This window comes from Vicia villosa, linkage group LG3 (genome assembly GCF_029867415.1).
Source record: "Vicia villosa cultivar HV-30 ecotype Madison, WI linkage group LG3, Vvil1.0, whole genome shotgun sequence".
NCBI lineage: Eukaryota > Viridiplantae > Streptophyta > Magnoliopsida > Fabales > Fabaceae > Vicia > Vicia villosa.
The window spans coordinates 126,413,180-126,557,358 of record NC_081182.1 but is presented as its reverse complement, the minus strand read 5'-3'; positions in this window follow the sequence as shown (position 1 = coordinate 126,557,358).

Here is a 144,179-nt window from a genome sequence, read left to right as displayed (position 1 = left end):
ATGGGGGCACTTACAAACTAAATCTATGCTTCGGGATGAGCATGAGTATTAATTTTGAAGATAAAGAAACAAAATATTACTTTGAAATGAAAACAATCTCCGGTATATCCACAGTCGTCCAATTTTGAAGTTGTTCTCCGATAACGCATTCTTGGATGAAGTTGGATTTGCTTCCTTTAGCATTCTGGTTGGATATCATAGCTATATGTTCGTCGTGTTCGTATCCGCAAACCACGAAGGTGTTTCTCAGTGGAGGAATATGTCGTTCCTCCTTTACAGGACTATAGGTCATAGACAGTTGGTATCCCAAACCCAAGCGATCCTTCTTTTCGGGGACTTCAATCACCTTGCCCCAGTCTCTTGGATTAACATCTTGCAAATTTCTCCACGGGTAGCGTAATAGTAGTTGCAATCTCTAAGGCTTGGAATGCATTTTCCATTACTCCTTCTTCAACACCAATATATCTGTAAAAATCCAAATTATTGACAAATATATCTTCTTCCTGGTTGACGGTCACTATGGAGTTTCCATCCACAAACTTCATATTTTGATGAAGGGTTGACGTAACTTCCCCTGCCGCGTGAATCTAGGGACGTCCAAGTAAGCAAGTATAGGATGGATCTATTTCCATGAGTTGGAAATTTATGCAGAAGGTATGTGGTCCAATAACAACAGGGAGGTCCACTTCTCCAAAGACAGGGCTTTGTGATCCATCAAAAGCTTTAACTACCAAGTGGCTAGGTCTTATAACGAGACCTTCCATGGCAATCTTCATGAGTGTAGCCTTTGGCATCACATTTAGTGAAGAACCCGTGTCTATGAGGACTCTGGATACATGAGCTTTTCCACATTGTAGAAATATGTGTAAGGCTTTGTTGTATGATTTTCCTTGTGGTGGGAGTTCGTGATCACTAAAACCTTAGCATGCCCCAGTAGTAAGGTTGGCCACCATCCCATCAAATTAGTTTACTGTAATGTCCTTTGTTATATGAGCTGCATTTAGGATTCTCATTAGGGCATCTCGATGCTTTGCTGAATTTATAAGCAGTGACATAAGTGATATCTTGGACGGTGTTTGATGTAACTGATTCAGCACCCTATAGTCACTTTTCTTTATCAATGCCAATAACTCTTCAGCATCCTTATTTATAGTATCCTTGTCTGATAAATTTGACTCAGGATCTGATTCAACTAAACTCTTGCCTTTGGAATGTGCCAAATCTTTATCAGGCTCTTGTTGGTTTTGCTTAAATACACGTCCACTACACGTCATACCTCCAGGCCCTACTATATTCGTCACAGAAGACTCTCCTCTAAATATGGGTTGATTACTTTGCTTTTGATAGGTTATGGGACCAAATTCCTAGGGCATTGCTTTCATATTCTCATAAGGATAAGGCGTCTTGACTGCGTTGGTTTGAGATGTTGGAGACGCCGTGTATGAATCTTGTCGAGGAATTTTTAATGGTTGCTTTGGACTAGGGATAATTAATGGTTTTCTTGTTTCTTGGCAAGGTATCATTAAAGGCTCTTTCCTCTCCACCATTGCTATGTATTCCTACTTGGGATATTCTTTGATCTGAATTAATCCTTGATCCATGAGTAGTTTCAAAGTATCCTCAAAAGCTTCGTTATGTTCTAAGAGGAACCCCAATTCAAGTAGATGCATCTTAAGTGCATCTATAGGAGTTCTTCGTTGTTAAACTATCTCTTGCTCAATGACGATTTCTATTGCATTAACTACTCCGTCATAGGGACGCAATGTTGCACCCTAATTTTTGAACACTGAGATCCCACCATAGCCTAAACACTAGGATCATCATTATCATTGTGAATTTATCATTTGCTAACCAAAAATACAAAAAAAGCTGTTGTTTGTTGCTTGTGTCCTAAGACAGGAGACTGATCAAGAAGAAATTGAGGAAACTAGGGTTTTGAGGTCCACAAAGAAATTCAACATTATTCCATGATTCAAACGGTTCTACAATCAATATCAAGGCCCAAAGATGGTTCAATACAAGATCAAATACCTTCAAGATCATCAGAAGTTCCAATTAGGGTTTTTTACCTAATTTCATTGGAGGGTTGACTTTTAATCATGAGATGGTCCCAAGACTCAAAATATGATTCAAGGGCATTCATTTGAAGAGGAGAGCTTGATTCATTTGGAAATCACAAGACAATCATTCATCTGGAAAAAGTCAATTGTGCAAATCAACCTTTGACTTTTGAGGAAAATAGTCAACCATGGACTTTTAAAGATCCAAATCATCATCATATGGATATTGAAGACATCAAATAAAATTCAAAGAATTCGTCAAGAATAAAAAATTCAACAAAAAGTCAAACTAGGGTTTTTAAGTGTATTTTGACCTAGTTCATGGATCTCAAAATTTCACCTACACAACTCAAAAAACTCCCAACATGAAAGTTGTAGATCTTGTCAAAACAAACAAGTTATCACATTGTAACTTGTTTAAAAAAGTGATTATTTTGAGAGATATGAAATTAAGAAGATAATTTTCAAAGACTTAGAAATTTTTTCAAGTGTTTTACTTGGATTTTTTCTTAACTTTATGGCCATTTTTATCAATGATCCAAAAGGAATTTGAGGAAATTTTCAACTACTTATTTGAAGTATGTAACAAGGGATTTCCAAAGAGCTAAGTAGCATGAAAATCCATGGCTTCATTCATGAGATATGATATTATCAATGTGGCACCATGAACACTTGAAATGAAGAAATTTTATGAAGAAAGTGAAGAACCAAGTCCAAAATCCTTGCAAATATGAAGGAATCTCTCAAGTACAGCCATTCTAACTTGTTCAAATGGGCAAACTCAGATGATTTCACTTGCTTTTGAGATATGGACCAAGTTTTCTAAGCTTTGTTCAAAATTCATGCCATTTATGGACTAAAGTTATGACTTCCACTCTAGTAAAGCATTGCTTTTTCACAAGTCAACTTGTCTTGAGCCTCTAACTTGTTCCCTCTGCAGAAAAATCAAATTGAAACCAACAAGCAAGCCTCTAAGATCATATCAAAGTCCTTGCAAGCATGCTTAAAGTTTGTACTCACCATGGGAACCATAACTTTCTCATTTCTTCACAAAGAAGCAACATGGTACAAGATCACATGTGAGCTTCAAACTTCTGAGTTTTTACCTCCCAGAAACCCTAAATCTTGCCTATAAATAGAGGGAATTGATCATTGCATCCCTTACACCAAAATTATCCAAGTCATACCTCACTTGAAATTCTCCATTTTTCTCATCTTGGCACTTGAAATTGCATCCCTTACACTAAAATTATCCAAGTCATACCTCACCAAAATTATAGTGATTATGAGTTCTAAGAGTTATGGGTGTCAAACAAGAGTTTTAACAACTTCTAAACATCAATTAGAAGTTTTCCATACCTCTCTTAGCCTTTCAAACACTTCCAAACCAAAAATCACATTTTCACTCCATTAAAGCTTTCTTTAAGCTCATAACGTGTCATTTTTCAAACCAAACACTTTCAAACCAAAATAACCTTTCAAACAGCTTCTATTTGTCATTTGGAAGCTATCCATAACATCCAAACACTTTCCAAACACCTATAACCAGAAATCACCATTCAAAATTTCATTAAAAAGCCTCTTTGAACCAAAGTTTGGAAATCAAGTTTTACTCGTGCGTTTTGAGGCATTTTAAGTTTGTTAGCTTCTAAACATCATATAGAAGCTAACCAAACATGTGTTTTGCATCTGGAACACCATTTTCAAAGATAAATCACCATAACCTTTTCAAGTTTTAGGTGAAATCAAGTTTTGTTTTGCAGGTATCTTCAAGAACTTTTGAGCATTGCAAAAGCTTCCCTGAGGTTCATAGAAGCTTTTTGAACACTTGAGGCATTCCTAGGTCCATTGAATTGCTCCCTTCGAAGCCATTTTCAGAGGTTTGTAAGCTCAACTCAGAGTTCCTCGAATGGGACTCAATTCATGCATTTCTTGATACCAAAATGTTTGTTATAACATGCTAAATGTTAGCCCTAAGATTTTGAGAATTGATTGTTCAGATTAAGCATTTAATTTTAATTTTAAATTTCTAGGGTTCATATGAATTTCCAGAAATTATTGAGTTTGAATGTGTTTTAATTGTTGTTAAGCCCATTGTTAGAATCATGAGTCAATTCTGATCATGTTAGGGTTTTAATTTGTCAAATTTGGTTGAGTATTGATAATATTTGAATTTAATGCCATTGATGTTGTTGTTACCGTGTTCATGGCGTGAGGAAGAAGATGAAGTTTTTCAAACTTCATTCTTGGCGCGTTTTTAAATATAATGAATTGTGTGTATTGACTTATGACTACATCGTATACAGATCACTTGGTTCTCCTCTTGCCTCTTAAAAGCGCTTGCCACCCTCAGGTCTGGGGTTCGAATCCCCCTCGCCCCAGACCTTTTGACTTTATTTTTTTTACATTCCATATGCATTTGTTTTGATATTTGGTTATTGAGTGGGCCTTATATCAGTTGTAGCGCATGGCCCAGTGGCTATGGTTTTAGACTGCAAACGTGAGGGCTGAGTTCAAATCCCTTTGAGGACAAAACCTAATTTTTTACTACTAATTTTTATCATTTTCTTTATAACTTTGAAAAATCATAAAAAATTGTAGAGTCTTTTAAATCCCTTCTTTTTTGTGTGTGTTTTATTTAATTAGTGTATTTTAATGCCATGATTAAAAACTAAAAAATATTTATTTTATCATCATTTAAAAATTGTTCAAAAACAAGTCTTTTAATATATGAAAAATCAACAAAAATATGTTTATTTTTGAATATTTCTCTAAGGTGACTTAGTATATTTTTGTCAATACTTGTTTAGGGCTAGGTTAGAATGTCATTGACTTTCTCATGTACCCTTAGACCATTTCTATTAAAGAAATTGGTATTTAACAATTAAAAGTAATTAGGTTTAGGTGTATGTTTCCAAACCCTAATTTCTAAAACCCTAATTTAAAAACCCTAGGTTTAAAACCCTAACCAAAAAATTTGCAACATGTTGATCTTTGTTTATCCATGTTTGTTTGCTTGTACATACTTGTTAATTTTAATCCATGTCTTTGTACTTATTTGTTAATCCTTGTCTTGTACATACTTGTTGATTTTATATCCATGCGATTTGTACTTGTTATTATTGTTTATATAACCCAATGTTTAATCATCACATTAATCATTCATCATTCATACATGACTTGAATCTAAGGGCTTAGATACATCCATCTCTTGCTTGTTAACACTCACTTGTTTGTTCTTGTACATGCATGAGGTATTTATTGTTAATTGTTTAAGCTTGATGTTTTATCCAAAGGATGGGAATAATATTGACTAAATTGTCAAGGTACTTAAATTCTTTTCCAATCTCTTTTATTTTTGTGTTAAGTATTTTAAAGCTCTTCACTTGTTTACGGTTTAGTATTGTTAAAGCTTAGCCAAAACCCTTTTGTTTTGAAACCTTGGTATTAAGAATAGAATTATTCCCGGTGAAACTATTCTTGATCCATTGATCTTGTTTTTAAACCTTGAGGTTAAGAGATGAATTATTCCCGGTGAAACTTCTCTTAATCCACTGACCTTGTATTTTAAAGCTTGGTCTTTCTTTGACTTGTTTTAAAATTTGTTAAGTATTTTATAGCTTAACCCTTTTAAAACTTATTAGGTATTTTAAAGCCTAATTACTTTCCAAAAAATTTAAGTATTTTAAAGCTTAACTTATTAGGTATTTTAAAGCCTAATCTTCTTTTAAACTTGTTAAGTATTTTAAAGCTTAACCCTCTTTTAAAAACTTGTGAGTATTTTAAAGCTCACACCCTAAAAGATTTTGGCCACTTTGCCCCCCCCCCCCTTTTCCTTTTTTAAAAAAGGAACTACAGAAGCTCTGACTTCCCTATTTCACCTAAGGGGTATGTAGGCCTAAGATGCGATATCTTATCGAGCTCACTTTCAAAACCTTCTCTTCCCATCCACACCCACTATTTCAAACCAGATTTTCACATAGGTTTTTTTACAAAAAAGGTTATTTATAAACAAAAGATAATAAAACCAAAAATAAAGAGGTTCCCATGGAGTACCATGGATATGAGGGGTGCTTAAAATCTCCCCTTTGTATAACAAACCCTCCGTAGCCAAATCTCTGATACGTTTATTAGTTTTGATTTTAAATACTTCTGTGGATTTTATTTGTTCTTTCACCCATTCCTTTTTTGGAAATAATAAAGCGCGGTGACGACTCTGATTAAAATGAGCTAAGTCTTCCAATGACTCTAGTCTCATCAAATTCACCGCTAGAGAAAAGTGGCGACTCTGCTGGGGATGTTGATCAAACTGTTGGTACATCTTTGGTAGGGTTGACCAAATCTTTGTTTTTGTTATCTTTTGTTATTATTTTTGTTTTATACTTAACCTTTCATTTTTGTCTCTTGCTTTTTTATATGTATACTTGTTATTTTATTGGGTCGTATTAGGAAAGGGAGTCATGCCCCCTTGCGGTGAGACAAATCCTAACCCGGATTTAGAGAGTACATTTATTATAGGAGACTGGTATAGTCATTTTGATCTCAAGGGAGTAGTCCCAAAGAAGTCAATTTGAGACCCATCGCTCAGTAGAGGCCTCTTTGGAAGTAACTTTGTTGACTATGTAGTCGGGCTGCTTGAGTCTGGGAAACAATAGAACCTTAATCTACAGGTACCAAATAACTATAGTATACACCTTTGGGATGGGTAGACCTTTGGCTCCATGCTCGTGAATTTGAACCCTCAAGCCCATGTTTTTGCTATGTTTGCATTCATTCATCCATGCATCTAAAAACATAATATCTTTAAAGGAATTAAAAGAAACCTTTTGTTTTGTAAACATTAAAGGGATGGAATCTGAAAGAAGAAAAACCAAGAAATATACTTTCAAGAGTTTAGAGGAAGAAGAATTAAGAAAGCTAGGATCTTTAATTGTTAAACAAGACAAGTTTTGTAGCAAGTATGGAAGATTAATGTATCTCCTCAGAACCAAGATGGAAGAAGGAATCCTCTCCACTTTGATCCATTTTTATGACTCATTATATCATTGCTTCACCTTGTCGCACCCCAATTTTTGACCCACATATTTCATTCATTTGATATTATCGCATTCGTATTTCAGTTGCATTATATCATCGCATCGTTGCATATTTTAGAAAAAAATTGACTTTTTATTAAAGTCAACAAAAAATAGCTTTAGAGAGTTTAAATTAATCTTAGTTTTAATATTATTTTATTTTTAGTTTAGATTTAATTTAGATTAATTTTTAGTCTTTAATATTATTTTTATCTTTTAGTTTAAATTTATCTTAGATTAATTTTTATTTCATTTTTATTTATTGTTATTATTAACTTTTTTTGTTATTATTATTACTATTATTGTTATTATTCCATTATTCCTTTTGCAAGTCAAACAAACAAAAAAAGACAAAAAGACACTCTGCTATCTCAATGCTTGCACAAAGGTCCAAAATTTCTGCTTCAACCTGCTACCAACTTGCATCAAAATGTCCAAAACAAACCTGCATAACAAAGGCAACAATTCAGAGTGTCAAATAAGTTCAAATCCTATTCAATTTCCCCCCAAAATTCATTCCTACTGCTCTATAAATCGGAACATAAGGCAACACGAAGGAGGGGAGAAAAGGGTATCAAAACTCTGTCAAAATTTGTTATAGAAATTGACCTCCACACACTGAACAAACCTTCATTCAAAAGACCTACAACATATCAGAACCTCTTTTATCCATAAACCCCATTATCATAACATCACTACTGATCACACTGAACCAACATTCATCATCTCACCAAAAACTTACAGTAACCGAACCTGCATATCCACGCTTAAACATATCCATGCCATCACCTTTGGTCATCATATTTTCATAGCCAAACCAACCTTACAGAACAACAAATGTCATAAACATGTTCGCAGCAAACTCTCACACCTAAGGCAGCAGCTTCGAAGCAACGACACGACGGCAACACACAACGATTTGAATATCAAAACGTGCCCAGAAATTGAAAGGGGGAAAAAAACCGAAAAGAACAAAAAAATTCAATAACCTTTCACAAATCCACCGATTCATAACCTTACCTTCACCATCGCTTTGAAACGCATCAATACACTGCCATACCTCACTAACCTTCAACCATTGAAACCGTTCACACTCATTTACTTTGACCACCGCAACTTCGTCATCACTATAAAACAAAACCGAACATCACAACCTCAACAACACTGCACCGAATCAAACTTCGATAAAAAGCTCTCGGTTAAAGTTCAAAGCAGAAGAAGCGGAGGCACTGTACCTGAGTGGATTCGTCACCTCCGATAACGTTCGGAGTTGGTATTTGTTTTTTATTCCTCTAAAACTTTCATGAACCGTTAGCTTGTAATGTATGAATTGTTACTTGAACCTTGTTTGCATTTCGGATTTGTAATTTGTGTTATTCTTGAAACATTGGATTTTGCTTGTTGTGTGTGAATCCCTTTTAATTGTTGGTTGAAACTGAATAGAGAAGAGAGCGAGATATTGAGGGATTTGTGCGAGAGACTTCTGTAAGAGAGAACCGTGAGAAATTTTTGTTCTATTTGCTGTTGTTGTTTGTTCGTAAAAACGGAAACAGAGAGGAGGAGAGCGCGTTTCTTTATTCCCAGAGGAGAGAGGGCCGTTTTTGGTTTTTTTTAGGGTTTTTTTTAACCCGCTGAGTATTTAGGAGGAGGATGGATCCTGGGTCAACCTGACCCGGCCCAGGTCCATCGTTTTTTTTTTTGTTTTTTCCCTTTCTGATATCTTGGGCCTTATTCCTATGGCCCAGCGCTTAGAATAATAATGCACCCCCATTTCATTATTTTTTTTTAGCTCATTAAGTTTGTTTGCTATTATCTTTTAGTTTGTTTTTATTGTTTTAATTTCTAATAGTCCAAAATATAAAAAATATGTTTAGATGTAGATTTTAGTTAAAATATGTATAAAAATATGTTTTTTAATTTAGTTTTTTTTATTAGTTATTAAAATACTAAAAACGTTATATTCATCTCCATCCAAAAAATAAATAAACCTTGGTCCAACGCCAAGTGGTTACAAAATAATTCTCGATCCAACGTCGAGCTCCCTTTCAAAATTCTTTTTTCTTAAATCAAAAGATCGAGTGACAAGAAGTGTACACCTCTTGAATATCTCGATTCTTTTGGATTAACACCTTTTTTTAAACCTTTCACTAATCAAATCAAAGCGGTCAAGTGACAAGAAGTGAACACCTCTTGAATACCTTGATCCTTTGAATCAAAACAATAATCAAACCAAGAGATTAAGTGGCAAGGGGTGAACACCTCTTGAATACCTTGATCTTTTGAACTAAAACACTTTAATCAAACAAAGTGATCAAGTGACAAGAAGTGCACACCTCTTGAATACCTTGATCCTTAGAGTCAAAACACATTAATCAAACTGAAAGATCCAGTGACAAGAAGTGCACACCTCTTGAATACCTTGATCCTTTGAGTCAAAACACATTAATCAAACTGAAAGATCCAGTGACAAGAAGTGCACACCTCTTGAATACCTTGATCTTTTGAACCAAAATAAATTAATTAACTTGGACAACAAGTGACAATGGGGCTCGCTCCTGTTCAATACCTTGGGTAAAGACGCGCTAGGTGCACACCTATGCTCAATCCTTTGCTAAACGTCCGCAAAAACATCCTTGAAAACACAATCTCAATTTCATTCAACCTTTCTTTGCCTTATGGCTTATAAATCTCTTTTCATAAACGAGACACTTATTCAATTTCAAATGCGAACATACTTCCACATGTGAAGATCGAATATCTTCCACTCGAATGCGATAATGGCTAAAATCTTGTCTCACTCTTGATTTAGTTATCCATTCTTGTAGTGATCTCATATCCATGTGCGCGTAGTATTTCCGTTTGAAAGCGGTCGAGTACCCCTTCATAAAACCAATCAATAAACTCGTAGTTTTTACCCGAACTACGATTGCTCTGACTTTCCCATTGCACTAGGGAATACGTAGGCACAAGATACAAACGTCTTGGCGAGCATAATAATAAAAAATCTTTTCTTTTTTCCTCATAATAATAAAAACCCTAAAAAAACTTTTCTTTCTCGATTAATAAGCTAAAGAACGCAAACACAAACACTAACACTCAAACACGAAACTAACTAAATGGGTCCCATCGAGTACGATGGAGGTGAGGGGTGCTAACACCTTCCCCTTGCTTAACCGACTCCCGAACCCAAATTTGGTTACGAACGACCATCTTATCCATCCTTTTTCATTTCATGGGTTTTATCGATATTTTCCCTTTCCTCTTTGGAATAAATAAAGTTCGGTGGCGACTCTGTTGTACTTCGAGCGTGCGATTGCGCTCGAGTCACATTTTTACCGCTACACACCTTCCCTGATTATCAACTATTGCCTACCTTGGAAGAGTATTCAAGCATTATTGGGTTACCTATTAGTGGAAGAATCCCCTTCACTCGTTTAGAACAAGATCCCAAACCTTGTGAGATTGCAAAATCTACTCACTTGAGAAAGGGAGAAATTGAAAAGAACATGGTTACTAAAGGAGGATTACCTGGATTACCTGCTGAGTTCTTAATTGAGAAAGATCTCGCCTTGTCAAGAGAAAGAAATGAAGAAGACTTTGAAGATGTTTTTGCCTTGTTGGTGTATGGACTGTTCTTTTTCCCAAACATTAACAACTTTGTTGATATGAATGCCATCAAGATCTTTATGAAGAAAAATCATGTTCCTACCTTACTTGGGGACACTTACTATTCTACTCACCTCAGAAATTTCTATGGAAAAGATATGGTTACATGTTGTACTCCTTTGTTATACAAGTGGTACATATCTCATCTGCCCGACACCTCTGAATTCTGGAGCCATAAAGAAGGATTGAAATGGTCACACAATATCATGACTCTTACCAACACGTAGATTGTTTGGACAAACAATCACTTTTGTAGAGTGAAGACTTTAGACTGCTGTTGTAATTTCCCTGATGTACCCCTCATTGGTAAAAAAAGGAGAAATCAGCTATAGCCCCGTATTAGCTCGTCGTCAATTTGGGTTTCCTATGGATAAAAGACCAAGGAGCAATTTATTGGATGGGTTCTTTATGGAGGAAAGAGTTGAGAACAAGGATTTTTGGGAAAGGATTGCTAATGCTTGGCATCCAAGCCATTAAAAATAAATCAAAGATTGGAAGACCAAAGGGTATCTCTCTCCTGAGCCCTTTGATAGTTGGGTCACTACCAGAGCTGCTGAGCCTGAAATGAGAATGCCTATTCTCCCTGGAACATCTGCACCCCGATTAAAGAGTATGTTCCACCCATTTTAGTTCCTTCAACAATTGAAAGTCTCCAAGAAGCTCTAAGAAAAATGAAGAAATCAAGAGACCATTGGAAGAAGAAGTTTGAGTACTCCGATGCTGATGTAGGAATGTTGGAAGAATCCTATGAAGAAGTGTTGAAAGAAAAGAATGATCAACTATTCCTTTAAGACATTTGGCTAGAAAAGTATGTTCCACCCATTGTAGTTCCTTCAACAATTGAAAGTCTCCAAGAAGCTCTAAGAAAAATGAAGAAATCAAGAGACCATTGGAAGAAGTTTGAGTACTCTGATGCTGAAGTAGGAATGTTGGAAGAATCCTATGAAGAAGTGTTAAAAGAAAAGAATGATCAACTATTCCTTCAAGAATGATCCCAAAAAGAAGAAGATCTCTATCCAAAAGAAGCTGCATGGAAGAGTATTGTTGAGAAGCTAGAAAAGGTCAAGCTGAAGAAGAAGAAGAAGACTCACAATGATATGGATACTTATCACTAAGATTTGATGATCACTCTTGGATTTTACTAGCTTTCTTTCTTTGTTTCTACCTTGTAACTCTTGAAAGTAGTTTATGACTTGGTTGTCTCTTGTCCCTTTGTATGCTATCAAAAGAAAATGGTACTTCGATGACCCTCAATGTCCCTCGATTGTCCCTCGATGACCCTTATATGTACCAAGGATGACTTGTCCCTTTTTTATTAATGAATGAATTTTCTTTTTCAAGTTACTATATAGTGTTTATATTTACAAAACTCTTAAATAAATCCTTGAAAGATATTGTGATATATTTGAAAATTAAAATAAAAAGAGTTTTTTTTGCATTGTGTAATTCTTTGAATTGAGACCTGGATTTTGTCATGGAGGTAGTTTGGAATATCATAAACCATATGAGATGCCTTGGATCTTTTGATCCATTAATTTTCTTCAGAACCACAAAAACCCTAGTTTCTTGAACCTTTGTTTAGGAGGGATATTTCTAAGAGATTGTACCTCGATCTGAGTTTGAACAAGAGGAATGAGATGGGAAAATTTTGGGGTATGACAGCTGCCCCATTTCAATTTTCTTATATCTGAAGATGTACACTAGCATGTGTGCCTGTCGGGATGTGAAGGTAGACGAGGATTAAACACTAGAATACCCAGGAATTTGCCCTAGCTGAAGTAGGGACTTTCGTCGGAGATGGGCTTAAAGATGCCACCCAGGTGTTTGGAAAAGATGTATGATTGGGATGGGCTTAAAGATGCCATCCTGCTTGAGAGTCAAAATACGTCATACGTTAGACCGTATATGGAGGATATACTTAGGATGAGTCGTACATTAAATCCATTTTGCATCAGTAGATGTCTGGAAGGCCGCACGTTAGGCTGAAGGATGAGTCATGCGTTAGACCGGAGGATGAGTCGTGCGTTAGACTGAACCCCATTTGCATCGGTAGATGTCTGGAAAGTCGTGCGCTAGGCTGAGGGAAGAGTCGTGTGTTAGAATGAACCAATTTTGAAAACAGAGTTATGTAAATCAATTTACATTCTGTGCAAATCGATTTACATCTGAGCAGAATGTGTTTTTTGCCTTTTTTTGACTTGTTTTTGGTTCTAACTCATCCTCTACTCCTTTCTTTTGATATTTTCTTTGAATCCCAAGTTAGAGGCCTAATTTCTCTTTAATTTCAATGGACTTAGGGCGTCGATAGGATGAGAATCCAAATCCGCAATATTAAGTAATTGAAATTATGGATGAAAGGAGCTTTTAATGTTTTTCCATCTTTTACTTCTTTTTATTTTGATCGATGAAAGTCTTAATGCCTTGAGAATTCTTATGGATTCTTGGTAAAGACTAGATCACTCACCATTTTTCTTTTCGTGCGGTATTGCTTTCGGAGAGTGATCTACATATCGCTTCTCTCGCATGCATTAGCACATAAAGTTTTGACCGGCCTCGTTGTAGGGTGATTTCTACATAAATCACTTGGCGATTTTCTTAACATAGCGCAATATTTCGTGTCCAGAATAAAAAAGATCAAATATGGAAGAGAATTATATGCGGTTGATTTAAGACTTATGGAGGTTTATAGTGTAGTCGCTATGATTTTATTAAGCTTATGATAAATTCCCTTTGACTTTAAATTCGAGGACGTCCTTCACTCACCATTGATCTTAATTACTAACTTCGATAACATACTTGACAAGTTTCAATATGGTTATCTTTAACATCTAACAATTGACTTTAATTTTCTCAATTTATTATATTGCTCTTTATATTTCTCGTTTTATCGCTTTATTTTATCATTTTATCATATTTACATTCCGCTATTTTCTCTTTGTCCCTTTGGACGTTTATATTCCGCTATTTTCTCTTTGCCCATTTGGACACTATGTTTATGTTTCCGCCATTTTCTTTTGTCCACTTGGACCTTACTTTACTTTTATGCTAAAACACTAATAATCAACAAAAATCTAAAAAACACATAAGGCTCTCTTTCGGACTATTGGTTACTATCCCTAGCATATTGGAGATTCGGACTTATGGACCTAGGACCTCTGGACCCTTATTCTATTGTTACTCTGTGATTGTTCTGTCTGTCTGGCATTGGATTGTTGTCTGTTTGTATATGCAGCTATTTCCTTGAAAGCCCTTGATGGTTAATTCCAAGGCATTGATATAAGGATTTTACCCGAAAACAGCCGTTACTCTGCCCGATTTTTGTCAGAATTTTAATGTGCTTAATGCAAAATGTTGCTAAGATAATAAATTCATCTGGATCCCCAAGTGGTAATGTGTGGTATTGATAGTACAAAGGATGGGAAATCTACCTTGACTCATAATGTCAAGTGTTGGCTTCTTCTTCGGTTAGACCGTTTCTTTCCTTAGCTTTTATCTTACGCATCAGGATAGCCTCTTCATCTCCTCCCACTTCTTAGATTTTCAAAATCTTCTCCCATTTTACAAAACCTTCTTATGTTTGCAACCCTTTTTTAAAAACCTTTCTTAAAAATATCTTTTGCCCTTAGTGGCTTTTTCTTCAAAGTTTAGACACTGTTAATTGTTGAAACGAGTAGTTATACCCCCACGATTTTGAAATTGATTGATATAATGAGATCTTTTCTGCGTGAGAGAGCTAGTGGCATACTCGTTGATTTTATCCGAGTTGGAGCCCTTCTTTCATTTGCGATGCAAAGAACTCGTTTGTTCTCATGCTCAAGATCAATGGCTGAGTATTTCTCTCCAACAACGATAAAGTGTTTATTCGTTTTAAAACCGTTTTCCCTTTAAGGGGAACTACATTAGCTCTGACTTCTCCATTGCACCGAGGAGGTATGTAGGCACAAAGCTTAACGCTTTGCCGAGCTTATTTTAAAAATAAAACAAACCCCTTTTTTCGCACACACGACGCAAATTTTCAAAAAGGTTCCTGTGGAGTACCACCGATATGAGGGGTGCTTTAAACCTTCCCCTCATATAATCAACACCCTTTGGAAATAATAAAGCGCGGTGGCGATTTCAAACGGAATATTGATTCGAGTCAATCCTATGGCTTCGATATCAGATTTTCCCCGCTACAGAAAAAATGGCGACTCCACTGGGGATCCAATTTTAAGTGTGTTAAGCCTATTTTTGTTTATCTGTGTGTTTTTTTATCTGTATATATTATTGTGTGCTTTATGTGTTTATTTTATTTTTTTCTTTTTGGTGCTCGATGGTTCCTCTGTGATGAGATAAAGTTCTAACCGAGACTTTTGTGAGTAACTTGAGATAGGAGGTGGTAAGACCAATAGTTGCATGTCAGGAGAAATCCTTAACATGAGCATCATATGGTGGAACCCCAATCAGTGGAGGCCTCATGGAAGGTAGTAGATGTTGTTACGAACTATCGTAAGAACGCTATTACTTTCAATAGTGAGTGTCCGTAGAAGCTGAATGACCTAGAACCCTTTAAACCCATCTAAGCCTTTTTAGGATGTAGCGCAGAAACAAGATCAAGTACCAATTTGAGCTTGTTGTCATGCGATGCTACGTTCAGACGAGGTCTTTTTAGGCATATTATTGGCGCCCATGAGCAATTGTGCGAGCCGGTAGTATCCGATAGAAGATTGAAAACTCTGGGAAGCTTTGTAGAACCCGTCCGGCAGGTACAAAATTCCCTAATACATACCTTTGTGGGTGGTTCTTAACCTTGACTCCATGCTCGTGACGTCGAACCTTTGAACTTTGTTCGGGCGGCCATGTGTGATCTTGATTGTGATTGATACATAAACCATACATCCATGCATTCATTTGATTTCCAAGGAATTCATAGGTCTTTCTTTGTAAACATCATAAGTTTCATCAAACTCAATGGATCTTGGGTGTTGATGGGGTGAAAACTCTAATCCACCAAAATGGATGATTGATCTTGATGATAACTTGATCAAAGCTTTGATCCAATATAGGATTTACCTCCTTCATGTTTTGATGTTTACAAATTAATAACTTGAATTCCTTGAAAATCAAAAAATAAAAAACAAAAAAAACAACAATTGCATCATTTGCATACATACATCCAAGTTGTCCAGAAAACTTATTCTCGTCTGTCTCCATCTTCAGAATGGTTTGCTTATCTGTCAAGTTGATTCCTCGACACATTGAACTAGAAGCATGTATCTAAAGAGTACGGAAGAACTTCAACAAGACCAAGAATTGCTAAGAGCAGAGGTTAGCCAGTTGAAAATTCAGATGAATCAAATTATGGAAATCCTGCAAGTCTTGTTGAAGAAAGAATGCAACATTCCTCCGATTATCACAAAGCAAGTGAATAGTCCTTTAGCCTTTTCCGTTGCTACTCCAACTCAGGGGAAAACATATGTTATGTCATGTGATTCATATTTTGAAGTAGAGAAGGAAACACCTGTTTGCTTTCCTCAATTAGTGCTTCATAGGACTCTGCATCAACATCCATTGTCTGTTCCTTCTCAAGGTAACAAAAAGCAGAAACAAGATCAGAATCGCGATAGGACTCATTTTGATCCTATTCCTATGTCATACGCTGAATTGTATCCTACATTGGTCCATAAAGGGTTGATCACAACAAGAGCTATGCCTCCTACTCGAAATCCTCCCTCAAAAGGATTCCGACCTGATCTTCATTGTGAATTCCATCAGGGTGGTGCTGGCCATGATTTAGAAGGTTGTTATGCTTTGAAGACTAGAATTCAAGAGTTGGTGAGATCAAAGATGTTTTCTTTCAAGGATATGGGTCCTAATATTGTCAGTAATCCTTTGCCAGATCAAAGTGGCTGAAGATAAGTCAAAGCCCAATTTTCCTAAAGCCAAGTGTTTCAGACGAGATAGCTCTTCTTTGTTGCTGATTAGTCACTAGGCCTTGTTTCTGTACTTTTCGTATTTCCTTTATTGTGCTGTTTACTTTTAGAATTTGTTTGTTTCTGAATGGTGATTTTAATGAAATGAGCATTGCATATTTTGAATTCATTCACATCTACTATGTTTATGTTTATACCTTCTTTTACAAAACTTTTTTTTCTTCCATTTGCTTTCTATTTCAAATTTGTGTTTTATGCAAAGATTGGAGGGAGGATGATGACAACGAAATACCCAAGTTGTTGAACTGTATGCTTTGAAATAAAACTTTGCTATTGATTTACAGGCATTGTTTCAATTCCCAAACACTGGAGAAATAAGGAAGTTAATCCCTTGTCAACCCCTCTGAGCCTTCGAAGTTGGTGTTTCTTTCTGTATGAAAAAACCCGCATTTTTAACCTGGGGCAGGGTGGTTCTCAATTAATTTGGCTGTGCATTCTATTTTAAGAGAATCATTCAGTACACCTTTCCACAAAGGTTTCAATCACAAGCTTTCCTCCGCATACATCAAAGAAATGTTGGAGATGCCAATCAAAAGCCAATGATATTTCATCAATCATTAAGCAAGGCAGTCACTATCTTTCATAAAAAAATGTATCAAAAAATATATATATATATACAAAGAAAATCCTGCTAAGTCAAAAATCCAAAAAATGACTTAGGCAAAAATCAAGGCATCCTGCTGACTGTAAGTTCAAAAATAAACAGTTCAGGCATAAGTTAGGAATATCAAAAGAAAAAGATGAAAAAAGAGAAGTCAATAAATTTCTCAAGCAACAAAATGTTGTGACAACAAAAAGAAAGAAGTGACTGCAATCTCAAAAGTTCTCTTTGCTTGTGAGCTATCATCATTACAAAAGTGCAATTCCGGAAGCCTCTTGGAACCTGAATGCATAAGCTGAATTAACTGAGTTTTAGGACTGGAGATCATCACGAAGATGGGATGGGTACAATCAAATTTTGAGCCTTATATCCTTTGTTTCTGAAACCGTGAACCTGGCCACGTTACAACCTAGGAAAGACCTAATTGAAGCAAGGTTTGTTTGAAAGCATACTACAACAAGGTTGCGTAAGCTGACTCCCATGAGATTTGCCAATCATTTGTTTTGATATCATGCCGTTGCTTTATCTTTCACTTTGAATGTCTGAACCTTTATGTTTTGACCAGTTGATTCTATTTGCTTTACATCAATAACATCATTCCAATAATGATTTTGATTTCAAAAATATTCTTTGAGCATTGCATTAAAATTACCATTCTTGAATGAACATTTTATTTGCAAGTAAGCACTCATCTTTCAGGAAGTTCAAACAGTCGACAAAACTGGATCAGTGATCCTATCAGGGGCACGTTACTTCAAGATCCTGTTGTTCAGATGTTCAGTCAAGATTTGTTGATCAGAATATCATTTCAAGACTTGTACTGGGGCAAGCCATCCCAACGTGCATTTCAAGAACTGAAGCCATGATAAGTTCATCCCGAGTACAGTTCAACTGAAGCCATGATCAGTTAACTTACAACAATTGGTCAATCAGGGGCAATATTCTTCAGCGATCCCCAAGCAGTTCACCAGTCCTTCTTAGATGATCGCTAGTCTGATACAGTTACCAATGTGACAAGAAGTATGTCCAAGCATCTTCTTCGTAAGCAGAATTGGCAAAGTTCCCGTGTTGAGGAATCAAGTTCCTATCGTGCCTCACAAAAGAGTCTCCCTCAGTTGTAACAAACAATTGCATTGCATTGATCATATATCATGCATAGAAAAATTCAACATCATGCATTGAAACAAATTTCATACTCATTTGCATTTTTCGAGGTTCTGTTGCTATCAACATCTTCACCTTGAGATCAAAGTACAACTTACTTGGCACCTATCCAAAACAGATATTTGTTTGTCTTGTCTGTCTATTGTTGTTCCTTGATGTATCCTTTCTTCATTTAGTGCCATTCCTGGATGTTATGATTTCTCCCTCTTCTTTCAGTGTCATTCGTGAAAGATTTCAATCATGTTTTATCTTGATTGTCTCTGATCATGCTTTATCCTGATCACTTACACCATGTTTTATCTTGTTTCCCTTCAATCATGTTTTATCTTGATTGTCTCTGATCATGCTTTATCCTGATCACTTACATCATGTTTTATCTTGATTGCCTCCAATCATGCTTTATCTTGATCGCTTTCGACCATGTTTTATCTTGGTTACATTCAATCATGTTTTATCTTGATTGTCATTTAATGTTGCTTTGTTCATGCTTTATCTTGAACATCTCTGATACATTCTTCTCAAAGTTCAAACATGTTTTACTCTTGATTACCTTTGATGCCGTTCAATCATGTTTTATCTTGATTGCCCTGGATGTTATCCAATCATGTTTTATCTTGATTTCCCTTAACGTTATCCATTCATGATTTATCTTGAATGCCTCATATATTCTCTCCTCGAAGTCCAGTCATGTTTTATCTTGATTTCCTTTGCTATTTTCCTTTCTGAACTCGTTCATATTATACTCTTGAATGATTTTTTGATGTGGGTTCCAGAAATCTTTCTTCCCGAACGTCCCTGTTCATTCTGTCTAGAGTTCCTTTCATGTTTTACTCTTGAAAGCTTCTGTTGACTGTCTCTTTCTCCTGTGAAATCCAAGTTTTATTCCTGGATGACATATGCCTTGTCCCCAGTGGAATCCTTTCTTATCTCCCCAGTGGTGTTATACTTCTCTCTATTCCATAATCATACTTGATGCATCCATTAGCATCGCATCATACCTTAGGTTCAAAAATTGTGTGTTTTATATTTAAGTCTCTTCAATTACGTCGAGCTGAGGATTTTAACCCTCACATCTCTAGATAGAAGAAACTTAAATAGGGGCATCTGTCATACCCCAATTTTTGACCCTAAGATCATATATCATTTGCATATCAATCATCAATCAAGAGTTCCATCTTAAAGCTCTGCTCTTGGTGTTATGCTGACTTCATCTATAAGAGGGATCATCAAACACCAATGTTTTTCTACTTGTATATGTTTTACTAACCAAAATACCAAAAATATTGCCTTGTGCTTTTGTATGTTTGTGTTTTGTAGGGACCAAGTCAAAGTATCCTTTAAAAAGGGCATTTCTCAACATTTTCACTATGCAAATCGATTTGCATAAGGTGTAAATCGATTTACACAACTGATTCTGCACCAGATTTGCTTCTGCCATCAGTGCAAATCGATTTGCATAAGGTGCAAATCGATTTACATAACTATTTTTTCCCCAGATTTTGCCTTTTTCAGCTATGTAAATAGATTTGCATAAAGTGTAAATCGATTACCCCAGTGCGAATTTGGAAAAATGAAGGCAAATTTCAGCTTTTGAAAGTGTTGACATCATTTGCAAGCATGGGAGGCATGACTTAGCTCTTACATTTGATTATCTACATTATTTAATCATAAACCCTCATGTGATTGCATCAAGACCACTAGATTTCATTTTTGGCTCCAAAACCATTTCCCAAGCCTAATTTTATTTTCCAATCCTAACTCCAAGCCACAAAATTTCCCAATCCTAAGTGCTATAAATTGAGGCATTCCCCTCCTCATTTTTCAAGCTTTTATAACCAAGAAAACTCTTGCTCTTTCTCTCCTCACCTCTTCCAAACCCCTCACTCAAAGCTCTTATTTCTTCCACAAAAATTAGTGAGTTACATCTTGAACCTCACTAATTTAGAGCTAAACCTCAACATAAACACTACTTTCTTCATCAATTGTGAGAGATCAAGGCTTGTGGTTGTGTGTTCTTGAAGAAGATTCAAAGTTTGTGAAAGATTTGGTAAAATTCTAGATCCTTTCCATAATTCATGATGTGATCCATTGTTGTTTATGTTTGATGCACCTTTGGTGCTACATTGATGAGATTTGCTTGCTTACTTGATACATTTTCGTGCACAAATTGATCCAAGATCACAAGGTGTTTGGTTTTATGTTTAAATAAGCTTTCTTCTCTTGATTTGCTGTTTTTTTTGAAAAACTGTGTTGTGCAAATCGATTTATATATGGTGCAAATCGATTTACACAACTGAAAACTGCGCAGATTTGAAAACAAAGTTATGTAAATCGATTTACACTCTGTGCAAATCGATTTACATCTGAGCAGAATGTGTTCTTTTCCTTTTTTTGACTTGTTTTTGGTTCTAACTCATCTTCTACTCCTTTCTTTTGATATTTTCTTTGAATCCCAAGTTAGAGGCCTAATTTCTCTTTAATTTCAATGGACTTAGGGCGTCGATAGGATGAGAATCCAAATCCGCAATATTAAGTGATTGAAATTATGGATGAAAGGAGCTTTTAATGTGGTTCCATCTTTTACTTCTTTTTATTTTGATCGATGAAAGTCTTAATGCCTTGAGAATTCTTATGGATTCTTGGTAAAGACTAGATCACTCACCATTTTTCTTTTCGTGCGGTATTGCTTTCGGAGAGTGATCTACATATCGCTTCTCTCGCATGCATTAGCACATAAAGTTTTGACCGGCATCGTTGTAGGGTGATTTCTACATAAATCACTTGGAGATCTGCTTAACATAGCGCAATATTTCGTGTCCAGAATAAAAAAAGATCAAATATGGAAGAGAATTGTATGCGGTTGATTTAAGACTTATGGTTGTTTATAGTGTAGTCGCTATGATTTTATCAAGCTTCTGATAAATTTCCAATGACTTTAAATTCGAGGACGTCCTTCACTCACCATCGATCTTAATTACTAACTTTGATAACATACTCGACAAGTTTCAAGATGGTTATCTTTAACATCTAACAATTGACTTTAATTTCCGCGATTTATTATATTGCTCTTTATATTTCTCGCTTTATCGCTTTATTTTATCATTTCATCATATTTACATTCCGCTATTTTCTCTTTGTCCCTTTGGACGTTTATATTCCGCTATTTTCTCTTTGTCCATTTGGACACTATGTTTATGTTTCCGCCATTTTCTTTTGTCCACTTGGACCATACTTTACTTTTATGCTAAAACACCAATAATCAACAAAAATCTAAAAAACACATAAGGCTCTCTAAAGATAATAAATTCATTTGGATCCCTAAGTGGTAATGTGTGGTATTGATAGTCCAAAGGATGGGAAATCTACCTTGACTCATAATGTCAAGTGTTGGCTTCTTCTTCGGTTAGACCGTTTCTTTCCTTAGCTTTTATCTTACGCATCAGGATAGCCTCTACATCTCCTCCCACTTCTTAGATTTTTAAAATCTTCTCCCATTTTACAAAAGCTTCTTATATTTGCAACCCTTTTTTAAAAACCTTTCTTAAAAATATCTTTTGCCCTTAGTGGCTTTTTCTTCAAAGTTTAGACACTGTTAATTGTTGAAACGAGTGGTTATACCCCACGATTTTGAAATTGATTGATATAATGAGATCTTTTCCGCGTGAGAGAGCTAGTGGCATACTCGTTGATTTTATCTGAGTTGGAGCCCTTATTTCATTTGCAATGCAAAGAACTCGTTTGTTCTCATGCTCAAGATCAAAGGCGGAGTATTTCTCTCCAACGACGATAAAGTGTTTATTCGTTTTAAAACCGTTTTCCCTTTAAGCGGAACTACATTAGCTCTGACTTCTCCATTGCACCGAGGAGGTATGTAGGCACAAAGCTTAACGCTTTGCCGAGCTTATTTTAAAAATAAAACAAACCCCTTTTTTTCGCACACACGACACAGATTTTCAAAAAGGTTGTTGTGGAGTATCACAGATATGAGGGGTGCTTTAAACCTTCCCCTCATATAATCAACACCCGTACCTAAGATCTCTGTCTTGTTTTAAAAACAAAACTTTGGGTTTTTCGTTCTTTTCCCTTTTCCTTTGGAAATAATAAAGCGCGGTGGCGATTTCAAACGAAATATTGATTCGAGTCAATCATATGGCTTCGATATCAGATTTTCCCCGCTACACAAAGTAAATACACAATTTAAAACGAATGATAGCGAAATAATTTATTTAAGACAAACATATGCAATGCACTGGTGATGATTATTAAAACAGATAATGTCTATCATAAGTCGAATGTTTAAACAAACAGGAAAGAAATTGCAAATGAAAGTAAATCTAATGATCTAAAAATCCATCTTTCTAGCCATCCACATCATTAGAAATCTTATTGTGATTAGGCATGGGAGCATTGATCACATTAGGAGTTGCAGGGGGGTCGAACTCAATTTCGCCTGCGTCGATCATATCTTGATCTTATTTTTCAACGGCGAACAATTCTCTGTATCGTGTCCAGGACTATTGGAATGATATGCGCACCTCGCATTAGGTTTGTATTTAGGAGCAGAGGTGTTAGGATTCTTAGGAGGATCCCTCAGGGTAACCAAATTTGCCTTTAGAAGATGTTGTAAGGCTTGAGCTAGCGACATATTGATTTTTGTGAATTGACGCCTGGGTGTGTCTTGTTTGTTTTGACGACCTTGTTGAGGCGCCGGTGTGGAGATCATAACTGTAAATACAAGATCACAATCAACAAAGATGTTTTTGATTCATGGCAAACTCAATAAGCATTCAAGCAACAAGGCACAAGCAGTAGAACTCAAGGAAAAGCAAGCATTGGTCATTTGGGACAGAGCAGGTCGACCTACTCTGTATATAGGTCGACCCAACACAAGCTAAATAAGGGAAACTCAGAAAAACAGCAGTCAGGTCGACCTACTCCCAACACAGATCGACCTAAAATGAAGAAAATTTGGTATCATTCTGCTAGGTCGACCTACACAACAACTAGGTCGACCTAATCTGAGAAAATTTCTTCAAATCGCATCTGAAGTGGATTCTGGTCGACCTACCTCGACATCAGGTCAACCTAACTGGGAGCAAAATCATTTCAAGTTAATGCACCTCTTCCAGGTCGACCTAAGCTCTACAAGAGGTCGACCTAACTGATCAAAAATGCCAAAATGTCTGTTATTCTTGGCTCCAACTGATAGGCACTCTTATATATTATCAAGTGTTCATTCATTGCATTCAACACCAACGATTGAAAGATACACAAAGTCTTCTCATCTTCGTTCTTCGTCATCTCCAACACAATTACACATAATCATTCTTGCGTTGAGGGTTAGTGATGAGTTCGATAACGTCCATGGAACGGAATTGAAGATTCCTAGTGGGTGAAGATTTGTGGGGTTTTTGGTGAATAAAATCTGCGCGTTTTGTCCTCCACGACAGGTGGTTCTTGGGGGTTTTTATCAAGAGGTTTTCATCGAGGATTCGGCTGAGTGTGACGATTGAGGAACGGGGTTCAAGCAATCCAAGACACTGCAGAAAGGAATCAAAGTGAAACTCTTGGATAACCTTGATCTTGCTAAAGATTAAGGGGGAAGAAGATTCAAAGGATCGACATAAGTGGTTTATCGTTTATCGCTTTGTTAATCTTTGTATAAACTGCTTTCAACATTAATGAAAGATTTCCCAATTTCAATTTGGAATTGGGGGCAGACGTAGTCGTAGCGAGGACGAACGACGAACTGCCTAAACAAATATCGTGTTCTTATCGCTTTTACCTTTTCATTTACATTCTGTTCATTATTGGTTATAATTGCAAATTGATTAACGATTCAAGTGTTAAAATTGTGAATTAAAGTTCTGCATAAACATCACAATTCACCACATCTTGAATCATCATCAATTTGAATATTGTCACCAAGTGTTTGTCTTTTTGCTTATACCATTATTACTGCATTGCAAATCAAAGTTTGTCAATCTAGAAGTTAATTGATTATCAGTTGTGAAACGTATTGATTCGATAACATATCACGTCATCGTTATTCTCAATTATCTTTTGGTTTTGTAACATATATGATCCTTGCAATAGTGGTCCGGAATAGACGCAAGTCGATTCAGAACTGCTTTCGCTCTAGTTCGTAATAATTCCGTAAAAACTTCGTAAGATCTATTCACCCCCCTCTAGATCCTCAGGCCAGCGTCTAACAATAACTGCCCCAATAGATTGGTCATGGTTTCTCCTTTTCTTCCCATTGAAATTCTTCTTTGTAGAACCTAAGGATGTAGCCACTTGAATCTTACCACTTCGAATGCCAAACTCGACACATTCCCCAATCAGTATGAGTTCAGTGAATCCAGATGATGAACTTCCCAGTAAATGACTATAGAAAGGACCGGTCAGTGTACTCATAAACATATCGACCAATTCCCTTTCAGTCAATGGAGGTTGAACTCTGCCAGCTAAATCTCTCCATTTTTTAGCATACTCTTTGAAACTTTCATTAGAGCCCATAGACATGCTTTGTAGTTGTATGCGAGTTCGGGCGAGGTCGGAATTGTATTGGTATTTCCTATAGAAAGCAACAACCAAATCTTCCCAAGTACGGATAGGGGTATCTTCCAGTTGATAGTACCATTCGAGTTGAGTTCCAAATAAGCTCTCTTGGAAAAAATTGATCCATAGCTTCTTGTCAGTAATATGAGGTTGAATCTTCCTCACATATGATTTCAAATGTAGCTTGGGACAGGAAACTCCGTCATACTTGGCAAAGGTAGGAGTCTTGAACTTGGGAGGAATAACAACTCCAGAGATGAGTCCTAGATCTTCAAAATCCAGTCCAGGTACCTTTTGAATTTCCATGGCTTTCATACGTTCTTCCAACAACTTATATTTGTCATCAGGATGTTCATCTTCATGATGGTAGTCCTCTTCTTCTTCAGAGGGCTTGGAAGAATCATGATTACTTTTTGCATTAGTTTTGATACTAGCATCATCATCTTGCTCCTCGTCGTTAGTGTCTTCAGAGACTTCGGCTTCCCTGAGTTGCAAGATCGGTCTACGAATTTTCCCCAAAGTCTTCTTACCCTTCTTCTTTTTTTTGGTAAGGATGGTCTTCAGCTCTTCTTGCCCTTTGGACAAATTCAAAAATCAAAGCTTGGAACTAGGTATTCTGAGCTTGAAGGTCTTTGACTTATTGCTCGAGATCCATTTGTGCTGAAATAAACAGTGAGAGAAGATGAGAGACCTGTTATGGAAACCTGTTATGCGATGAATGCAAATGCAATGCTTTCAAGGATCTAAAGGAAATTTAGTTAGCAACATTGGAAAATGATCTGGTCGCATCTTTGTTTGAAGAACTATGACTCTTGGATGTTCTTCCATGGGAATCAAGCTCACCATATCCAGTGGGTCATAGCCTCTGATTTGGGGATACTTTTGAATTTGAAGGTACATAGCTAGAGGAAAATAAATCCTCTTGCCCCTTGATAGGTGCTGAGCCTTTTACTTGGAAGGTATGTTGTAACACCCCATATTTTCTAAATTTAATTTAATTGGAAATTAAATTATTATTTGGAATTATTCAGTATTTTATGGAATTATTTGGAAGGAAATATGAGATAGGCTATTGGGCCAAGTGTGGTGTTAGTAAAGAGGGGGTACTATGTTAGTAAATCCTTTACTAATTAAAATGTTAAGTTTCATAAAATAAGGAAAATTGGGAAATGAGGAAAAGAGTCAGAACGTGAAAAATGAGAAGTGGAAGAGAAGAGCTGAGGAACGTAAAGAGGAACCAAAGAGGAAGAGGACCAAAGATCAAGAACTCTTGGCTAAGGTAAGGGGGGACTCTCTGGTTATCATCTATTATCGTGTTCTTAGATAATAAATTGATTTGGGATGTTGTTGAGTCAATTGGATCATATGTTAGGTTTAGGGAGGTTATGAATTGATGAAAATTGCATGGATTATTGGTTGATTATGTGTTGTTTTGATGTGTGATGATGAATAATGATGCAATTGATGATTAACTGCCTATATATGACGTTTAGAGACAGTTTTGGACTCAGATTGAGTCAGATCGCAGGATCTGACGCAGACCTGAAAGTCTGTGAAATCGCCAGTTCGCGCCGCGTCCCTGTGTTGGCGCCGCGAAGGCGTAACTTTTCCTCGTTCCGCGCCGCGTGCATAGGTTGGCGCCGCGAACATGTTTGTGTAGTTCAGGCCGCGCCGCGAACCTTGGTTGCGCCGCGTGCTGTAGCGATAATTGTTTTATCGGAAAAGTTGACTGATGTGTAACTTTCGAACCGTAGGTCCGTTTTTAGTGCCGTTTCGAGCATGATGAATCTTATGAGATAGCCTACGTGTTTAAATGATGAAATGAGGTGTGGATCCAATTATTTTTAAATATGATTTTATTTCTTGATGAATGATGTATTGTACATATATGTGATGAGATGTGTTAAATACATGCTATGTTGAAATATTAATCATGTGACGATTTGTTGATTGGATGATGTATTGTTGACATATATGATGAAATGTGACAATATAAGATGTTGTTTTGAAAACATTATGATGTGATGATTTGTAAAGAATTGTATGATGTTGATTGATTGTATTGAATGATGCTAATGTATATAAACATACTTTGATGATGATGATGATGATGTTAATGATGATGATGAAATGGGTATTTGATGATGTTACTCATTAGACTTGACGATGGTATAAGTATGTTGTATATGTTGCATTCATTCATGTGCATTGATGATACTGTATCCATAAGGGTGTGTTGGATCAGTGAAGGGCATGATTCCCATTGTGAGGAATCTGTGCTGGCAGGGCCGTATCTGGATGATGTTGGATCGGTCATGGGTTACTCCCATTTGACGATGTTGGTACCACATGCATAGTGTCAGTTCATACATATGCATACTTTTATAACATGATTGAAAGTATTCCAGTGCTATAAATATTGATGATGTGTTGCTTGTGTGTTTTGTTGAATTAGTGTTGAGTATGATTGTCTGTGTGAAAGATGTGTTCTGATGATGTTTGTGTAAACAATGGATGTTCCTGATAATCTGAATATGATGCAATTGGGTGAATGATAAACTATGATGTGTTGTTATTTAAGATGCAATAACATTTGTTAACGGTTATGAGACTCACCCTTACTGTTGATATTTTCAGATTGAGGATAGCTGCTTTCGACTTGGTGAGGATTAGCTCATAAGTCGGTTTAGTTGTTGTGTCGGTGTCATGCTCTGATAGATGTAACACTGGGAACGCGATGTTTTGAGTTTCGATTATAACTCTATTTTTTATTTTATTTGAAGTCTGATACATTAACGATGGGATGTTGACTTGATGATTTGATTCCGCTGTGTAAACATGATTTTTATCTAATGAGTTATAATTCAGATGTTTTAGTGAATGCATGACATATGCCGAACGTGTGTTTTCTTTTATTTTTGAATTGTGACACCCTTTGCATGTTACTCTGATTTAATTTTGTTAATTGCCGCGGGGTATTAGAGGGGTGTTACAATAGTGGTATCAGAGCAGGTCGGTCCGTCCGGCCAATTGTTGAGTCAGTCGAGTTGCGCGACAGTTGTATATTGTCGGCATTTTACTCCTTGGTACGCGACATGTGAGTGAATCACTGTCGATACTTGGTTGTTTGTTGCAGGTGTTGGATTGAGACAAGTGGGGGAGAAGTTTGGCTTCCCGGTGATGTTTCAGTTGTAAGCCGATTGATTCAGTAGGCTGTTGTTGGCAACAGTGTAAGCGTTGTGGGAGTTTGTTGTTTCCCGAATTGAAGGTGGCTTGGAATTAAGATTTGACTGGTAATTGAGTTGGAACATCTTGAAGGAAGATGATTAGAGGTATTTGGTGATTATTTGTAGGAGCAGAAAATTGGAAAATTGCGACGTGTCAGCTCTGCTGGTGTGATGCGAAGTTGTCAGTTGAGTAGCCTTGGGTCTTGGAAGAGGATCAGTTGCAAGTTTGCAAAAAGGATTGTTGTAGTAACGTTCCAGAAATCACACTTCGGCGATGGGATGTGTTGCTCAAGTTATAATAATGTTTGGAAGTGAAGAGGTGTGATAAAGGGCTGTTTGGAATGCGATCGAATTGAAGAGAATGAGTTTTGAGTGAGATTTTCGTAAGCAAAACGCAGGAAAAATTGTTGAATAGCTGCAGAACTTCGAAAATTCATAACTGGAGTTCCGGGTATCCGAATTGAGTTCCGTTTGAAGCGTCGGAAAGCTAACGAGATGAACTTTGTTATAAAAATGGTTGCAGCAGCTGTTAGATAATTAATTGTGACAGGATGACATTGGAAAGAGGTGAAGTTGCGGTTGCTCTTATTTTTATAACTAGACTTGTTTATTGGTACTGCACGGGATGTCAGTGTCAGTGTTGAACGGATTGAGGGAATAATTAGAAGGTTTTTTGAACAGTAATCTTATGAATTGAATGTAGCATTTGAAGAGTTTTGGATATGTCGTATAGAGTGTCGCTGCATGACGTCGGTGTTGCATTTTCGGGCAATGACTGGAAAATTCATATCTTGAGTTCCGAGTGTCGGATTAATGTGCCGTTTGAACCTACGAAGAGGTGGAATTATGTTCTACCTTATGGGAGAGTTATAAATACAGTAGATTGATCCTATAAGGAGATATTGTGGAGTCGGTTAAGGAAGCGTGAAACTGGTTGAATAAGAATGCCTAATACCGTGATTGTTTGAAACAGAATTGAGCAGAATATGTTATCGGTGAATAAGTTGACGAGATGTTCGATGATAAAGATGACTTGAGTACCGATGGATTTTAGTGAAGAGTGCATTAGTAGTAAAGATGGAATAAACTTTAGAACTCTTGAAATCGTATTTGTGATGGCAAAGTAACGATAAGTATAAAAGAAGAATTTTAAAGGATTCCTGACACCTATTGAATGTGAAGAAGACTTTGTTGAGATGTCGAGTGGAATGATAATTAGGCACGAAAGATGTCGTAAAATTTGGAGTAGGACCACGAGTTATGAATGTTGTCTTGGTCTTGCAGGTTAATTGTATGGTTTAAGATTCGAAGTGTTTTGGGATTATAAGAGTTGAAGTACCTCTTTGATCAGAAAGGGCCTAATATGAGGCGGCAGAGATGATTAGAGTATTTTTCTAGGATTGTAATTTTAGTTTGAATTACCATCCTGGTAAGGAGAATGTTGTGCTACTGTGTTGCGTAGGAAGTCTTTAAATATGTCGGTGCTAATGATGAATGAGTTGGATTTAATTGGACAATTTTTGAGACTTGAGTTGGTATGTGAAGGCACTCCTAATAGTGTTAGATTGGGTATGCTAGAAGATGACTAGTGGTATTCTTGAAGAGATTAGAGAAGGTCAGAAAGATGATGTTGAGTTGATCGATAGGTTGACTTTGAATTACCAAGGTAAAGGCGGTGAATTCGGAATCGACGAGAATAGTATAATGAGGTTAGTGATTAGATTTGTGTTCCTGATGTTTTGAGCTTCAGAATAATATTCTAGAAGAAGGACACCGTATTGAATTATTGAACTATGACGATGTTAATGAGTTTGGGTGCAAACTCGAAAATGGACACTATTATGTAGTAACGACGGTTTATGCTTAAATATGATTGTCAACTGTCTATTGACAAATTTAGGACTTGATCACCCTAAATCTCTTGTTGGTAGTAGATGGAATCATATAGAAGAGATAAGCTTGTTTTGTTACCTTAATGGTTTAAGATGTGATGAATGCTAAGCCGTGAGAATAATCACTCACTATGTTGTGTGGACTTATGAAGAGGTGAATATGAAAAAGTGCACCATGGTGGATGATGACTTAAGACGGGTAATCAGAGTCGCGCAGCGGAAGCGTGGTGGAGTAGTGTTATGAGTACTACTTGTGACAAGTGAGGAATTAATATGTCGAAGCCTACATAGAGAATATCTATTGATCTATATGTTGGATTTAGAATCCAGTGGATGTAAGGATGTCGTGTTGAAGAATTATAACTCTTTTGAATAATTGCCGAGAATGATGAATATGTTATTACGGTTGTACATAGTTAACAAGTATGTATTCGGCAGAATTAAAACGAAGAGTTGATGCTATGTGACGTTGTAATAATTTTGTGTTGTTGTCAAGGGGTTATTGTAGATTCCAAATATAATGAGGAATTATACTCTATGAAGGGAGGAATTGATTTAATTCTTAGAAAAGAGCAAAACTCAATTTGAGTTGTTTTGTAAGAAATTGTGTATTGAAGCTGATGAGTGTGATTATAATTGCTTGTGTATACTCGTTCTGATGGTTAGAATGTTTTAATAGATGTAGTAATTCAAGAATTTGTTTTTGAGTACGAGTAAGTATTGCTAAGTGGTAAATTGGTACCATGAATGGTGAAGAATGATTCTTGAACGAATTAGTAAAGAGAGAGTCGGAATCGGGTAAAACTCAGAAAATCTATTTGGTATAGATGATTGTGATGAGTAATCAGAGTAATGCGGAAAAGCGGAATGTAACATGTTGGATAATTGCTGGTGTGACTTAAGAGGAGTCATAAAGTTAAAATCCGATGATATATGGATATTATTGTTGAGTTTCTTGAAGGAAGCAGCTGGTGAAAAGTGTAAGTACTGTTTTATCGCTCAAATGGAAGAGTGTGTCTAAGGTTGATATGTTGGTAGATGAAATGCATTACTACATTGTGGATCAAGTGTGATCATACTATGGATTGTGTAATTGTATTACTCAGTTGTTTTGCGTATGGTATAGGTTGTACCTCAAGTTCTATTGTTGCTAACCTTTTGGAGATATTATGAGTGGTACACCTTGAATGGTCAAATGTAAAGTAAGAACTGGGATTGGAATGTATGAAACATGTTTCCTGTTGGTTATGTTGGATGGATTTTGAGGATTGACTGATGGTACTGTTAATTGAGAACTGAAGAGTCAGGTGAAGGACTCTTATACGAGCTGGTTACTTGAGGTATGTTTTCGAGGACGAAAACTCTTTTAGTGGGGGAGAGTTGTAACACCCCATATTTTCTAAATTTAATTTAATTGGAAATTAAATTATTATTTGGAATTATTCAGTATTTTGTGGAATTATTTGGAAGGAAATATGAGATAGGCTATTGGGCCAAGTGTGGTGTTAGTAAAGAGGGGGTACTATGTTAGTAAAGCCTTTACTAATTAAAATGTTATGTTTCATAAAATAAGGAAAATTGGGAAATGAGGAAAAGAGTCAGAATGTGAAAAATGAGAAGTGGAAGAGAAGAGCTGAGGAACGTAAAGAGGAACCAAAGAGGAAGAGGACCAAAGATCAAGAACTCTTGGCTAAGGTAAGGGGGGACTCTCTGGTTATCATCTATTATCGTGTTCTTAGATAATAAATTGATTTGGGATGTTGTTGAGTCAATTGGATCATATGTTAGGTTTAGGGAGGTTATGAATTGATGAAAATTGCATGGATTATTGGTTGATTATGTGTTGTTTTGATGTGTGATGATGAATAATGATGCAATTGATGATTAACTGCCTATATATGACGTTTAGAGACAGTTTTGGACTCAGATTGAGTCAGATCGCAGGATCTGACGCAGACCCGAAAGTCTGTGAAATCGCCAGTTCGCGCCGCGTCCCTGTGTTGGCGCCGCGAAGGCGTAACTTTTCCTCGTTCCGCGCCACGTGTATAGGTTGGCGCCGCGAACGTGTTTATGTAGTTCAGGCCGCGCCGCGAACCTTGGTTGCGCCGCGTGCTGTAGCGATAATTGTTTTATCGGAAAAGTTGACTGATGTGTAACTTTCGAATCGTAGGTCCGTTTTTAGTGCCGTTTCGAGCACGATGAATCTTATGAGATAGCCTACGTGTTTAAATGATGAAATGTGGTGTGAATCCAATTATTTTTAAATATGATTTTATTTCTTGATGAATGATGTATTTTACATATATGTGATGAGATGTGTTAAATACATGCTATGTTGAAATATTAATCATGTGACGATTTGTTGATTGGATGATGTATTGTTGACATATATGATGAAATGTGACAATATAAGATGTTGTTTTGAAAACATTATGATGTGATGATTTGTAGAGAATTGTATGATGTTGATTGATTGTATTGAATGATGCTAATGTATATAAACATACTTTGATGATGATGATGATGTTAATGATGATGATGAAATGAGTATTTGATGATGTTACTCATTAGACTTGACGATGGTATAAGTATGTTGTATATGTTGCATTCATTCATGTGCATTGATGATCCTGTATCCATAAGGGTGTGTTGGATGAGTGAAGGGCATGATTCCCATTGTGAGGAATCTGTGCTGGCAGGGCTGTATCTGGATGATGTTGGATCGGTCATGGGTTACTCCCATTTGACGATGTTGGTACCACATGCATAGTGTCAGTTCATACATATGCATACTTTTATAACATGATTGGAAGTATTCCAGTGTTATAAATATTGATGATGTGTTGCTTGTGTGTTTTGTTGAATTAGTGTTGAGTATGATTGCCTGTGTGAAAGATGTGTTCTGATGATGTTTGTGTAAACAATGGATGTTCCTGATAATCTGAATATGATGAAATTGGGTGAATGATAAACTATGATGTGTTGTTATTTAAGATGCAATAACATTTGTTAACTGTGATGAGACTCACCCTTACTGTTGATATTTTCAGATTGAGGATAGCTGCTTTCGACTTGGTGAGGATTAGCTCATAAGTCGGTTTAGTTGTTGTGTCGGTGTCATGCTCTGATAGATGTAACACTGGGAACGCGATGTTTTGAGTTTCGATTATAACTCTATTGTTTATTTTATTTGAAGTCTGATACATTAACGATGGGATGTTGACTTGATGATTTGATTCCGCTGTGTAAACATGATTTTTATCTAATGAGTTATAATTCAGATGTTTCAGTGAATGCATGACATATGCCGAACGTGTGTTTTCTTTTATTTTTGAATTGTGACACCCTTTGCATGTTACTCTGATTTAATTTTGTTAATTGCCGCGGGGTATTAGAGGGGTGTTACAATAGTGGTATCAGAGCAGGTCGGTCCGTCCGACCAATTGTTGAGTCAGTCGAGTTGCGCGACAGTTGTATATTGTCGGCATTTTACTCCTTGGTACGCGACATGTGAGTGAATCACTGTCGATACTTGGTTGTTTGTTGCAGGTGTTGGATTGAGACAAGTGGGGGAGAAGTTTGGCTTCCCGGTGATGTTTCAGTTGTAAGCCGATTGATTCAGTAGGCTGTTGTTGGCAACAGTGTAAGCGTTGTGGGAGTTTGTTGTTTCCCGAATTGAAGGTGGCTTGGAATTAAGATTTGACTGGTAATTGAGTTGGAACATCTTGAAGGAAGATGATTAGAGGTATTTGGTGATTATTTGTAGGAGCAGAAAATTGGAAAATTGCGACGTGTCAGCTCTGCTGGTGTGATGCGAAGTTGTCAGTTGAGTAGCCTTGGGTCTTGGAAGAGGATCAGTTGCAAGTTTGCAAAAAGGATTGTTGTAGTAACGTTCCAGAAATCACACTTCGGCGATGGGATGTGTTGCTCAAGTTATAATAATGTTTGGAAGTGAAGAGGTGTGATAAAGGGCTGTTTGGAATGCGATCGAATTGAAGAGAATGAGTTTTGAGTGAGATTTTCGTAAGCAAAACGCAGGAAAAATTGTTGAATAGCTGCAGAACTTCGAAAATTCATAACTGGAGTTCCGGGTATCCGAATTGAGTTCCGTTTGAAGCGTCGGAAAGCTAACGAGATGAACTTTGTTATAAAAATGGTTGCAGCAGCTGTTAGATAATTAATTGTGACAGGATGACATTGGAAAGAGGTGAAGTTGCGGTTGCTCTTATTTTTATAACTAGACTTGTTTATTGGTACTGCACGGGATGTCAGTGTCAGTGTTGAACGGATTGAGGGAATAATTAGAAGGTTTGTTGAACAGTAATCTTATGAATTGAATGTAGCATTTGAAGAGTTTTGGATATGTCGTATAGAGTGTCGCTGCATGACGTCGGTGTTGCATTTTCGGGCAATGACTGGAAAATTCATATCTTGAGTTCCGAGTGTCGGATTAATGTGCCGTTTGAACCTACGAAGAGGTGGAATTATGTTCTACCTTATGGGAGAGTTATAAATACAGTAGATTGATCCTATAAGGAGATATTGTGGAGTCGGTTAAGGAAGCGTGAAACTGGTTGAATAAGAATGCCTAATACCGTGATTGTTTGAAACAGAATTGAGCAGAATATGTTATCGGTGAATAAGTTGACGAGATGTTCGATGATAAAGATGACTTGAGTACCGATGGATTTTAGTGAAGAGTGCATTAGTAGTAAAGATGGAATAAACTTTAGAACTCTTGAAATCGTATTTGTGATGGCAAAGTAACGATAAGTATAAAAGAAGAATTTTAAAGGATTCCTGACACCTATTGAATGTGAAGAAGACTTTGTTGAGATGTCGAGTGGAATGATAATTAGGCACGAAAGATGTCGTAAAATTTGGAGTAGGACCACGAGTTATGAATGTTGTCTTGGTCTTGCAGGTTAATTGTATGGTTTAAGATTCGAAGTGTTTTGGGATTATAAGAGTTGAAGTACCTCTTTGATCAGAAAGGGCCTAATATGAGGCGGCAGAGATGATTAGAGTATTTTTCTAGGATTGTAATTTTAGTTTGAATTACCATCCTGGTAAGGAGAATGTTGTGCTACTGTGTTGCGTAGGAAGTCTTTAAATATGTCGGTGCTAATGATGAATGAGTTGGATTTAATTGGACAATTTTTGAGACTTGAGTTGGTATGTGAAGGCACTCCTAATAGTGTTAGATTGGGTATGCTAGAAGATGACTAGTGGTATTCTTGAAGAGATTAGAGAAGGTCAGAAAGATGATGTTGAGTTGATCGATAGGTTGACTTTGAATTACCAAGGTAAAGGCGGTGAATTCGGAATCGACGAGAATAGTATAATGAGGTTAGTGATTAGATTTGTGTTCCTGATGTTTTGAGCTTCAGAATAATATTCTAGAAGAAGGACACCGTATTGAATTATTGAACTATGACGATGTTAATGAGTTTGGGTGCAAACTCGAAAATGGACACTATTATGTAGTAACGACGGTTTATGCTTAAATATGATTGTCAACTGTCTATTGACAAATTTAGGACTTGATCACCCTAAATCTCTTGTTGGTAGTAGATGGAATCATATAGAAGAGATAAGCTTGTTTTGTTACCTTAATGGTTTAAGATGTGATGAATGCTAAGCCGTGAGAATAATCACTCACTATGTTGTGTGGACTTATGAAGAGGTGAATATGAAAAAGTGCACCATGGTGGATGATGACTTAAGACGGGTAATCAGAGTCGCGCAGCGGAAGCGTGGTGGAGTAGTGTTATGAGTACTACTTGTGACAAGTGAGGAATTAATATGTCGAAGCCTACATAGAGAATATCTATTGATCTATATGTTGGATTTAGAATCCAGTGGATGTAAGGATGTCGTGTTGAAGAATTATAACTCTTTTGAATAATTGCCGAGAATGATGAATATGTTATTACGGTTGTACATAGTTAACAAGTATGTATTCGGCAGAATTAAAACGAAGAGTTGATGCTATGTGACGTTGTAATAATTTTGTGTTGTTGTCAAGGGGTTATTGTAGATTCCAAATATAATGAGGAATTATACTCTATGAAGGGAGGAATTGATTTAATTCTTAGAAAAGAGCAAAACTCAATTTGAGTTGTTTTGTAAGAAATTGTGTATTGAAGCTGATGAGTGTGATTATAATTGCTTGTGTATACTCGTTCTGATGGTTAGAATGTTTTAATAGATGTAGTAATTCAAGAATTTGTTTTTGAGTACGAGTAAGTATTGCTAAGTGGTAAATTGGTACCATGAATGGTGAAGAATGATTCTTGAACGAATTAGTAAAGAGAGAGTCGGAATCGGGTAAAACTCAAAATCTATTTGGTATAGATGATTGTGATGAGTAATCAGAGTAATGCGGAAAAGCGGAATGTAACATGTTGGATAATTGCTAGTGTGACTTAAGAGGAGTCATAAAGTTAAAATCCGATGATATATGGATATTATTGTTGAGTTTCTTGAAGGAAGCAGCTGGTGAAAAGTGTAAGTATTGTTTTATCGCTCAAATGGAAGAGTGTGTCTAAGGTTGATATGTTGGTAGATGAAATGCATTACTACATTGTGGATCAAGTGTGATCATACTATGGATTGTGTAATTGTATTACTCAGTTGTTGAGCGTATGGTATAGGTTGTACCTCAAGTTCTATTGTTGCTAACCTTTTGGAGATATTATGAGTGGTACACCTTGAATGGTCAAATGTAAAGTAAGAACTGGGATTGGAATGTATGAAACATGTTTCCTGTTGGTTATGTTGGATGGATTTTGAGGATTGACTGATGGTACTGTTAATTGAGAACTGAAGAGTCAGGTGAAGGACTCTTATACGAGCTGGTTACTTGAGGTATGTTTTCGAGGACGAAAACTCTTTTAGTGGGGGAGAGTTGTAACACCCCATATTTTCTAAATTTAATTTAATTGGAAATTAAATTATTATTTGGAATTATTCAGTATTTTGTGGAATTATTTGGAAGGAAATATGAGATAGGCTATTGGGCCAAGTGTGGTGTTAGTAAAGAGGGGGTACTATGTTAGTAAAGCCTTTACTAATTAAAATGTTATGTTTCATAAAATAAGGAAAATTGGGAAATGAGGAAAAGAGTCAGAACGTGAAAAATGAGAAGTGGAAGAGAAGAGCTGAGGAACGTAAAGAGGAACCAAAGAGGAAGAGGACCAAAGATCAAGAACTCTTGGCTAAGGTAAGGGGGGACTCTCTGGTTATCATCTATTATCGTGTTCTTAGATAATAAATTGATTTGGGATGTTGTTGAGTCAATTGGATCATATGTTAGGTTTAGGGAGGTTATGAATTGATGAAAATTGCATGGATTATTGGTTGATTATATGTTGTTTTGATGTGTGATGATGAATAATGATGCAATTGATGATTAACTGCCTATATATGACGTTTAGAGACAGTTTTGGACTCAGATTGAGTCAGATCGCAGGATCTGACGCAGACCCGAAAGTCTGTGAAATCGCCAGTTCGCGCCGCGTCCCTGTGTTGGCGCCGCGAAGGCGTAACTTTTCCTCGTTCCGCGCCACGTGTATAGGTTGGCGCCGCGAACGTGTTTGTGTAGTTCAGGCCGCGCCGCGAACCTTGGTTGCGCCGCGTGCTGTAGCGATAATTGTTTTATCGGAAAAGTTGACTGATGTGTAACTTTCGAATCGTAGGTCCGTTTTTAGTGCCGTTTCGAGCACGATGAATCTTATGAGATAGCCTACGTGTTTAAATGATGAAATGTGGTGTGAATCCAATTATTTTTAAATATGATTTTATTTCTTGATGAATGATGTATTTTACATATATGTGATGAGATGTGTTAAATACATGCTATGTTGAAATATTAATCATGTGACGATTTGTTGATTGGATGATGTATTGTTGACATATATGATGAAATGTGACAATATAAGATGTTGTTTTGAAAACATTATGATGTGATGATTTGTAGAGAATTGTATGATGTTGATTGATTGTATTGAATGATGCTAATGTATATAAACATACTTTGATGATGATGATGATGTTAATGATGATGATGAAATGAGTATTTGATGATGTTACTCATTAGACTTGACGATGGTATAAGTATGTTGTATATGTTGCATTCATTCATGTGCATTGATGATCCTGTATCCATAAGGGTGTGTTGGATGAGTGAAGGGCATGATTCCCATTGTGAGGAATCTGTGCTGGCAGGGCTGTATCTGGATGATGTTGGATCGGTCATGGGTTACTCCCATTTGACGATGTTGGTACCACATGCATAGTGTCAGTTCATACATATGCATACTTTTATAACATGATTGGAAGTATTCCAGTGTTATAAATATTGATGATGTGTTGCTTGTGTGTTTTGTTGAATTAGTGTTGAGTATGATTGTCTGTGTGAAAGATGTGTTCTGATGATGTTTGTGTAAACAATGGATGTTCCTGATAATCTGAATATGATGAAATTGGGTGAATGATAAACTATGATGTGTTGTTATTTAAGATGCAATAACATTTGTTAACTGTGATGAGACTCACCCTTACTGTTGATATTTTCAGATTGAGGATAGCTGCTTTCGACTTGGTGAGGATTAGCTCATAAGTCGGTTTAGTTGTTGTGTCGGTGTCATGCTCTGATAGATGTAACACTGGGAACGCGATGTTTTGAGTTTCGATTATAACTCTATTGTTTATTTTATTTGAAGTCTGATACATTAACGATGGGATGTTGACTTGATGATTTGATTCCGCTGTGTAAACATGATTTTTATCTAATGAGTTATAATTCAGATGTTTCAGTGAATGCATGACATATGCCGAACGTGTGTTTTCTTTTATTTTTGAATTGTGACACCCTTTGCATGTTACTCTGATTTAATTTTGTTATTTGCCGCGGGGTATTAGAGGGGTGTTACATATGTGGCTAGAGGAACCTTGAAAGGGTTAGTTAAATCATGTTATGGTTATGATGTCATGATGTCATGAATGTTATGCGAATGCAGTTCATTAGCCACAGCGTGAGATAGTAACAGCAAACAAGTCCTTTAACAAAACCTACAATGAAACAAAGGTTAGTAGCAAACACAAATAAATCACACAAGTGCCCTTAGGTTTAGAGGCTTGCTTGAAGTTTGTAGGTAAGTACCCTCCCCATTAAAGTTTAGTTGGTTCAACCTGTCCTATATAAAGATCGAGTTCTAGGGAGCTCATATGATTGACCTTTCTCGAAGTCGCTTATCTCAGTTCTGTAATCGAATCACCGACCGAGAAGGTCCTGAAAGTCCAGTCCATATGAGTGTAGCTTCGAGTATCAACCAACTTCAGTCGGAACCAAATCCAGACATCTCGCTACGTTCTAATAGGCCAAAGTCAAGTTCAACTGGGGTTCTAAGGGCAAATTAGTGCTTAATGACACCACGCAGCAGCCAAGTGTTTCCTCAAGTCGGATCCCAAGGAACACCAGGACAAACCAATGTGTCACACTAACGATGGTCACCATATCAACCACATCAGTATACGCTGTGCAGTCTCCTTGGTCACATGCCATTTACCTAAGGTTCTCATATCCGGGTTAGGATCTTTCACACAAGTAAATACCCAAAACAACCTTTGAAATATAAAGCAGACAAATCAAACAATTAAAGTGATCCTAAACTTTAAGGTAACCCCTCTTTTTAATCGAAAGCATCCCCAGCAGAGTCGCCAGTTCTTTGAATGGAGACCTGGATTTTGTCATGGAGGTAGTTTGGAATATCATAAACCATATGAGATGCCTTGGAGCTATTGATCCATTAATTTTCTTCAGAACAACAAAAACCCTAGTTTCTTGAACGTTTGTTTAGGTGGGATGTTTCAGAGAGATTGTACCTCGGTCTGAGTTTGAACAAGAGGAATGAGATGGGCAAATTTTGGGGTATGACAGTAATACCCCAATTTTTGACCCTAAGATCATACATCATTTGCATATCAATCATCAATCAAGAAGTTTCGACTTAGAACTCTACTTGTGATGTTGTGCTCAATTCATCTGCAAGGGAATCATCGAGCACCAATGTTTTAGTTTGTATATGTTGTTTTACTAACCAAAATACCAAAAATATTTCCTTATGATTTTGTATGTTTTTGTTTTGTAGGTACCAAGTCAAAATATCCATCAAAAAGTGCATTTTTCAGCATTCTTGAGCAAGCAATCGATTTGCATAAGAGTGCAATTGATTGCACCAACTAGGTTTTCACCAGATTGGCATTCTGTTTCATGTGCAATCGATTTGCATAAGAGTGCAATCGATTGCACAAACTGTTTTTGCACTAAATTCAGGCAGTGTAATCAATTTGCATGAAGTGTAAATCGATTGCACCAATGCGAATTTTGAAGAATGAAGGCAAATTTCAGCTTTTGAAGGTGATGACATAATTTGTAAGTGTGGGAAGCATGACTTAGTTCTTATATTTGATTTCCTACATCATTTTATCATAAACCCTCATGTGATCACATCAATACCATTGGATCATAATTTTGGCTTCAAATTCTTTTACCAAACCTAAATCTATTTTCCAATCCTAACTCCAAACCACCAATAATCCCAAGCCTAAATCCTATAAATAGAGGCTTTCCCCTCTTCATTTCTCAAGCTTGGGGAGCCAAAGAAACTCTTGCTCTTTCTCTTCTCATCCTTTCCAAAACCCTCACTCAAAGCTCTTTTCTTCTTCCATAAAAGTTAGTGAGTTATATCTTGAACCTCACTAACTTTGAGCTAAACCTCCATCTAAAAACTATTTTCTTCATCAATTTTGTGAGAGATCAAGGCTTGTGGTTGTGTGTTCTTGAAGAAGATTCAAAGTTTGTGAAAGATTTGATAAAATTCTAGATTCTTTCCATAATTCAAGATGTGATCCATTGTTGTTTATGTTTGATGCACCTTTGGTGCTGCATTGCTGAGTTTTGCTTGCTTGCTTACTTGATACATTTTTGTGCACAAATTGATCAAAGATCACAAGGTGTTTAGTTTTATGTTCAAACTAGTTTTACTCCTTTTGATTGCTGTTTTTTTGAAAACAATGCCTAGTGCAATCGATTGCTCTCTTGCTGCAATCTATTGAACAGTTGAAAAACAGCACAGATTTTGAAAATTGAAGAAGGAGCAATCAATTGCACTCCTAGAGCAATCGATTGCTTGCTGAGAAGAATGTGTTTTTTTGCCTTTTTTTGATTTGTTTTTGGTTCTAACTCATCTTCTACTCCCTTCTTTTGATATTTCCTTTGAATCACAAGTTAGAGGCCTAATTTTTCTCTAATATCAATGGACTTAGGGCGTCGATAGGGTGAGAATCTAAATCTGCAATATTAAGTGATTGAAATAATGGATGAAAGGATCTTTGGAATGTGGTTCCATGTTTTATTTCTTTTTATTTTGATCGATGAAATTCTTTGATACCTTGAGAATTCTTATGGATTCTTGGTAAAGACGAGATCTCTCCCTATTTTCTTTTCGTGTGGTATTGCTTTCGGAGAGTGATCTATTTATCACTTCTCTCGCATGCATTGGCACATAAAGTTTTGACCGGCCACGTTGTAGGGTGATTTCTACATAAATCACTTGGCAATCTCCTTAACATAGCGCAATATTTCGTGTCCTGAATATAAAAAAAGATCAAACATGGAAGAAAACTGTATGCGGTTGATTTAAGACTTATGGAAGTTTATCGTGTAGTCGCTATGATTTTATCAAGCTTCTGATAAATCTCCATTGAATTTAAATCCGAGAACATCCTTCAGCCACCATCGATCTTTACTACTAACTTTGATAACATACTTGACAAGTTTCAAGATGGTTATCTTTAACATCTAACAATTAACTTTAATTTCCGCACTTTATTATATTGCTCTTTATATTTCTCGCTTTATTGATTTATTTTATCATTTCATCATGTATATGTTCCCGCCGTTTTTTCTATTTGTCCATTTGGACGTTTTGTTTGTATTTACGCTGTTTTCTTTTTGTCCACTTGGACCATACTTTATTTTTGTGCTAAAACATTAATAAACAACTTGAAATCTAAAAAACACCTTAAGGCTCTCTATGGAGTATTGGTTACTATCCCGAGAATTTTGGAGATTTGAACTTTTGGACTTAGTACCTCTGGACCCTGTTATTCTATTGTTACTCTGTCGTTATTTTGTCTGTCTGGCATTGGATTGTTGTCTGTTTGTGTGTGCAGGTATTTCCTTGAAAGCCCTTGATGGTTAATTCCAAGGCGTCGTGATAAGGATTTTACCCGAAAACATCCGTTACTCTGCCCAAATTTTGTCAGAAATGCACACGTGTGCTAAAGATAATAAGTTCATCTGGAACCCCAAGTGGTAATGTGTTGGTTTAGTATTGATAATCCAAAGGATGTGAAATCTATCTTGACTCTTAATGTCAAGTGTTGGCTTCTTCTTCGGTTAGACCGCTTCTTTCCTTAGCTTTTATTTTACGCACTAGGATAGCCTCTTCATCTCCTCCCCTTCTTAGATTTTCAAAATCTTCTCCCTTTTTCAAAATCTTCTTATGTTTGCAACCTCTTTTAAACCTTTCTTTAAAAATATCTTTTGCCCTTAGTGGCTTTTATTTCAAAGTTTAGACATGATTAATTGTTGTAACGAGTTGCGATACCCCATGATTTTGAAATTGATTGATATAATGAGATCCTTTCCGCGTGAGAGAGCTAGTGGCATACTCGTTGATTTTTATCCGAGTTGGAGCCCTTCTTTCATTTGCGATGCAAATAACTCATTTGTTCTCATGCTCAAAATCAATGGCTGAGTATTCTCTCCGATGGCGATAAAGTGTTTATTCCTTTCAAAACGTTTTTCCCTTTTAAGTGGAATTACATTAGCTCTGACTTCTCCATTGCACCGAGGAGGTATGTAGGCACAAGGCTTAATGCTTTGCCGAGCTTATTTTAAAAATAAAACTAACCCTTTTTTAGCACGCACGACACAGATTTTTAAAAAGGTTCATGTGGAATACCACAGATATGACGGGGTGCTTAAAATCTTCCCCTTGTATAATCAATACCCGTACCTAAGATCTCTTTTTGTTTTAAAAAAAAACTTTGGGTTTTCTTCGTTCTTTTCCCTTTTACTTTGGAAACAATAAAGCGCGGTGGCGACTTTCACTAAAATATTGAGTCGAGTCAATATAATGACTTTGATTTCAAAATTTCCCCGCTACAGTAAAATGGCGACTTCACTAGGGATCCAGTTTTTAGTGTGTTAAACCTATTTTTATTTATCTGTGTATTTTTTATTTATATATATTGTTGTGTGCTTTGTTTGTTTTTCTTTTTCTTTTTGGTGCTCGATGGTTCCTCTGTGATGAGATAAAATTCTAACCCGGACTTTGGTGAGTAACTTGAGATAGGAGGGTGTAAGACTAATAGTCGCATGTCAGGAGAAATCCTTAGCATGAGCATCATATGGTGGAACCCTAATCAGTGGAGGCCTCATTGAAGGTAGTAGATATTATTACGAACCATCATAAGAACGCTATTACTTTCAATAGTGAGTGTCCGTAGAAGCTGAATGGCCTAGACCTTTTTAACCCATCTAAGTCTTTTTAGGATGTAGCGCAGAAACAAGGTCAAGTACCAATTTGAGCTTGTTGTCATGCGATGCTACGCTCATATGAGGTACATTATTGGCGCCCATGAGCAATTGTGCATGCCGGTAGTATCCGATACAAGATTGAAAACTCTGGGAACCTTTGTAGAACCCGATCGGCAGATACAAAATTCCTTAGAACATACCTTGTGGGATGGTTAGTGTAACGCCCGTTTTTACTTTGCGTGTTTTATTTAATTATGTCGTGTTATGATATTTGTTTTGTTTTACTAAATTATGTGTTAATTGAGTGCTTGTGCGATATTAGCGTTATTGGTTGGGTTTTATGGTAAATATTATAAGTTAATAAATTAGGAGAGTTATTGGGCTTAAGGTGGCATTAGTAAGTGTAGGGTGTGATTTAAGGCCCATTAGTAATGAGAAAGATAGTAAGTTAAACAAAACAAGGGTTTTCGGGGTTTTAAACTTAGAAGCTCATTTTGACAAAGTTGTGAAAGAAGAGAAAAGTAGAGTGAAGAGAAAGAGGGGAATCTCAATATTGAAGATAGAGTTGTCTTCAATCCAAACCTAAGGTAAGGGTGGGATTCTTTCATGCTAAAGGGATGTATGATGATGTTCTGGGTGGGATTTGATTGTATGTTTGTATCCATAGAAGTTGTGTATAGAGATGTTAGGGTTTATGAACAAATGTATGAATTTATGATTTGAAATGTGTTTTAATTGATGTTGATGACGTTATAAGATCCATAATATGTGTTGTATTCGTGGTTATAACGTGTATTCTGTTGTTGTTCGTGATGTTTGGTGTTTTCCAACTTGATTGGGTTGAGTTTAGGGGTTTTGGGATGGGTTTCGTATGCTGTTTTATGTGTTTGGGATTTTCTGAAAATCGCCAGTTCATGCCGCGAACCTTATTTGGCGTCGCGAACTTCTTGGAAGAACCTTAAGAATTTTTGATTCACTCAGTTCGGGTCGCGAACCTTGTTGTCGCCGCAAACCCTGTTTTACAGAACTTTTTCCAAACTTTGAAATGATGTAACTTTTGAACCGTAACTCCTTTTCAAGTACCGTTTGGACCTACGTGAAGCCCTAATTGATGTTTTTCCATTGAATATGCTTAGTATAACTTTGAAAACTCTTGGAATCTTTATTGAATTGGATTTTGTTGACATTGGATATTCGGAATTGATTATGTCATTAAGTTGATCATGTCATTTACGTAGATTATGTTGTTCGAGTCGATTGTGTCGTTAAGTGTGATTGTGAATGTGCATCATTGATTCACATCCATTGCATTGTTTGAGACAACCCTAGTGGCAAATGTTTGAGACATCCCTTATGGCGGATGTTTGAGACGGCCCAATGACAATTGTTTGAGACGGGAGTTTTACTCCAATGGTACCACATGCATTTGCATTGTTCGAGTTGCATAAGTAAAGTCGTATGATGAATCGTATTTGAATATTTGTGTATGCATAACATGAATGTTATCTTGTGTCGATTTGATGGTTGTTTCGTTGAGCATATGTGATAATCGACTAGGTATGCCTTAATTGAGATTGATATTATTGTTGTCAGTAAAATGTTGAATGATGTGAATAGTAGTAAGTGATATATGTTGAGAAGGGGTGACCGGTGTATGATTATTTCTTCGCTTTGAATATTATCATACACTTATTTATAATGAATGATATCTCACCCCTTCTGTTTGAATGTTACCCTCCGTTGGTAACGTGCAGGTAATGACGCGGAGTAGTCGTGTACCTATAGCTCGAGTCGGTGTGTGTCGGTGATCTGTTACGTAGCACTCGGGGAATGTTGGATTACTTGTTTATGTTTTGACTTCTTGTGTTATCCTTGTTAGACTTTGTCCTTATGTTATGCCGAGACTTTTTAGATGTATCGTGTCGTGTTTAGCCGTGATATTATGAGTTGTATTGTTGTTGACATATGATTTTCCACTGCGATGCAAGTACTTGATTGGCTGACAACGATTAATGATTTCGATATTTTTCTCCTACATGTGTGTTATATATCTAAGTAATTAAGCATGATATACGTATGTGATTTTGTTTTTTAAAATGTGACGCTCCGAATCGTTATGTTCTATTTGCTTGAAATTTTGTACTCTAATATTCCTGTTGATTGCGGGGTAGATTTGGGGTGTTACAGTTAGACCCATGGCTCCATGCTCGTGACGTCAAACCTTTGAACCTTGATTGTGTGATTTAGTGTGGTCTTATGTGTTCTTGATTGCGGTTGATGCATAAACCATGCATTCATAAAAACGTTCTTCACAAATGGTTTTCAAGGAACTTAGAAATTTTTTGTTGTAAACATCACAGGTACCGTGGATCAAATGAGAAGCATCAAGAAGTACACTTTCAGGAATTCAAGTGCGAAAGAGTTAAAAGAGCTAGCGACTTTGGTTCCTAATCTTGACAACTTCAAAAACCGTTATGGGAAATTAATCTCTATCTTGAAGAGTAAAGTGGAGAAAGGAATTCTTGAGACTCTTGTGTAGTTTTATGACCCGGTTGATCACTGTTTCACCTTCCTAGATTATCAGCTTATGCCCACTTTGGAGGAGTATTCGTATTGGATTGGTTTTCCAGTTATAGATGATATACCATTTAGTGGTTTAGAGAAAGATCCTAAGGTTCATGAGATAGAAGATGTCATACCCCAAAATTTTCCCATCTCATTTCACCCTTCAAACTCATACCAAGGTTCAAGACTCAAAGACATACTCTCCTAAACAATGGCTCAATGAACTAGGGTTTTGAATTCTCTAAAGAAAACCAATGAATCAAAGTCTCCAATGGATTTCATAAGGCTTATGATGTTTCAAATTATCTCTATGACAAAATCCTGGCTTCAAAGTACAGTCAAAGTTCCTGAATTTTTGTCAACATCCTTATTTTGAAGTATCATTCATCATTTTATCAAGGATTGGTAATGTTTCATCAACGAAAGTTCAAAAATCAACAAAACCTAAAGTTTCTAAATTAGAGTTTTTTGACCTAAAGTCAACTGAACTTTGACCAGCCATAACTTTCACATGGAACATCAGAAATTTTCCGTCCAAAGTTCAATTTGGAAGGAAATTGAATTCTCTATAAAATTGTATCTCACATGCCAAGTCTAAAAATGCTTCATTTAAGAGATATGGATCAAAAGATTATAGGTCCTTTTTGAAAGTCAGCCAAAAGCAGTTTTTTGTCAAAGCCCATATCATCAAGATAAAATCCTCAAATGGAAAAATGCTTCCAAAGTGGCTTGTAGAGAACAACTTGAGGTTTCCAAAAAGTCCTAGAACTCTCCCATATCTTAATAATTGAGGGAGATATGCCTTGTCAATGTTGGACAATTTTGAGAGGGAAAATGTGAAACAAAAGGCTCCAAAATGAATCCTTTTGCAAACAAGTCCAGTCTTTTTTGGCCCAATATTAATTCATTTTCACTTCATTTTTTGTACACTTCTTATTTAACACATATATTTTATGAATATCCAAAAAAATCACAAAAAAATATTTATTTGATGTGTTTTTATTAAGTTTAAAATGACTTGTTTTTAAATGTTTTTAATACTTTAGAAATAGTTTTTTTTACTTGATTTTCAAAACTTAATCACTTGTTAATATTTTATGATCAAACCCTAATCACTTATGTATTAATTAAGTATAATCTTTGTTTTTATCTTAATTAAGTGGACTTTTGTCAAAATTCAAACTGTTTTTCAACAAATAATCAAAGTTTTTCAAAACAATAAACCATTTCTTTTTGGTTTTCTTTTCAAGAAAAAAACTCTTGATCAAATCTTTTTGGATTGATCAATTGATTTTCAACAACTGAGCCTCTTGAATATTAAAGAGTGTAAGTTCCAAAACCCTTTTTGTACATATCTTTTGGTATAAAAATTTTCATTTGAATTTTATTCCAAATAATTCAAAGAGTATGGTTTCTCGGGGAAATCACTCTCAAAAACATCAAGGGCCTCCACATAGGTATAAGTCCCATTCCCTTACATGAAATTAGGTATTTCATTGTACATACACCTTTTTGTACATACCTCGATCAATTTGATTTTTAACCTCGAATAACAAACCAAAAATGAAGGTTTTCTTTAAATATTCCCAAAAATACCATGGGCCTCCATGTAGGTATAAGTCCCAACCTCCCTTCTAAATATACATTTACATAGCTTTTGAGTAAATTCATTGGGCCTCTCCCCGAGTATAAGTCCCGAGCCCCGTGTATACAAACGGATCATCCTTACAGGTATATTTCCTTCATAAACTCCATTGTATACACACACTTTGTCATATATATGTGCTTGTTCATATACTTGTTCATGTTTGTTCATACTTGTTCATATTTGTGATCGTGTTATATATACTTGTCCAACTTAGCACAACACTAGGTTCCCCATAGCTTCCTATTGGGCTTTGTGCAAAGAATCTCCTTAGTTTAGGTTAGGACATAGAGTATGGTTTCCCGGTGAAATCGCTCTAAGAACTCAAACCAACTATACCATGCCTCCTCTTGGGCTTCATACAAACGACTTGTCCCTCCCATAGCCTCCTCTTGGGCTTACAATGCAAGGACCCTCGGATAGCCTCCTCTTGGGCTTCGTACAAGGACCCACGGGCTTCTTATAAGCATCCCCATAATCTAAAAACAAATACCCTAGGAGATTAGATATTTATCATCTCTTTGATAGGAGTATCTCATCTATATCATCACAGTCAATAAATCAAACTTCTTTTTGCCACAAGGATGGCTAATCAATCAAATCTTTTGCCACAAGGCTGGCTGATTAATCAAAGTTTTTGCAACAAGGCTGGCTTCGTCGAAACTTTTGCCACAAGGCTGGCTGATTAATCAAAACTTTTTGTCACAAGGCTGACTTATCAAAAGTTTTTGCCACAAGGCTGGCTAATCAAACTTGTTTTTGCCACAAGGCTGGCTAAACAAAAACATCTTTATCATTCTAAGCACCATAAGTGGCACAACCCAGGTCTTATAATGAAAAGATTTCAAACAAAAATCAAACAGATGTATGTGATGATACAGATTAGATACATCGAACATTAAGATGACATTTGTCTCTTATCCTTTGCTTCCACTAGCATAAGTGGGAACTACGATTGCTCTGACTTTCTCAACATCCCTTTGAGAATACGTAGGCACAAGGTCGTATCCTTGGCGATCAAAACTTCTCCCTTAAACCACTCAAACCTTAGCACCCGTAGACCTCGAGCTATAGATGCTATGATTCCCTCTAAGGAATATGTATGCAGAGGATCGCGATGATCTTTGCGAGCATAATCAAACAAACACCTTAGGTCCCACCTATCTCACAACAAAAACCTCCACCGTAAGATAGAATGAAACAAACATAATAAAGAAACCTATAGAGTACTATAGATACGTTGGGTGCTAATACCTTCCCTTCGTATAACCAACCCTCTTACCCGGAATCTCTCCCCCACTTTTGCATTGCTTTTAATTTTTATTATTTACTTTGCATTTCTTTTAAGGTTATTGCAACTTTTTTCCTTTTCCTGCTTTGGAAACAATAAAAAGTTTGGTCGTGACAAAAACAAAAGAGAAATCATTTTCTTGAGCACTCGAGCCCAGAGAAGGCATCAGGTGTCTCATCCCCGATCGATTTTTCCCCGCGACAGAAAAATGACGACTTCACTGGGGACAAAACTTTTTATTATTATCAAAGAAAGGGTTAATTCTAATTATTATGTTTTCATTCTTGTTACATGTGTGATTCTTTGGTTCTGTTACTTGTGTGGTTCTATTACAAGTGATACATTATGGAAAAATCCTAACCCGGATTAAGTACACATAAGAATTAGGTGGAGGGTATAGTCATGTATGGCATACAAGGAGTTCAGTCCTTAAAAAGCTGGCATGAGAATCCTTCCGCTCCGAGGAGGTTCCTTGTTGGTAGTATATGTTTAGCAAGTTCAATTACGAAGACATTATTGCTTTCATTGAACTGTAGAAGCTGAGTTGGTTGTTGAACCCATAACCCATCCTGCCCTTATTAGGTTGTGGCGCAGAAACTATTCAGGTGAAGACTTGGATTAGTTGTCATGCGGAGAGCCACACTCAGACGAGTTTTTCTTAAGAATATTTCTAGCTCACAATTTCAGTTGTGCAAGCCGGTAATATCCGAAAGAAAAATGTAGACTCTGACGTATCAGTAGAACATGTTGTGCAGGTGATTAAACCCTAGTACTATCCCATGTTTGGTTCTCTGACCTCATGCTCGTGACGCTAAACCTTTGAAACTATGTGTACCATGTTTGTATTACCATGTTTGTAGAACTATGTTTGCACTACCATGTTTGCATTATCATGTTTGCCTTACCATGTTTGTATATGTGGCATTCATGCATCCATGCATTCATACATTCATTGAAAATCCATCTTTTAAAAAAAAACATGATTTTTTCCAAAAAAATTTAGAGTTTTCTTTGCAAACATTATAGGATTAAGTTATGGAGTGGGTAAAAAGGCATACCAAGAAGTACGGTTTCAAAGTGCCTAATGTGGAAAGACTGAAAGAGTTAGCATCTTTTGTACAAGATCCTTCCGATTTTAGGAAAAGCCATGGAAATCTTTTGCCTATCTTGAACACTCATGTTGATGAAGGACTTCTCAAAACTCTGGTTCAGTTCTATGATCCCGTCTACCGGTGTTTCACCTTTCCAGACTACCAGTTGGTACCAACCTTGGAAGAATATGCCAATATTTTGGGTATTCCTGTGTCTGACAAAATACCTTTCAATGGTTTGGAAGCCATTCCTAAGTCACAAGTCATTGCAGCAGGTATCCACTTGAAAAAATCCGAAGTAGAGAGTAACTGGACTACCAAAGGAAACCTTCCGGGTTTGACTTCGCAGTTTCTAATAAAGAAAGCCTTTGATTTCATCGAATTTGGTAGCATGATAGCTTTTGAAGCTGTATTAGCCTTTCTCATCTATGGGTTGGTTCTGTTTCCCAATGTCAACGACTTTGTTGATATCAACGCCATAAAGATCTTTCTGACTGGAAATCCTGTTTCGACTTTGCTTAGTGACATGTATTTCTCTATCCATCATAGGAATCACCAAGGCGGTGGGATCATTGTATGTTGTGCACCTCTTTTGTTCAAATGGATTGTTTCACACTAACCTAAGTCTCCTATTTTCACGGAAAACCGAGAAGGTTTGCGTTGGCCTCGAAGACTTATGTCCCTTACTAATAATGATTTCCATTGGTATACTCTGTCTCGCTGAGGTACAGAAACCATTGATAGTTGTGGAGAATTCGCCAACGTACCCCTCATTGGTACACAAGGAGGAATTAACTACAATCCGGTCCTAGCCCTACGACAACTCGGGTATGCAAATTCAGCTAAACCCATTGGTCTTGCTGTGGAATTTTACTTCTACCAAGAAGGGGAGGATCCTCAAGGGTTGAAGACAAGAATGGTAAGAGCTTGGTACGACGTCCGAAGTAAAGAAAAAGGTTGGATAAGGAACTGCATTACTACAGACGCCTACACCTGTTGGGTGAAGAAAAGAGCAAGGGAGTTTCAAATGCCTTATGATTATGAAAAACCCATGTTCCCTGTGGTGTCTCAACTACCCAATATTCCCATTGACACTGTAGAAGAATACCAAGAGACTTTGGCTAAGATGAGGTTAGAAAAAGATGCTTGGGAAGAAAAGTTTCGTAAAACTGATGTGGAAAACAGAAAGTTGAAGAAACGGGTGAAAGATCACGAAGAAACTCTCTACTATCAAGATGGATGGCTCATGAGTAAAGATGAGAAAATTCGTTGGAAAGACGCTGCAATCAGGAGATACATCAAATAAAGCAAGAGAAATCTTGAAGGCTCAACAAGCAACGCTCTGATGCCTAACAATTAGAAGAATGTTGTTGACAAGCTGAGGACTGAAAAGGCCGAGTTGAAAGCCTACTATGGGAAAGAAATCATGAAGCTCAAGCTACATAACGCATTTGGTTCTTCGTCCGATGAGGATGTTTAGGATTTGTTTAGCTTTTTATTTATCATTTGCTTCTGTAAGGAGCTACCCTCCAATGTTGTAACATTTCCCATTATTTCAATAAAAGAATAGTTTGTGTTCAAATGTTTGTAAGGAAATAATCTTTAAAATGTTTGGAAAAATCATAAACTTCCTTTTGCATGCATCATTCTGCATATCGATTATGTTGTATAAAGTCTCATCTTTTGGATCTTTCTCCAATAGATCGTCAAGTTATCGCGTCTCAAAGTTTCTCGACCGCGCTCGCAATCAGATCACAGATACAATAATCGTTCGAGCAAAAGAAGAGTGATGGAAAACTTGGACCAAGAGAATATTGAGCTCCGTGGTACAGTGACCACCCTTCAAGAAAAGTTGGAAAGTCTCACTACTCTGGTTGACTCCTTAATGGCCGCACAGAATCAGCCGCCACCACCCAACAGTCAAGCAACGGTGATATCCGGGACCACTACTCCAGTTTCTACAGTTGCATTCAGCATTCCATCTTTCTCCATGCCAGAAGGTTGGGGCACGCCTTTTAGCTTTGGTGCAGGTTTCCGCCATAATTTCTCTGGGGTTCAAACAACCACAACTGAAGCGCCTGCTACACAAGGTTCAGTGTTCACTCCACATCAGGGGGTAACTTTTTCCCGAATCACTATGGCACTCTCTCAACCCACTATGACAGTTCCGACCCCTACGGTTCACACAGTTCCTTATGTTAGCAATGAGATTTATCATGATCAAGATAATAGCACAAATCAGCGTAACCTTGTGGAAGGTCTCCAAGAATAGTTTAACAAGATTCAGCTAGAAGTCAAGATTATTCATGGGAAAGATTTGTTTGGAAAGAATGCCCAGGAACTATGTTTGGTTCCTAGTATACAAATACCAGCTAAATTTAAGGTCCCTAACTTTGAGAAGTACAAAGGTAGTTCTTGTCAACAAAGCCATCTCGTGATGTATGGCAGAAAGATGTCTACTTATGCAGATAATCATCAGTTGCTTATCCATTACATTCAAGACAGTTTGACTGGTGCCGCACTGAAGTTGTACACAGGTTTGGATAGCACCAATATTCGGACTTTCAACGACCTAGGTGAGGCCTTTGTCCGACAATACAAATACAACTCGGATATCGCTCCAGAAAGAGATCAGCTCTGATCCATGGCTCAGAAAGATCATGAAGCTTTCAAAGAATATGCCCAACGATGGAGAGAAACTGCTGCTCAAATTAATCCACTGTTAAAAGAGAAAGAGATGACAAAGATCTTCTTGAATACTCTTGGCCCGTTTTATTATGAACGCATGATTGCTAGTGCTCCAAGTGATTTCACCGAAATGGTAAACATGGGGATGCGTCTAGAAGAAGGAGTCCGAACCGGACGTCTAACTAAAGAAGGTGGATCTTCAAGCGGAACCAAAAAGTTCGGAAGTGGTTTGCAAAAGAAGAAAGAACAAAGTGTTGACATGGTATCCCAAGGAAAGCCAAGAGGAAACGTCAATCGTCAACAACAGGTAGCTGCTATTGCGCTAGTGTGGTGTCGTTTTTTTTACCTCCCCGTTTCACTTGGGAGGACGGCACGCTAGACCCTTCACGCGAAATTTGGAAGGAGAATGCGCCCGAGGCGGGAGGAATTTTGTTTCAGTTCTTCCTACGATATCACACGAACTTTCTTATTGTCCTACAGGTAGGAAAGGGAAAACAAAGATCTCAACTAAACCCTAAGAGTTTGCTAAGTGTGGGGATTTCACTTAGACTAGAAATTCTGGAGTCCGGGGGGTCGGTTATACATCGGGAAGTATTTAAACACCCTACATATCTGTAGTACTCTACAGGAACCTTCTCTGTGTCATTGTGATTGTGTTTATTGCTAATGATTGGGAAAGTTTCTCCTTTGTGTTAGGAGAAGGAATTGAATTGATTAAAGAAAGACAGACAGACAAACTGACTATTTTTGGTATTTTATTAGCTCGCTGAGATTCCTTGTGAACCTCATGCCTACATATCCCTAGCGGAAGTCAGAGCTTAATGTAGTTTCGGGGAACTAACTAGGGAAATTAATTGTTTTTTGGTGCCTTGCTTGAAGCTCAAGGTTGAAGCTTGAATTAAATCTCTGTTACAGTAAAGAGACATGAAATCATCTTTACAGAGAGGTATTTGTACTATTCCACCACAAACATTTAAAAGAGTGACAGAATAACTAAATTCATTTCATTCAAGAGGGGGACCTTACTTGTGTATGTGCAAGTATACCATTCAAATGCCTCTTAAATGAAAGAAAGATGCTCATCCAAATTAGGGAAAGTTACCACATGTCTGGTTTTTACTGCCAGCTCATGCCTTTCAAAATCCTAAATGGGAGACTTGATTAAAATTGAAATTGAAATTGAAATTTTGAAATGTTTGTTTGATTGAATGTGGTAGAGTAGTAAAAAATATCTCTCTATAGAGATAAGCTATGTCTATCTACTGTATGAAAGATTTGACTTTAGCTGGCTTGCATGAGGCCCAAGCTTGAGGCTTTTTGATTGATTTATTGACTTATTGAAATGATAACTCTACTGGGGAGAAATTAAACTAAGGAGTTTTTTGGTGTTCTGTACAAAGCCCAGAGTTGAGGCTGACTCTTTTGGAGAGTGTTTATTTGATGGATTTTATTTGGTGTTTTGTACAAAGCCCAGAATTGAGGCTGACTCTTTTTAGGGAATTTTGACTCTTTTGGGGAAAATATCTCCTAAGAGAATGAATCTTTGGTTTTTTTGAAAGACTGATTTTGGAGGCTAACCCTTTCCAGGGGTTTTTGTTGAAATGATAGATTGATTTGGAGGCTAACCCTTTCCAGGGGTTTTTGTTGAAATGAATGGCAGAAAGATTATCTAGTGGAGACTTCTTGTTTAAAGCCCAAGATGAAGGCTGACTCTTGCTGAGGATAAGCAAATATGGATCCTAGACTCTGCTAAGGAAGATTGATGAAGGTAAGGGTGACAGAGACTGTCCATGTCTCTCATTCCAAAAGGTGTACTCAATGTAAAATTGAGACAAACTTAGCTTGTTAAAAGTCTGGTTTAAATTGGAAGAAAACTCACCAGGGTAGGCTAAAAGGTAACTAAAGACCTGTTCCTATGTTTATGAGAAAACTGATGGGTCCTTGTATACAAGCTCAAGAGGAAGCTGGAAATGCTTTTAAGAAGCCTGTGGGTCCTTGTACAAGGTCCAAGAGGAGGCTAATCGAGGGTCCTTGTTATAGCACAAGAGAAAGCTATGTAGTTTTGAACTTATTTTGGCTCTAAGCAAATGGGTAAGAGGTTTCACCGAGAATAATTCCTCTTTAGGTGGATGTGTCCTATTTTTTTTGGATTCTAAAGTTTTTGCCAAGATGTTTCACCGGGAATAATTCATCTTGGGGGTTTGAACTACAGATCTTTAATTAGGAAAGAGCCTTCACCGGGAAGACATTCTCAATCCCAGTCCATATTCCTATAATATATATATAGTTTAACTGTCCTAGGGTTTACACTCAACCGTAGTTCTAAACAAATATATGTACAGTTTACATTTGACAGTAATTTAAATAAAGACTGTAAATTGAAAGCTTGTAAAGCCTAACCTGGATGGAGTGGAGGCCTTTGAAGAAGTATGTACCAAGCCTTATCAGTAATTTTTTTGTTGTTTTGTTGATGATAGTTGAATATTTATGATAAACAATTAAAGGTTTTTGAAAACAGAAGAAGTGAAGATGGACAAAGGTCACATAGGTATCTGAAGAGTTTCACCGGGAATAATGCCCTTCAAATACCAGAAGAATGTTTTGAAAACAGAAAGAAGATTTTGAAAATACAGTTTTGAAAACAAACTATGAAAAGAAAGAAGGTGTTGGGTCTTACACTCTATTAGAGGCCCAGTACTTTACAGTACTAGTTGTAAAAACAGTTGATTAAAAATAAAGAGGGGTTGGGACTTACACTCTATTAGAGGCCCAGTACTTTACAGTACTGGCTATAAAAGCAATTTGAAAATGATTTGTGATTTTTTGAATGATTACTGTTGTGAAAACAGTTTTATTGACTGTATTTGAGAGTTTTGAAAACAAAATGAAAAGGGGATGGGACTTACACTCTATTAGAGGCCCAGAGATTATTTACTGTTTGTGAAGCAGTTGAAAATGAAGTATTGTTTTAAACAATTTTATTGACTGTATAAAATAAAAAGGGGTTGGGACTTACACTCTATTAGAGGCCCAGTGATTATTCACTGTTTGTGAAAACAGATGAAAATTAATTGAAATGATATAAGGTTTCATTGTTTGGAAACCTTAATCATCTGTTTACTCGGAGGTTGAAAATAGTTTTGAAAATTGACCAAAGTCAACTTAATTAAGGTAAAGATGAGGATCTTTACCTAATTAAGACCTAAACAATTAGGGTTTTATCATAAAATTATTCACAAAACAATTAGGTTAAAACAAAATGAATATATATATTTTCAAAGTATTTAAGAAAACACTTAAAATATACTATTTTAAACCTAATAAAAATATATGAAATTGTCATACCCCAAATTTGTCCTACCCCTTTTATTTCAAACTGGCTTAGACTTCTTATCTCATGTACATATCTCCATTAGGTCATTAACACATCATGCATCATTAATTAATAAATTCGACATGGGATCAAGGATCTTGGAAGTTAGAGCTTCTACTTCACTCAAGCTTGATTCCTTTGGTTCTTCTTTGAGTAGGGGACTGTGGGGTCAAGGTTTTGAAATATGGGCACCGTGGACTTCTTTCTCATCAAGCTACAAAGGCTACTTCTTCATCTGGTTTCGTCAAGAATAAAGGTGGGGGTTTACTTCCTTATGCGTGATGATCTTTATGGTATCATGGTGGAGAGCAGTGATTCTTTTGGACAAATTAATTATGCCAACAAGCATTGGTTCATTCAAAGTGTATCCATTAAAAGTCATTCACTCGATGCATCTAAGTGGATAGTGCTACAAGTCGGGATTAAAGGGCCTCATCTTTGTTGCAAGTTATGGGTTTGATGTTGTTTGGGTATTAAAGCGCAAAGTGTGAAAAATGGAATCTTATAACAACATGAATCATTGTCAAAGATGCAAATTGAAGAAGGATCGGAAATTCAAATAAAAAAAAAACATTGGAGAGAAAAGAAGAAAATTCATATTTCAAACTCGAAAGAGTACATTACATTCCATATCCCAAAGTCAATTACAACGGAATAAAACCAAAAAAAAAGGAAAGGATCAAGTCCCAATGATGCAAAACTCAGAACATTCATGAGATGTCTTGGTCTACAAAGTATAAAGAGTCACTACATTTTCAAGACAAGTTTAACTGCCATTTCACTTTCAGATTGTTTCACGTATTACACCGCAAAGAAAATTATACAGAGAGCCATATAAATGTCGAGCAAGCTACAATGGACATATTCCTAAAGTTGCTTCAAGCTTTCACCACGCCAACTCCGGGACCTCATGATCATTCTTCAAATTCCACATGATGCTATGCTTCAATTACATCAACCTGCACATTCATCATCTAGAAAAATAAACAAAAAACCAAACTCAGAAATATTCAAGACAAACCCAAGCTCATAAGTAAGATTCTGGTTCATCCATGACTCACTAAAGGTTAATGTCTACAAACACTTAACAAAATGTTGCACAGGAAGCTTATTTCAAAAGAAGACAGACCTGTACATTGCAAATGCAGTGCAATGCTCCAAGTTAAACATTCAGCCCAACTCCACCGAGTATCAACCGTAGCCCTGCACATTCAGTCCTAACTCAGACTAACAGTCCATAATTTCACAAATGCTTATACCAGATTCAGCAGTCATACCTTGCTCCATCATACATCTGTTTGAGATCACCCCTGCAGCATACACACATACATATCACTCTGCGACATACGGCCCCATCAAATTACAATCCATGCCCGAAGTCCCTGCAGACATCAATCATTAAAACCAGTTAACAGCCTCCAACAAAAAGAAAAAACTCATTACAGTTAACCTCTCAACAGTCCCTTAACTGACTTATCCATCTCATAACTTCCAAACAGAGGTACTAATTCAGTTTCATAACCGAATTTCTCGCTGATCCATAACTTACTAACCAAACTTCTAACCACCAAACAACTTCACAACTAATTGTAACCACACCAAATCTAGTCCAGAAAAATAACCAACCAAGATCAGTTCAAAACAATAAACATCACAAAGGAGAAACCAGTTCTACGCATACCGTTCATTCGAAAAAACAAGTTTAAATCCGAACAGTTCCACAAAATATCTGCTCCTACATACAACATCAGTGTCCAATCCTCAAGCCATACAAAATAGTTCATGAATTTACACATTCAGCATCATGTTTCTCGGCATTCGCGTAAGTCGTATTCATTCACATCACATGGCATAACCTGCAAAATTAGAAGGACAGAAAGCTTCATCATCCAAAAATAACTATAAGGCCGCATCATAACCGCGAAAAAAACGAGCAGCTCAGAATTCATAACAGGGAGGCAAGTATTAAATTACAAGGGGATCAAAGAGAAAATTCAATGCAAAAACTGTCAGTCCGAATCTGATCAAAACAATGGCCCAGCAGCGATATTGAGAATTGTAGGGCGCTGAAGCAGCAAATTCAAGATCTCATTGATTCAAAAGTGATTTTGTTCACCCCCGAGGGTATGTTTGTTCAAGGAAATGGGGTTCCAACTGCGGTGGAAGAAAAGGTTGATTCATACTTCTATGTCAGATCCACTTCAAATCAGAAGCATAATGCACCATCTTGGGTTCCAGGTTTCCCACCTCATCAATCTCCATTTGTTTCACAGCCAGATCAAAAGAGGAAGACACCTGAACAGAATGGGTATTGGAATCATTGCCATCAGCAGGGTCCACAAATGCCAAGGAGACCACCAAGAAGGATTGACCCAATTCCTATGACCTATAGTCAGCTGCTTTCTCATTTGCTCAAGGATTCTTTGGTCCAACTAAAGGAGTTTAAGCCCCCTCCAACATCGATTCCTCAAGGATATGACTTAAATGCAAGGTGTGAGTACCATTCTGGGACATCTGGACATTCAACTGAGAATTGTAATATTTTGAAACACAAAGTCCAAGATCTCGTTGACTCCAAAGTAATATCATTCACTCCAAATGGCCTGCGCATAAAACGAAGAGTTCATGCCTAAGTGAATGCCCGTATTCCAGAAAGTATCAAAAAAAAAAAAAAAGAAGAATAAGCCCAAATGGAGTCAAGGCTCCTCAACATTGGCAACCATCATTTCATTTCCGTATTCTCACTTCAGTATTCCCTATTTTGTTGAAGACTACTTCCTTGTCTGAGTTGGTTGGTATGATAATAATAAAAGCACCACAAATTCTCGAGCAACTTCGTCATAATCTTTTCCAAAAAAAAAAAAAAAGGTAATCAAGAATGTTTTGTAGAAGCATCTCTCATTCTCAAGGTTCTTATGCTCAGTTGTATCCGTGGAGGTTGGTGTTTCAGTTGGTGTTTGAGCTCTCCTCGCAACAAGTAACTTCTCTAAGTTTGGTGACCACGCAAAGTTCCTCCATGTTTGACGGCAAATAATTCTTCAATGAATATGCTTGGGGCTCCCGCACGAGGGATAAGCAAGACGTACTCTTATCTTGAGCATTGCATCACTCGCATTGCTCGAATCCCTAAAGTGAGGCAAAAAAAAAATTTTGGTGACTTCGTTGGAGTTCTCTTTTGGAGTAATCTGAAGTGTTTGGAAAGAACTACAGAAAATATTCAAGATCAATAAGTCCAGACGGAGTCAAGTCTCCTCAACAATGGCATTCATTTAGTTTCTTTATTGCATTCTCATTTGTAACATTTCATTGTTTGTTTAAGCATTTATAGCATGTAAAAACTTGTTAATTTCTGAATGAAAATAAAAATACGTTGCTTATGTTCGTCTTGAAGCAATCCATTCGTTTTCACTCATAAAAAGGGTTTTTGGCATTACGATACCAACTTTACTAATCACTTGCTTAGGCAAAGAGCGGAGGGAGAATGATGAAAGATAAAAATGCAAAATCTCTAATCATGTGTTTTTGAATAAAAAACCCTACTGAGGATGTACAGGCATTGTTTCAAATCCCCAAACACTGGAGATATAAGGGAGATAGACCCTCGTTAACCCCTTTGAGCGTGAAGTAGGAGTTTCTTTTCTGATCACAAAAACCCTTATTTTAACCTTGGGGCAGGGTAGTGTTCATTTAACTTGATCGAGTGTTCAAAACTCACCAAAAGGGTATGCATCCAAGGATACAACAATGGTTATCCTCCAAAAGGTTGAGGAATGTCAAAACCGCAATGATTATCCTTATTCCATCAAGAGGTCAAAAGATGACGATACCACAATGGTAATCCTTCATCAAATCAAAGGAGTGAGGCGGTCGCAATCACCTCCAACGAATCAAAGACTATGCGAGATCACACGACTTGTTCAAAAAAACAGAGAGCAAAAAAAAAATGGCGAAAAAATGATGAAAATAAAAGATGAAAAGAAAATGGCAAAAGAAAAAGATGATGAAATTGCCAAGCAAGAACAAAGTCGTGTGATAATGAATCAGAAGAATAAAAGGTGAGCGACCGCCATATCCAAAAAAACCTCATTGATTCCTCAACCACTCCAAATCCCTTGTGAGGAATAAACACTCATGTCGAGTTAATTGAACCTAGGAATGGAGAACATCACGAAGGGGGTGGGCACCAAATAATTTTTGAGCCTAAAAAATCCTTCGTTTCCAAAACCGTGAACCTGGCCAAGTTACAACCCTTAAAAGTCCTAATTGAAGTAGGGTTTATTTTGAAAGCGCACTCTGATGAGATAACGTTTAACTGACTCCCAATGAAGCGTGACTCATATCCATGTTGGTATCGTACGTTTGCTTCATCTTCCATATGCAAAAAATCGAGGTTGTGTCAACTAGTGATTCGGTCACAAGAGGTTGCAACCTCATTTCATAAACAGGTTTTACAACTTCAAGACTAACATAGGCTTTGCATTAGAATCATCATTCTTAGAATTAACATTCTTTTTGCATGCAAAATATGTGCTTAACATCAAGGAAATTTTCAAAGATCAGAATCAGTGAGTAACTTGATCATGTCAAAGTACAAGAGACTTGAGAACTCCAAGGAGTAAAAGCTAATCATCCCAAATGTTGACCATCGAGGGGCAGATTCTCTAAAGAACTCTGTGGGGCATGAATACTTGATGCGTTCTTTGACTACTCTGTGGTGAAGAGTTTGAAGACTCCGTTGAGCATGGTAAAGTTGTTTCCATGTTTGTTTGACTTCAAAACAAAGAACGCTTGAGGATTCTAGTCCGATGTACCTAATCAGGGGCAATTAAGTCGAGGTTTGACCTCTCAAATTCGGCATATCTGGGGAAATCATGTCGATAAATCTCTTCAAGCCTTGATCAATCTGGGGCAATCATGTCGAGGAATCTCTCTCAAATTCAACCAATCTGGGGCAGTTACGTCGAGATTTGACAAATCTCTCCAAGGATCCACTGGGGCAATTTCCTTCATGGGCCATGAAACTTGGGGTACGATCTTATGAGTTTTATTGTCCTCTCCCTAATCATAGGAGTTCATTTCTCCTGGAACCTTGGTCTCTCCCCAAGCATGGAGTTTATTTCTCCTGAGAGTTTATTCCATTCCTCAAGTATAGGAGTTTATTTCTCCTAGGAGTTGTTCTACTTCCTTAATCAAAGTTCCTTACCTGGATTTCTCATCCCCAACATGGTGAATCGAGGGAATCTCCTCAAACTGAAAATCCTCCAACCAGTGGCACATGGTGAGAAGTCAGAAATCATTCTTCAAGTCAAAGAAAGGTGCATCTTACAAATCAAAGTCCAATATCTATTGGCACCTCCACATGGTCCTTAACATTGAGGGGATTTTCCCTGGTGTTTACCTCACTAATGCCTTTATTTGGCACTCTGCATATAGCGTTCACTGCATATAACATTGCATCCTCAAAAGCGTAGCATATCCATCAAAATGGAGCATTACGCCACAGAAAAATTCAAACATGCATACAAAGCATAAGCCAGATAATACAAATCCGCACCCAGTCAAGACAATAATACATCCCCACACAAAAAGTTGTCCTTACAAATTCTGATTGATATCTGCTACTACATTTCAAATCTCTTCCAACCACGGTGCCGAGGCGAGGTATCTTCAATCTTTGATGAGTGTCTGACACAATGTCTTCTTTTGTCCCTGGTGTCGAGTCGATGTTGAGTCATAGATCGTAAGAGATCTTATTCTTTCAGTCCTGAAGATCATGCTTAGGTCTTCTCCTGGTGTTGAGTCGATGTTGAGTCATAGATCGTAAGAGATCTTATTCTTTTAGTCCTGAAGATCGTGCTTAGGTCTTCTCCTGATGTTGAGTCGATGTTGAGTCATAGATCGTAAAAGATCTTATTCTTTCAGTCCTAAAGATCATGCTTAGGTCTTCTCCTGGTGTTGAGTCGATGTTGAGTCATAGATCGTAAGAGATCTTATTCTTTCAGTCCTGAAGATCGTGCTTAGGTCTTCTCCTGGTGTTGAGTCGATGTTAAGTCATAGATCGTAAGAGATCTTATTCTTTCAGTCCTGAAGATCATGCTTAGGTCTTCTCCTGGTGTCGAGTCGATGTTGAGTCATAGATCGTAAGAGATCTTATTCTTTCAGTCCTGAAGATCATGCTTAGGTCTTCTCCTGGTGTCGAGTCGATGTTGAGTCATAGATCGTAAGAGATCTTATTCTTTCAGTCCTGAAGATCATGCTTAGGTCTTCTCCTGGTGTCGAGTCGATGTTGAGTCATAGATCGTACGAGATCTTTTTCCTTTCGGTCATTGTTTCATACAACCATTCTCTTTGAAAACCCCGTGTCGGCACCGCTACCACGTTACAAGCTACCCCATTTCAACCCCTTACCATAATATATCCACCAGAAGAACAAATTCCTCTCTTTCCCCGGCAGATATCAAAAACAAAAATAAGGATAACACTTACACCATCTCCTCTTCAGGACAAATTTCTGGTACTTTGATATTTAATCTTCTTCTACCTCGAATGCTCGAAAGGCTAGCGCCAATCTCACCTTCAGGTTTAAGACGATTAAATAGGGGCAGCTGTCATACCCCAAATTTGTCCTACCCCTTTTATTTCTAACTGGCTTAGACTTCTTATCTCATGTACATATCTCCATTAGGTCATTAACACATCATGCATCATTAATTAATAAATTCGACATGGGATCAAGGATCTTGGAAGTTAGAGCTTCTACTTCACTCAAGCTTGATTCCTTTGGTTCTTCTTTGAGTAGGGGACTGTGGGGTCAAGGTTTTGAAATATGGGCACCGTGGACTTCTTTCTCATCAAGCTACAAAGGCTACTTCTTCATCTGGTTTCGTCAAGAATAAAGGTGGGGGTTTACTTCCTTATGCGTGATGATCTTTATGGTATCATGGTGGAGAGCAGTGATTCTTTTGGACAAATTAATTATGCCAACAAGCATTGGTTCATTCAAAGTGTATCCATTAAAAGTCATTCACTCGATGCATCTAAGTGGATAGTGCTACAAGTCGGGATTAAAGGGCCTCATCTTTGTTGCAAGTTATGGGTTTGATGTTGTTTGGGTATTAAAGCGCAAAGTGTGAAAAATGGAATCTTATAACAACATGAATCATTGTCAAAGATGCAAATTGAAGAAGGATTGGAAATTCAAATAAAAAAAAACATTGGAGAGAAAAGAAGAAAATTCATATTTCAAACTCGAAAGAGTACATTACATTCCATATCCCAAAGTCAATTACAACGGAATAAAACCAAAAAAAAAGGAAAGGATCAAGTCCCAATGATGCAAAACTCAGAACATTCATGAGATGTCTTGGTCTACAAAGTATAAAGAGTCACTACATTTTCAAGACAAGTTTAACTGCCATTTCACTTTCAGATTGTTTCACGTATTACACCGCAAAGAAAATTATACAGAGAGCCATATAAATGTCGAGCAAGCTACAATGGACATATTCCTAAAGTTGCTTCAAGCTTTCACCACGCCAACTCCGGGACCTCATGATCATTCTTCAAATTCCACATGATGCTATGCTTCAATTACATCAACCTGCACATTCATCATCTAGAAAAATAAACAAAAAACCAAACTCAGAAATATTCAAGACAAACCCAAGCTCATAAGTAAGATTCTGGTTCATCCATGACTCACTAAAGGTTAATGTCTACAAACACTTAACAAAATGTTGCACAGGAAGCTTATTTCAAAAGAAGACAGACCTGTACATTGCAAATGCAGTGCAATGCTCCAAGTTAAACATTCAGCCCAACTCCACCGAGTATCAACCGTAGCCCTGCACATTCAGTCCTAACTCAGACTAACAGTCCATAATTTCACAAATGCTTATACCAGATTCAGCAGTCATACCTTGCTCCATCATACATCTGTTTGAGATCACCCCTGCAGCATACACACATACATATCACTCTGCGACATACGGCCCCATCAAATTACAATCCATGCCCGAAGTCCCTGCAGACATCAATCATTAAAACCAGTTAACAGCCTCCAACAAAAAGAAAAAACTCATTACAGTTAACCTCTCAACAGTCCCTTAACTGACTTATCCATCTCATAACTTCCAAACAGAGGTACTAATTCAGTTTCATAACCGAATTTCTCGCTGATCCATAACTTACTAACCAAACTTCTAACCACCAAACAACTTCACAACTAATTGTAACCACACCAAATCCAGTCCAGAAAAATAACCAACCAAGATCAGTTCAAAACAATAAACATCACAAAGGAGAAACCAGTTCTACGCATACCGTTCATTCGAAAAAACAAGTTTAAATCCGAACAGTTCCACAAAATATCTGCTCCTACATACAACATCAGTGTCCAATCCTCAAGCCATACAAAATAGTTCATGAATTTACACATTCAGCATCATGTTTCTCGGCATTCGCGTAAGTCGTATTCATTCACATCACATGGCATAACCTGCAAAATTAGAAGGACAGAAAGCTTCATCATCCAAAAATAACTATAAGGCCGCATCATAACCGCGAAAAAAACGAGCAGCTCAGAATTCATAACAGGGAGGCAAGTATTAAATTACAAGGGGATCAAAGAGAAAATTCAATGCAAAAACTGTCAGTCCGAATCTGATCAAAACAATGGCCCAGCAGCGATATTGAGAATTGTAGGGCGCTGAAGCAGCAAATTCAAGATCTCATTGATTCAAAAGTGATTTTGTTCACCCCCGAGGGTATGTTTGTTCAAGGAAATGGGGTTCCAACTGCGGTGGAAGAAAAGGTTGATTCATACTTCTATGTCAGATCCACTTCAAATCAGAAGCATAATGCACCATCTTGGGTTCCAGGTTTCCCACCTCATCAATCTCCATTTGTTTCACAGCCAGATCAAAAGAGGAAGACACCTGAACAGAATGGGTATTGGAATCATTGCCATCAGCAGGGTCCACAAATGCCAAGGAGACCACCAAGAAGGATTGACCCAATTCCTATGACCTATAGTCAGCTGCTTTCTCATTTGCTCAAGGATTCTTTGGTCCAACTAAAGGAGTTTAAGCCCCCTCCAACATCGATTCCTCAAGGATATGACTTAAATGCAAGGTGTGAGTACCATTCTGGGACATCTGGACATTCAACTGAGAATTGTAATATTTTGAAACACAAAGTCCAAGATCTCGTTGACTCCAAAGTAATATCATTCACTCCAAATGGCCTGCGCATAAAACGAAGAGTTCATGCCTAAGTGAATGCCCGTATTCCAGAAAGTATCAAAAAAAAAAAAGAAGAATAAGCCCAAATGGAGTCAAGGCTCCTCAACATTGGCAACCATCATTTCATTTCCGTATTCTCACTTCAGTATTCCCTATTTTGTTGAAGACTACTTCCTTGTCTGAGTTGGTTGGTATGATAATAATAAAAGCACCACAAATTCTCGAGCAACTTCGTCATAATCTTTTCCAAAAAAAAAAAAAAGGTAATCAAGAATGTTTTGTAGAAGCATCTCTCATTCTCAAGGTTCTTATGCTCAGTTGTATCCGTGGAGGTTGGTGTTTCAGTTGGTGTTTGAGCTCTCCTCGCAACAAGTAACTTCTCTAAGTTTGGTGACCACGCAAAGTTCCTCCATGTTTGACGGCAAATAATTCTTCAATGAATATGCTTGGGGCTCCCGCACGAGGGATAAGCAAGACGTACTCTTATCTTGAGCATTGCATCACTCGCATTGCTCGAATCCCTAAAGTGAGGCAAAAAAAAAATTTTGGTGACTTCGTTGGAGTTCTCTTTTGGAGTAATCTGAAGTGTTTGGAAAGAACTACAGAAAATATTCAAGATCAATAAGTCCAGACGGAGTCAAGTCTCCTCAACAATGGCATTCATTTAGTTTCTTTATTGCATTCTCATTTGTAACATTTCATTGTTTGTTTAAGCATTTATAGCATGTAAAAACTTGTTAATTTCTGAATGAAAATAAAAATACGTTGCTTATGTTCGTCTTGAAGCAATCCATTCGTTTTCACTCATAAAAAGGGTTTTTGGCATTACGATACCAACTTTACTAATCACTTGCTTAGGCAAAGAGCGGAGGGAGAATGATGAAAGATAAAAATGCAAAATCTCTAATCATGTGTTTTTGAATAAAAAACCCTACTGAGGATGTACAGGCATTGTTTCAAATCCCCAAACACTGGAGATATAAGGGAGATAGACCCTCGTTAACCCCTTTGAGCGTGAAGTAGGAGTTTCTTTTCTGATCACAAAAACCCTTATTTTAACCTTGGGGCAGGGTAGTGTTCATTTAACTTGATCGAGTGTTCAAAACTCACCAAAAGGGTATGCATCCAAGGATACAACAATGGTTATCCTCCAAAAGGTTGAGGAATGTCAAAACCGCAATGATTATCCTTATTCCATCAAGAGGTCAAAAGATGACGATACCACAATGGTAATCCTTCATCAAATCAAAGGAGTGAGGCGGTCGCAATCACCTCCAACGAATCAAAGACTATGCGAGATCACACGACTTGTTCAAAAAAACAGAGAGCAAAAAAAAAATGGCGAAAAAATGATGAAAATAAAAGATGAAAAGAAAATGGCAAAAGAAAAAGATGATGAAATTGCCAAGCAAGAACAAAGTCGTGTGATAATGAATCAGAAGAATAAAAGGTGAGCGACCGCCATATCCAAAAAAACCTCATTGATTCCTCAACCACTCCAAATCCCTTGTGAGGAATAAACACTCATGTCGAGTTAATTGAACCTAGGAATGGAGAACATCACGAAGGGGGTGGGCACCAAATAATTTTTGAGCCTAAAAAATCCTTCGTTTCCAAAACCGTGAACCTGGCCAAGTTACAACCCTTAAAAGTCCTAATTGAAGTAGGGTTTATTTTGAAAGCGCACTCTGATGAGATAACGTTTAACTGACTCCCAATGAAGCGTGACTCATATCCATGTTGGTATCGTACGTTTGCTTCATCTTCCATATGCAAAAAATCGAGGTTGTGTCAACTAGTGATTCGGTCACAAGAGGTTGCAACCTCATTTCATAAACAGGTTTTACAACTTCAAGACTAACATAGGCTTTGCATTAGAATCATCATTCTTAGAATTAACATTCTTTTTGCATGCAAAATATGTGCTTAACATCAAGGAAATTTTCAAAGATCAGAATCAGTGAGTAACTTGATCATGTCAAAGTACAAGAGACTTGAGAACTCCAAGGAGTAAAAGCTAATCATCCCAAATGTTGACCATCGAGGGGCAGATTCTCTAAAGAACTCTGTGGGGCATGAATACTTGATGCGTTCTTTGACTACTCTGTGGTGAAGAGTTTGAAGACTCCGTTGAGCATGGTAAAGTTGTTTCCATGTTTGTTTGACTTCAAAACAAAGAACGCTTGAGGATTCTAGTCCGATGTACCTAATCAGGGGCAATTAAGTCGAGGTTTGACCTCTCAAATTCGGCATATCTGGGGAAATCATGTCGATAAATCTCTTCAAGCCTTGATCAATCTGGGGCAATCATGTCGAGGAATCTCTCTCAAATTCAACCAATCTGGGGCAGTTACGTCGAGATTTGACAAATCTCTCCAAGGATCCACTGGGGCAATTTCCTTCATGGGCCATGAAACTTGGGGTACGATCTTATGAGTTTTATTGTCCTCTCCCTAATCATAGGAGTTCATTTCTCCTGGAACCTTGGTCTCTCCCCAAGCATGGAGTTTATTTCTCCTGAGAGTTTATTCCATTCCTCAAGTATAGGAGTTTATTTCTCCTAGGAGTTGTTCTACTTCCTTAATCAAAGTTCCTTACCTGGATTTCTCATCCCCAACATGGTGAATCGAGGGAATCTCCTCAAACTGAAAATCCTCCAACCAGTGGCACATGGTGAGAAGTCAGAAATCATTCTTCAAGTCAAAGAAAGGTGCATCTTACAAATCAAAGTCCAATATCTATTGGCACCTCCACATGGTCCTTAACATTGAGGGGATTTTCCCTGGTGTTTACCTCACTAATGCCTTTATTTGGCACTCTGCATATAGCGTTCACTGCATATAACATTGCATCCTCAAAAGCGTAGCATATCCATCAAAATGGAGCATTACGCCACAGAAAAATTCAAACATGCATACAAAGCATAAGCCAGATAATACAAATCCGCACCCAGTCAAGACAATAATACATCCCCACACAAAAAGTTGTCCTTACAAATTCTGATTGATATCTGCTACTACATTTCAAATCTCTTCCAACCACGGTGCCGAGGCGAGGTATCTTCAATCTTTGATGAGTGTCTGACACAATGTCTTCTTTTGTCCCTGGTGTCGAGTCGATGTTGAGTCATAGATCGTAAGAGATCTTATTCTTTCAGTCCTGAAGATCATGCTTAGGTCTTCTCCTGGTGTTGAGTCGATGTTGAGTCATAGATCGTAAGAGATCTTATTCTTTTAGTCCTGAAGATCGTGCTTAGGTCTTCTCCTGATGTTGAGTCGATGTTGAGTCATAGATCGTAAAAGATCTTATTCTTTCAGTCCTAAAGATCATGCTTAGGTCTTCTCCTGGTGTTGAGTCGATGTTGAGTCATAGATCGTAAGAGATCTTATTCTTTCAGTCCTGAAGATCGTGCTTAGGTCTTCTCCTGGTGTTGAGTCGATGTTAAGTCATAGATCGTAAGAGATCTTATTCTTTCAGTCCTGAAGATCATGCTTAGGTCTTCTCCTGGTGTCGAGTCGATGTTGAGTCATAGATCGTAAGAGATCTTATTCTTTCAGTCCTGAAGATCATGCTTAGGTCTTCTCCTGGTGTCGAGTCGATGTTGAGTCATAGATCGTAAGAGATCTTATTCTTTCAGTCCTGAAGATCATGCTTAGGTCTTCTCCTGGTGTCGAGTCGATGTTGAGTCATAGATCGTACGAGATCTTTTTCCTTTCGGTCATTGTTTCATACAACCATTCTCTTTGAAAACCCCGTGTCGGCACCGCTACCACGTTACAAGCTACCCCATTTCAACCCCTTACCATAATATATCCACCAGAAGAACAAATTCCTCTCTTTCCCCGGCAGATATCAAAAACAAAAATAAGGATAACACTTACACCATCTCCTCTTCAGGACAAATTTCTGGTACTTTGATATTTAATCTTCTTCTACCTCGAATGCTCGAAAGGCTAGCGCCAATCTCACCTTCAGGTTTAAGACGATTAAATAGGGGCAGCTGTCATACCCCAAATTTGTCCTACCCCTTTTATTTCTAACTGGCTTAGACTTCTTATCTCATGTACATATCTCCATTAGGTCATTAACACATCATGCATCATTAATTAATAAATTCGACATGGGATCAAGGATCTTGGAAGTTAGAGCTTCTACTTCACTCAAGCTTGATTCCTTTGGTTCTTCTTTGAGTAGGGGACTGTGGGGTCAAGGTTTTGAAATATGGGCACCGTGGACTTCTTTCTCATCAAGCTACAAAGGCTACTTCTTCATCTGGTTTCGTCAAGAATAAAGGTGGGGGTTTACTTCCTTATGCGTGATGATCTTTATGGTATCATGGTGGAGAGCAGTGATTCTTTTGGACAAATTAATTATGCCAACAAGCATTGGTTCATTCAAAGTGTATCCATTAAAAGTCATTCACTCGATGCATCTAAGTGGATAGTGCTACAAGTCGGGATTAAAGGGCCTCATCTTTGTTGCAAGTTATGGGTTTGATGTTGTTTGGGTATTAAAGCGCAAAGTGTGAAAAATGGAATCTTATAACAACATGAATCATTGTCAAAGATGCAAATTGAAGAAGGATCGGAAATTCAAATAAAAAAAAACATTGGAGAGAAAAGAAGAAAATTCATATTTCAAACTCGAAAGAGTACATTACATTCCATATCCCAAAGTCAATTACAACGGAATAAAACCAAAAAAAAGGAAAGGATCAAGTCCCAATGATGCAAAACTCAGAACATTCATGAGATGTCTTGGTCTACAAAGTATAAAGAGTCACTACATTTTCAAGACAAGTTTAACTGCCATTTCACTTTCAGATTGTTTCACGTATTACACCGCAAAGAAAATTATACAGAGAGCCATATAAATGTCGAGCAAGCTACAATGGACATATTCCTAAAGTTGCTTCAAGCTTTCACCACGCCAACTCCGGGACCTCATGATCATTCTTCAAATTCCACATGATGCTATGCTTCAATTACATCAACCTGCACATTCATCATCTAGAAAAATAAACAAAAAACCAAACTCAGAAATATTCAAGACAAACCCAAGCTCATAAGTAAGATTCTGGTTCATCCATGACTCACTAAAGGTTAATGTCTACAAACACTTAACAAAATGTTGCACAGGAAGCTTATTTCAAAAGAAGACAGACCTGTACATTGCAAATGCAGTGCAATGCTCCAAGTTAAACATTCAGCCCAACTCCACCGAGTATCAACCGTAGCCCTGCACATTCAGTCCTAACTCAGACTAACAGTCCATAATTTCACAAATGCTTATACCAGATTCAGCAGTCATACCTTGCTCCATCATACATCTGTTTGAGATCACCCCTGCAGCATACACACATACATATCACTCTGCGACATACGGCCCCATCAAATTACAATCCATGCCCGAAGTCCCTGCAGACATCAATCATTAAAACCAGTTAACAGCCTCCAACAAAAAGAAAAAACTCATTACAGTTAACCTCTCAACAGTCCCTTAACTGACTTATCCATCTCATAACTTCCAAACAGAGGTACTAATTCAGTTTCATAACCGAATTTCTCGCTGATCCATAACTTACTAACCAAACTTCTAACCACCAAACAACTTCACAACTAATTGTAACCACACCAAATCCAGTCCAGAAAAATAACCAACCAAGATCAGTTCAAAACAATAAACATCACAAAGGAGAAACCAGTTCTACGCATACCGTTCATTCGAAAAAACAAGTTTAAATCCGAACAGTTCCACAAAATATCTGCTCCTACATACAACATCAGTGTCCAATCCTCAAGCCATACAAAATAGTTCATGAATTTACACATTCAGCATCATGTTTCTCGGCATTCGCGTAAGTCGTATTCATTCACATCACATGGCATAACCTGCAAAATTAGAAGGACAGAAAGCTTCATCATCCAAAAATAACTATAAGGCCGCATCATAACCGCGAAAAAAACGAGCAGCTCAGAATTCATAACAGGGAGGCAAGTATTAAATTACAAGGGGATCAAAGAGAAAATTCAATGCAAAAACTGTCAGTCCGAATCTGATCAAAACAATGGCCCAGCAGCGAATAAAACCGACCCCTGGTTCACAAGATAAACAAGCTGCACGCGTCGAACTGAACCAAAGATTAAACTCTGCATATTATAAAACCAACAGAAAAGAATATATCAGAACCAATTTCATAACCATCCCTAACTAACCAGAACTAACTTCTAACTAATTGTAACCACCTCCCAAATTGAATCAATCTTCACTCTCCATTCCGTAACTAACTCAGCAAATCTAACGGCTCTCAATCCTCAATCCCTAACAGAATCCCTCTAAACCATAACCTTCATAACAAACTCTCAATCACTCTAACTTCTCATAACTACCAAAAACAGAATTTCAAACCTATAACTAACTAACTCATAACTGACAGATCCTCACCACTCAATTCTCCAACAGAATCTCAATCTAATGGTTCTAATCTCTCACTCTCTAACTGAATTCAACTTCCCTCTTCAACCTATATAACTGAACCTCTCTCACTGATTCAACCTTCACGCCATTTTTTCATTCACCACTTTCACTCCTTCTCTTCATACGCCATTCCTCACATTCTCCTCCATCATCATCTTCATCTCTCACCTTCACGCCTCTGCAAATTCTCTCTCAATCTTCCTCAATTTCCCCCAACCCCTCACAAAACGCTCTCACCATTGTTGCACAAGACTTCACCTCGAAGTCTCGATACAACCGAGCTCAACCTCTGCAAATCTCACTCCAGAACTTCTGCAGATCCTCATCGCTCTCCCTCGACAACAAATTCAACGCTAGCAAAATATTCAGAATTCAAGAAAGAGAATAGAAGAAGAAGAAGAAAGAGGATTGCGGTGAACAAGGGATTAAGAGGATTCAAGAACGTTACCTGAAGATCGTCGTGTCTCCCTGCGTTTATTTCGCATAGGATCTTCATCTTCGTCTTCGTATCTTCATCTTCGTCTCAAAAATAAACTCTCCATACATTCTTCAATCGAGCTTCAACGAGAGGGCCTTCATCTTCTCCCTCAATTTATCGCATCCACCTTCGCACCGGCTTCGCGTCACAATAATCTTCCATTCATCTTCACCACGCTTCAACTTCAACTCACCGAATAATCTGCAAACAATTTCAATCGACAAATCGCAAGAGAAGAAGAGCGTCGGGGAAGCATCCGAGAGAGAACCGTAATTGATTCGAAGCGGTGAAGACAAAGATGACGAGGGAGAAAGGTCGGAGTCCTTCTCTTGGTTCGCGGCGGCTTTTGATTGGAGGTGATGGAGGTTCGTTGCCGGAGAAGGAAGCACTGCGCCGTCGCCGAGGTTCGTCGTAAAGGGGAAAGACAAGCTGAGAGGTCACACTGAAAACCCTAAAATCCCTTTTCGTTTTTATTTTATTTTTTTTATTTTTTTTTAAATTTTAATTCATTTTCTTTTTGTTTAATTCTGATAACATGATGTTGGATCTAACAACAACAATACTATGGGCCTGATTTCGCTCTACACCTTGGCCCGTCACTATACCTTTGCATACAAAAATATGAAAACAAAACAAGCTTGGGCCGAAATATTCTTCTCACCCCCATTCGGCCCACAGCATCCCTTTTTGGATTAATTCTGCAACTGTAACAAAAACCACCTTGGGCCTCCCTGTTGAGCCCAGCACCCGGATTGCTCATCATGCCACCCTTAACTGCAATTAACACCCCCTGATTCACATTAAAAAACTAGTAGAATTTAGATTTTCTTCTCAGATTTTCCCCATTATTTTTTTAGACTTTTAATACAAATTTTCATATAAAAAACTTATAAAAAATATTAGATTCTTAATTAGATTTTAGGATAGTTTAATTTTGACATTTAATTGATTGATTTCTTTCATAAAAACCATAAAAATAATAGTACTTTTAATTCACTTTTGTGCTATATTTTGACTTGTTCTTTTTCATGCCATTTTCAATATTCTACTTTTTGCTTTATTTTTCATGTTCCTTTATTCCTAACCTTAGGTAGAAACCATGATAATAATAAGTAGAATTCCCCATTCATATTAGGCTAGTTTTCTTAGGCTAGTCCTTTTTCTTTTCAACATAAAACGTCTAAAAATACTTGAATAAACTCCCATTAAAAAATACCAAGAAAACGCATAAAAAATGACTAATAAATACTTTGACTAATAAAAAGGGAATGGAAGCTTGTAACTTCCCTTGCTTAAGGGATGTTCAAGTGCTTGGAGCTCCCTTGCTTAAGGGTTCCATTCAGGCGTAAGTTCCCAACTCCTAAAAAACACACCAAAGAGTAACTCGAGTTTCCCTTGCTTAAGGGATTTCCTCGAAACACTCAAACTCTCTCTCTCTTCTCTCGTTTTCTTAAGGGCACCGTTATTTCCGCTCCATTGCATCCTAGGCTGTCCCCTTGTGCAAGAGCGCGAACGTTAACGCCGCCCAACTAAAAAACACAAAAACAAACAGAAACTATGGAGCCGAACTACGGCGCTCTGATTCCTGAAAAGGATACGTAGGCATCAAGTCGCGGGGCTTGAACGAGCACATTTGTAAATATTCCTTCTTTTCCCCGTATTTCTTTTGCATGCATTCGCACATAGACATAGACATAGTACACTCCCTTTAGATAGAAACAAACATAGGTGGATACCATCGAGTACGATGGGCGTGAGGGGTGCTAGTACCTTCCCCTTGCGTAACCGACTCCCGTACCTTGATTCTCTGGTCGCAAGACCTTGTTCCTTCCTTTGTTAGGTTTTCTGATATTCCTTTCCCTTATGGGATAAATATATTGGTGGCGACTCTGTTCTTTTTTTCGCGAGCGTGCGACAGAAATAAATAATGTTTTTATGATTTTTTTTGATTATTCACAAAATAGATATATTAAATAACAAGTGTGTGAAAAATGAAGTGAAAATGATTTAATTTGATAGGTTAATTAATTGTGTGAAGTTGTAAAGAAAATGAAGAGAAAAAGTGATAAAAATAATGTTTTGGCCTCACCATGGTTTGAACCCACGCCCTTGAAGCCAACAACTCAAAATAACACCACTGGGCCAACGTGCGCTTGGTGTTTATGATACACACCCAATTGATTATGTTTCAAAACAAGTGATAAATCATTGAAAAATAAAAGAAACAAAAAGTCTGGGGCGAGGGGGATTCGAACCCCAGACTTGAGGCATGAGGAGACTAAGAGCGCATGTGAGACCACTAGGGCAAACGATGAATTCGTTTACAACACGCCTATCACTAAAAATAAAATAAACTTTGCCCAGAGATTTGAATTTTTACGCGCCATGGCCATAGTCGTCTTCTTCCTTGAGCTCAAAGATTTTCAAATTCCTAAATCTCTGGTTTCTCAACTAAATGGCATGATGTAAACATCAATCTTATTCTAAATTTCCTCACGAATCCAGACATGTAACTAATATTTATTTATATTAACTATAGCTACCTAATTTCTCAGAGAACTCTAAGAACACATGAACCCTAAATTTGAAATTAAATGACAAACAAGATGAATAAATGAAAGATGATAGAGGGTTTCCAATCCTCTGATGATGCTGAACAAGATAGAATCGAGCTTTATCACAAAGAGTACTTAAATTAAAGAGATGGAGTTCAAGAACTTACCTCTGAAAATGGAGGTCGTGAGGATGGTAGAAAGCACCTGGGCTTGTATGAATGATCCCAAAAGCTTCCTTGGGACTCAGTGATGCTAACTGAATACTTATTATCACTTCAATTCTCCTGAATTGCTCTATGGACCTCCCTCGATTTGAGCTTCAAGTGGACATGGAGGGTGATGAATCTTGAGTTACAGATGAGCTGCAGCCATCTGAACAGCTTCACTATGACCTAAGGAATGTGTCTGGATGTTTGGCTTTGTTGGAAACCTTCTAAATTGCTCTATAGACCTCCAACTGCAACAGCTCCAAAGTGAGAGCAACAATGGTGTTTCTCCTCCTATAGAGGTGATCCAGGTGCTTGAATCACCTCAAATGAACCCCCTTGAGATGTTAGAATGCTTACTTTCCAAAGAGAAGCTCTGGTTTGAAGAAATCGATTCTTCTTGCCAAAGAACTTTGAAAAACCATAAGCATGAGAAGAGAAGGAGAAAGCAAGGATTATAGTTGCTTTGGTGTGTTTGATTACTGAGGTATGCTCTCTTATTTATAGGCAAATGATGCTGAGCAATTGGAGATAGTAAGCTTGCTTAATGAAGTCATTTTGGTTTCTTAAGCATGAAGGAAATTTGAAAATATCACATATGCAATTATGAGAATTTTGATTCCATTTGATTAATCCCCTAGCCCTCGATTTTGCATGATCTTAGGGGACAATTCTGAGACAGAAATGAGCTCTAATTGGTTGGTGAGAAGATTCCTTGGGTGATTCATCAATTTGCCATAAATTCACAAATGTAATCATTACATAATCACATGTTCTTGTTTTTAGAATCTTCTTCAATTCTCATGTCATGGTAAAAATGAATGCATGGCATGTTTTCAGATGTGTTATGGGTCATGTAGCATCCATAAGAGAGGTCATTTGCACAAAATTGCAAAGTTTCAAATTGTACATGACCTATAATTTCACTTCATGAGGCCAACTTTGAACAAGCATAACTCTTAGCTCAAAATGAATTTGGAGAAGGTTGAACACAATTTGGAAAGCCCTAAACATTTACTTCAAATCATTAGTTTATGGTTACTTCAAAATCCTTTGGCAAATTTGTTAAAAATGAGGCCAAAGTTGGAAGAAAACTAGGTTAAAAACACTTAGAAAATTTTCTAAGTGTTTATGACCTAAAACTTTAAAATTTCCAAATCTCTTAAATGATTGATTTCTTGAAAAAAGTTGCATTTTAAGATGTTGTTTTATTTTGCAAGATCTACAACTTTCATGTTGGAAGTTTTTTGAGTTGTGTAGGTGAAATTTTGAGTTCCCACAATGCCCTCAAAAACCCTAATTCCCGACTTTTTGCTCCTTGGTGAATCTCTTTGAATTTCTTTGGTCAAATTACTTTAATATCCATATATTGATGATATTGATCTTTGAAAGTTATGGTTTGACCAAAAATCTTAAAAGTCAAAGGTGAACCCATACAGTTGACTTTTTCCTGATAAAGTGAAAATTTGGACTTTTGTGTAGAATCAAGATCTTCTCCTCAAATGAGTGATGTAAATGGATTATATTGAGGTAGTAGAGGTTCTTGAATCATTTCTTGAGTTTTGGATCCATGCCCTGATTAAAAGTCAACTATCCTGGTGAATTAGGTCAAAAACCCTAATTGTCGACCAGATGAAAATGATGGTTGTAGACTTTGAATTGAGGTGTGATGTCCAGTGGATCTTGTAATATGAGCTATTTGAAGATGATTGATGTCTTTGAATGATCCCCTGGGGCTTTTTAGGGTTTCCCAAAGGTGATCCCTGGGGCTAAAAAACCCTAGTCTGGTGACCTGAGTAAACCTGTACTCAGATGACTGGGTGTCTAATCAATCATAGGTGAAAAAATGAAGCTCTTGAGTCTTATGATTGTATTAGAGACTAATTCTTCTATTGATTGATCCTTTGCCTGAGTTTTCTTGTCATTGAACACCCTTGATTGAATGCCAGATGAGGAAATGACAGCTCTGGGTACTTGTTTTGATTTGATGAAAATCCTGAAGATATGTCATCTCAGAGGGGTCAAAAATTAGGGTATGACAGATGCCCCTATTTAAGTTTCTTTTATCTGGAGGGAGAGAGATTGATATCTCGATCTCTCCTGCGTAAAAGAGACTTAAATATCAAAGAATGCCCGAATTTTGGGCGCTCCTGAGATGTTTTAATTGATAAAATCTTTGCATGACTTGATCCCGTTGTCGCACTTGGCAGGGGATGAGGAGACAAACTCCTGTAGAAATACTTGACGTGGATTCTAGCGAATGGATGGCAATGTCGGATGCGCAATCCATCTTCTTTAACTAAGTGTTGACACTTAGAAAAAGGCAAACAACCCCCCCTTGTTTCGGATGTCTATATCTCGAAACTAGTCTCAGTCGTGTTTGGACAATATCTCAGATAAAGAGAAAATTTCCAAAGGTTTGTTTCTTCAACAAACTTCTCATCACTACTTGGAGATGAGATACCATTTGATGGTAATAAAGAAACTTCAAAGGTTTGTTTCCTCATCAAACTTCTTACCAGCACTTGGAGGTAAGATACCATTTGACGGTAAATAAAGAAACTTCAAGGGTTTGTTTCCTCATCAAACTTCTTACCAGCACTTGGAGGTAAGATACCATTTGACGGTAAATAAAGAAACTTCAAGAGTTTGTTTCCTCATCAAACTTCTTACCAGCACTTGGAGGTAAGATACCATTTGACGGTAAATAAAGAAACTTCAAGAGTTTGTTTCCTCATCAAACTTCTTACCAGCACTTGGAGGTAAGATACCATTTGACGGTAAATAAAGAAACTTCACCATCTTCCCTTTTTGACTTGACGTCTTCGAAGGATTGTCACATGGTCCCGTGATCCTTTTGAGGGGCTAATGACTTTGTTTGAAGGCGGACGAACTGTTTTCGGGGTGAAAACCACCATTCGTCGACTGATGCCGGGGAATCAACAAATTGTTTTCCTAAGAGGAAAACTTCCATTCGTCGACTCTGAGGGGAAAATAACAAACTGTTTTTCTAGGAGAACAACTGCCATTTGTCGATTTCTTGGGTATTTAACAGACAAACTATCTTTTCTTGGGGAAAGACTGCCATTCACTGAATCCGCTGAGGATCATTTGTCGATCTGCTGGGAGATTCTGAATTATTTTCTTTGACGAAAAGTGGTATCTCTTGACCCTGCCGGGGAAATACCAAATTGCTTTCCGGGAGGAGAAACTAACACTTGTCAATTATGTCGGGGAATCCACACTTCTTGGAGAAGAGAACCGCTCTTTGGCCCTGTAGGGAATTCCAAAATGCAAAACAGACTATCCTATCTGAAGAAGACTGTCGAGTGTCGCTCTGCGGGAGAATCTTGGCTGGGGAACTCCAAAAGTTAACAAACTATCTCTTTGAGGGAGACTACCATTTGTTGACTCGCTTGGGGAGATCCTTGTGTATGAACTGTCGTCTTGAAGGAAAAAGTTTCTCCAGAACTTGCAGGGGAAACTTGAGTTCATGCCTTAATGACTCGGGCATTCACATGATCAAAGCCTGACTCGACTATGCAGTTATAATGTATGCATGAATATTATGACAAATATAAAATGTAAAGTTAATGTGAATAGAATTGCCGCGGATGTAAAATCCTATGATACGACCTGAATTCTTGTGGATCAGAAGATGTCCTCTTCTTGTAGTTTGCACTTCATTGGGAATACCTCGTTATCAGTTGTCCGCTGTCCGAAGTGAGTAATATGGATCGAAGTGAAGATCCGTCATCGGGAGTTGTTCGCAAAGCGACCTCATGGGGAACTCATGGGGAACTCTTGGTTCCCGGAGTATCAACCGTTCTCGGAGCAACTGTTTGCATTCTTCCTATTGTTTGTAAACCTCAGAAAGAAATTTCACCTTTATTTTTTTGCAAGTAAATTCATTTTATTTTATGAAAACATTTGTTTCAAGAAAAATGACTGTTTAAATTTAAAAACGCATTTCAAGAAACTGAAAAAGACTAGATTGCAAAGAAAAGGCACAAGGCTCAAATTATTATTTATGGAATGGTAATCAGTCAAATGCTTGATTCCATGGAGCATTTACAAAGTTGGAAATTGGTAATTTTTTCGGGAAAAGGGCTACGATGAAACGTGACGACCGTTATCCTTCCCTTCCACTCTGAATTGCGCTGTATTCGTGCTTCGTAGAAGATAACCTACTGCTGATGAATACTCCGCTATGGATTTTGAATGATCAAGTTTGTCCTGAACACAGTTACTTGCCATATATCCCTAACTTTTGCGTAAACTACCCCTTTCGGGTTTTAAGTCTACCGGGATTGAAATTTTTTTTTTATATGTCTCTAACTTTTGCCTGAATCGCCCTTTTGGGTTTTCGATTCACCGAGACGCCCTTTTTTGCCTAAGCCGCTCTTTGGGAGTTTTCAACTTAGCGAGCTGTTCTTTTAATTATTTAGGCGAAGTATTTCTTGACTGCGTCGACGTTCACAGGACGGACGAATTCTTCTCCATCCATAGTCGTGAGTATTAAGGCTCCTCCTGAGAAAGCTCTCTTGACCACGTAGGGGCCGTCATAATTGGGAGTCCATTTCCCTCTTGAATCTGTGAGAAAAGATTGAATCTTTTTGAGTACAAGGTCGCCTTCTTTGATTGTGCGAGGTCGAACCTTTTTGTCGAAAGCTTTCTTCATTCTTTGTTGATATAGTTGACCGTGGCATAAAGCTGTCATGCGTTTTTCTTCGATTAAGTTCAATTCATCGAATCTGCTTTGACACCACTCGGATTCTGTTAATTTTGCCTCCATAAAGACTCTCATTGATGGAATCTCAACCTCTATGGGAAGGACTGCCTCCATGCCATATACGAGGGAGAAAGGAGTTGCTCCGGTCGAAGTACGTACTGATGTACGGTAACCATGAAGAGCATACGGGAGCATTTCATGCCAATCTTTGTAAGTGATGACCATTTTCTGAACGATTTTCTTGATGTTTTTGTTAGCTGCTTCTACAACCCCATTCATCTTTGGTCTATAAGGAGATGAGTTGTGATGTTCAATCTTGAATTCTTCACAAAGCTCCTTCATCATTTTGTTATTCAAATTTGACCCATTGTCAGTGATTATCTTGCTAGGAACGCCGTAGCGACAGATGATGTGATTCTTGATAAACCTGACGACAACTTGTCTTGTAACGTTTGCATATGAAGCTGCCTCAACCCATTTGGTGAAATAGTCTATATCTACCAAGATGAAGCGATGTCCGTTGGACGCTCTTGGCTCGATCATTCCAATCATGTCGATTCCCCACATGGAGAAAGGCCAAGGGGAAGAGAGTATGTTGAGAAGAGATGGTGGCACATGAATTCTGTCGGCATAGATCTGACATTTGTGACACCTCTTTGCGTACTGGTAGCAATCTGACTCCATCGTCAGCCAATAATATCCTGCTCTCAGTATTTTCCTTGTCATGGTATGTCCATTGGTGTGAGTACCAAAGGAACCTTCATGTATTTCTCTCATGAGTACTTCTGCTTCTTTTCTGTCAACGCATCTGAGCAGAACCATGTCGAAGTTTCTCTTGTACAGAACATCTTCATTCAGGAAGAATCTACAAGCTAACTTTCTCAAAGTGTTTCTATCTTTCTTTGACGCCCCAAGAGGGTACTCATGCTTTTGAAGAAAGTTCTTGATGTCGTGATACCACGGTTTGTCGTCGATGATTGCTTCTACTGTGAAAACATGAGCGGGCCTATCCAGGCACATAACATCGATCTGAGGAATGTCATTCCAATTATTTATCTTAATCATGGAAGAGAGTGTGGCTAATGCATCAGCCAAATTATTTTCTTCACGAGGAATGTGATGAAAATCTACCCTGTCGAAGAATGGTAACAATCTTCTCGCGTAGTCTTTGTAAGGAATTAGCCCTGGTTGGCGTGTTTCCCATTCTCCTTTGATTTGATTGATGACCAAAGCAGAATCTCCATATACATCCAAGTGTTTGATTCTTAGATCCATGGCTTCTTCGAGACCCATGATGCAAGCTTCATATTCGGCCTCATTGTTTGTGCACTTGAAAGTTAGTCTGGCAGTAAATGGAATATGGGTACCCTGAGGTGTAACAATGATTGCCCCAATTCCTCGTCCATAAGCATTGACAGCTCCGTCAAAGATTAAGCCCCACTGGGATCCTATCTCAGGTCCTTCGTCTGGTAGTGGCTCGTCGTAATCTTTCATCTTGAGGTACATGACGTCCTCGTCCGGAAAGTCGAAACTGGTTGATTCATGACCATTGAGTGGGTGGTGAGCCAGGTGCTCAGCTAGAATGCTTCCTTTCACGGCTTTCTGTGCGTGATACTCAATTTCATATTCTGATAACAACATCTGCCAACGGGCAATTCTCCCGGTTAAGGCAGGCTTCTCAAAGATGTACTTGATTGGATCCATATGAGAGATAAAACAAGTAGTATGTCGAATCATGTACTGGCGGAGACGCTTAGCAGCCCAGGCCAAAGCACAACACGTCTTCTCGAGTGTGGAGTAGCGGGACTCACAGTCAGTGAATTTCTTGCTCAGGTAGTAAATGGCATGCTCTTTTCTCTTTGTCTCGTCTTGCTGTCCAAGGACACAACCCATGGAATCTTCTAAGACGGTTAAGTACATTATCAAAGGTCTTCCTTCCACTGGAGGAGACAAGATGGGTGGTTCGAGCAGATATTCCTTAATGCTGTCGAACGCTTTCTGACAATCGTCTGTCCAGACGCAACTTTGATTTTTCCGTAGAAGTTTGAAAATAGGAGCGCAAGTTGCAGTCATGAGATATATGAATCTCGAGATGTAATTCAGACGTCCAAGAAATCCTCTAACTTGTTTCTCGGTTCTGGGTGAAGGCATTTCTTGAATTGCCTTGACTTTGTCTGGATCTACTTCAATTCCTCGTTTGCTGACAATGAAACCAAGGAGTTTTCCTGAGTAGACACCAAAGGTACACTTATTGGGATTCAGGCGAAGCTGAAACTTCCGTAAGCGTTGAAATAACTTTGTCAGATTCTGTATGTGATCTTCTTCATTTTCTGATTTGGCAATCATGTCGTCCACATAGACTTCCACTTCTTTATGCATCATGTCGTGGAAAAGTGTAGTCATGGCTCTTTGATAAGTTGCCCCTGCGTTCTTTAGTCCAAAAGGCATAACACGATAGCAGAACGTGCCCCAGGGGTGATGAAAGCTGTTTTTTCCATGTCTTCAGGTGCCATTTTGATTTGGTTGTATCCTGAAAATCCGTCCATGAATGAGAAAACTTTGGATTTTGCTGTACTGTCTACCAACATATCAATATGTGGTAAAGGAAAATCATCCTTAGGGCTAGCTTTGTTCAAATCTCTGTAGTCGACGCACATGCGGACTTTTCCGTCTTTCTTAGGAACGGGAACAATGTTAGCTAACCACTGAGGGTATTCTGAAGTGACGAGGAAACCTGCGTTGATCTGCTTTTGAACTTCCTCTTTGATTTTCATGGCCATCTCCGGATGAGTTCTTCTTAATTTTTGCTTGACCGGAGGGCATTCTGCCTTTAATGGCAAGTGATGCTCCACTATACTGGTATCCAAACCTGGCATATCTTGATAAGACCAAGCAAAGACATCTGAGAATTCTTTGAGCAGCTGTATCAAACTCTCTCTGATCTCTGAACTGAGCGAAGCTCCAATCTTAACCTCTTTTCTGTTTCCATCGGAACCAAGGTTAATGATCTCTAGAGGCTCATTGTATGGCTGAATGGCCTCTTCCTTTTGTTGAAGTAATCGTGAAATTTCCTTTGATATTTCTTCGTCTTCTTCTTCCTCTGCCTCAAATACAGGAAACTCAAAGCTTGGAGAAGTCATACGGTCGCACGTTTCAACGGGGTATTTTATGATTAATCTGCATATGTGTGATAAATTTTATTTAGACAACGAGGGAAGACTCGGTGTATGCAGTTAATATTTTTTTTTGATGTCTTTTAAGGGTGTTTTTTAGGATTACCAATTTCCGAAGAAAAAAAAGAAAAGGGAAAACTAAACGAAGGAACAGAATGACATTTTTATTTATTGACAGTCATTTCTTGAAACAAAGACCCTATAAAACAAAACTCTATTACTTTGGGCGAAGCAAAGAGGGACATTTTCCTAAGAAATAGTAAAATGCAAAGCCCTATGAAACATCTCTTCACCCTGGGCTATGGTGAGAGGACAAAATAACGGTGAAAGTTCCTACTTAGGAGTGCAAACAACAGTTGAAACTTCAACAGCTGTCCAATAGTGGCGAACCCCATTGTGCACTAAGTAATCTGGAACCTTAGGCTTAAGCTGGCCTGTGGTAGGTCTTGATTTACCAACCACTGTCTTTGCAACACTCAGACGATCTTCTTCTACTTCAGCAGACTGAGCGGTATGAGCATACCCATTTCCAAGTGGAGTATGTCGGTTTTTCTTTTGAGGAAACTTCCAATCTTCTGAATGGAGAGACTCGTTGTCGGAGACACTTTCGAGATCATCCTCTTCTGTATTTTGGTCTTGCTCTTCTCCCAAGATGGCATTGACTAGATATGTGAACTCTAGATCCGTAGCCTCAGAATGTGACTTGGGGATATAATCCTCAATGATGACTTCACCAATAGATGATGATGAATAGCAAGGGTTATACATCTCTTTTGGCTGAGAGAGGTACTCATAATCAATGTTCCATCCAGTTGGAATAATATCTTCAAGAGAGATTCTTGAACTTTCAGGAGCGGAGTATTTCACCATGTAGTCGAATTTTCCACTTGGTTCTCCTAATGTATCCCAAGTCTCTTCGGGGATAGGAGGAACTTCTTCTGATGAACCATGACTTCTGGTGGTGAAGCTATCAGTAACTTCTTCATTTCTTGGTTGAGTCTTACTTTCAAATCCTTTAGTCGGATAACAGCAAGGTGAATCAGACTCTGGTAGGGAGATATATCCTGCTTTGTTAAGATAGGATAACCATTCCTCTTCATCGTTGTTTTCCGTACCGATGGTATTGGCTGTTTGTTGAACAGGTTGAAGAAAACCTCCACTGCAGAAAGTTTCTTGAATAGGGAGAACTACCTCAATCCCTGGAATAGCTTTTGATGATGTCGGAAAGAATCCAATTCCTGTTCTGTTCTTGTTGTTGGTAGGAATATTAATGTACCCCCAACCACTGGTAGTGCCATCCTTTACAACTTGGATTGCATCTTTGTATGAAGAGATAGACGCTGCTTTCTCCTTTCCTTTGTCAAAGGAAAGTGCTTGGAATTTAGTTCCAACAACTTCTTTTGGTTCTATGTCGGAGAATGATGACAGGTTGCTGACGATCAGAGCTCGTTCTCCACATACGGTTACCAATTTGTCATTTCTTATGAACTTCAGTTTCTGATGAAGTGTTGAAGTAATTGCCCCAGCCTCATGAATCCATGGGAGACCTAGCAAACAACTGTATTATGCTGGAATGTCCATAACTTGGAAAGTGATTTTGAACGTCTGAGGTCCAATAGTTATGGGAAGATCTACTTCTCCGAAAACTGACTTTCTTGATCCATCAAATGCTTTGACGATGACATGACTTTTTCTTAGAGGGTAATCTTCGAAAGATAATCTTGATAATGTTGATTTAGGCATGACGTTGAGAGAGGATCCATTGTCTATTAGGACTCCTATGAGTACATCACCCATGCAGCCAACTGAGATGTGAAGTGGAAGATTGTGGTCCACTCCTTCTTCAGGAAGATCTTCGTCACAGAAACTTAGGTTAGTTCCGGCGGAGATGTTGGCAACGATGTTGTTGAATTGGCTTATAGTAACACTTGGTTCTACAAAAGCTTGTTCCAAAACTTTCTGTAGAGCTTCCCTGTGAGCTTCCGAACTCAATAGCAGGGAAAGAACGGAAATCCTAGACGGAGTATGTAGTAATTGATCTACAATGTTGTATTCACTCCTCTGGATTAACTTCAAGATCTCATCATTTTCTTTCGCTTGAACAGCATTGGTCGGATGATCATCTCGCCTATGTGGTACTTCCTCTGAAGGTTTCTCCACATTTTCTGTTGTTCTGTTGAAGACTCGTCCACTTCTGGTGACTCGACTAACGTCAGCAATGTTGACAACAGACAGTAATGGTGTTTCCTTACCATTTTCAATGTATGTGGCATTGTACTTGTATGGTATAGCCTTGCTGGACTCATACGGTACAGGACCTGGTAAGTAGATAACTAGTGGAGCAACTGTTGTCTTCCTGCTATCATACTTAACTTGAATTGGTTCAACTTGAATAATTTGAGGAGATACAGTAAAGACTTCATCATCTTCTCTATTGGCAAGAACAGTAATGGTATTGTCATCCATCAGCTTTTGAATGTCGTTGCGAACACGCAAACATCCTCGTGAGTTTCCTCGACAGATTCTGCATCTACTGTAAGCGTGGAAATCTGTTCCAAAGTAGGCAAGTCCATTTAAAGTTTTATGGAACCTGACTACCGATCCTTCAAGATCTTCAACTTTGTAGATTTTGTATTCTCCTGGACATCCTTGAACCATGTTGATGTCATATTCAGTTCTGACTCGGATATGTTGAATCCATCCTAAGTCCATTTGTGCTTGTAATGCAGCTTGAACTACGGCACATCCTTGATTATTCTTTGGACAAATTTCACATGTGAAGTAGTTGTGAGGTGGTACATGACTGTACCCAGCTTGTTTAGCGTGCATCTTGACAAGATTTTCCCCTATCTGACGAATGTCGTAGATTTGAATGACGTTAGGGTGTTGATCTATCCAATTCACTGAAGCTTCTTTATGCTGCGGCAAAGGATTTGCTTGGACGTTTGGACTAGTATCTTTGAAGGATAGCATTCCGCTCTTCACTAATCGTTGGACGTCAATCTTGAAAGGGAAACAGTTCTCAATATTGTGACCTGGTGCCCCCTGATGATAGGGACAAGATTGGTCAGCCTTATACCATGGTGAGGAACTGTTTGTAGGATTTGGAGGACTTCTTGTTTGAATGAGTCCTTTTGCCAGTAATGTTGGAAACAATTCTGCATACGGCATTGGTACGGAGTCAAAGGCAGGATACCTTGGAGCCCGATTGTTGTAATTTGGAGGTCGAACCTACTGCTGAGGTTGCTGCGACCTTTGTGAATTTGTTGTTGCGGGACCTGAGGTTGATAAGCTGGCGCTGAGTTAACAACCGGAGTTATTGCTGTAACTTGAGGTTGGAATTTCTTCTTGATTTTGTGCAAGACATTGCTGACATCTTGATCCATTTTCTTCTGGAAAGAACTTCCATACTTCCTTGGACCAATAGAAGATTCTGGTTCTTTGTTCAAGCGTCCTTCCCGAACTGCTTCTTCAAAACGTACACCCATGTTTACCATCTCGGTAAAGTCACTTGGTGCACTTGCAACCATTCGTCCGTAGTAAAATGGACTCAAAGTTTTGAGATAGATTTTTGTCATTTCTTTTTCTTCAAGTGGTGGACAAATTTGAGCAGCAACTTCACGCCATCTCTGAGCGTATTCCTTGAAGCTTTCTCTATCCTTTTGAGTCATGGCCCGGAGTTGATCTCTGTCGGGAGCCATATCCAGATTGTACTTATACTGTTTGACGAAGGCCTCTCCAAGGTCTCGAAAAGTACGAATCTCTGAACTGTCCAAGTTCATGTACCATTTGAGTGCAGCACCAGTCAGGCTGTCTTGAAAATAATGAATGAGCAATTGTTGATTATCAGTCTGAGTTGACATTCTTCGAGCGTACATTACGAGATGACTTTGTGGGCATGAATTCCCTTTGTACTTCTCGAAATCTGGTACTTTGAATTTGTGAGGAATCTTAACATTTCGAACCAGACAGAGGTCTGCAACATTCTTTCCAAATAGATCTTGTCCTCGAAGAGTCTTGAGTTCCTTTTGCATTTGCAAAAACTGTTCCTGGAACTCGTCCAATCTTTCATACACGCCAGCATCCTCACTTGGAGCGTGATGATATACTTGTCCACCCGGCGGGGGAAAAGTATGCATAATCGGTCGTGGAGAAGCCATGACAGTAGATCTTGGAATCTCAGCATTCTGTTGTGCGAAACCCATTGCCGTTGCTCTTGGAACTTCAATTTCCAGAGGTTTGTAACCCTCCAGTGGACGCATATCCATGGTGACTTTTGGAGCTTCAAAAGCTGAAGGTATGTACCCTTCTGGAATAAAGTTATATGGCATGCCCCAAGGTCGATCAGGCGGCATGGTATACTGAGGAATGGGAGTAGAAATAATCTCGGAAACCACAGTCCTTTACGGTTCTTCTGGCGTTGGTCGATTCTGCGTAATTACCAGGGCTTCTACCATACTATTGAGTCTTTCAACAGTACTTTTGAGAGTATTAATCTCTTCTTTGAGTTCTTCATTCTCTTGCTCAAAGTATTCCATTATTTTCTTGCGACTTGAACGAGTGTTGTATGGATGAGACAGCTTGAAAGTCTTGGTTCACCTCCTTCTCCTCCTCTCTTTCTGGAGAAAGGAAAGTGACTATTAGATCCGCGACAATTCTCGTGTCAGTGCGTACAGCTAAAGCGATGTATGATATGTAATTAAGTTAATATTTTTCAAGGAAACACCATAATTACGTTATGAAACATCAAACTTTTATTAATTAAGCGAAAACGCCGTTTTTACACACTTTGAAAAGGGAAATACGGAGAAACTGAGAGAAAGGACTCTAAAATTTTGACGAAGAGCCGACTTCACGTTCTAACATCTTCTTCTGTTTCTTGAGCTGAGCGTTCTCTGACGTGAGCTGATCGATGATCCAGGAAGCAGGAGGGATATGATGAGAAAGTGATGATTGTGTCACTTGTCGATCGAGTACTTCAAGTAACTCATCCTTCCTTCTTAGGATGTTCTGAATCTCAACATTTTCTGTGTTGACAATTCGATACTTGTTCCTCCAAGCATTCCTTTCTTGGCATACCTTGTTTAATGCCGCTTGCAGTTTTTCAACGTCGGTGGAGAAAAGGTAAATTGGTTCCCTTAGGGGAATAGGTTCTTGATGTTGATATGGCATCCTGAGCTTGAATGCTCTGACGCGTACCCATTGAAGATAAGGATCCAGGGAGATGCAAAGATGTTTTCCTAACAATCTTCTCCCTTTGTTGTGTACAAGACGCCAAGCTTGGACAATTTCCTTCTTCAACATGCTGCCATGATCGTCGATGTTCTTGAAGAACAGACCTTCCAATTGAATGTTACTCGGAATGTTTTTCATGGGATAGCCGTATTGACGACGGGCTAAAGCTGGATTGTAACTGATTCCTCCCTTAGTTCCAATAAGGGGTATGTTGGGAAAACTTCCGCAACTGAAGATGATCTTGGTTTCATCGTTATCAGGACTACACCACTCAATGTCCGTATGAGTGAGAGACATGATTTTCTGTGACCAGTAAAGGCCATCCCTCATGTTCCAGAAAGTGCTAGACTTCGGCAGGTGCGAAACGAACCATTCGTATAACAACGGTACGCAGCATGTGATTAATCCTCCTCGCTGCAGGTTTCTTGAATGCACAGAGTGATAAGCATCTGCAAGCAAGGTTGGAACTGGATTTCCAATTAAGAAGATATTAATCGTGTTGATGTCGATGAAATCGTTAATGTTAGGAAACAAAAACAATTCGTAGATAAGCAAAGCCAAGATTTCCTCAAAAGCGCTCATATCTTGGATGCTGACGAAGTACCGAGCTTGATCAAACAGGAATTTGGAGGGCAATCCTTGAATTCCTCTTCTACTCACCATATGGGTTCTGATGTCGACTACGTTCAAAGGAGTAGTTGCAGCAATGATAATGTCGTCAGGATTCTTTTCCAAACTGGAGTACGGATCTTGCGCGTACACGGGTATTCCAATCAGACGAGAGTATTCCTCCAACGTAGGCATGAGCTGATAATCTGGAAAGGTGAAGTAGTGATACGTTGGATCGTAAAACTATACCAAGGTGGGAAGGATCCCATCTACCATGTCGGTGTTGAGCAAAGGCAGAAGTTTTCCATACTTCTCATTGAAAGCCTGGCGGTTGACCACCAGTTTTCCGAGCTTTCCCAGTTCCTCGACCTGGGGAATCTTGAAGGTGTATTTCCTAGCTCTCTTTCTTCCATAATCCATGATGTAGATCCTTAAGTCCTTTCTCCGTTTCTCTTTTTCTATGAAGTTCAAAACGTTCGTTATTTAGTTTCCTTGAAAAACGACTCGAAAAAGACTCTCTTTTGTTTTTAGTTGTTATTAATGAATGATGCATGAATGCACACACAAGAGTTTTAAACAAACATGGCGTTGAAGGGTATAGTGTTCATGAAGTCAAAACGCAAACCTCGCCCTAATGGTAAACTAAGGATAAGGATTTTTGTACCTGTAGAACGGGTTCTAGGGGTCTCAGAGTTTTTTCTCAACCTTAAAGATACGTTGATTGGTATCTATAAGAGAGTTTTCTCTGAGTGTAGTATCTGCGTGACAATTACTTTCGTAATCACTGCTCTACGTCCTAAAAAGGCTTTAAGTGGGGTTAATGTGTTTCTAGGTCCTCCTGGTACAAATCAGTCTCAGAATGCATTGGCGCAGTTAATCACAACCAGCCAGGAAAATCCCAAGAGTAGACTTGGAAACCAAGATTAGAGGGTCTTCACCGGGAAGACATCCTCCATCCTATCTTATGTTGCACTCAAATCCGGGTATAGGATTTCTCACCACAAGGGGGAATCAAGCCCTTTCCTGATACAGAATAAAGAAAATAAACAAATATAAATGCAACAAACACATGATATGACACAGAGGTTAGGCAGGACCTCTCTTGTTTGAGGGGGAATTTGGCATCCCTAATTCCTCATTGGGACTGGACCAGCAACAGGTCAACCATTGGTTTGGATGAAAAACCAAGGTTTTTAACACTTATATCCCCAGCAGAGTCGCCATTTTTCTGTGGTGTCGTTTTTTTTTACCTCCCCGTTTCACTTGGGAGGACAGCACGCTAGACCCTTCACGCGAAATTTGGAAGGAGAATGCGCCCGAGGCGGGAGGAATTTTGTTTCAGTTCTTCCTACGATATCACACGAACTTTCTTATTGTCCTACGGGTAGGAAAGGGAAAAAAAAGATCTCAACTAAACCCTAAGAGTTTGCTAAGTGTGGGGATTTCACTTAGACTAGAAATTCTGGAGTCCGGGGGGTCGGTTATACATAGGGAAGTGTTTAAACACCCTACATATCTGTAGTACTCTACAGGAACCTTCTCTGTGTCATTGTGATTGTGTTTATTGCTAATGATTGGGAAAGTTTCTCCTTTGTGTTAGGAGAAGGAATTGAATTGATTAAAGAAAGACAGACAGACAGACAAACTGACTATTTTTGGTATTTTATTAGCTCGCTGAGATTCCTTGTGAACCTCATGCCTACATATCCCTAGCGGAAGTCAGAGCTTAATGTAGTTCGGGGAACTAACTAGGGAAATTAATTGTTTTTTGGTGCCTTGCTTGAAGCTCAGGGCTGAAGCTTGAATTAAATCTCTGTTACAGTAAAGAGACATGAAATCATCTTTACAGAGAGGTATTTGTACTATTCCACCACAAACATTTAAAAGAGTGACAGAAATACTAAATTCATTTCATTCAAGAGGGGGACCTTACTTGTGTATGTGCAGGTATACCAGTCAAATGCCTCTTAAATGAAAGAAAGACGCTCATCCAAATTAGGGAAAGTTACCACATGTCTGGGTTTTACTGCCAGCTCATGCCTTTCAAAATCCTAAATGGGAGACTTGATTAAAATTGAAATTGAAATGTTGAAATGTTTGTTTGATTGAATGTGGTAGAGTAGTAAAAAATATCTCTCTATAGAGATAAGCTATGTCTATCTACTGTATGAAAGATTTGACTTTAGCTGGCTTGCATGAGGCCCAAGCTTGAGGCTTTTTGATTGATTTATTGACTTATTGAAATGATAACTCTACTGGGAAGAAATTAAACTAAGGAGTTTTTTTGGTGTTCTGTACAAAGCCCAAAATTGAGGCTGACTCTTTTGGAGAGTGTTTATTTGATGGATTTTATTTGGTGTTCTGTACAAAGCCCAGAATTGAGGCTGACTCTTTTTAGGGAATTTTGACTCTTTTGGGGAAAATATCTCCTAAGAGAATGAATCTTTGGTTTTTTTGAAAGATTGATTTTGGAGGCTAACCCTTTCCAGGGGTTTTTGTTGAAATGATAGATTGATTTGGAGGCTAACCCTTTCCAGGGGTTTTTGTTGAAATGAATGGCAGAAAGATTATCTAGTGGAGACTTCTTGTTTAAAGCTCAAGATGAAGGCTGACTCTTGCTGAGGATAAGCAAATATGGATCCTAGACTCTGCTAAGGAAGATTGATGAAGGTAAGGGTGACAGAGACTGTCCATGTCTCTCATTCCAAAAGGTGTACTCAATGTAAAATTGAGACAAACTTAGCTTGTTAAAAGTCTGGTTTAAATTGGAAGAAAACTCACCAGGGTAGGCTAAAAGGTAACTAAAGACCTGTTCCTATGTTTATAAGAAACCTGATGGGTCCTTGTATACAAGCTCAAGAGGAAGATGGAAATGCTTTTAAGAAGCCTGTGGGTCCTTGTACAAAGCCCAAGAGGAGGCTAATCGAGGGTCCTTGTTATAGCACAAGAGAAAGCTATGTAGTTTTGAACTTATTTTGGCTCTAAGCAAATGGCTAAGAGGTTTCACCGGGAATAATTCCTCTTTAGGTGGATGTGTCCTATTTTTTTTGGATTCTAAAGTTTTTGCCAAGATGTTTCACCGGGAATAATTCATCTTGGGGGTTTGAACTACAGATCTTTAATTAGGAAAGAGCCTTCACCGGAAAGACATTCTCAATCCTAGGCCATATTCCTATAATATATATATAGTTTAACTGTCCTAGGGTTTACACTCAACCGTAGTTCTAAACAAATATATGTACAATTTACATTTGACAGTAATTTAAATAAAGACTGTAAATTGAAAGCTTGTAAAGCCTAACCTGGATGGAGTGGAGGCCTTTGAAGAAGTATGTACCAAGCCTTGTCAGTAATTTTTTTGTTGTTTTGTTAATGACAGTTGAATATTTATGATAAACAATTAAAGGTTTTTGAAAACAGAAGAAGTGAAGATGGACAAAGGTCACATAGGTATCTGAAGAGTTTCACCGGGAATAATGCCCTTCAAATACCAGAAGAATGTTTTGAAAACAGAAAGAAGATTTTGAAAATACAGTTTTGAAAACAAACTAGGAAAAGAAAGAAGGTGTTGGGTCTTACACTCTATTAGAGGCCCAGTACTTTACAGTACTAGTTGTAAAAACAGTTGATTAAAAATAAAGAGGGGTTGGGACTTACACTCTATTAGAGGCCCAGTACTTTACAGTATTGGCTATAAAAGCAATTTGAAAATGATTTGTGATTTTTTGAATGATTACTGTTGTGAAAACAGTTTTATTGACTGTATTTGAGAGTTTTGAAAACAAAATGAAAAGGGGATGGGACTTACACTCTATTAGAGGCCCAGAGATTATTTACTGTTTGTGAAGCAGTTGAAAATGAAGTATTGTTTTATTGACTGTATAAAATTAAAAGGGGTTGGGACTTACACTGTATTAGAGGCCCAGTGATTATTCACTGTTTGTGAAAACAGATGAAAATTAATTGAAATGATATAAGGTTTCATTGTTTGGAAACCTTAATCATCTGTTTACTCGGAGGTTGAAAATAGTTTTGAAAATTGACCAAAGTCAACTTAATTAAGGTAAAGATAAGGATCTTTACCTAATTAAGACCTAAACAATTAGGGTTTTATCATAAAATTATTCACAAAACAATTAGGTTAAAACAAAATGAATATATATATTTTCAAAGTATTTAAGAAAACACTTAAAATATACTATTTTAAACCTAATAAAAATATATGAAATAAATAATGTTTTTATTATTTTTTTTATTATTCACAAAATAGATATATTAAATAACAAGTGTGTGAAAAATGAAGTGAAAATGATTTAATTTGATAGGTTAATTAATTGTGTGAAGTTGTAAAGAAAATGAAGAGAAAGGTGATAAAAATAATGTTTTGGCCTCACCATGGTTTGAACCCACGCCCTTGAAGCCAACAACTCAAAATAACACCACTGGGCCAACGCGCGCTTGGTGTTTATGATACACACCCAATTGATTATGTTTCAAAACAAGTGATAAATCATTGAAAAATAAAAGAAACAAAAAGTCTGGGGTGAGGGGGATTCGAACCCCAGACTTGAGGCATGAGGAGACTAAGAGCGCATGTGAGGCCACTAGGGCAAACGATGAATTCGTTTACAACACGCCTATCACTAAAAATAAAATAAACTTTGCCCAGAGATTTGAATTTTTACGCGCCATGACCATAGTCGTCTTCTTCCTTGAGCTCAAAGATTTTCAAATTCCTAAATCTCTGGTTTCTCAACTAAATGGCATGATGTAAACATCAATCTTGTTCTAAATTTCCTCACGAATCCAGACATGTAACTAATATTTATTTATATTAACTATAGCTAGCTAATTTCTCAGAGAACTCTAAGAACACATGAACCCTAAATTTGAAATTAAATGACAAACAAGATGAATAAATGAAAGATGATAGAGGGTTTTCAATCCTCTGATGATGCTGAACAAGATAGAATCGAGCTTTATCACAAAGAGTACTTAAATTAAAGAGATGGAGTTCAAGAACTTACCTCTGAAAATGGAGGTCGTGAGGATGGTAGAGAGCACCTGGGCTTGTATGAATGATCCCAAAAGCTTCCTTGGGACTCAGTGATGCTAACTGAATACTTATTATCACTTCAATTCTCCTGAATTTCTCTATGGACCTCCCTCGATTTGAGCTTCAAGTGGACATGGAGGGTGATGAATCTTGAGTTACAGATGAGCTGCAGCCATCTGAACAGCTTCACTATGACCTAAGGAATGTGTCTGGATGTTTGGCTTTGTTGGAAACCTTCTAAATTGCTCTATAGACCTCCAACTGCAACAGCTCCAAAGTGAGAGCAACAATGGTGTTTCTCCTCCTATAGAGGTGATCCAGGTGCTTGGATCACCTCAAATGAACCCCCTTGAGATGTTAGAATGCTTACTTTCCAAAGAGAAGCTCTGGTTTGAAGAAATCGATTCTTCTTGCCAAAGAACTTTGAAAAACCATAAGCATGAGAAGAGAAGGAGAAAGCAAGGATTATAGTTTCTTTGGTGTGTTTGATTACTGAGGTATGCTCTCTTATTTATAGGCAAATGATGCTGAGCAATTGGAGATAGTAAGCTTGCTTAATGAAGTCATTTTGGTTTCTTAAGCATGAAGGAAATTTGAAAATATCACATATGCAATTATGAGAATTTTGATTCCATTTGATTAATCCCCTAGCCCTCGATTTTGCATGATCTTAGGGGACAATTCTGAGACAGAAATGAGCTCTAATTGGTTGGTGAGAAGATTCCTTGGGTGATTCATCAATTTGCCATAAATTCACAAATGTAATCATTACATAATCACATGTTCTTGTTTTTAGAATCTTCTTCAATTCTCATGTCATGGTAAAAATGAATGCATGGCATGTTTGCAGATGTGTTATGGGTCATGTAGCATCCATAAGAGAGGTCATTTGCACAAAATTGCAAAGTTTCAAATTGTACATGACCTATAATTTCACTTCATGAGGCCAACTTTGAACAAGCATAACTCTTAGCTCAAAATGAATTTGGAGAAGATTGAACACAATTTGGAAAGCCCTAAACATCTACTTCAAATCATTAGTTTATGGTTACTTCAAAATCCTTTGGAAAATTTGTTAAAAATGAGGCCAAAGTTGGAAGAAAACTAGGTTAAAAACACTTAGAAAATTTTCTAAGTGTTTATGACCTAAAACTTTAAAATTTCCAAATCTCTTAAATGATTGATTTCTTGAAAAAAGTTGCATTTTAAGATGTTGTTTTATTTTGCAAGATCTACAACTTTCATGTTGGAAGTTTTTTGAGTTGTGTAGGTGAAATTTTGAGTTCCCACAATGCCCTCAAAAACCCTAATTCCCGACTTTTTGCTCCTTGGTGAATCTCTTTGAATTTCTTTGGTCAAATGACTTTAATATCCATATATTGATGATATTGATCTTTGAAAGTCATGGTTTGACCAAAAATCTTAAAAGTCAAAGGTGAACCCATACAGTTGACTTTTTCTTGATAAAGTGAAAATTTGGACTTTTGTGTAGAATCAAGATCTTCTCCTCAAATGAGTGATGTAAATGGATTATATTGAGGTAGTAGAGGTTCTTGAATCATGTCTTGAGTTTTGGATCCATGCCCTGATTAAAAGTCAACTATCCTGGTGAATTAGGTCAAAAACCCTAATTGTCGACCAGATGAAAATGATGGTTGTAGACTTTGAATTGAGGTGTAATGTCCAGTGGATCTTGTAATATGAGCTATTTGAAGATGATTGATGTCTTTGAATTATCCCCTGGGGTTTTTTAGGGTTTCCCAAAGGTGATCCCTGATTTTAGTCCTTGATAGGCTAAAAAACCCTAGTCTGGTGACCTGAGTAAACCTGTACTCAGATGACTGGGTGTCTAATCAATCATAGGTGAAAAAATGAAGCTCTTGAGTCTTATGATTGTATTAGAGACTAATTCTTCTATTGATTGATCCTTTGCCTGAGTTTTCTTGTCTTTGAACACCCTTGATTGAATGCCAGATGAGGAAATGACTGCTCTAGGTACTTGTTTTGACTTGATGAAAATCCTGAAGATATGTCATCTCAGGGGGGTCAAAAATTAGGGTATGACAGCTAGCCATTAATACAGCACCGAATTTGGGATTTACCCCGCAGTTTCAACAACAATAGCCTCGACAACAGGCTCAACAGTTTAACAACAATCAGAACCGTGTGCAAAGAGCTCCACAGTTCGATCCTATTCCAATGACCTATACAGAATTGTACCCTGCCTTGATTGAAAGAGGTCTTGTTCAAAGTAAAGCACCACCACCACTACCTGAGAAATTCCCATGGTGGTACAAAGCTGAGGTCTCATGTCCTTATCATCAAGGAGCACCTGGCCATGATCTTGAGCATTGCATAGCTTTGAAATATGAAGTTCAGAGGTTGGTTAGATCTAATCTCCTCTCTTTCAGAAATTTGAACCCAAATGTGCAAGCAAATCCGCTGCCCAATCATGGAGGGCATGTTTTGAACATGGTGTATGGATGTCCTGGTCCATATCAAATCTATAATATCAATTTCTCAAGAGCAGATTTGGTACAAATGCACGCCACTCTCTGTCAAAGGCATAATTTTCGCCAGCATCACTATGGTTCCTGTAGCGTATGTTGCGTAGATCCTGACGGATGTTCGTTTGTGAGAAGAGATCTTCAAGTTTTGCTAGATGATGGTACTATTCAGATCTACAGAAATAGGAATGAAGATGAAGTTAACATGATAGGATGTTATCCGCATGAGCTTTTAGTCTCAGATATCAACTCGAAAATGGCTAAAGTTAACGTCATCGTTCCTCATTTCAACATGCCCGAGCGTGTAACACCCCAATTCTACCCAAAGCATTTAGGCAAGAAAATATCAGAGTATTAAAATTTCATACAACACAATTAGGATGTTACACTAAGTAACCAAACAAACACCTAGAAAACAAACGGACATCAGCGATGCCAAAAGCATACAACACCTGCCAATAAAATGATACATAACACACGGAAGATATGAACATATATATATATATATATATATACGTATAATTCTTACTCTCAAAGAGGAGTTTTCCAAAATAAAGCGTTTACTATACACATCAGCACATCATCACATATACATGTTCAAAAGAGTCATATACAAATAAATAACAACAGACTCCCGACTCCCCGATGTTACGTATCAGAGCGATCGACAAGACCAACTGGAGAACTACCTCTTCCAAAAGACTCCCAAAGCGGCTAATCTGCAGGATGCCACTCAAGCATCAAATCAGCAGAAGGGTGAGAATATAATTTATAATGAAAAGCATGATAAATATAGTAATGCCAACAAGTATCATCAAGAATCATACAACAAAGTAATCCACTCATTTAACCACAATCAATATATAAGTAATGCGACACATGAATGATAACATAAATTATAAAGACAGACAATGATGAATTAGACTCGACTATAAATTAACCTTTCTTTATAAATATCTTCTGCCCTTAGTGGCTTTTCTTTCAATGTTTAGACATGATTAATTGTTGTAACGAGTTACGATACCCCATGATTTTGAAATTTATTTATATAATGAGATCTTTTCCGCGTGAGAGAGCTTGTGGCATAATCGTTGATTTTTATCCGAGTTGGAGCCCTTATTTCATTTGCAACGCAAAGAACTCATTTGTTCTCATGCTCAAGATCAATGGCTGAGTATTCTCTCCGATGAGGATAAATTTTTTATTCCTTTTAAAACTTTTTTCCCTTTTACGTGGAACTACATTAGCTCTGGATTCTCCACTGCACCGAGGAGGTATGTAGGCACAAGGCTTAATGCTTTGCCGAGCTTATTTTAAAAATAAACAAACCCTTTTTTAGCACGCACGACAAGGATTTTCAAAAAGGTTCCTGTGGAATACCATAGATATGAGAGGTGCTTAAAACCTTCCTCTTGTATAATTAACACTCGTACCTAAGATCTCTTTTTATTTTAAAAAAAAACTTTGGGTTTTCTTGGTTCTTTTCCCTTTTTCTTTGGAAACAATAATGCGCGGTGGCGACTTTCACTAAAATACTGAGTCGAGTCAATATAATGGCTTCGAATTCAGATTTTCCCCGTTACACATTGCATGCATCATACCACATTCACATTCACATTCACATCTGAGTCAGAGTCGTATTCATTCCTCTCTCTCCTCAGAGTCAAGTTGATGCACCAGTATAATACTCGCGCCAATCTTCAAAGAATGGAAGACAGTATTGTTGATGATCATGAGTGGCAAGAAGAGGTTGTTGTTCTACGCTCCGGTATTGAAAGATTAACTTTTATGGTTCAAGACTTGGTGGCTGCTCAGAATCAGCCACTAAACCAAGCTCAGACTACTGTGATTTCCGAGATAGAGACTGCTTAGGCCAACTATGAACACCTCCAGAATGTTTGTGAATCCACTCAATCCTTGGTGAATATGCACGATGTCTTATATGAACTTGATTACTTTTCTCCACATGACTACAATGCATGCCCGATATGTTCCACACCATTCGTGGGTGTACTCTTTGTCATACCCCAACTTTTGACCCTAAGATCATACATCATTGGCACATCAATCATCAATCAAGAAGTTTCGACTTAGAACTCTACTTGTGAAGTTGTGCTCAATTCATCTGTAAAGGAATCATCGAGCACCAATGTTTTTCTTGTATATGTTGTTTTACTAACCAAAATACAAAAAATATTGTCTTGTGCTTTTGTATGTTTGTGTTTTGTAGGTACCAAGTCAAAATATCCATCAAAAAGAGCATTTTTCAAAAATTTCACTTTGCAAATCGATTTGCATAAGGTGTAAATCGATTTACACAACTGTTTCTCCACCAGATCTGCTTCTGCCATCAGTGCAAATCGATTTGCATAAGGCATCAATCGATTTGCATAGTTGTTTTTGCCCCACATTTTTCTTTTTTTAAGGAGTGCAAATCGATTGCACTAGTGCGAATATGGAAAAATGAAGGCAAATTTCAGCTTTTGAAAGTGTTGACATCATTTGCAAGCATGGGAAGCATGACTTAGCTCTTATATTTGATTGCCTACATCATTTGATCATAAACCCTCATGTGATTGCATCAAGACCATCGGATCATATATTTGGCTCCAAATCCATTTACCAAGCCTAATTTTATTTTCCAATCCTAACTCCAAACCACCAAAATTCCCAAGCCTAAATCCTATAAATTGAGGCATTCCCCTCTTCATTTCTCAAGCTTTGAAAGCCAAAGATACTCTTGCTCTTTATCTCCTCATCCTTTCGAAACCCCTCACTCAAAGCTCTTTTTCCATAAAAGTTAGTGTCTTAGATCTTGAACCTCACTAACTTTGAGCTAAACCTCCATCTAAACACTATTTTCTTCATCAATTGTGAGAGATCAAGGCTTGTGGTTGTGTGTTCTTGAAGAAGATTCGAAGTTTGTGAAATATTTGGTAAAACTCTAGATCCTTTCCATAATTCAAGATATGATCCATTGTTGTTTATGTTTGATGCACCTTTGGTGCTACATGGCTGAGTTTTGCTTGCTTACTTGATAAATTTTCGTGCACAAATTGATCCAAGATCACAAGGTGTTTGCTTTTATATTCAAACTAGTTTTACTCCTTTTGATTGCTGTTTTTTTGGAAAAAAATGCCAAGTGCAATCGATTGCTCTCTTGCTCCAATCGATTGCACAGTTGAAAAACTGCGCAGATTTTGAAATTTGAAAAAGGAGCAATCGATTGCTTGCTGAGCAGAATGTGTTTTTTTGCCTTTTTTGATTTTTTTTTGTTCTAACTCATCTTCTACTCCCTTCTTTTGATATTTCCTTTGAATCACAAGTTAGAGGCCTAATTTCGCTCTAATATCAATAGATTTTGGGCATCGATAGGATGAGACTCCAAATCCGCAATATTAAGTGATTGAAATTATGGATGACAGAAGCTTTTGAATGTGGTTCTATCTTTTATTTATTTTTATTTTGATCGATGAAAGTCTTTGATACCTTGAAAATTCTTATGGATTATTGGTAAAGACGAGATCGCTCCATATTTTCTTTTCGTGCGGTATTTCTTTCGGAGAGTGATCTATATATCACTTCTCTCACATGCATTAGCACATAAAGTTTTGACCGGCCTCGTTGTAGGGTGATTTCTACATAAATCACTTGGCGATCTGCTTAACATAGCGCAATATTTTGTGTCCCAAATAAAAAAAAGATCAAACATGGAAGAGAATTGTATGCAGTTGATTTAAGACTTATGGAAGTTTATCATGTAGTCGCTATGATTTTATCAAGCTTCTGATAAATCTCCATTGAATTTGAATCTGAGAACTTCCTTCACTCACCATCGATCTTTACTACTAACTTTGATAACATACTTGACACTTTTCAAGATGGTTATCTTTAATATCTAACAATTAAATTTAATTTCCGCAATTTATTATATTGCTCTTTATATTTCTCGCTTTATTTCTTTATTTTATCATTTCATCATGTTTATGTTTCTGCCATTTTTTCTTTGTCCATTTGGACGTATATATTCCACCATTTTCTATTTGTCCATTTGGACGCTTTGTTTATGTTTCCGCTATTTTCTTTTTGTCCACTTGGACCATACTATATTTTTGTGCAAAAACATTAATAAACAACTTGAAATCTAAAAAAAACACCTTAAGGCTCTCTATGGAATATTGGTTACTATCCCGAGCATTTTGGAGATTTGGACGTTTGGACTTAGTACCTCTGGATCCTGTTATTCTGTTGTTACTTTGTCGTTATTCTGTCTGTCTAGAATTGGATTATTGTTTGTTTGTGTGTGCAGGTATTTCCTTGAAAACCCTTGATGGTTATTCCAAGGCGTCGTGATAAGGATATTACCCGAAAATAGTCGTTACTCTGCCTGATTTTCGTTAGAATTTTAATATGCTTAATGCAAAGTGGTTCTAAAGATAATAAGTTCATCTGAATCCCCAAGTGATAATGTGTTGGTTTAGTATTGATAGTCCTGGGGATGGGAAATCTACCTTGACTCTTAATGTCAAGTGTTGGCTTCTTCTTCGGTTAGACCGCTTCTTTCCTTAGCTTTTATTTTACGCACTAGGATAGCCTCTTCATCTCCTCCCCTTCTAAGATTTTCAAAATCTTCTCCCTTTTTCAAAATATTCTTATGTTTTCAACCTTTTTAAAACCTTTCTTTATAAATATCTTTTGCCCTTAGTGGCTTTTCTGTCAATGTTTAGACATGATTAATTGTTGTAACGAGTTACGATACCCCATGATTTTGAAATTTATTTATATAATGAGATCTTTTCCGCGTGAGAGAGCTTGTGGCATAATCGTTGATTTTTATCCGAGTTGGAGCCCTTATTTCATTTGCAACGCAAAGAACTCATTTGTTCTCATGCTCAAGATCAATGGCTGAGTATTCTCTCCGATGACGATAAATTTTTTATTCCTTTTAAAACTTTTTTCCCTTTTACGTGGAACTACATTAGCTCTGGATTCTCCACTGCACCGAGGAGGTATGTAGGCACAAGGCTTAATGCTTTGCCGAGCTTATTTTAAAAATAAACAAACCCTTTTTTAGCACGCACGACACAGATTTTCAAAAAGGTTCCTGTGGAATACCATAGATATGAGAGGTGCTTAAAACCTTCCTCTTGTATAATCAACACTCGTACCTAAGATCTCTTTTTATTTTAAAAAAAATTTTCGGTTTTCTTGGTTCTTTTCCCTTTTCCTTTGGAAACAATAAAGCGCGGTGGCGACTTTCACTAAAATACTGAGTCGAGTCAATATAATGGCTTCGAATTCAGATTTTCCCCGTTACACATTGCATGCATCCTACCACATTCACATTCACATCTGAGTCAGAGTCGTATTCATTCCTCTCTCTCCTCAGAGTCAAGTTGATGCACCAGTATAATACTCGCGCCAATCTTCAAAGAATGGAAGACAGTATTGTTGATGATCATGAGTGGCAAGAAGAGGTTGTTGTTCTACGCTCCGGTATTGAAAGATTAACTTTTATGGTTCAAGACTTGGTGGCTGCTCAGAATCAGCCACTAAACCAAGCTCAGACTACTGTGATTTCCGAGATAGAGACTGCTTAGGCCAACTATGAACACCTCCAGAATGTTTGTGAATCCACTCAATCCTTGGTGAATATGCACGCTGTCTTATATGAACTTGATTACTTTTCTCCACATGACTACAATGCATGCCCGATATGTTCCACACCATTCGTGGGTGTACTCTCTGTCATACCCCAACTTTTGACCCTAAGATCATACATCATTGGCACATCAATCATCAATCAAGAAGTTTCGAATTAGAACTCCACTTGTGAAGTTGTGCTCAATTCATCTGTAAAGGAATCATCGAGCACCAATGTTTTTCTTGTATATGTTGTTTTACTAACCAAAATACCAAAAATATTGTCTTGTGCTTTTTTATGTTTGTGTTTTGTAGGTACCAAGTCAAAATATCCATCAAAAAGAGCATTTTTCAAAAATTTCACTTTGCAAATCGATTTGCATAAGGTGTAAATCGATTTACACAACTGTTTCTCCACCAGATCTGCTTCTGCCATCAGTGCAAATCGATTTGCATTAGGCATCAATAGATTTGCATAGTTGTTTTTGCCCCACATTTTTCTTTTTTTAAGGAGTGCAAATCGATTTGCACAAGATGTAAATCGATTGCACTAGTGCGAATGTGGAAAAATGAAGGCAAATTTCAGCTTTTGAAAGTGTTGACATCATTTGCAAGCATGGGAAGCATGACTTAGCTCTTATATTTGATTGCCTACATCATTTGATCATAAACCCTCATGTGATTGCATCAAGACCATCGGATCATATTTTTGGCTCCAAATCCATTTACCAAGCCTAATTTTATTTTCCAATCCTAACTCCAAACCACCAAAATTCCCAAGCCTAAATCCTATAAATTGAGGCATTTCCCTCTTCATTTCTCAAGCTTTGAAAGCCAAAGATACTCTTGCTCTTTCTCTCCTCATCCTTTCGAAACCCCTCACTCAAAGCTCTTTTTCCATAAAAGTTAGTGTGTTAGATCTTGAACCTCACTAACTTTGAGCTAAACCTCCATCTAAACACTATTTTCTTCATCAACTAGTCAGAGACCCGTGCTGTCGCACGGGTGCATTATTTATGGTGTAGTATTTTTTGAATGATACGTCAAGAACACAAGAAAGATTTAAGATAGGTTAAGAACACAGTAGTAAAATAGGGTCAAGTATTGAATTAAATAATTGACAGTCTAGCAACAATTAAAAAGAGAATATGAGTCGCTATAGGTTAAAGAGTAAATAAAATTGAGAAAAAATCATTAAAAGGTATAGTCACATGTGAATGTTCCAGAAAGACACGAGACAATGATTAATTAAAATAATATTTAAAAATAAAAATTTTATATCTTAAATTAAGATAATAATTAATTAAATTAAAATAAATATTTCGTTAATAATGACCCGTGAAATAAATAAATATAGAAAATAATAATTAAATTAAGATAATGATTAATTTCAATTTATATATATATATATATATATATATATATATATATATATATATATATATATATATATATATATATATATATATATATATATATATATATATATATATAACAATAAAGTGGTATGGAGAAAATGCCAATATGGATCTTTCCACATTTTCAACTTCATTACATGTCGATAATATGACTTTTCACTTTTTGTTTATCTTATAAATTATTAATAACAAACTAAAAGTATCAAAATTATTTTACATAAAAGCATTATTATAAATGCATATGAATGACAAACCTGTTAATAAAATATTTACTTAAAAAACTATATGACTATGACAAACTTTAAGATAAAGCTCTTGGTCTTTTATTATCTTTTAAGACAAGAGTGTAGAGTTTATCAGTGCATGATGTTAATATGCATGGTCTTGACATCACAGACAATTCCAATGTCACTATGACACCTCATACAATTCCAATCTAAAAGCTAAAAAACGGTTGCAGGTTGGATTTAAATTTCATCGGCAGGTTGGATTCCAAACTGTTGCAGAGTAGAAACGGTTACAAATTCAATTAAAAAAAGAAACTACAAAATCAAGTTTGGTACAAAAGACAAGTAAATGGTTAACCTATCATAATAATATACATTAAATTTTCCTTATTAACCAACAGTCAGGAAGTAAAGAAGTTTGACAAAATATTTTGTTAATTAAAATAAAAAAAGGTATTGTGGTGATAGTGACCCGTAAAAATAGTAAATTTCAGTTAAAGAAAAATCACAAAAATTAGTAAATAGTTGTAGTGGTTGATGGTGTATATGCAGTATTCCACCATTAGTTTATTACTTTTCTTTCCAGCTTTTCATTTCATTAGTATGGTGTATCAAAACTCAAAAGATTTTCTTCTAATTAAAATTAGAAATCTATATTAATTTTAAACATAATAAATGTATTATTATAAACTATAATAAAAGTTTAATTAAAGTTCAATGGATAGATTAAGAGGTCATACAAGACTTTAAAAAGATAAGATCTGTGACAAAGTTAATATGAGATAGGCCTTTAAATAAACTTCCTTTTTTAATCTCAAAAATGCATATAAGTTAAACAAAATTATAAATGAAAAAGGAAACTCATGATTGATAATATGCCTTAGGACACTAATAATGATGATTTTGATGCAGTTTCAAAAGGTTGGAACACAATGCCTTAGTCATTGAACGAATGAGCAACACAATGCTACTACTCCTACTTTCTCCAATGCAAATTTCAGCTTTTGAAAGTGTTGACATCATTTGCAAGCATGGGAAGCATGACTTAGCTCTTATATTTGATTGCCTACATCATTTGATCATAAACCCTCATGTGATTGCATCAAGACCATCGAATCATATTTTTGGCTCCAAATCCATTTACCAAGCCTAATTTTATTTTCCAATCCTAACTCCAAACCACCAAAATTCCCAAGCCTAAATCCTATAAATTGAGGCATTCCCCTCTTCATTTCTCAAGCTTTGAAAGCCAAAGATACTCTTGCTCTTTCTCTCCTCATCCTTTCGAAACCCCTCACTCAAAGCTCTTTTTCCATAAAAGTTAGTGTGTTAGATCTTGAACCTCACTAACTTTGAGCTAAACCTCCATCTAAACACTATTTTCTTCATCAATTGTGAGAGATCAAGGCTTGTGGTTGTGTGTTCTTGAAGAAGATTCGAAGTTTGTGAAAGATTTGGTAAAACTCTAGATCCTTTCCATAATTCAAAATATGATCCATTGTTGTTTATGTTTGATGCACCTTTTGTGCTACATGGCTGAGTTTTGCTTGCTTACTTGATAAATTTTCATGCACAAATTGATCCAAGATCACAAGGTGTTTGGTTTTATGTTCAAACTAGTTTTACTCCTTTTGATTGCTGTTTTTTTTGGAAAAAAATGCCTAGTGCAATCGATTGCTCTCTTACTCCAATCAATTGCACAGTTGAAAAACTGAGCAGATTTTGAAATTTGAAGAAGGAGCAATCGATTGGTTGCTGAGTAGAATGTATTTTTTTTGCCTTTTTTGATATTTTTTTGTTCTAACTCATCTTCTACTCCCTTCTTTTGATTTTTCCTTTGAATCACAAGTTAGAGACCTAATTTCGCTCTAATATCAATGGACTTAGGGCGTCGATAGGATGAGAATCCAAATCCGCAATATTAAGTGATTGAAATTATGGATGACAGGAGCTTTTGAATGTGGTTCCATCTTTTAGTTCTTTTTATTTTGATCGATGAAAGTCTTTGATACCTTGAGAGTTCTTATGAATTCTTGGTAAAGACGAGATCGCTCCATATTTTCTTTTCGTGCGGTATTGCTCTCACAGAGTGATCTATATATCACTTCTCTCACATGCATTAGCGTATAAAGTTTTGACCTGCCTCGTTGTAGGGTGATTTCTACATAAATCACTTGGCGATCTGCTTAACATAGCGCAATATTTTGTGTCCCAAATAAAAAAAAAAGATCAAACATGGAAGAGAATTGTATGCAGTTGATTTAAGACTTATGGATGTTTATCGTGTAGTCGCTATGATTTTATCAAGCTTCTGATAAATCTCCATTGAATTTGAATCCGAGAACTTCCTTCACTCACCATCGATCATTACTACTAACTTTGATAACATACTTGACAATTTTCAAGATGGTTATCTTTAATATCTAACAATTAACTTTAATTTCCGCAATTTATTATATTGCTCTTTATATTTCTCGCTTTATTGCTTTATTTTATCATTTCATCATGTTTATGTTTCTGCCATTTTTTCTTTGTCCATTTGGACGTATATATTCCACCGTTTTCTATTTGTCCATTTGGACGCTTTGTTTATGTTTCCGCTATTTTCTTTTTGTCCACTTGGACCATACTCTATTTTTGTGCTAAAACATTAATAAACAACTTGAAATCTAAAAAAACACCTTAAGGCTCTCTATCGACTATTGGTTACTATCCCGAGCATTTTGGAGATTTGGACGTTAGTACCTTTGGACCCTGTTATTCTGTTGTTACTTTGTCGTTATTTTGTCTGTCTAGAATTGGATTGTTGTCTGTTTGTGTGTGCAGGTATTTCCTTGAAAACCCTTGATGGTTATTCCAAGGCGTCGTGATAAGGATTTTACCCGAAAACAGCTTGTAGTCTGCCCGATTTTCGTTAGAATTTTAATATGCTTAATGCAAAGTGGTGCTAAAGATATTAAGCTCATCTGGATCCCCAAGTTATAATGTGTTGGTTTAGTATTGATAGTCCAGTGGATGGAAAATCTACCTTTGTTAGAACAAGATTTGTTCTGATCAATATTCTTAGTTTTGATGATAACAAGGATATGAATTTTGTGTGAGATAATGTGGTACTCTAATACATTGAAATTTCCTTTTTAGGAAATATATAAAGAGTATGCACAAATCAGCGCTCAGAAGCTTTGACTCAGAAGGTTCAGCATGCAACATCAGAACATGGTCTGGCAAGACATCAGAAGATGGTCAAGGCAGAATCAGAACATGGGTCTATGGAAGCATCAGAAGAACTTGAGTTCAGAAGCAGAAGCACTGAAGTTCTCATGGTATCACGCTCAGAAGCACTTCAAGGTCAGAAGACAAGAAGATGCTATGCACCAAGCTGTTTGACTCTGATGATATTCAAATGTTGTATACACAAACATCAGATCAGAAGAAAGTACAGGTGGCAGGCTACGCTGACTGACAAAAGGAACGTTGGAAGCTATTAAAGGCAACGTCAGTAGACACAGCGTGAACAAGGCTCGACGTAGTTGACAAAAGCGTGAAACATTAAATGCAATGTTGTACGGAACACGCAAAGCATTAAATGCTCCCAACGGCCATCTTCTCAAGTGCCTATAAATATGAAGTTCTGATGAGAAGCAAGGTTACGAATTCTGAATGAACCTATTCTGAATAACTTGCTGAAACGCTGTTCAACTCAAAGCTCAGAAACTTCATCTTCATCAAAGCTCACTACATTGCTGTTGTAATATATTAGTGAGATTAAGCTTAAACGTTAAGAGAAATATCACTGTTGTGATTATAGCTTTTCAGAAGCATTTGTAATACTCTTAAAATTGATTACATTAATTTGTAAGTAACTAGAGTGATCAAGTGTTGATCAGGATACTCTAGGAAGTCTTAGCTTGTGTCTAAGCAGTTGTAATTAGAGTGATCACGTGGTGGTCAGGATACTCTAAGAAAGTCTTAGCTTGTGTCTAAGCATTTGTTCCTAGAGTGATCAGGTTGTGATCAGGATACTCTAGAAGACTTAGTCGTGGGCTAAGTGGAAAACCATTGTAATCTGTTGCGATTAGTGGATTAAATCCTCAGGTGAGGAAAATCACTCAGTGGGGGTGGACTGGAGTAGTTTAGTTAACAACGAACCAGGATAAAAATAACTGTGCAATTTGTTTTTATCATTCAAGTTTTTAGACTACACTTATTCAAACCCCCTTTTCTAAGTGTTTTTCTATCCTTCAATTGGCATCAGAGCGCCGGTTCTAAGGTGCAAGCACTTAACCGTGTTTAGAAAAGATTCAGGAAGAGAAAAACGCTTCAGTATAAGATGGTTGGTGAAATTCCAACAAATCCACCTGCATCTACATTTGGCTCTGCTGAGCAATATAATGGTAACAGTGGTTAAACTAGACCACCAGTATTTGATGGTGAAAACTTTGAATACTGGAAAGATAAACTGGAAAGTTACTTTCTTGGTCTAGATGGTGAACTATGGGATCTTCTGATGGATGGTTACAAACATCCAGTGAAAGCTAGTGGCGTAAGGCTTACCAGGCAAGAAATGGATGATGATCAGAAGAAGCTTTTCAAGAATCATCATAAATGTAGGACTGTTTTGCTGAATGTTATCTCTCATGCTGAGTATGAGAAGATATCTAACAGGGAAACTTCCTATGATATATATGAGTCATTGAAAATGACCCATGAGGGAAATGCTCAAGTCAAGGAGACTAAAGCTGTTGCTCTAATCCAGAAATATGAAGCCTTCAAGATGGAGGATGATGAAAACATTGAGAAGATGTTCTCAAGATTTCAAACGCTAACTGCTGGATTAAGAGTTCTGGATAAAGGCTACACCAAGGCTGATCATGTAAAGAAGATTATTAGAATCTTACCCAGAAGATGGGGTCCAATGGTGACTGCATTCAAGATTGCCAAGAATCTGAATGAAGTTTCTTTGGAAGAGCTTATCAGTTCCTTGAGAAGCCATGAAATAGAGCTGGATGAAAACGAGCCTCCAAAGAAAGGTAAGTCTATTGCATTAAAATCTAATGTTAAAAAATGCACTAACGCTTTTCAGGCTAGAGAAGAAGATCCTGAAGAATCAGAATCTGAAGAAGAAGATGAACTGTCCATGATCTCCAGAAGGGTAAACCAACTCTGGAAGAGCAAGCAAAGGAAGTTCAGAGGCTTCAGAAGTTCAAAGAGATTTGAACGTGGAGAATCTTCTGGTGACAGAAGATCTGACAAGAAGAAGGCTGTCTGCTATGAGTGCAATGAGCCTGGACATTACAAGAACGAGTGTCTAAAACTTCAGAAGGAGAATCCCAAAAAGAAGTTTCATAAGAAGAAAGGTCTAATGGCAACATGGGATGATTCTGAATCTGAATCAGAATCAGACTCTGAAGGAGAACAAGCCAACTTCGCACTGATGGCTACAGAAGATGATGGATCAGAATCTACATCAGAATCAGATTCTGAAGAGGTATTTTCTGAACTATCTAGAGAAGAGTTAGTTTCCAGTTTAACAGAACTTCTGGAACTCAAGGCTCATCTTAGTATCATATACAAAAAGCTGAAGAAGCCGTTTGAATTTGAAACAAAGAAGCTGGAAGTGGAAAACTCTGAACTGAAGGAAAAAGTTTTAAATCTATCCAAAGATAGTGGATCTCCTTCTGAAACAGAAAAATCCATTCCTAGCATGAATCATATTCTGAAAGAATATGACTCGAGCTTCAGAAAGTTCTTATCTAGAAGTATTGGCAGAAGTCATCTTGCTTCTATGATATATGGTGTTTCTGGAAACAGAAGGTTTGGTTTTGGCTATGAGGGTGATACCTCACATAAATTTGAACATGTTGATGATCTGAAGATCACATACAAGCCATTGTATGATCAGTTCAAATATGGCCATGCTCATGATATTAGGCTCACTTCACATGCACAGAAGTTTAACACTTTTCACACCAAGAAGCATGTGACACATCCTAAGAAATATCATGCTGACAAACCTAAAGAATATCATGTTGTTCCTCTTGTTAAATATTTTTCTAAACCCAAGTTCAATAAGAACTTGAGGAAAACTAACAAGAAAGGACCCAAGAAATTGTGGGTACCTAAGGAGAAGATAATTTCTGTTGCAGATATCCTTGGCGGCAAAGAGGACAAAAAGAAAAATGTCATGGTACCTGGACTCTGGGTGCTCGTGACACATGACGGGAAGAAGGTCTACATTCCAAGACCTGGTGCTTAAACCAGGTGGAGAACTCAAGTTTGGAGGAGATCAGAAGGGCAAAATCATTGGCTCTGGAACCATAAGTCTTGGTAACTCTCCTTCCATAACTAATGTACTTCTTGTAGAAGGATTAACGCATAACTTATTATCCATAAGTCAATTAAGTGACAATGGTTATGATATAATCTTCAATCAAAAGTCTTGCAAGGCTGTAAGTCAGAAGGATGGCTCAATCCTATTTACAAGCAAGAGAAAGAACAACATTTATAAGACTGATCTTTCTGATCTTGAAAAGCAGAAGGTGACTTGCCTTATGTCTGTTTCTGAGGAGCAATGGGTCTGGCACAGAAGATTAGGACATGCTAGTTTGAGAAAGATTTCTCAGATTAACAAACTAAATCTGGTCAGAGGACTCCCAAATCTGAAATACAAATCAGATGCTCTTTGTGAAGCATGTCAGAAGGGCAAGTTCTCCAGACCTGCATTCAAGTCTAAGAATGTTGTTTCTTCCTCAAGGCCGTTAGAACTCTTGCACATTGATCTGTTTGGCCCAGTCAAAACAGCATCTATCAGAGGGAAGAAATATGGATTAGTCATCGTTGATGATTATAGCCGCTGGACATGGGTAAAGTTCTTAAAACACAAGGATGAGTCTCATTTAGTGTTCTTTGAATTCTGCACTCAGATCCAATCTGAGAAAGAGTGTAAAATCATAAAGGTTAGAAGTGATCATGGTGGCGAATTTGAGAACAGATTCTTTGAGGAGTTCTTCAAAGAAAATGGTATTGCCCATGATTTCTCTTGTCCTAGAACTCCACAACAAAATGGAGTTGTAGAGCGAAAGAATAGGACTCTACAAGAAATGGCCAGAACCATGATCAATGAAACCAATATGGCTAAGCATTTCTGGGCAGAAGCAATAAACACTGCGTGTTATATTCAGAATAGAATCTCTATCAGACCTATTCTAAATAAGACTCCTTATGAATTGTGGAAGAACATAAAGCCCAACATTTCATATTTCCATCCTTTTGGATGTGTATGTTTTATTCTGAATACTAAAGATCATCTTGGTAAGTTTGATTCTAAAGCACAAAAGTGTTTCCTTCTTGGATATTCTGAACGCTCTAAAGGCTACAGAGTATACAATACTGAAACATTGATTGTAGAAGAATCAATCAATATCAGGTTTGATGATAAGCTTGGTCTTGAAAAACCAAAGCAGTTTGAGAATTTTGCAGATTTTGATATTGATATATCAGAAGTAGTAGAACCAAGAAGCAAAGATGCAGAAGCTGGCAGTCTCAGAAGCAATGGATCAGAAGATCAAGTTGCTGCATCTTTAGAGAACCTCAGGATTTTAGAAGAGCCAACAGTCAGAAGATCACCTAGACTTGCTTCAGCTCATTCAGAAGATGTGATCCTTGGGAAGAAAGATGATCCTATCAGAACAAGATCATTCCTTAAGAATGACAATCAGAAGCAATGATCAGAATCAGTAGGCGTAAAGTCTATTCAGAAAAATACAGCTGTCATCTACTTTCTGATGATGAACACGTGTCTATACGGTTGGTACAAAGCGTGCAGTTGAAAAGACGCCGACCTAGGTAACTGTGTTAAATCATTTCATTTACCATGTTCTCTCACCTAACGTCACTTATCATTTAATGTAAATTGATTTCTTTTGATTATGTAACTGTTCTTTTTCTAATCTTATTGCATTTTTTTTAAATTCGTCTCTATATATTCTTTTCAAATCATCTCATATTTTTTTCTTTTTTTCGCTTCCTGTCTCTTTCTCTTCTTGCATACTCTCTTTTGAAAACTTCTTAGTCACTTCTAAACCCTAACCAAAACCCAGAATTTGTTCTTCTCATTTGTTCATTCTGTTTCAATGGCTGCCTCTTCATCTCAAAACGTTGGTTCATCTGTTCCTCTCCATATTCAAGATGAAGTAAATCAGGAACTTACTCCAGTTGTTGCGTGCTCCATTCCTAAGGATGAATTGGAAGTTCTTTGTGAACTCATGGTTGATTTTAATAACATTGAAGAACACCAATTTCATCTCAAAGAAGATATAATTTTTCAAGGATGGACTTCGTTGTTCGCAGAGTTCTGTGGACCAGTCTACCCAGATCTTGTCAAGGAATTCTGGATACATGTAGTTGTCGCCCCTAAATCCATCCTGTCTTTCGTCCATGGAAAGTTTGTGGTAGTGACTGAGAACATCCTAAGGATGATGTTTGATCTGAAAAACCCTGAGGGAGTTTTTGAAATCGATCAAAGGGCTGATTGGAAAGATGTTTTATCCACTCTCTACACAGACGTAAATGAAACAAAGAATGTCAAGGACATGAAAGATCTCTACAAAATCTGGACCAAGATTCTTCTTGGGTGTTTTTATCACAGGAAAGGTACACATGCTTCCGATTTCGTCAACAATGAGCAAAAATACATTCTGTATTGCATTGCCACTAAGAAGAAGGTTGATGCTATCTACATTATCTTCAACCATACGTGGAAGGCTGTGAAGGATTCCAGAAACGCCTTCAGAGAAAAAGGTTGTACAAACATTCCTTTTGGTAGAATTATCACAAACCTTCTGGTTCATTCCAAGATTGTTGAGAACCTAGAATCTGAAGGTATTATCAAAGACCTTGCTGTCACTTCTGGGAGCTGTCTGAATGCTTTCACTTTAAAGAAGATGAAGGTGATTAAGACTATCACCAAGACTCCCCAACCTCTTGCTGGAACAAGAATCAGAAGAAAACCAGTTCTAGCTGATTTTGAAACCTTCTTCAATAGTTAGGTACCAGAAGTCAGAACTAAGTATCTGAATGTAATTGCAAGCTTCTCAAGCATTATTGGTTTTGATGAAGACAATATGGACATCAAGCTTTTATAAAGGATGTGCAAAAAGAATTTCAAGTATCAAGCGCAAATACATCATTTCAATGTCTTAAAGAAATTATGAAGATTCAAGAATCAAGCTAAAATGTCAAAGGTACAAACAATACTCACTTTGACATATAATTGTTCACAAATATATTCTCATGCATATCATAATCATATACAAGTTTCATATTTCAAATAGTTCATTTAAAACCTTTTTCAAATATAAAATTCAAAATAAAGGTTTTAGGAACCGGGTTGTCCCTATGGGGGAACCGGTTCCCAGAATTCTCAGTTTTCAGCATTCTGTGTTTTACTATGGGGAACCGGGTTGTCCCTAGGCAGGAACCGGTTCCTCAGTTCAAAATTTGAATTTTTCTGCTGTAACGTTCAGCAGGAACCGGGTTGTCCCAAGCAGGAACCGGTTCCTACTGAACCAGTGTGTTTTTCCATTGCATGATTTCATTAAAACGAATTTGTTTTCTTACCACTAAATCATTGCATTGCTTCATGGAAAAATAACCATTCAAAGAGGTGTTTAGCACATTATAAATACTATATCTTTCATATTCAAAAAACACCTTCTTCATTAACAATTCATACTCATAAGTTTCATTATTTTCAAGTGTCCACAAACCAGACTTTTTATATGAAACTTTCTATACACATTTTCATTGAGAATTCATTTAAAGTTTCATGCATACATTGTGAACACTTATATTCATTTAGAGAATTGTTTTACTTGAAGAAGAAGATCAATCCAAGATTGATATTGCTCTACAAACTTCTACTCAAATTAAACTTAGAAATTATATCTTATTTTTCAGGATTATTGAAAATAAGATTGATTGTTTTTGTTACCTTACTATCCAGGATTGTTGGAAGTAAGTGTTGTGTTTGAAGAGGATTGTTCTTCATTCACATTAGTGTTGTTTGATCTTAAAGGTGTTAAGAACCTTTGATCACCCTATAGGTTAGATAGTGAAGCATAGGCTTGTACAATAATTCTAACTATAGTGAAATCTCTTTCGTGTTTTGAAAGGGGACTGGAGTACTCTCAGATTGTGAGGGAACCAGTATATATCGTTGTGTTCTTTATCTTTCCGCTTTTACCGCTTTCATTACCATTATCAAGAAAAAGATAAGAACCATCAAAAGCCTTCAAACACTTAACCAAAAATTATTAGAAGCATTCTCATAAAACCGTTTAAACTTTTGAAAACCTAATTCACCCCCCCCCCCCCCCTCTTAGGCGTATCTGATACTTACACTGAAGTCACAAAAAGAGGATAAAAGTCTTAAAGATCAAGAGAAAGGTGCTCCTATTAAAGTGAATCGCAAGAAGGAAGAAAGGACCAAAAGAAAGTTTGATCATCCTTCTATCAATCAGGTGAAGGTTGTTCAGAAAGCTGCTGCTACCACTGAGAAAGAAGTGATTCCAGAAGAAGTCATTGCAAAGGTTGTTAAGACCGTTTCTGTTGATTTTGAGAAGAAAAAGAAGGGAGCTGAGAAAAAGAAGAAGAAGAAGTCAAATAACAATGCTCAGATTGTTGAAGTTGTTGAGAAGAGGAAAACCAGAAAAAGGAAGATGATTCTTCAAGAATCAGATGAAGAAAATGTTGTTCAAGACATTGTGAATCAACAGGATGTTCTGGCGAGCGTCAGAAGGAAAGAGATCTCTAGCGGCAAAACAAAGATTGTTGAAGAGCCGAAGAGTAAGAAGAAAAAGAAGACCGAGGTTGTGGACAAATCTCTTTAGAAAGCATCCAAAGGTATATGTATTTCTGAACCTGATTCTACTCCTGCTGGTAATTCAGAAGTTGCACCAATAGCGGTTGCCCCTATCCCTGAACCAGAAAAAGCCACATCAGAATCACCTATAACTGTCCATGTTCCTACACCCCCATCTTCTCCTGTAACCCTTCCTTCTTCTCCACCCACCATTAATCCTGTTCTGGATATACCACCCCTTCAAACTCTATTTCCACCTCACACAAATATCTCCATCTCTCAACCTCCTCCCCATGCCAACTTTGAACCCATCCCTTCCACCTCTCAAAACAACCATAGTGGTTCTGATCTTCCAACCTCTACATCACATGAGCAACTGCTCCGTGATTGCAACTACACTCCCAAGCCTCGTCCTGAAGCTGAATTGGTAGTGTTAGATTCTGATACTGAAGTAGAATCTTCTTATAGGTTGGATAGAGAGCCTCAACCTTATTCCATCCCTAACCCTGTCTTTTCTAAAACAAATATAAAATCCCGCCGTTTGTACCCTATTGGTGTAATTTTTGAAAAGGTAAAGAGGAGTCTCAGAAGTATCTTTGATACTCTAAGAATTGCTGAAAGTTCTGGCTTGAATGACGTCGCTATGCGGAAGTTCTGGAGAATCTTACGCAGAAAATCAGATGCTCTCTTTATGGAACTTCAGGAAGCCTGTGTAGAAGCTGCTCCACGGCCTCATGGAATTCTAAGAAGCTATGAAGACTTCTGGTTTGCTCGTCTCGGAGGAAGGTACACCTTGGAAGAAAAGCCCTTTGTGGATGAATTGGAAGAAGCAAGACTGGCTGCTGCATTGGAAGCTAACCCTTGCAGGGAGATTGTGGTTTAGAGACCTCAATATCATGTTCTGCTCGGAGACTTAAAGACTCTCTTTTACTTTCTGAGGGAAAACCCTTCTAAGAAAGACCCAAGCTTGGCCATTCCAGAAGTTGTTGTTTGATCTTAAAGGTGTTAAGAACCTTTGATCACCCTATAGGTTAGATAGTGAAGCATAGGCTTGTACAATAATTCTAACTATAGTGAAATCTCTTTCGTGTTTTGAAAGGGGACTGGATTACTCTCGGATTGTTAGGGGAACCGGTATATATCGTTGTGTTCTTTATCTTTCCGCTTTTACCGCTTTCATTACCATTATCAAGAAAAAGATAAGAACCATCAAAAGCCTTCAAACACTTAACAAAAAATTATTAGAAGCATTCTCATAAAACCATTTAAACTTTTGAAAACCTAATTCACCCCCCCCCCTCTTAGGCGTATCTGATACTTACAATTGGCATCAGAGCAAGTTATAGGTAACTTGTTCCTAAAAGATCCAGAATGGCTTCCGCAAATCCAGTTATAAAATATGGTGGTAGTTTCAACAAACCTCCATTGTTTTGTGAAGAATATTTTGACTTCTGGAAAATTCGGATGAAGGCTCACTTAGAAGCACAAGGAATAGAAATATGGGAAGCAGTCCAGAATGGTCCCTTTGTTTCTACAATTGTTGTCAACGGTGTTGAATCAACCAAGCCTAAAGAGTCATGGAATGACGATGATAAGAAAAAGCTCATCTATGATAAAAAGGCAATTAATTTTCTTCAAGGTGCATTTAGCATGAACGATTTTTTCCGCATTTCGGCATGCACAACGGCAAAGGAAATATGGGATACGTTGGTAGAAACTTATGAAGGAACCACTGAAGATAAAAGATTAAGATCACAAATTTTAAGTCAAGAATACGAATTATTCAGAATACAACCCCAAGAATCAATCCTCGACTTGCAGAAAAGATTCGTGCACTTAACAAATCAGTTGAGAGCACTCGGCAAGGTTTTTACTAATGATGAATTGAATCTTAAAATTCTTAAATCTTTGAACAGTGAATGGCAACCGAAAGTTACGGAGATATTCAAAAAGAAGAATCTATCCAAAATATCATCTTCAACATTGTTTGGAAAACTCCAAGTACATGAAATAAAACTTTCCAAGATTGACGATGTCAAAGACAAAAAGGACTTAAAGAATAAAAAGCCTTATGTTACATGGGAAGACCTTGATACAAGTTCATCATCCAACTCCGATAGTGATGAAAGTGCAAACCTAGCACTAATGGCTTCACACCACTCCGATGATGAAGAAGGCGAGGTTAGTTATGATGATTCTCTTTTTAATAATGGTGCACAAGGTGCAATAGATGAATTATTAAAAGAATGCAAAATTCTCTATAGAACTATCTCATCTCAAAAGAAAATAATATCATCTTTAGAAGAGAAGGTTAAGATAGTAGAAGAAGAACATAAAGATGACAAAGGAAAAATGATTAGTGTTCAAGAAGATAATGTTGCATGCAAGAATTGTGAATCACTTTCCTTCCAAATTGTCCAATTAAAACGTGTTTTAGAAAGATATGAAAAAGGGCAAATTGGATTAGAAAATGTTCTTAGTGCACAAAGATACTCCAATGAAAAAAGCGGACTTGGTTTTTCTAAATTTGATAAACCAAGATCCAACAAGACTATCTTTGTCAAGGCTAGTAACCAACCAATTCAAGAGAAAGTGATCAAGCCTAAAGTAATGCAACATTACCCTAAAAAGAAGAATGTTGTTAAAAAGAAATCTCATCCTTCTAGATATACAAGTAACTTTGAACCTACTTGTTTTTATTGTGGTATTATTGGTCACACAACCAATACTTGTTATGTAAGGAACTTTAGTGTTCCTAGTGGACATTATGTATGGGTAAAGAAAGGAACTAACTATGAAGGACCCAAAGCCACTTGGGTACCTAACAAAACTTAATTTGTTTTGCAAGCATGCTTGAAGACCACTTCAAACCTATGGTATCTAGATAGTGGTTGTTCAAAGCATATGACAGGTGACTTAAACCAATTTTCAGATCTAAGGTTAAAGGCCAAGGGTTTTGTCACTTATGGAGACAATAATAAGGGAAGAATTCTTGGCAAAGGCAAAGTTGGTGCACCACCTTTCACATCCATTGAAGATGTTCTTTATGTTGAAGGACTAAAGCATAATCTTCTAAGCATTAGCCAACTTTGTGACAAAGGCTTCAAGATCAAATTCACTAAGGAAGAATGCTTGATCATCGATGAAGTCACCAATGAGGTAAAACTCAAAGGTACAAGAATTAATAACATTTTTATGATTTCCTTAAATGATTTATCTTTGAAAGTAAAATGTCTTTTGGTAAACAATAATGAATCATGGTTATGGCATAAAAGAGCAGCCCATATTCATATGGATCATTTAAATAAATTAACCAAACATGATCTTGTTATTGGCTTACCTAAGATAAAGTTTGTCAAAGATAAACTATGTGATGCATGTCAAAAGGGAGAGCAAACCAAATCATCTTTCAAACCAAAGAATGTGGTGACTACAACAAGACCACTTCAATTGTTGCATATGGATCTATTTGGTCCATCAAGAACAAGAAGCTTCGGAGGTAATGTATACGCTTTAGTTATTGTTGATGATTATTCTAGATATTCTTGGACTTTGTTTCTTGTGCAGAAAAGTGATGCTTTTAAAGCTTTTAAGAAGTATGCGAAACAAATCCAAAATGAGAAATCATTAAAGATTGTATCCATAAGAAGTGATCATGGTGGAGAATTTCAAAATGCATCATTTGAAGAATTTTGTGAAGAACATGGTATCTCTCATAATTTTTCAGCACCAAGAACTCCACAACAAAATGGAGTAGTTGAAAGGAAAAATAGGTTTCTAGTGGAACTTGCAAGAACAATGCTTAGTGATGCAAATCTCCCTAAATACTTTTGGGCGGATGCGGTTAGTACGGCATGTTATGTTGGAAATCGAGTAATCATTAGACCTATCTTAAAGAAGACTCCATATGAACTCTTCAAAGGAAGAAAGCCAAATATTGCTCATTATGCAAGTGCTTTGTTCTCAATAATGACAAAGACAACCTGGGTAAGTTTGATGAGAAATCCGACGAAGGTATATTTCTTGGTTATTCTCTTTCTAGTAAAGCATATAGAATTTATAATAAAAGAACTTTAACTATTGAAGAATCCATGCATGTATCTTTTGATGAGACTAACACCTCCAAGGAGGAAATAGTTGTTTGTGATGATGATGATCCTTTAGATTTACCCTCGGAAGAACTTTCAAATGATACAATTGTGAAGGCACCGGAAGTTCAACAAGAAAAAGTTCAACAAGAAAATGTTCAACAAGAAAATGTACAACAAGAATCAAACACCAATGATTTAACAAAAGAATGGAGAACTCATAGAGATCATCCTATTGATAAAGTTATTGGTGATATTAGCCAAGGAGTTGCAACAAGATTAAATCTCAAAGATGCTTGCTTACACATGGCTTTTGTTTCTCAAATTGAACCTTCCAAAGTTGATGAAGCCTTAGGAGATGATCAATGGATAAATGCAATGCAAGAAGAATTAAATCAATTCGAGAGAAATCAAGTTTGGGAACTCGTTCCTCGACCAAGTAATAAACACATCATAGGTACTCGATGGGTGTTTAAGAGCAAACTTGATGAGAATGGTATAATTGTTCGAAACAAAGCAAGATTGGTGGCCCAAGGTTACAATCAAGAAGAATGAATCGACTTTAAAGAAACATTTGCTCCGGTTGCAAGGTTAGAAGCTATTCGTCTTTTACTTGCTTATGCATGTTCATTAAATTTTCAGCTTTATCAAATGGACGTCAAGAGCGCATTCTTGAATGGCTACATCAATGAAGAAGTCTATGTCAAACAACCTCCGGGATATGAAGACTTCAAGAATCCTACACATGTCTTTAAGTTGAAAAAGGCTCTTTATGGCTTAAAGCAAGCACCAAGAGCATGGTATGATAGACTTAGCAATTTTTTGTGTGAAAAGGGTTTCGAAAAGGGTAAGGTTGATAAAACCTTGTTCATTAAGAAAATCAAGAGTAACACTTTATTGGATCAAGTCTATGTTGATGATATCATTTTTGGATCGACTAACAAAGAAATGTGTGAGGAATTCTCATTGATGATGCAAGGAGAATTCGAGATGTCCATGATGGGAAAGATGAACTACTTTCTTGGACTACAAATTAAGCAATTCAAAGATGGAATCTTTATCAATCAATCCAAATATTGTAAAGAATTATTGAAGAAGTTTGATATGAATAATTGTAAAGCAATGAATACTCCAATGGGCTCCGGTACATATGTTGATCAAGATGAATCCGGTACTCCAATTAATATTACTAAGTATCGAGGTATGATTGGTTCTTTATTATATTTGACGGCAAGCCGTCCTGACATAATGTTTAGTGTTTGTCTTTGTGCTCGCTTTCAAGCAAATCCAAAGGAATCACATCTTATGGCGGTTGAAAGAATCATGAAGTATCTCAAAGGAACGACCAACGTTGGCTTATGGTATCCAAAAGGTAGTGTTTGCAATTTAATTGGTTATTCTGACGCGGATTATGCAGGATGTAAACTTGATCGTAAAAGCACAAGTGGTACTTGTCACATTCTTGGAAATGCATTAGTATCATGGGCTTGTAAAAAGCAAGCATGTGTTGCTCTTAGCACGGCCGAAGCAGAATACATAGCAGCAGGTAGTTGTTGTGCACAAATTCTTTGGCTTAAGCAACAACTTCGTGACTACGGACTTGATCTCGGATGCATTCCTCTTCGATGCGAAAATACAAGTGCTATAAATATTACAAAGAATCCAGTCATGCACTCAAGAACCAAACACGTAGACATTCGACATCATTTTCTTCGCGATCATGTACTTAAAGGAGATGTTGAAGTCACTTTTGTAGATACTCATAATCAACTTGCAGATATCTTCACCAAGCCTCTCCCAAAAGAATCATTTTACAAAATTCGACGAGAGCTTGGAATTTTAGATGAAAGTGATGTTTAAATGAATTCTTCATTATCATAAAACAAAGGTACACATTGGTATCGTCTATATGTGTTATGCTTATGGTATTTCAAATTGTGTTATGTTTATATTTCATATATATTTTCTCTTTTTCCCCATCCTTTTTGATAATAACAAAGGGGGAGAAGAATATGCATGTGTTTTTGTTGTTGTTTTGTTTCAAAGAAAAATGCAGGCCATTGTTAAAAATTATCAAATGAAACTCATCACCATAAATCAAGGAATCATGGATTTAGGGGGAGTCTCTAACATAGGGGGAGCCTTGCATTGTTCAACATAATTTCAAAAGCACAAAACAACTTTTTCAAAACATTTTCAAGACTTGGTTGTCATCATCAAAAAGGGGGAGAATGTAATTGCAAGCTTCTCAAGCATTATTGGTTTTGATGAAGACAATATGGACATCAAGCTTTTATAAAGGATGTGCAAAAAGAATTTCAAGTATCAAGCGCAAATACATCATTTCAAAGTCTTGAAGAAATTATGAAGATTCAAGAATCAAGCTAAAATGTAAAAGGTACAAACAATACTCACTTTGACATATAATTGTTCACAAATATATTCTCATGCATATCATATTCATATACAAGTTTCATATTTCAAATAGTTCATTTAAAACCTTTTTCAAATATAAAATTCAAAATAAAGGTTTTAGGAACCGGGTTGTCCCTATGGGGGAACCGGTTCCCAGAATTCTCAGTTTTCAGCATTCTGTGTTTTACTATGGGGAACCGGGTTGTTCCTAGGCAGGAACCGGTTCCTCAGTTCAAAATTTGAATTTTTCTACTGTAACGTTCAGCAGGAACCGGGTTGTCCCAAGCAGGAACCGGTTCCTACTGAACCAGTGTGTTTTTCCATTGCATGATTTCATTCAAACGAATTTGTTTTCTTACCACTAAATCATTGCATTGCTTCATGGAAAAATAACCATTCAAAGAGGTGTTTAGCACATTATAAATACTATATCTTTCATATTCAAAAAACACCTTCTTCATTAACAATTCATACTCATAAATTTCATTATTTTCAAGTGTCCACAAACCAGAATTTTTATATGAAACTTTCTATACACATTTTCATTGAGAATTCATTTAAAGTTTCATGCATACATTGTGAACACTTATATTCATTTTGATAATTGTTTTACTTGAAGAAGAAGATCAATCCAAGATTGATATTGCTCTACAAACTTCTACTCAAATAATACTTAGAAATTATATCTTATTTTTCAGGATTGTTGAAAATAAGATTGATTGTTTTTGTTACCTTACTATCCAGGATTGTTGGAAGTAAGTGTTGTGTTTGAAGAGGATTGTTCTTCATTCACATTAGTGTTGTTTGATATTAAAGGTGTTAAGAACCTTTGATCACCCTATAGGTTAGATAGTGAAGCATAGGCTTGTACAATAATTCTAACTATAGTGAAATCTCTTTCGTGTTTTGAAAGGGGACTGGAGTACTCTCGGATTGTGAGGGGAACCAGTATATATCGTTGTGTTCTTTATCTTTCCGCTTTTACCGCTTTCATTACCATTATCAAGAAAAAGATAAGAACCATCAAAAGCCTTCAAACACTTAACCAAAAATATTAGAAGCATTCTCATAAAACCGTTTAAACTTTTGAAAACCTAATTCACCCCCCCCCCCCCACCCCTCTTAGGCGTATCTGATACTTACACTGGAGTCACAAAAAGAGGATAAAAGTCTTAAAGATCAAGAGAAAGGTGCTCCTATTAAAGTGAATCGCAAGAAGGAAGAAAGGACCAAAAGAAAGTTTGATCATCCTTCTATCAATCAGGTGAAGGTTGTTCAGAAAGCTGCTGCTACCACTGAGAAAGAAGTGGTTCCAGAAGAAGTCATTGCAAAGGTTGTTAAGACCGTTTCTGTTGATTTTGAGAAGAAAAAGAAGGAAGCTGAGAAAAAGAAGAAGAAGTCAAATAACAATGTTGAGATTGTTGAAGTTGTTGAGAAGAGGAAAACCAGAAAAAGGAAGATGATTCTTCAAGAATCAGATGAAGAAAATGTTGTTCAAGACGCTGTGAATCAACAGGAAGTTTTGGCGAGCGTCAGAAGGAAAGAGATCTCTAGCGGCAAAACAAAGATTGTTGAAGAGCCGAAGATTAAGAAGCACAAGAAGACCGAGGCTGTGGACAAATCTCTTTAGAAAGCATCCAAAGGTATATGTATTTCTGAACCTGATTCTACTCCTGCTGGTATTTCAGAAGTTGCACCAATAGCGGTTGCCCCTATCCCTGAACCAGAAAAAGCCACATCAGAATCACCTATAACTGTCCATGTTCCTAAACCTCCATCTTCGCATGTAACCATTCCTTCTTCTCCACCCACCATTAATCCTGTTCTGGATATACCACCCCTTCAAACTCTATTTCCACCTCACACAAATATCTCCATCTCTCAACCTCCTCCCCATGCCAACTTTGAACCCATCCCTTCCACCTCTCAAAACAACCATAGTGGTTCTGATCTTCCAACCTCTACATCACATGAGCAACTGCTCCGTGATTGCAACTACACTCCCAAGCCTCGTCCTGAAGCTGAATTGGTAGTGTTAGATTCTGATACTGAAGTAGAATCTTCTTATAGGTTGGATAGAGAGCCTCAACCTTATTCCATCCCTAACCCTGTCTTTTCTAAAACAAATATAAAATCCCGTCGTCTGTACCCTATTGGTGTAATTTTTGAAAAGGTAAAGAGGAGTCTCAGAAGTATCTTTGATACTCTAAGAATTGCTGAAAGTTCTGGCTTGAATGACGTCGCTATGCGGAAGTTCTGGAGAATCTTACGCAGAAAATCAGATGCTCTCTTTATGGAACTTCAGGAAGCCTGTGTAGAAGCTGCTCCACGGCCTCGTGGAATTCTAAGAAGCTATGAAGACTTCTGGTTTGCTCGTCTCGGAGGAAGGTACACCTTGGAAGAAAAGCCCTTTGTGGATGAATTGGAAGAAGCAAGACTGGCTGCTGGATTGGAAGCTAACCCTTGCAGGGAGATTGTGGTTTGGAGACCTCAATATCATGTTCTACTCGGAGACTTAAAGACTCTCTTTTACTTTCTGAGGGAAAACCCTTCTAAGAAAGACCCAAGCTTGGCCATTCCAGAAGTTTTTGACCCACCAGAAGTTGAAGGTCCTTATGCCCCTAGGAATCTAGCTGCCATTCTTCAGGCACTTGAGAATGGAGATTCTGAGATTCCGACTGCAGATTATGGAGATGCTTATATGCAAGAAGCAGATGCAGAAGATCATGTTGCTGAATTAGTTCCTGTTGAGGAAAATCCTGCAAATGATTTATCAATGGAAGCTGCAGATCACAATGTCATCCCTGTGGATAGAAGCTGTGAAGCTTCTTCTGATGAACCTTCCCGTCTTGCAAGGACTCTGGAAGTTATTCAGAAGAACCAGGATGAGCAAGGCTCAGTCAATGCTGAGTTTAGAGCTTTCATGGAGAGGCAAAATGAATACAACAATGAGATTCAAGAGATGCTGGCTAAGATCTTGTCAAAGCTAGGGTCATCTTAGATTGAGTCTTAGTTGTTTTGTTTCTCGTTTTTTGCTTTGCTGCATCTGTTTTGTGCATTTTTTTTCTTTCTTATCTCCTTGTACTTCTGTCTTTTTGAGCTTCAATGAAAATTATCTCCATGTGTTTCTTTTTGTTTTTCATGTGAATCTTTTATGTTTTTGATGTTATGACAAAAAGGGGGAGAAATATGTGTTAAATGATTTGATTTAATTAGTTGCATTACTAACAGAACTTGCAAAGTTCTATGCTTTAAGTTGTGTTGTTGCAGGAATTGAAGATTCTCTTTACAAGATCAACATAAGAAGCAACAAGATGAATCAAGTTCTTGGATTCTTGAAGCAAGTTGAGTGCTATGAAGCTTCAGAATCAGAAGCAAGAAGGAAGAATGTTCAGATATTCTAATGATAGAATATGCTCTGAAACATTTTGTCTATGTGTTCTGACACATTCTATATGGCTCTGATACATATTATGTGTTCTGAAACATATTCTATGTTTTGACTCATTCATGCTGACTTTTGTCGTTTAGTTTTGTTCTGTAACATTTCAGGATGTAGAGATGCTCTGATGATGCTCTGGTACATTCAACAATGTTTTGATACAATCTAGCATGAAGTGATGTAAGAAGAAATTCAAGCTCTGAAGACGTCCCAATGGAAGCAAGAATCAGAAGCTGTGAATGTTCTGAAGATCAAAGAAATTCAAGTTCTGAAGTTGTCCGATGGAAGCAGAAATCAGAAGCTGTGAATGTTCTGTGGATCTAAAGAAATTCAATGTTCTGAAGCTGTCCTATGGAAGCAGAAATCAGAAGTCATGAATGTTCTGTAGATCAAGCACTGTGAACGTCTCGATTGAAATACTCAGGGAAGTCTTTTATTATTAAAATTCTTCTAGTATTAATTTCAGGGGGAGATTATTCATCTCAGGGGGAGATTATTAATCTCAGGGGGAGACATATTCACATGCTTTTGATATAGCTGTGTAAATTGTCTCTAGCCGTCTGCTCTTTCTGATCACAAATTCATATCATTTATATATGTTTTTGTCATCATCAAAAAGGGGGAGATTGTTATAACAAGATTTGTTCTGATCAATATTCTTAGTTTTGATGATAACAAGGATATGAATTTTGTGTGAGATAATGTGGTACTCTAATACATTCCAATTTCCTTTTCAGGAAATATATAAAGAGTATGCACAAATCAGCGCTCAGAAGCTTTGACTCAGAAGGTTCAGCATGCAACATCAGAACATGGTCTGGCAAGACATCAGAAGATGGTCAAGGCAGAATCAGAACATGGGTCTATGGAAGCATCAGAAGAACTTGAGTTCAGAACAGAAGCACTGAAGTTCTCATGGTATCACGCTCAGAAGCACTTCAAGGTCAGAAGACAAGAAGATGTTATGCACCAAGCTGTTTGACTCTGATGATATTCAAACCTTGTATACACAAACATCAGATCAGAAGAAAGTACAAGTGGCAGGCTACGCTGACTGACAAAAGGAACGTTGGAAGCTATTAAAGGCAACGCAGTAGACACAACGTGAACAAGGCTTGAGGTAGTTGACAAAAGCGTGAAACATTAAATGCAATGCTGTACGGAACACGCAAAGCATTAAATGCTCCCAACGGTCATCTTCTCAAGTGCCTATAAATATGAAGTTCTGATGAGAAGCAAGGTTACGAATTCTAAACGAACCTATTCTGAATAACTTGCTGAAACGCTGTTCAACTCAAAGCTCAGAAACTTCATCTTCATCAAAGCTCACTACATTGCTGTTGTAATATATTAGTGAGATTAAGCTTAAACATTAAGAGAAATATCACTATTGTGATTATAGCTTTTCAGAAGCATTTGTAATACTCTTAGAATTGATTACATTAATTTGTAAGTAACTAGAGTGATCAAGTGTTGATCAGGATACTCTAGGAAGTCTTAGCTTGTGTCTAAGCAGTTGTAATTAGAGTGATCACGTGGTGGTCAGAAACTCTAAGAAGGTCTTAGCTTGTGTATAAGCATTGTTCCTAGAGTGATCAGGTTGTGATCAGGATACTCTAGAAGACTTAGTCGTGGGCTAAGTGGAAAACCATTGTAATCTGTTGCGATTAGTGGATTAAATCCTCAGGTGAGGTAAATCACTCCTTGGGGGTGGACTGGAGTAGTTTAGTTAACAACGAACCAGGATTAAAATAACTGTGCAATTTGTTTTTATCGTTCAAGTCTTTAGACTACACTTATTCAAACCCCCCCACCCCCTTTCTAAGTGTTTTTCTATCCTTCAACCTTGACTCTTAATGTCAAGTGTTGACTTCTACTTCGGTTAGACCGCTTCTTTCCTTAGCTTTTATTTTACGCACTAGGATAGCCTGTTCATCTCCTCCCCTTCTTAGATTTTCAAAATATTCTCCCTTTTTCAAAATATTCTTATGTTTGAAACCTTTTTAAAACTTTTCTTTATAAATATCTTTTGCCCTTAGTGGCTTTTCTTTCAATGTTTAGACACGATTAATTGTTGTAACGAGTTACGATACCCCACGATTTTGAAATTTATTTATATAATGAGATGTTTTCCGCGTGAGAGAGCTTGTGGCATACTCTTTGATTTTTATCCGAGTTGGAGCCCTTATTTCATTTCCAACGCAAAGAACTCATTTGCTCTCATGCTCAAGATCAATGGCTGAGTATTCTCTCCGATGACGATAAATTTTTTATTCCTTTTAAAACTTTTTTCCCTTTTAAGTGGAACTACGTTAGCTCTGGATTCTCCACTGCACCGAGGAGGTATGTAGGAACAAGGCTTAATGCTTTCCCGAGCTTATTTTAAAAATAAAACAAACCCTTTTTTAGCACGTAAGACACAGATTTTCAAAAAGGTTCCTGTGGAATACCAAAGATATGAGGGGTGCTTAAAACCTTCCTCTTGTATATTCAACACTCGTACCTAATATCTCTTTTTGTTTTAAAAAAAACTTTGGGTTTTCTTTGTTCCTTTCCCTTTTCCTTTGGAAACAATAAAGCGCGGTGGCGACTTTCACTAAAATACTGAGTCGAGTCAATATAATGGCTTCGAATTCAGATTTCCCCGCTACACATTGCATGCATCATACCACATTCACATTCACATCTGAGTCAGAGTCGTATTCATTCCTCTCCTCAGAGTCCAGCTGACGCACCGGTACAATACTCGCGCCAATCTTCAAAAAATGGAAGACGATATTGTTGATGATCATGAGTGGCAAGAAGAGGTTGTTGTTCTACGCTCCGGTATTGAAAGATTAACTTTTATGGTTCAAGACTTGGTGGATGCTCAGAATCAGCCACTAACCCAAGCTCAGACTATTGTGATCTCCGAGATAGAGACTGCTTAGGCCAGCTATGAACACCTCCAGAATGTTTGTGAATCCACTCAATCCTTGGTGAATATGCATGCTGTCTTATATGAACTTGATTACTTTTCTCCATATGACTACACTGCTTGCCCGATATGTTCCACACCATTCGTGGGTGTACTCTCTGTCATACCCCAATTTTTGACCCTAAGATCATACATCATTGGCACATCAATCATCAATCAAGAAGTTTCGACTTAGAACTCTACTTGTGAAGTTGTGCTCAATTCATCTGTAAAGGAATCATCGAGCACCAATGTTTTTCTTGTATATGTTATTTTACTAACCATAATACCAAAAATATTGTCTTGTGCTTTTGTATGTTTGTGTTTTGTAGGTATCAAGTCAAAATATCCATCAGAAAGAGCATTTTTCAACAATTTCACTGTGCAAATCAATTTGCATAAGGTGTAAATCGATTTACACAACTGTTTCTGCACCAGATCTGCTTCTGCCATCAGTGAAAATCGATTTGCATAAGGCAGCAATCGATTGGCATAGCTGTTTTTGCCCCCGATTTTGCTTTTTTTTAGCAATGCAAATCGATTTGCACAAGATGTAAATTGATTGCACTAGTGCGAATGTGGAAAAGGGAAGCATGGGAAGCATGACTTAGATCTTGTATTTGATTTCCTACATCATTTGATCATAAACCCTCATGAGACTGCAACAAGACCATTGGATCATATTTTTGGCTCCAAATCCATTTACCAAGCCTAATTTTATTTTCCAATCCTAAATCCAAACCACCAAAATTCCCAAGCCTAAATCCTATAAATTAAGGCATTCCCTTCTTCATTTCTCAAGCTTTGAAAGCCAAAGAAACTCTTGCTCTTTCTCTTCTCATCCTTTCCGAACCCCTCACTCAAAGCTCTTTTCCATAAAAGTTAGTGAGTTACATCTTGAACCTCACTAACTTTGAGCTAAACCTCCATCTAAACACTATTTTCTTCATCAATTGTGAAAGATCAAGGCTTGTGTTTGTGTGTTCTTGAAGAAGATTTAAAGTTTGTGAAAGATTTGGTAAAATTCTAGATCCTTTCCATAATTCAAGATGTGACCCATTGTTGTTTATGTTTGATGCACCTTTGGTGCTACATTGTTGAGTTTTGCTTGCTTACTTGATACATTTTCGTGCACAAATTGATCCAAGATCACAAGGTGTTTGGTTTTATGTTTAAACAAGTTTTCTTATCTTTATTTGTTGTTTTTTGAAATGCTGTGTTGTGCAAATCGATTTACACCCTGTGCAAATCGATTTACATTTGAGCAGAATGTGTTTTTTGCCTTTTTTTACTTGTTCTTGGTTCTAACTCATCTTCTACTCCCTTCTTTTGTTATTTCTTTGAATCACAAGTTAGAGGCCTAATTTCTCTCTAATATCAATGGACTTATGGCGTCAATAGGATGAGAATCCAAATCTGCAATATTAAGTGATTGAAATTATGGATGAAAGGAGCTTTAAAATGTGGTTCCATCTTTTATTTCTTTTTATTTTGATCGATGAAAGTCTTAATACCTTGAGAATTCTTATGGATTCATGGTAAAGACGAGATCGCTCCCTTTTTTCTTTTCATGCGGTATTGCTTTCGGAGAGTGATCTATATATCACTTCTCTCGCATCCATTAGCACATAAAGTATTGACCGGCCTCGTTGTAGGGTGATTTTTACATAAATCACTTGGCGATTTGCTTAACATAGCGCAATATTTCGTGCCTCGAATAAAAAAGATCAAACATGGAAGAGAATTGTATGCGGTTGATTTAAGACTTATAGAAGTTTATCGTGTAGTCGCTATGATTTTATCAAGCTTCTGATAAATTTCCATTGAATTTAAATTCGAGAACATTCTTCACTCACCCTCGATCTTTATTACTAACTTTGATAACATACTTGACAAGTTTCAAGATGGTTATCTTTAACATCTAACAACTGACTTTAATTTCTGCAATTTATTATATTTCTCTTTGTATTTCTCTCTTTATTGCTTTATTATATTATTTCATCATGTTTATGTTTCCGCCACTTTCTCTTTGTCCATTTGGACGCTTATATTCCGCTATTTTCTCTTTGTCCATTTAAACGTTTTGTTTATGTTTCCGCTATTTTCATTTTGTCCACTTGGACCATACTCTATTTTTGTGCTAAAACACTAATAAATAACAAAAATCTAAAAAACACTAAAGGACCTATAGACTATTGGTTACTATCCCGAGCATTTTGGAGACGTGGACTTTTGGACTTAGTACCTCTGGACCATATTATTCTGTTGTTACTTTGTTGTTATTTTGTCTGTCTGGCATTGGATTGTTGTTTGTTTGTGTATGCAGGTATTTCCTTGAAAGTCCTTGATGGTTAATGCCAAGGCAGAATTTATCCGAAAAACAGTCGTTACTCTGCCTGATTTTTGTCAGAATCTTAATGTGCTTAATGCAAAGTGGTGTTAAAGTTAATAAGTTCATTTGGATCCCCAAGTGGTAACTGTCATACCCCAAAATTTGCCCTCCGCATTTCATCCGCAATAATTCAAGGTACAAGGGACTATTCAAAGCAGCATTCTCCTATAAATTGGAATAGGGGTGTGGATAACAGGTATTTTGGGACCCAAGCGCTTGGGCACAATTAACACAAGCGTTTTATCATTTTTGGGGGTATTTCAGGGTTTTACTAACATTTTGATTATTATTTGTTTTAACATGACTAACTATTTGTAGTTAACATTGTTAATTGTTGTTAATATTAGGATTTTTTAATTAGCTTTTATTAATATTATTATTGTTTTTATTAGGTTTTTATTTTTAGGTTTTATTAATTATCATTAGTTTATATTATTATTATTATCATTATTAGTAATTAACATTAGTTAGTATTATTAGTAAATATTATTATCAGTAATTATTATTATAGGATTATCTCTAGGATTAATAGGTTTAGTCTTGGTAGGCCCATTAGGTTAAGAAAACAAAAAAAAACTAACTAAAATAGATGAATATAAAAAAGAGAGAGCATGCTGTAAGGAAGGGGAGGCCGAAAAATAGGTGGTTTCTTTTCCACCAAAGATTCCACACCTTGGTATATAGCCACACAGACAAAACCAATAGGGCTCTCTCTCACGTGGGTGTATTGTCAACAAAAAGAAACAAACAACATCAGCATTCTGAGTGTGTTACCACGTTCAGCCGCGCCAACCACCCCGACGAATTCGCCGGAACTACCAACGTCTCCCCGATCTCCCTAGCGGCGTCGCAAGCCCAGCAGCGCATCACCAAACAACCCCACGCCGCCATACAAAACCGCTCACACACCAAACAACCCCACGCCGGAACAAGAACAGACCGCACCAAATTCCATGAGGAAGATGAAGATCTTTGTGTGTTCTAAAGGATGAAGATTTGCTGTGTGTTCTGAAAAAGATGAATTCGGGGGGCGCAGTTCTGTTGTTGTTTTTTTATTATTTTTATTTTCTGACTTTGTTTGGTTAAATTACTTTAGGCATGCTAAGTATAACAAATAGTCATCACAGCAGAGATGGAAAGAAGGTCCGCTGGTAAACATAAGAGCCTGGGTTCGACTCCCCCTGGCTACCATAATTTTAGTAAATTGCTTATCTACCGATCCAGTGCTGCTCATCCACGGAGGTCCACCTTACACGCGTGTTATCAGCCATGGAATCACATCAATGTCTAGATCCAACGCATGTGAGTTTGCAGGTCCACCATGGACCATCAGGGATGTGCTGCGTATGATTGAGCCCCAGGTTTTATTATATAATTTTCTACTTTATTGTTAATTTTTCTAAAATTTAGTATTAATAAATTGTGTTTAGTTTAATTAATTTAATTAGGATTAGAATATAAAATTAGGATTAGGCTAATAGGAGGATTTAGGATTTATCTCCCGATTACTCGATTATTTAAAAAAAATTTAATTAATTGGTTTTGACCATTATAAATCACAAAAGCCCTAGAAGATTGTGACTAAGGTATTAGGGTTCACCCAATCCCATTTGGCCAAAGTAATATTAGGATTTAAATTATTATTTGTTTCGACTAAATCTATTGGTCGCGATGATTAATAATCGATTAATATAATTAATCAAATCCTATAAATTAAAATAAACATTATTTTGCTAAATGGTTTTAACCGTCTTATTGGTTATGATGATTAGCATACCTTATCAATTTGTTATTATTTGTAATCGTATTAATCGGTTATGAGAGGTAACAGTATAAAAATACAAATTCATAAAATAATAAAATACGTTAATTCATTATTAGTGATAATCGAATCAATCGATTTGAATTGGTAATGGTGCAAAACCCCAATCTTTTAACTATGGTGATCAAACCTATTGATCATTGCGGTTAATTGTGCCAAATCAGGGTTGTACGCCCGAAACATCTAAAATACACTAAACCACGATACTACAGGATTTTTATCCTGGGCAACTCAAAATGCCCTTTCAAATCAAATTCAAACTGCGATAGGCAATTCGAAGAGCCTCAAAACAATTTCAAAACAACTTCACACAATCTCTATAATCAATTCTAAGGCGTACAATCCTGTGCCCGAACTATGTTGACTCTGATTCTCCATAAGGAGATACGTAGGCACTTGGCAACAAGGCGAGTCCCCTTCCCTAAAATCTCAATTTTTCCCCTATTCAATATTTTAGCCATAAACCTTTACCTTAGATTCAAAGCCATAGGAAAGGGTTGAGGGTGCCTAACACCTTCCCTCGACCTGAATATAGTATCTTACCCTGATCTCTTAATTGCATAGGTTTCCTATTCGCCTTGGTAGAATAGGTGGCGACTCTAAAAGCTTAATTTTTAGGGCAGGTTGCTACAGCTGGCGACTCTGCTGGGGATACACTTAACAGTGAATTACTATGCTCCTAAGGCTTGAGAGGGTTTAGGTTTAGGTCTGTGGCAAACGGTTTAGGTTTTTGGCGAAATTTTTAGGGTTTGGCTAATACGCCAAAAATTAGGGTTTATTTATTTTTGTAAATATCTATTTTTTTAATTTTTTGTTATTCATTTATTTGTGAATATATATTTTTAAATATTCGCTGCTTTAATATATTGTCTAAACTATAAGCGGCCGGATTTCGAGGTTAGTATAAATATTTAAATTTTATTTATTTATTTTCCTCTCCGATTTCATTACTGCAATGTAATTAAATATTTATTTAAGTGAATATTCTATTTCTATTGCATCTGTTGGGTATATTATATTGTTGTTAAAACCTAAGTGTGGGAGTTAACTTTGAGACCAAAAGGGGACATGAATCGCCTTACGAGTCTCACTGATAACTCCACTCGGAGTGGGTTAGGTATTCGGAAAGGTCCGAAACGAAGCTTGACTTTGTGGAGGGCTGGACTGGATACTTAGCTGATCTCTCCGGGAACCTACCCCAAAAATTCGAACCTCATGGATAAAATGAGTTGTTCCAAAATCCGAAGAGACGAAAAAGTCTCGGAGGTTACGAACGACCCCATGAGACCTTCTAGAACACTCCCAAAAAAAAGGGTAGGCTCCCTAGAGCCGCTACGTCAAACCTATGAACCTAGGACTTTTGTGCTGCTGTTCTCTTCATATGTTTGCAATTTATATACTTCGAATATCCATGTGTTTCGATTTTGCAGGTATCCCCACGTGGTCCCTAGCCTGTAGGGACTCTAATTTCTAAAGATCATGTCTTTCCCACGAAGGACATCACCATCTATGCATCCCTTAGCCTGTAGGGATTTTATTTTTATATCCTCGTATTCTTGCAAATACGTGTCCTTCCCACGAAGGACATCTTCGCTTACGCACGTCGATTGGCTTCTCGATAGCCATGAGACTAAGTGACTATCATGAACAATCACTCCGCGCCCGCATCTACGCACTCCCTAACCTGTAGGGATTTTACTTTTATATCCTTGTATCTACAACTGCATGTCCTTCCCCGAAGGACATTTCCATTAACACACGTCAATTGGCCTCTCGATGGCCATGCGATTCAGTGACTGTCTTGAACGGTCACCCCGTGCTTACTCTTACGTACTCCCTAGCCTATAGGGATTTTCTTTCACACTCGTGCGTTTTCACAACGACGCGTCCTTCCCCGAAGGACAACTTCACTAGCATGCGTTCGATTGGCCTCTCGATGGCTATGAAATCTAGTGACTGTCCTGAACGGTCACTCCATGCTTATTCCCGCGCACCCTCTGACTTGTAGAGTTCGGGATCTCCATTTACACATCACATCCCTAGCATATAGGGATTTCTCTTCGTCCATATCGTCCTTAGATAGGTTGTGTTCCGCATAGAGAACCTTCCCACGAGGGACAAATTCATTGGTACACGTTGATTGGCCTCTCGATGGCCATGAGATTTAGTGACTATCTTGAACGGTCACTAGCCGCTATCTTCTGCATACTCTCGAATCCAAGGGATTTCCTTTAGTGTGTCATAACATTTATCCTGCAAAGATTCCAAGAGGGTCTAATGTCGCCTCTAAGGCCATCCCTAGGATCATATGTTACACGTCTGCATACACGGAGTTACAATACAAGGAGTCTCTCGCTTACGCGTGCATTGGCATTTTCATACATTCATACATTCTCATTTGCATTTCTATCTTCGCCCGCATCCATACCAACCGTGCTAGCCGGTTTCCGGAAACTCAAAAAAATCAAAGGATCGTAGACTATGGAGCAAGGAGAATAAAAGATCTTAGTCTTGCTAAAGAAAAAGATGCCTCTCGCCATGCCAGCCGCATGTCCATGCCTTGTCATAACATGATTATGAATACAATAAAGGTTGTCATCGAGCAATGATTAGTTCAACAAAGAGTTCCCTCATAGATACACTCAAGATGTATCTAGTCATAAAGGGGTTCATCTTAGAACATATCAAACTTTCAAGGACGCTCTACGATAACCTGGGGTAAGGGTCAGTCCAATTGGGGCAATACCCTGAGCAAAGGTGCATGACTCCGATGGAGGGAATGCGACATATGTCAACCCCATACCAAAGGAAAAAGGGTTATAGGTGATACTATCCTTGGGAAAAGCAAAAGAGGTTCAGTCAAAGGAAGCTCATGAAGTTCCGATACGACGAAAACCCACCGCTGACGGTTTATTCTCTACAGGTTTGACATGTCCAAAGAAGAATTCGAGGTTACCCTTTTACTTCTACAATTCTAAAGAACTAAGGAGTAAAACAAGATCAGTGGATCTACAAAGGAGATTATCCCTAGGATCAATAGGCGTTTACCGTGCTCACAATTTCAACTCTACAATCGCTAAGTGTCGCTCAGGATAAAAGCTGTACCTTCGGATTAGCAATTCTAATGGGATGACCATGCAGGTTTTGGAATCAATTCATTCATTTCATTCACTCACTACTATGACTTTCCAGTCACACACTCCTATTTTTAGGGTTATTAACAAACTTGGGGGAGAATGACGAATACAAATGACTAAGTCCGGCTAAACGTATGCTTTCAAGGTAAGACCAAGCCGAGGATGTACAGGCATTGTTTCCATTCCCAAACAGTGGAGATATAAGGATGTTAATCCCTCGTTACCCCCTCGAGCCAGGAGTTGGAGTTTGTTTCTACTTTTCAAAAGAACCTTAATTTTAACCAGGGGCAGGGTAGATGTCAACTAATTCAATGATGTATTTTGGTTGCCAAGAGAATCAGTCAATCCAAGCATAAGGTTCAAGCATATCTTCTTCCTCGCATTCATCCAAGATTGAGGAAGCAATGGAGGTAACATTTACAACACCTTCTTCCTCATTACATCATTCAAGATCGAGGAAGTATCAAAGGCGAAGCTTACAAATCAAAATCAACATAGCAGTCACAACATGCAATATCCAAGAATCAATCTCAAAAGGAGCTTTCAAGAATAAAAAACGCCCGCTAAGTCAAAATGAAAATTCCATAAAAGGAAACAAAAAGACTTAGGCAAAATTGGGGCATCCCGATGGGTCAAACTCAAAAGAATTAGCTCATGCAAAAATAAGGGATAAAAACAAAGGCGAAATACAAAGGATAATCTTGTGACTGCTAAACCATCAAAGCTTCACATCAATGCTTGGATCTTTACAACATATGTCATCAAAGTTTGGATCTCTACTAAGGCTTCTGCTCAACATCGAAACTGAAACGATTCTCTTGCAAACAAAGCACATCCATTGGATTAGGCGAATTTTTAGGATCTGGAGAACATCAAGGAGAAAGGGGTGGGATAAATAAAATTTTGAGCCTTATAGCCATTGTTTCTTAAAACATGAACCAGGCCAAGTTACAACATTTAAAAGTCCTAATTGAGGCAAGGTTAACCATGAAAGCATATTAAGCAGGATTTGTTATACTGACTCCTATGTTTGTTAAAACTATTTCTAACCACTACGCTTCTTCAAGCATTCATTTCTTAAATCACCCAGTCCTAATTCATAACGGATTTCGATTTCAAAAAACTTGCATACTCATCACATTAGAGTTACTTCTCAAAGGGTACAACGTCATCTACGAGTATACACTTAGCACAAAGGTGATCATTTTTGATAAAGACTCTTGAATGGGGAAACCACATCTAGGGGGTTCTCCTAAACAGGGGCAAAAATTTCAAGGAGCACGGGGGCATACAATCGAACATCCTACTAACTAGGGGCAGTCTTCCTAAGGTTCAATCGACTCGGGGCACATCTCGAAGCAATCTCAAACAGGGGCATGTCAAACATGGGAAGAATTCAAATTCAGAAGGATAACACACTATGGATAGTCCTCCATATCATGGAAACCAAGGGCACACCCTTTAATCTAAACGGCAAAGCATCCGACGAGGCTATTTCCTGGGGCACTTCCCTCATAAGCATCTTTTTCCATGAAAATATTGGGGCAATGGATATCAAATCCATAAGGCGCACAACATAAAAAAAAGGCGTTCTCACACTTTACAACATCGAACAAATCTTTCTCCTAACTACGATCTTCCAAGCTCAAACAAAACAGGTATTGGGAAATCGCGCTAGCATCACACCCCATCCTAGCAAACAGACCTGCAACTCCAGCGAACTATATACGCTTTGGTTATTAGTAACCTACCATTGGAGCATCACACAAATACATACAAATCACGCATTACATACATTGGTTGATACATTACACCGTAACTCTTTATGTGGTCTTCTTTAAGACGAATCTCACGATCCTTTCTAGGAGTTTCCTCAAGCTGTCTTATGCAAGACAAATTATCACCATTTCCAAGAACCTCTTTAGGTAGCCTTTTTTCAAGACATTTCTTTTCTAAGTTCCTTTTCAGGCAGTCTTCTTCAGGACATTACCTTTCTAAGTACCTCTTGAGGTAGTCTTCTTCAAGACATTCTTTTTCTAAGCACCTTTTCAGGTAGTCTTTTTAAGACATTTATTTTTCCAAGTACCTTTTGAGGTAGTCTTCTTCAAGACATTTTTCTTCTAAGCACCTGTTTAGGTAGTCTTCTTCAGGACATTCTTTTTCTAAGTACCTTTTCAGGTAGTCTTCTTTAAGACATCCCTCTTTCTAAAGTCCCTTTTCAGGTAGTCTTTTTCAAGACGTTCCCTTTTCTAAGCACCTGTTTAGGTAGTCTTCTTCAGGACATTCTTTTTCTAAGTACCTTTTCAGGTAGTCTTCTTTAAGACATCCCTCTTTCTAAAGTCCCTTTTCAGGTAGTCTTTTTCAAGACGTTCCCTTTTCTAAGTACCTTTTGAGGTAGTCTTCTTCAAGACATTCTTTTTCTAAGTACCTTTAGAGGTAGTCTTCTTCAAGACATCCTTCTTCTAAGCACCTGTTTAGGTAGTCTTCTTCGAGACATTCTTGTCCTAAGTACCTTTTCAAGTAGTCTTTTTCAAAAATAATCCATCATCCCTCTCAGGAACCTCTTCAGGTAGTCTTCTTCAAGACATCTTTCAACCTTTTCAGGTAGTCGTCTTTAAATACATTCTTCATTCCTTGCTAAGAACTTTTTCAGGCGATCTTCTTTAAGACAAATTTCTATCTACTCTAAGAGCCTTTACAGGTGGTTTTCTCTAAGACAAATTGCTACCATTTCGATAAATCATTTCAGATAGTCTTCTTTAAGACAAACATTCACTTCCATTCCAAAAAGACCTTTTCAGGTAATCTTACAGAAGACATTACTTCGTTCCACTCATTACGTCAACCAAACATACGCATAAGCATAAGCATACATAAACATTACAAAGCCAGCATAAGCATAGTCAGAGTATAAGTGCAAGCATGGAATAAACAAGTTCAATGGGTGATAAGGAGATGAGTGGTAAGGAGGTCAGGTGTCGGGGTTATCATATATACATTAGTGCATACATTCATCAATATACAGGTAACATCTACACGTGTAAGCATTCACACATACGCATTATACAAACGACAGGGGCATGTGCATAACGCATAAACATGATGCATACGCATTTACAGAAATAAAATGGTACAGGTAAATTCTGCGATAACGCTCGCAGATAACCCTGTTGGTGCAGGTGAACTTGCTAGAACTATAGCAAGCAATCCTATAGGGGTCCACAAACTGCGAAACTTACTAGAACTATAGTAAGTAGGGGTCCACAAACTGCGAAACTTACTAGAACTATAGTAAGTAGGGGTCCACAAACTGCGAAACTTACTAGAACTATAGTAAGTAGGGGTCCACAAACTGCGGAAACTTACTAGAACTATAGTAAGTTGGGGTTCACAAACTACGGAAACTTACTAGAACTACAGTAAGTGGGGGTTCACAAATTACGGAAACTTACTAGAACTATAGTAAGTTGGGGTTCACAAACTACGGAAACTTACTAGAACTATAGTAAGTGGGGGTTCACAAACTGCGGAAGCTTGCTGACCATAGCAAGCCAATTACACAACCAACAGAAGGTCCTCGCTATTCCCTTTCAGGAACCTTTCCAGGAAGTCTTCTTCAAGACGTATTACATCCTTTCTAGGAGCTTTTCCAGGCATACAAGATTTTTCAAACGATTCCTCAATTGGGTTTATCACGTTAGTCCCTCGGCAGTGATATTCTCCAAAACATCACCAATAACACGCAAAGGTTTTATCTTTCTTTTCAGAATTACTAACATACTTCAATTGACATAACTAACAATCATGCATCATTCAACTAACATACCTCATTCATACATAATGCATATACAAACACCACTCTCATTTATTTTGAGAAGCTTACTGCATCATACATCGCATGCATCATACCATTGCATAATATTCAGGTTGCCTTTTCAGGCCATGCTACAATCAAAACACAGTAGTTCCTTCCAGAAAGCATCTGCTTCACACTTTGAAAAAGGGTGTTTACCCTGGATGGCATCTATAAGCCCATCTCCTACGGAATCTCTTCCCATGCAAATTTTAGGGCATTTCAGTGTCCAATCATCTTCTACCTTTAGATCACGATAGGCAGACGTGCCTATCTGATTCTTCAGGTTTAAGAAGATTGAACAGGGGCAGCTGTCATACCCCAAAATTTGCCCTCCGCATTTCATCCGCAATAATCCAAGGTTCAAGGGACTATTCAAAGCAGCATTCTCCTATAAATTGGAATAGGGGTGTGGATAACAGGTATTTTGGGACCCAAGCGCTTGGGCACAATTAACACAAGGGTTTTATCATTTTTGGGGGCATTTCAGGGTTTTACTAACATTTTGATTATTATTTGTTTTAACATGACTAACTATTTGTAGTTAACATTGTTAATTGTTGTTAATATTAGGATTTTTTAATTAGCTTTTATTAATATTATTATTGTTTTTATTAGGTTTTTATTTTTAGGTTTTATTAATTATCATTAGTTTATATTATTATTATTATCATTATTAGTAATTAACATTAGTTAGTATTATTAGTAAATATTATTATCAGTAATTATTATTATAGGATTATCTCTAGGATTAATAGGTTTAGTCTTGGTAGGCCCATTAGGTTAAGAAAACAAAAAAAAAAACTAACTAAAATAGATGAATATAAAAAAGAGAGAGCATGCTGTAAGGAAGGGGAGGCCGAAAAATAGGTGGTTTCTTTTCCACCAAAGATTCCACACCTTGGTATATAGCCACACAGACAAAACCAATAGGGCTCTCTCTCACGTGGGTGTATTGTCAACAAAAAGAAACAAACAACATCAGCATTCTGAGTGTGTTACCACGTTTAGCCGCGCCAACCACCCCGACGAATTCGACGAAACTACCAACGTCTCCCCGATCTCCCTAGCGGCGTCGCAAGCCCAGCAGCGCATCACCAAACAACCCCACGCCGCCATACGAAACCGCTCACACACCAAACAACCCCACGCCGGAACAAGAACAGACCGCACCAAATTCCATGAGGAAGATGAAGATCTTTGTGTGTTCTAAAGGATGAAGATTTGTTGTGTGTTCTGAAAAAGATGAATTCGGGGGGCGCAGTTCTGTTGTTGTTTTTTTATTATTTTTATTTTCTGACTTTGTTTGGTTAAATTACTTTAGGCATGCTAAGTATAACAAATGGTCATCACAGCAGAGATGGAAAGAAGGTCCGCTGGTAAACATAAGAGCCTGGGTTCGACTCCCCCTGGCTACCATAATTTTAGTAAATTGCTTATCTACCGATCCAGTGCTGCTCATCCACGGAGGTCCACCTTACACGCGTGTTATCAGCCATGGAATCACATCAATGTCTAGATCCAACGCATGTGAGTTTGCAGGTCCACCATGGACCATCAGGGATGTGCTGCGTATGATTGAGCCCCAGGTTTTATTATATAATTTTCTACTTTATTGTTAATTTTTCTAAAATTTAGTATTAATAAATTGTGTTTAGTTTAATTAATTTAATTAGGATTAGAATATAAAATTAGGATTAGGCTAATAGGAGGATTTAGGATTTATCTCCCGATTACTCGATTATTTAAAAAAAATTTAATTAATTGGTTTTGACCATTATAAATCACAAAAGCCCTAGAAGATTGTGACTAAGGTATTAGGGTTCACCCAATCCCATTTGGCCAAAGTAATATTAGGATTTAAATTATTATTCGTTTCGACTAAATCTATTGGTCGCGATGATTAATAATCGATTAATTTAATTAATCAAATCCTATAAATTAAAATAAACATTATTTTGCTAAATGGTTTTAACCGTCTTATTGGTTATGATGATTAGCATACCTTATCAATTTGTTATTATTTGTAATCGTATTAATCGGTTATGAGAGGTAACAGTATAAAAATACAAATTCATAAAATAATAAAATACGTTAATTCATTATTAGTGATAATCGAATCAATCGATTTGAATTGGTAATGGTGCAAAACCCCAATCTTTTAACTATGGTGATCAAACCTATTGATCATTGCGGTTAATTGTGCCAAATCAGGGTTGTACGCCCGAAACATCTAAAATACACTAAACCACGATACTACAGGATTTTTATCCTGGGCAACTCAAAATGCCCTTTCAAATCAAATTCAAACTGCGATAGGCAATTCGAAGAGCGTCAAAACAATTTCAAAACAACTTCACACAATCTCTATAATCAATTCTAAGGCGTACAATCATGTGCCCGAACTATGTTGACTCTGATTCTCCATAAGGAGATACGTAGGCACTTGGCAACAAGGCGAGTCCCCTTTCCTAAAATCTCAATTTTTCCCCTATTCAATATTTTAGCCATAAACCTTTACCTTAGATTCAAAGCCATAGGAAAGGGTTGAGGGTGCCTAACACCTTCCCTCGACCTGAATATAGTATCTTACCCTGATCTCTTAATTGCATAGGTTTCCTATTCGCCTTGGTAGAATAGGTGGCGACTCTAAAAGCTTAATTTTTAGGTCAGGTTGCTACAGTAACTTGTTAGTATTGATAGTCCAAAGGATGGGAAATATACCTTGAATCTTAATGTCAAGTGTTGGCTTCTTATTTCGGTTAGACTGTTTCTTTCCTTGGCTTTTATCTATGTAACACCCCATAAAATTCTTTATTTAATTTAATTAATTTTTTTATTAAATATTAGAATTAATTGAATTATTTGAGAAATATGGATGAAATAAGGCTAATGGGCCAGTGTCGCAAGTAGCAATTGGGGGGTGTGTCAGTTGCAAAGCCTTTTTCTAAAATAAGGTTATTTTTCATAAAAATAGAAAAGAGGAAAATATTGTGAAAAGAGAACCAAAAAGGGAGAAGAGAAGATTGAACGTGAAATTGGAAGAAGAGCAAGTGCGAAGAGAAAGAGCATCCAAGAATTCGACATCGAAGTAAGGGGGGATTCTTCTCATTAACCTCTATTATGGGTATTATGAATGATTCGATTGAATTCGTATGTTAGGATTCTGAATTGGATTATATGTCGGTGTTTGGGGTTTTGGGGTTTATAGAACTTTGGTTCAATTTATGTTGTGAATGATGATTGGTGTTGAATAATGATGTTAAAGCATGATTAGAAGTATGTGTAAATGTGTATTTTTCGTGCTTGTTGGTGCTGTTTGATGTTGCAATACGTTATGGTACGTTTTGGTATGGCTTGGAATTGATGCAGGTGCTGAAAAATGGAGTTTTGGGGTTTCTGGTACGAGGTAACCGGTTACCTGGGGAGTGGTAACCGATTACTTGAGGTTACGTCACTGAGATGACCTATTCGTTGTGAAGTAACCGGTTACTTGAATTGGGGTAACCGGTTACCACTGTTGGATTTTGTGTTCTGTGGTTCTGCTGGGAGGCAGTAACCGGTTACTGGTTTTGAAGTAACCGGTTACCGCTGTTATGAATAGACTCGTTGGTTACTCCGTAAGGTAGTAACCGGTTACTTGAATTGGAGTAACCGGTTACCACTGAAGCTTTTTGGAAAAATACTTATTTTAAATATCAGTAACTTCTGAACCGTTAATCCTTTTTGTACGCCGTTTCGAGGACCAGGTAGATGAATTAATTCCCTATTTTATGATGTATATTAAGGGATTATAATTTAAAAATCATTTTGTTAGTTTTGTGGATTGTGTTTGGTGATAGTTTGAGTAATGGTACGAACATGCTATGCGGTGTTTCTAGCTATTACGATTGATGCGATGATAATATAATTGTGGTGTTAAATGTATTATGTTGTGGTGGATATCAAATGGTTGTGATATTATTATGCTTGTATGTTGTGACACGAATGATTATGAATTGTTGGTGGATGTTAATGATGAGCATGTCGTGGTTGATGCATGCATTTCATAATCATGTTGTGGGTTGTATCCCTTATGGTGGTGGGACAGCGGTTGTAACACCCCTCTAATAACCCGCGGTAATTAATAATTAATAAATCAGAGTAAGCATGCAAGGGGCATCACAATTCATAAATAATAAAAACACCACGTCAGTATAGTCATGCATTCGCTGAAAACAACTGAATTTATAACTCATTAAATAAATCATGTTTTACACAGCGGAATTGAAAACACACAGAGTCAACATTCCTCATAATGTATCTGACTCAATCAACAACCAAATAGAGTTATAACCAACTCAAAGACAAACGTGTTCCCAGTGTTACATCTACCAGAGCATGACACCGACACTATAACTAATAACCGACTTATGAGCTAGTCCTCACCAAGTCGCGCCGCTATCCTCAATCTGAAAATGACAACAAGTAAGGGTGAGTCTCATCACAGTTAACCAATGTTATCACATCACAAATAATAACATGTCATAGTTATATTATTCACCCAATCGTTTCATATTCAGACAGTCTCCATTCATATATCCACAGATAAACAGGTAATCAACACACAACATATATAATCATGCTATAACAAATCATGTACATGTATGAAACTGACACTATGCATGTGGTACCAATCGTCACCAGTGGAATCATCCACCGACCGATCTATCATCAATTCAGAAACGGTCCTGCCGGCACCAATTCCACACAATGGGAATTCTGCCCCTCGATGAATCCTCTCATCATATAGGATTCAACTCATGTTTATGAATGCATGTAACATATATATAACATACTTTCATCATTACCAATCTATGAGCAGCATCAACTATACTCATTTCATCATCATCATCATCAATAACAAGCATGTTCATATATATATCACATCATTCAACATAATCAATCATCAGTAACCACAGAATCACATCACAAGGTTTACACAGTACACAAACAGGTATACCAACCGAAAGTTACACATCATCGAACTTTCCAGAAAAATCACAAAACAGAAATTTCACACACAGCACGCCATACGCGTATCATATGATCCATACGCGTCCATACACGTATCACCTTGCCTCATACGCGTATCATACGCGTTTTACCAGAATTCAAAATGGCCTAGAACCA